Source organism: Ranitomeya imitator, chromosome 4, assembly GCF_032444005.1.
Source record: "Ranitomeya imitator isolate aRanImi1 chromosome 4, aRanImi1.pri, whole genome shotgun sequence".
Lineage (NCBI taxonomy): Eukaryota > Metazoa > Chordata > Amphibia > Anura > Dendrobatidae > Ranitomeya > Ranitomeya imitator.
The window spans coordinates 494444206-494588384 of record NC_091285.1 but is presented as its reverse complement, the minus strand read 5'-3'; the positions used below and the strand labels follow the sequence as shown (position 1 = coordinate 494588384).

The window sequence follows — 144179 nt, the reverse complement described above, 5'->3', positions numbered from 1 at the left end:
CCCTGGTCAGTCAGGATCTCCTTTGGCAGACCTGTCCGGGAAAAGACATGGACCAACTCGCGGGCTATGCTTTTTGAGGAAGAATTTCTCAAGGGAATTGCCTCAGGATAGCGTGTGGCATAGTCCAGGATGACTAATATATACTGATGGCCCCGAGCTGATTTAACTAAGGGACCGACCAAGTCCATGGCAATTCTCTCGAACGGTACCTCAATAATGGGCAGTGGCACAAGGGGGTTCCGGAAATGAGGAGTAGGAGCAGTTAGCTGACATGTAGGGCAGGACCTGCAATAGTTCACTATTTCCCGGTGACACCCAGGCCAATAGAACCTCTGCACAACCCGTTCCTGCGTTTTTTCCACCCCCAGGTGTCCACCCAAGATGTGTGAATGGGCCATGTCCAACACTTTCCGTCTATACGGACCCGGCACTATCAACTGCTCTACCAACTCCTCCCGTATTTTCGTGACACGGTACAACAACTCCCCCCTCAACAGAAAATGGGGAAATCTTGTGTCTGCCCCCGGCTCCTGTACCACCCCGTCAATAACTGTGACATTATTAAAGGCTTCCCTCAGAGTGGGGTCCCTATGTTGGGCAGTCCCAAAATTTTCATTGGTAACTTCTAACTCCAGAATGTCAGATGTAGGGGATACTTCCTCCTCATCCCCAACCAGAACACAAAAAGGAAAACTGTCTGCCTCTGGGTGTGGCGATACCCTTCCAGGGTTCACTGGTTCCCTGCCAGGCAGCTCAGAACCATTTCCCCACAAATCCCAAAACAAACAGAAATCCCGGCCAATAATTATAGGGTGCAACAAGTCCTGAACCACGCCGACTATGTGGGACTCAGTGCCACATGCCGTTTCAATGTCCACCCTGGCCATAGGGTAGTCCTTTGCATCACCATGTATGCACCGCACTCCGACCTTCTTTCCTGGGAGCAGGTGGAGAGGAAAAGTGGCCCTCACCAGGGTCACTAGGCTCCCCGAGTCTAATAGTGCCGTTACTGCTCGACCGTTCACCTTTACGGGACACGCTTGAGGTCCCTCGTTGGATGGAGAGTTCACACTACAGGCTGGATACGCATAGTATGAACAACGGCGTCCCATGCTGCAGTCCATCTGCTCAGTGGTTTGGGAACAACGGGCAGCTATATGTCCTGGCTTGTGGCACCTCCAACAAATAATATCACCCGTGGGGACCTTGGGCACCACCTCCCCCGCCCTTTGTGACCTTGGACGCACCACCCCTTTTTGGGACTCAGCTGCCTTCTGGGACCCCCAGTACGGCATGGGCTGCCTCCCGAAGGAGCCTTCCAACCCTTGGTATCTCTCAACCAGTCCGATCAGCTCGTCGGCATTCTGGGGATCACCCTGGGCAACCCAAGACTGTATAGGCCTCGGGAGGGAATGGACAAGCCGATCCATCATCACCCGTTCTACCATCTGTGCAGGCGCAGAGGATTCTGGCTGCAGCCATTTCTGGACCAGGTGCAACAGATCAAACATTTGGGAACGAGGTGGTTTGTCCCGGTGATAGCCCCAGGAGTGAACTCGCTGTGCCCTGACAGTCAGTGTGACCCCCAAACGTGCGAGAATCTCGGCTTTCAATTTGTGATACTCTTTGGCATCCTGCAAGGTCAAATCATAGTACGCCTTCTGGGGTTCTCCCGTCAGGTATGGCGCAAGTACCTCTGCCCACTGCTCTGGCGGAAGTTTTTCCCTCTCAGCGACCCTCTCAAACACCGTCAGGAAGGCCTCAACATCATCCCCGGGAGTCATTTTCTGCAATGCGCGTCTTACCGTCTTCCGGACGTGGGTGTCATCAGCCAAACCTGGGGTTGGGGCGCTCGCCTTGCCCTGGATGGCAGTTGCCAGAAGCTGCATCTGCTGCTGATGCTCCTGCTGGCTCTGCTGCATCTGCTGCCGTTGCTCCTGCTGGTTTTGCTGCATCTGCTGCCGTTGCTCCTGCTGGCTCTGTTGTATCTGCTGCATCAACAGCCTGTTGGTCTCTTGCTGCCTTTGCTCCTGCTGGCTCTGCCTTTTCTCCTGCTGTGACTGCATCTGGACCAAGTGTTTCAGCAGGTCCTCCATTTTCTCCGGCAATGCTTGCTGGCTTGCAACAGCCTTGACCCAGGACATTCAAAAATAAACTCACGTCTCTGCTGGGAACGCTGCTCGCACGTCTACCACCAATTGTAAGGATTTCACTCACTCAGCTGCGACGGCTGACACTCAGGAGACGTGTTCCTTTAAAGTTCACTGGGTTTATTGCTTCATAAACCATGTGGCAAATAACAGAAAGCAAAATGGGCCTTTGGTTCAGGCAAAGAAAAGCAAGTGTCCAGTTCATCCGGCTCAGACCTGAAGCCGTAACACACTCAGGAGGGTTTCACCTCCACACATATCTGCTGTGTAAAGGATTAGCCAGTCTTATAAAGAGCTAACCCCACCCAGTAACCCATCACATGATTAGCCATGTGGTCTGACATTACCACAGGTCCTGAAACACATATACAAGATTATGTGCAAGAAAGGAATACTCCGGGCTACATTACAGCAACCAGGCACTTATGTGGCACATACCTCCCATCGACTATAAACCCTTTAGCCATGCTACAGTATGTATGTATATAGCAGCCACATAGTATCTAGCACAGGCCACGTAGTATATAGGAGCCATGTAGTATATAGCAGACACGCAGTATATAATACAGCCACGTAGTATATAACACAGCCCATGTAATATATAGCACAGCCCACGCAGTATATAACAGCCCACGCAGTATATAACACAGCCCACGCAGTATATAACACAGGCCACCCTGTATATAACACAGCCCACGTAGTCTATAGCACAGCCCATCGGGTATTCTAGAATATGTATGTATGTATGTATATAGCAGCCACATAGTATCTAGCACAGGCCACGTAGTATATAGGAGCCATATTGTATATAGCAGACACACAGTATATAATACAGCCACGTAGTATATAACACAGCCCACGTAATATATAGCACAGCCCACGCAGTATATAACACAGCCCACGCAGTATATAACAGCCCACGCAGTATATAACACAGACCATGCTGTATATAACACAGCCCACGTAGTCTATAGCAGAGGTCCCCAACTCCAGTCCTCAAGGCCCACCAACATGTCATGTTTTCAGGATTTCCTTAGTTTTGCCCAGGTAATAATTGCATCACCTGTGCAATGCAAAGGAAATCCTGAAAACATGACCTGTTGGTGGGCCTTGAGGACTGGAGTTGGGGACCTCTGGTCTATAGCACAGCCCACGCAGTATATAACACAGCCCACGCAGTATATAACACAGCCCACGTAATATATAGCACAGCCCATGCAGTATATAACACAGGCCACGCAATATATAACACAGCCCACGCAGTATATAACACACCCCACGTAATATATAACACAGGCCACACCGTATATAACACAGGCCATGCAGTATATAACACTGCCCACGTAGTATATAGCAGCAACGCAGTATATAACACAGCCCATGTAATATATAGCACAGCCCACGCTGTATATAACACAGCCCACATAGTATATAGCAGCCACACAGTATATAACACAGGCCACGCAGTATATAACACAGGCCACGCAGTATATAACACTGCCCACGTAGTATATAACACTACCCACATAGTATATAGCAGCCACGCAGTATATAACACAGCCCATAGTATGTAATATAGCCCACGCAGTATGTAACACAGCCCATGCAGTATATAACACTGGCCATATAGTATATAGCAGCCACACAGTGTATAACACAGCCCACGTAGTATATAGCAGTGTGGGCACCATATCCCTTTTAAAAAAAAAAATTAAAATAAAAAATAGTTATATACTCACCCGCCGACTGTCCCAATGCGTGAGCTGCTGCTGCCAGCTTCCGTTGCCAGTGATGCATTGCGAAATTACCCAGATGACTTAGCGGTCTCGTGAGACCGCTAAGTCTTCTGGGTAATTTCGCAATGCATCTCTGGGAACGGATGCTGGTTGCAGCCGCGCACGCATAGGCGGACGACGGAAGGTGAGAATAGCAGGTTTTTTGTTTTTTTTATTATTGTTAACATTAGATCTCTTTACTATTGATGCTGCATAGGCTGCAACAATAGTAAAAAGTTGGTCACACAGGGTTAATAGCAGCGTTAACGGAGTGCGTTACCCACGGCATAACGCGGTCCGTTAACACTGCCATTAACCCTGTGTCAGCGCTGAATGGAGGGGAGTATGGAGCGGGCGCCGGGCACTGACTGGACGGAAGTAGGGAAGGACTACTTCTCGGCCGGACTGTGCCCGTCGCTTGATTTCCGTTACAGACAGACGGAAGTACCCCTTAGACAAATATATATATAGATTTTTACAAACTGACATTTTTGAATGCAGCGATGCCACATATATATATTTTTTTTTATTTTGAATTGGGTAATTTGAACTTGTGCTTTTTTCATTTTTTTCTTATTTTTAAGAAACTTTTTTTGTCGATTTTTACTTTATTTAATTATCCCTTTGGGAGACTTGAAGCTGCGATAGTTTGATCACCTGTGCTGTAGATAGTAGAACTTTATCGCAAAAATCACAATCTCCTATGATTGCCGGCTAGGAGCCAACGTTCACAGGAGTATCGTAATGACAGGCACAGAGGCCTTCTGTAGACCTCTGTCTGTCATGACAACCATCGTTGGACTGGGTGTCTCGGGTCAACAGGAGGAATTGACTCTAGGGGCCCATCCTACAGCTACATACAAGTACCTGTTAGAAATTATTCCTGTCATAGTGGAGCATCGACTGTAATACACAGGCGGCTCCTGCACATCTACTGTGCGTCACCATAAATGGGATGTACAATTACGATAGTTTGCATTAAAGGGGTTCTTTGGTCAAAACAAGTTATCACCAATCCATGGGCTCCAGAGGATAGATGATAGCTTAGTGATCGGTGGGGTCCACACCGATTGAAATAATTGGGGAGTTTTGTCCCTGACAGGGCACTTTTATGTCCATTTGAAACTGGAGCGGCAGGTGGTATGTCTGACCGCAGGTTCATTCATTCTCTTTGGGGCTTCCAGAAAAAAACAAGAGCAGTGCTTGCAGCCACGTAGGAAATGAATGAATCAGTGGTTGAGTCGTACATACCGCTCCAGTCTAATGGGAATAAAAGTTCCACATTCTGCTACTTGGTGTAAGCCCTAGCAGTCAGTCCTACACCAATCAATAACATAATTTATCCTGTGAAGAGGTGATTACTTGCTTTCACCGGAGAACCCCTGTAAGTGCATCTCTGTCGCTGTATTCCAAGTTTTTAATCTCTAATGGCAATAAAGAATCTTCTCCTAATATCAGAGAGAACAAATGACTGTCATACACAACACAATCCACAATACCAAGGCCAATAATCCTACATACAAAGGGGATATACTGCCACACCATGACTGGACTACATATTCAACCATATAGTACCTGAATAATACTGCATACAAGGAACAAATACCACCACACCACGACCGGACTAAATATTACCACCACAGTGATCAAATAATACCACGTACAAGGGAGAAACATAGCAACACTGTGACAGAAAAATACTAGTATACATACAAAGGAGAAATACCGCTACACTGTGACCAGACCACAAAGGGACTGAATAATACTACACGCAAGGGAGAAATACCACAAAACTGTAACCGGACCACTTATTGCCACCAGTGACATTATACACAGGAGCTATGTATATGGTGTAAGGGTATATGCACACGTTGCAGATTTGCCTGTGGAATTTTCTGTGCAGATTCTTTCCTCTCTTGCCAGAAAACGCAGTTGCGGATTTGATGCGTTTTTTCATGCGGATTTGTATGCGTTTTTGAAAGCTAAAATAAAGATCTATTATTGAACAAAAAAAATAAAAAAAAATTGTGATGTCATTTCTTGTCCAACCTCTTCATTTACATACTCCATTGAAGAATAATGTTTACACACACAGATAGATGGATATATCGATATATCGATAGATATATCTATAGATAGAAAGATAGGTAATACCAAGCCTGATGTTTATGTACCATTTTATTATGTTTATTATTAAAGACTTATATAAAGACACACACACAAAATCGGCGTTGGCCAGGGTCACACTTGCGAGAAACACGCAAGAGTCTCGTACCTCAATACCCGGCACTGCCGCTAGCACTGGGACCGGAGCATTCAGCTACATAGAAATAAATGCAGCTGCACATTCCGGTCCCAAGTGTCGGTGGCAGTGCCGGGTATTGAGGTGCGAGACTTGTGCGAGTTTCTCGCAAGTGTGACCCTGGCCTTAAACGCAATATCGGTTTAATTTAAAAAAATGGAAAAAAAATTGCGTGGGCTCCCGCGCAATTTGCAAGCCCAGATTGGGAAAGCCAGCGACTGGGGCCAGTGTTTATAGCCTGGGAATACCCAGGGAGCTTCCCAGGTTATGAATATCAGCCCGCAGCTGTACATTTAGCCTTTACTGGCTATTAAAATAGGGGGACCTCCCCAAAAAATGACGTTGGGTCCCCTTATAATTTATAGTCAGAAAGGCTATGCAGAGAGCTGCGGGCTGATATTCATAGTCTAGAGAGGGGCCATGGATATTGCCCCCCCAAATACCAGCTCCCCAGCCGCCCCAGAAATGGCACATCTGTAAGATGCGCCAATTCCGGCACTTAGCCTCTCTCTTCCCACTGCCCTGTAGCGGTGGCATATGGAGTAATAAGGGGTTAATGTCACCTTTGATTGTAAGGTGATATTAAGCCCGGTTAGTAATGGAAAGGCGTCAATAAGATACCTATCCATTACTAATCCTATAGTAGTGAAAGAGTTAAAAAAGACACAGCCAGAAAATAAGTATTTTAATATTATAAATTTCACCATACTTACAACCACCATCGATCACCTGCAAAAAAAGGTAAAAAAATAATAAGCCAACCGTATACTCCCTGTCCGACACAGTCCAATTAATAACGGGTGATGTCACTGCTATATAGGGCCTCCAGTGACACACAATGGCTCCTGCAGTGCATCACTGAAGAGGTTACTTGAGTTCATTGTCTTGCTTTACGGCAATGCTGTGTGGGAATTTTCTCACACAGCGCTACCGGTGAGAGAATGAACTTAAGTGACATCTCTCGCAGCAGCGGAGTAGGGATATACATCGCAGAGGATTACCCCTGCTGTCAGTTCATCGCGGGGGCTCCTATAGAGCGCTGACATCGGACGATGTCAGTGTTCTACATGGGAGATAGTTGTGGGACATTCGTTATTAACTGGACTACGGCAGAATGGTAGGTATAGGTTGGTTTATTATGTTATTTTTATTACAGGAGAATTGAGGGCTTCGGGGACTAGGTGATTGGTAAGTATGTACTCTATATAAGTGTTGTATGTTATGTGTATGTACTTTATGTTATATGTTCTGTATGTTTTTTTAACTACTGAACACAGCCAGTGTCTGATGGGACTACTTTCCCCATCATCGGCAATGCTGTCACTGTGAGCATTCATTGCCGTGTGGGAGCAGTAATCCTACGAGACAATGGCTGCTTACACAGACCTTGCACACACACAGTGACACACAGACATGCACACACAGGGACACACGCACACACACACAGCACACAGACCTGCGCACACCCACACACAGAGATTCACGCAGACACCGGCACACACATACACGCACATAGTTCCACCCACACTCTTCCCCCTCCCAATCTGCAGCGTTTCATCAGCAGCAAAATTGCAGGTATTTTTTACATCTGCGGGTTTTCTGCGGATGTGCCTGACACAATGGAAGTCAATGGGTGCAGAAATGCTGCAGATCCGCAAAAAGAATTGACATGGTCCTTTTTTAAATCTGCTGTGTTTTGCGTGCGGATTTTTCCGAACCATTAGCACAACATTTTTTCTCCCATTGATTTACATTGTACTGTAAATCACTTGCGGATCTGCAGCGGAACCACAGGAAATCTGCAACGTGTGCACATACCCTACAGGTAACATAATACAGTGATCGCCATAGCTCTGTATATAGTGTACAGGTAATATAACACAGTGATCACCAGGAGCTCTGTACATAGTATATAGTGCACAGGTAATACAGGAATCACTAGTGACATACATAGGAGCTCTGTATATAGCATATAGTGTACAAGTAATACAGTGATCACCAGTGACATTATACAATGGAGCTCTGTATATAGCATATAGTGTACAAGTAATACAGTGATCACTGTTATGAACAGGTGATTCAGAACCACAATGGACCTAGTGGTTAAGAGCACACAAAGTGACTTGATAGTTACTAACATAGGACGAGCTCTGAGACGTGGGAACTCTGCTGACCGCAATCCCTAATCCTATCATACCACACTAGAGGTAGCCGTGGATTACGCCTAACGCTCCCTATGCAACTCGGCACAGCCTGAGAAACTAGCTAGCCCTGAAGATAGAAAAATAAGCCTACCTTGCCTCAGAGAAATTCCCCAAAGGAAAAGGCAGCCCCCCACATATAATGACTGTGAGTTAAGATGAAAATACAAACACAGAGATGAAATAGATTTTAGCAAAGTGAGGCCCGACTTACTGAATAGACCGAGGATAGGAAAGATAGCTTTGCGGTCAGCACAAAAACCTACAAACAACCACGCAGAGGGGGCAAAAAGACCCTCCGCACCGACTAACGGTACGGAGGTGCTCCCTCTGCGTCTCAGAGCTTCCAGCAAGCAAGAAAAACCAATATAGCAAGCTGGACAAAAAATATTGCAAACAAAAGTAACACAAGCAAAACTTAGCTTATGCAGGGCAGACAGGCCACAAGAACGATCCAGGAGAGAGCAAGACCAATACTGAAACATTGACTGGAGGCCAGGAACAAAGAACTAGGTGGAGTTAAATAGAGCAGCACCTAACGACTTAACCTCGTCACCTGAGGAAGGAAACTCAGAAGCCGCAGCCCCACTCACATCCACCAGAGGAAGCTCATAGACAGAACCAGCCGAAGTACCACTCATGACCACAGGAGGGAGCTTGACCACAGAATTCACAACAGTACCCCCCCCTTGAGGAGGGGTCACCTAACCCTCACCAGAGCCCCCAGGCCGACCAGGATGAGCCAAATGAAAGGCACGAACCAGATCGGCAGCATGAACATCAGAGGCAAAGACCCAGGAATTATCTTCCTGACCATAACCCTTCCACTTAACCAGGTACTGGAGTTTCCGTCTCGAAATACGAGAATCCAAAATCTTCTCCACTATATACTCCAACTCCCCCTCAACCAAAACCGGGGCAGGAGGATCAACGGATGGAACCACAGGTGCCACGTATCTCCGCAACAATGACCTATGGAATACGTTATGGATGGAAAAAGAAGCTGGAAGGGTCAAACGAAAAGACACAGGATTAAGAACCTCAGAAATTCTATACGGACCAATGAAACGAGGCTTAAACTTAGGAGAGGAAACTTTCATAGGAATATAACGAGATGACAACCAAACCAAATCCCCAACACGAAGTTGGGGACCCACACAGCGCCTGCGGTTAGCGAAACGTTGAGCCCTCTCCTGAGACAATGTCAATTTGTCCACCACATGAGTCCAAATCTGCTGCAACCTATCCACCACAGTATCCACACCAGGACAGTCAGAAGACTCAACCTGCCCTGAAGAGAAACGAGGATGGAAACCAGAATTGCAGAAAAACGGCGAAGCCAAAGTAGACGAGCTGGCCCGATTATTAAGGGCGAACTCAGCCAAAGGCAAAAAGGACACCCAATCATCCTGATCGGCAGAAACAAAACATCTCAGATATGTCTCCAAGGTCTGATTGGTTCGTTCAGTCTGGCCATTTGTCTGAGGATGGAAAGCCGAGGAAAAAGACAAATCAATGCCCATCCTAGCACAAAAGGCTCGCCAAAACCTCGAAACAAACTGGGAACCTCTGTCAGAAATGATGTTCTCCGGAATGCCATGTAAACGAACCACATGCTGGAAAAACAATGGCACCAAATCAGAGGAGGAAGGCAATTTAGACAAGGGTACCAAATGGACCATCTTAGAGATGCGATCACAAACAACCCAAATGACCGACATTTTTTGAGAGACGGGGAGATCCGAAATAAAATCCATAGAGATATGTGTCCAGGGCCTCTTCGGGACTGGCAAGGGCAAAAGCAACCCACTGGCACGAGAACAGCAGGGCTTAGCCGGAGCACAAATCCCACAGGACTGCACAAACGAACGCACATCCCGCGACAGAGACGGCCACCAAAAGGATCTAGCCACCAAATCTCTGGTACCAAAGATTCCAGGATGACCAGCCAACACAGAACAATGAACCTCAGAGATAACTCTACTCGTCCATTTATCAGGGACAAACAGTTTGTCCGCTGGGCAACGGTCAGGTCTATTAGCCTGAAATTTTTGCAGCACCCGCCGCAAATCAGGGGAGATGGCAGACAAAATTACCCCCTCTTTGAGAATACCCGCCGGCTCAGACAAACCCGGAGAGTCGGGCACAAAACTCCTAGACAGGGCATCCGCCTTCACATTTTTAGAGCCCGGAAGGTACGAAACCACAAAGTCAAAACGGGAGAAAAACAGCGACCAACGAGCCTGTCTAGGATTCAACCGTTTGGCAGACTCGAGATAAGTCAAGTTCTTGTGATCAGTCAAGACCACCACGCGATGCTTAGCTCCTTCAAGCCAATGACGCCACTCCTCGAATGCCCACTTCATGGCCAGCAACTCTCGATTGCCAACATCATAATTACGCTCAGCAGGTGAAAACTTCCTGGAAAAGAAGGCACATGGTTTCATCACCGAGCCATCAGAACTTCTTTGCGACAAAACAGCCCCTGCTCCAATCTTAGAAGCATCAACCTCGACCTGGAACGGGAGCGAAACATCTGGTTGGCACAACACAGGGGCAGAAGAAAAACGACGCTTCAACTCTTGAAAAGCTTCCACAGCAGCAGAAGACCAATTGACCACATCAGCACCCTTCTTGGTTAAATCAGTCAACGGTTTAGCAATACTAGAAAAATTATTGATGAAGCGACGATAAAAATTAGCAAAGCCCAGGAACTTTTGCAGACTCTTCAGAGATGTCGGCTGAGACCAATCATAAATGGCCTGAACTTTAACAGGGTCCATCTCGATAGTAGAAGGGGAAAAAATGAAACCCAAAAATGAAACCTTCTGAACACCAAAGAGACACTTTGACCCCTTCACAAACAAAGAATTCGCACGCAGGACCTGGAACACCATTCTGACCTGCTTCACGTGAGACTCCCAATCATCCGAGAAGACCAAAATATCATCCAAGTATACAATCAGGAATTTATCCAGGTACTCTCGGAAGATGTTATGCATAAAGGACTGAAACACTGATGGAGCATTAGAAAGCCCGAATGGCATAACCAGGTACTCAAAATGGCCCTCGGGCGTATTAAATGCTGTTTTCCATTCATCGCCCTGTTTAATATGCACAAGATTATACGCACCAAGAAGATCTATCTTGGTGAACCAACTAGCCCCCTTAATCCGAGCAAACAAATCAGACAGCAGCGGCAAGGGGTCCTGAAATTTGACCGTGATTTTATTTAGAAGGCGGTAATCAATACAAGGTCTCAGCGAACCATCCTTCTTGGCCACAAAAAAGAACCCTGCTCCCAATGGCGACGACGACGGGCGAATATGACCCTTCTCCAAGGATTCCTTTACGTAACTCCGCATAGCGGCGTGCTCAGGCACAGACAAATTAAACAGTCGACCTTTAGGAAACTTACTACCAGGAATCAAATCGATAGCACAATCACAATCCCTATGCGGAGGTAGGGCACTGGACTTGGGCTCATCAAATACATCCCGGTAATCCGACAAGAACTCTGGGACCTCAGAAGGGGTGGATGATGAAATAGACAGAAATGGAACATCACCATGTACCGCCTGACAACCCCAGATGGACACAGACATTGATTTCCAGTCCAATACTGGATTATGGACTTGTAGCCATGGCAACCCCAACACGACCACATCATGCAGATTATGCAACACCAAAAAGCGAATATCCTCCTGATGCGCAGGAGCCATGCACATGGTCAGCTGGGTCCAGTACTGAGGCTTATTCTTGGCCAAAGGCGTAGCATCAATTCCTCTCAATGGAATAGGATACTGCAAGGGCTCCAAGAAAAACCCACAGCGCCTAGCATACTCCAAGTCCATCAAATTCAGGGCAGCGCCTGAATCCACAAATGCCATGACAGAATAGGATGACAAAGAGCAGATCAAAGTAACGGACAAAAGAAATTTCGACTGTACCGTACCAATGGTGGCAGACCTAGCGAACCGCTTAGTGCGCTTAGGACAATCAGAGATAGCATGAGTGGAATCACCACAGTAAAAACACAGCCCATTCTGACGTCTGTGTTCTTGCCGTTCAGCTCTGGTCAAAGTCCTATCACACTGCATAGGCTCAGGTCCATGCTCAGATAATACCGCCAAATGGTGCACAGTTTTACGCTCACGCAAGCGTCGACCGATCTGAATGGCCAAAGACATAGACTCATTCAGACCAGCAGGCATAGGAAATCCCACCATGACATCCTTAAGGGCTTCAGAGAGACCTTTTCTGAAAATTGCTGCCAGCGCACATTCATTCCATTGAGTGAGCACAGACCACTTCCTAAACTTCTGACAATATATCACTACCTCATCCTGACCCTGACACAGAGCCAGCAAATTTTTCTCTGCCTGATCCACTGAATTAGGTTCATCATACAGCAATCCGAGCGCCAGAAAAAACGCATCAATATTACATAATGCAGGATCTCCTGGCGCAAGGGAAAATGCCCAGTCTTGAGGGTCGCCACGTAATAAAGAAATAATGATCTTAACTTGTTGAACTGGGTCACCAGAGGAGCGGGGTTTCAAAGCCAGAAACAGTTTACAATTATTCCTAAAGCTCAGAAACTTAGCTCTATCTCCAGAAAACAAATCAGGAATAGGAATTCTTGGTTCTAACATAGAATTCTGAACCACAAAGTCTTGAATATTTTGTACTCTTGCAGTAAGATGATCCACACAAGAAGACAGACCTTTAATGTCCATCACTACACCTGTGTCCTGAACCACCCAAATGTCTAGGGGAAAAGAAAGACAAAACACAGTACAGAGAAAAAAAAATGGTCTCAGAACTTCTCTTTTCCCTCTATTGAGAAGCATTAGTACTTTGGGCCTCCAGTACTGTTATGAACAGGTGATTCAGAACCACAATGGACCTAGTGGTTAAGAGCACACAAAGTGACTTGATAGTTACTAACATAGGACGAGCTCTGAGACGTGGGAACTCTGCTGACCGCAATCCCTAATCCTATCATACCACACTAGAGGTAGCCGTGGATTGCGCCTAACGCTCCCTATGCAACTCGGCACAGCCTGAGAAACTAGCTAGCCCTGAAGATAGAAAAATAAGCCTACCTTGCCTCAGAGAAATTCCCCAAAGGAAAAGGCAGCCCCCCACATATAATGACTGTGAGTTAAGATGAAAATACAAACACAGAGATGAAATAGATTTTAGCAAAGTGAGGCCCGACTTACTGAATAGACCGAGGATAGGAAAGATAGCTTTGCGGTCAGCACAAAAACCTACAAACAACCACGCAGAGGGGGCAAAAAGACCCTCCGCACCGACTAACGGTACGGAGGTGCTCCCTCTGCGTCTCAGAGCTTCCAGCAAGCAAGAAAAACCAATATAGCAAGCTGGACAGAAAATATTGCAAACAAAAGTAACACAAGCAAAACTTAGCTTATGCAGGGCAGACAGGCCACAAGAACGATCCAGGAGAGAGCAAGACCAATACTGAAACATTGACTGGAGGCCAGGAACAAAGAACTAGGTGGAGTTAAATAGAGCAGCACCTAACGACTTAACCTCGACACCTGAGGAAGGAAACTCAGAAGCCGCAGCCCCACTCACATCCACCAGAGGAAGCTCATAGACAGAACCAGCCGAAGTACCACTCATGACCACAGGAGGGAGCTTGACCACAGAATTCACAACAGATCACCAGTGACATTATACAAAGGAGCTCTGTATGTAGTATATAGTGCACAAGTAATACAGTGATCACCAGTGACATTATACACAGGGGCTCTGTATGTAGTATATAGTGCACAAGAAAAACAGGAATCACTAGTGACATTATACACAGGAGCTCTGTATACAGCGTATGGTGTACAAATAATATAGTGATCACCGATGACGCCATGACCACATACATTCGGATACCCATTTTCCCCAATAATATGATCCAAGAATGCAGCTGACAGCACTGGTGAAGGGGACTGGAATATGGAGAGAGCCTGGAGGTATGAAAGCCAATCTACTCCAAGTTCTACTCTGCAAGCTGTAAATCTGAATTATTTGACTTGGCTAATTCAGTGGAAACCAAAGTCCACTGCTGATATCCTGCTTTTTACTTGAAAACAACCAATAGCTACTGCCCAAAGTAGGAGTGACTTTCCCTGCCTCCTCTGGACAACAGAGGCTTTTCCTCTTTAGTTGTGCCGCCTATTTATCCTATATTGTGTTTTTGTCACTCTGTAGCTGTTTTTTGTGTCCATTTAAAAAAACAAAACACAAAAAACGTAAAGTAATATGCATTTGCAGCCCTACCTGGAGCCCTAACATAAAAGCCATCAACATGATATAGAACTATTTGACCAAAATAAACCAGGGGCTTTGATAACAAATTTTAGGATATGTTTGGTTGAATGAGATTTTTTTTCTTTAATAAATGAGTTCCTGTAGCCTTTTTTTTAACTCAATCATGATGTAAGAATATTATTATGGTATTATTTTGTATTATGGAAAATTATGGAAAATTAGTTAACAGATATGGAAACATGCTATTTAGATTTTGCTTAATGTTTAGGAACTAGCATTCACAATAATTGCAGAGTTCTCTCTTATTGGTTATTGTCTCTTTAGAGAGGAAGATTTTTTATTTTTTTTGTAAATTGTCTCTCTTATTGGTTATACAGCCACATAATAGATTGGTTTGTGATGCTCCATTGTATTGGGATGGTCCTGTATCTCCACCTGCTGGACACAAATGTCATAGGTGACGGGAGATGTAGGAATACATCTGCTGAGTATTTGAACCAGTTACCGTAGATATCTGACAATTTGCATCTCACAGAGAGAGATAGGAGCTGAAAAGGACATCTGTGATGAGCTGTGAAACATTAATGGCGCTACAATAAGGCCGGCGTCACACACAGCGTAAAACAATACGGTCCGTATATTATGGCCGTAATACGCTGAAAAGTCCCGAAAATAGTGGTCCGTAGCTCCTCTGTAGGCAGGGTGTGTCAGCGTTTTTTTGCGCATGGCATCCTCCGTATGTAATCCGTATGGCATCCGTACTGCGTGGTTTTCTCGCAGGCTTGCAAAACCAACATACCGCTATAGAAGTGATCCATGTGTCCCAAAAAAAAAAATATATATATATATACTGTCTATATATGTATATATATATATATATATATATATATATATGTCAGTAGACACATATATGTATATATATTAATATTTATTCCAGCGCTATACAGCTTGAAAGCCGGCAATTCAATTACCGGCTTTTTCTTTCTCCTTCCTAAACCCGACATAATAATAATAATAATAATAATAATCTTTATTTATATAGCGCCAACATATTCCGCAGCGCTTTACAGTTTAACAGTTTCAAACACAAAAGTCATAAGTAACAACGTTAACAATACAATAATTAAAGCAAAATAAGACGACCCTGCTCGTGAGAGCTTACAATCTACAATGAATCTACAACCGACAATGAATCTACAACCGACATGATTTGAGACATGGTTTACATACAGTAAACCATGTCTTCTCTCCATTTTTTTTTGCAGATTCCACACTACTAATGTCAGTAGTGTGTATCTGCAAAATTTGGCCGTTCTATCTACTAAATTAAAGGGTTAAATTGCGGAAAAAATTGGCGTGGGCTCCCGCGCAATTTTCTCCGCCAGAGTAGTAAAGCCAGTGACTGAGGGCAGATATTAATAGCCTGGAGAGGGTCCACGGTTATTGGCCCCCCCTGGCTAAAAACACCTGCCCCCAGCCACCCCAGAAAAGGCACATCTGGAAGATGTGCCTATTCTGGCACTTGGCCACTCTCTTCCCATTCCCGTGTAGCGGTGGGATATGGGGTAATGAAGGGTTAATGCCACCTTGCTATTGTAAGGTGACATTAAGCCTAATTAATAATGGAGAGGCGTCAATTATGACACCTATCCATTATTAATCCAATTGTAGTAAAGGGTTAAATAAAACACAAACACATTATTTAAAATTATTTTAATGAAATAAAAACAATGGTTGTTGGAGTATTTTATTCTACGCCCAATCCAGTCACTGAAGACCCTCGTTCTGTAACAAAAAAAAACATAATAAACCAACAATATCCTTACCCTCCGCAGATCTGTAACGTCCAACGATGTAAATCCATCTGAAGGGGTTAAAATAATTTGCATCCATGAGCTTTGCTAATGCAATGATGCTCATGGCTGCAAAAACCCCGGAAAATGAAGGTAAAGTAGGTCAATGACCTATATTTACCTGCATTTGCGGTGAGGCGCCCTCTGCTGGTTGTTCCTAGATCGTGGGAACTTTCCTAGAAAGCTCCCAGGCTCGAGTTCATATGAGGACAACCAGCAGAGGGCGCCTCTTATGAACTTGAGCCTGGGAGCTTTCTAGGAAAGTTCCCACGATCTAGGAACAACCAGCAGAGGGCGCCTCACCGCAAATGAAGGTAAATATAGGTCATTGACCTACTTTACCTTCATTTTCCGGGGTTTTTGCAGCCATGAGCATCATTGCATTAGCAAAGCTCGTGGATGCAAATTATTTTAACCCCTTCAGATGGATTTACATCGTTGGACGTTACAGATCTGCGGAGGGTAAGGATATTGTTGGTTTATTATGTTTTTTTTTGTTACAGAACGAGGGTCTTCAGTGACTGGATTGAGCGTAGAATAAAATACTCCAACAACCATTGTTTTTATTTCATTAAAATAATTTTAAATAATGTGTTTGTGTTTTATTTAACCCTTTACTACAATTGGATTAATAATGGATAGGTGTCATAATTGACGCCTCTCCATTATTAATTAGGCTTAATGTCACCTTACAATAGCAAGGTGGCATTAACCCTTCATTACCCCATATCCCACCGCTACACGGGAGTGGGAAGAGAGTGGCCAAGTGCCAGAATAGGCGCATCTTCCAGATGTGCCTTTTCTGGGGTGGCTGGGGGCAGGTGTTTTTAGCCAGGGGGGGGCCAATAACCATGGACCCTCTCCAGGCTATTAATATCTGCCCTCAGTCACTGGCTTTACTACTCTGGCGGAGAAAATTGCGCGGGAGCCCACGCCAATTTTTTCCGCAATTTAACCATTTAATTTAGTAGATAGAACGGCCAAATTTTGCATATACACACTACTGACATTAGTAGTGTGGAATCTGCAAAAAAAAAATGGAGAGAAGACATGGTTTACTGTATGTAAACCATGTCTCAAATCATGTCGGGTTTAGGAAGGAGAAAGAAAAAGCCGGTAATTGAATTACCGGCTTTCAAGCTGTATAGCGCTGGAATAAATATTAATATATATACATATATGTGTCTCAATGACATATATATATATATATATACCTATTCTATGTGTAGACATTTATTCTACCTATTCTACTGTAAGCTGTCAGTGTGATTTTACTGTACACCGCACTGAATTGCCGGCTTTTCTCTCTAACACCGCTGCGTATTTCTCGCAAGTCACACTGCTTGTCCGTGTGTAATCCGTATTTTTCACGCTTCCATAGACTTTAATTGGCGTATTGCTTGCGCAGTACGGTGACAAACGCAGCATGCTGCGATTTTGTACGGCCGTAGAAAGCCGTATAATACTGATCAGTTTAATACGGCAGATAGGAGCAGGGGCATAGAGAATAATTGTGCCGTATGTTTTGCGAGTTTTACAGACGTAGTTTCTGCGCTCTTACGTCCGTAAAACTCGCAAGTGTGAGGCCGGCCTAAGAGTAAAATAAATACTTCATTGCCTTCTAGTTATTACTGGAGATTGATGGTGTCTTAGGAGATTCTGGAACAGTTAATAATAATAATAATAATAATCTTTATATAGCGCCAACATATTTTGCAGCGCTTTACAGTTTAACAGTTTCAAACACAAAAGTCATAAGTAACAACGTTAACAATACAATAATTAAAGCGAAATAAGATGACCCTGCTCGTGAGAGCTTTTCAATCTGCAATGAGGAGGGGGAGATACAAAGCACAGGTGTGTATTTGCAATGACAGTTACAAAGAGCTTATTATAGGTAGGAAAAGAGGAATTTCAGGCTATTGGAAGGTGAGGAAGTTGTGACTTTACCTTCTTATCCATAACATGTATTTACCTGTATTACCAATTCATGCAAAAATGGAAACACAGCTGGAGTAGGTGGAATAGTGAGGAAATCCCCTGCAGGGTTGTGGGGTACTTTGGGGACTGAGTTGCATATAACACTAAGACTCCATATACATTTCAAGAAAGTTGGCTAAACCTGACGGTTTTGGTGGGACGTGCCGACAATCTTATGTGTGGGGGCCTCCGGACTCTCCATGTCTGGTGTCAGGGGGGAGAAGGATCTCGCATTTGAAATCTCAAAGCCGATCTTTTTGTTTTTAGGGGAGGAAAGCCAAGGCCAGAGGAGTTGACAGCGGCTTTATTCTTTCCCCTTAACGAAAGCTCGGCTCTACCAAGCACTCATGGAGGAATTAGGAGGCATAGCTAAAGGAATTTTCCACTTTTAGAAAAGTGAGTCCCAAACAATACCTGCCATGTAATAAATTCAAATCATATAGTTTCCCCCCTCTCACCTGGGTCCAACTCTTTGCTGCTGCTCCGATCTCAGTGTTGTGCTTGCAGTGTCAACAGTTCACATCACCGCTGCAGCCAGTCACTGAGCTCAGCCTGTGTTAGACCCAGGGAGGGTGAATATTATCTAATTTTGTTAGTTTACAAGACAAGAAACATTTGCAGTTCACTTTTCTAGAATCGAAAAACCTCTTTAATGCCAGATTGCCAATATACTGTAGATATATACACTGCTCAAAAAAATAAAGGGAACACTTACCGTATTTTTCGGACTATAAGACACACCGGACTATAAGGCGCACCCAGGTTTTAGAGGTGGAAAATAGGGAAAAAAAATATTTGAAGCTAAAAAATGTGGTAAAATATTTAATAACATAAATGACATACTATTATATGTGGTGTTATTATATATAATAGTATGTTATTATGTTGGAAGCTGCGGGACCAGTGTGGTGTCTGTAAAGTATTGTATGAAGATGCTGAAGGGTGAGTATAAGAATGGGGGCACAGGGCTTATATTTAAAGCACCACTCCAGCACTGTAAAATAACACTGGAGTGCTGCTTTAAAATCCCATGGGAGAACTATAACTCCCAGCATGTCCTGCAGATCCTATGACATGCTGGGAGTTATAGTTCACCAAAGGAGTGGCAGAGTGCTTTATTGTGTTTTGTAAAGACTAACCTCTTAAATGTGGCAGCCAGCCACACTATGGTGAGGTTAAAGCTGGAGCGTCCCATGACTGCACACAGAGCAGTCCCTCGTTTCCTTTCCACAGCACAGGTTATGAGGAAGCTGCAGATTCTAGTGGAGACTGGAGAGCCTGAAGGACCTGTGATGATGTCAAGAAGAGGGATGGCTCTGAGCTGCCATGTGATGCTCCAGCCCGCCCACTCCTGACATCATCACAGGTCCTCCTGCACAGAACTCAGCGTCCAGCCCAGGCATGGCAGGCAGGTATGCAGCCATCTCCTCTCTCCCTTGGCCCCTGCTGCTGCCTTCTCTCCCCCAGACACACAGACCTGCCCAGCTGCTGCAGGAATCAGCGCTGGAGAAGCCATGTGTGTCCCTGCTTAAGCATTTGCTGCTCCCGGCTCACCGCTCAGCTGATAGGTGGGGGGGAGCCGCTAATGAATATTCACTGCACTTAATCATCGGGAGCACATGGTTTCTCCAGCGCTGATTCTGGGCAGCAGGGACATCCTGAAGTGGGATAACAGTGCGATCCCACTCACTGCTGCCCCCCTCCCCACATGCTACATCCGTACCATAAGACGCACCCACACTTTCCTCCCAAATTTGGAGGGAAAAAAAGTGCGTCTTATGGTCAGAAAAATACGGTAAATCCCACATCTTAGATATCACTATACATAGTGAAATGTGTTGAGAACAATAAAACCTAAAAATTATTAACGTAAATCACAACTAATATCCCACGGAGGTCTGGAGTTGGAATGATGCTCAAAATCAAAGTGGAAAATCAAGTTACAGGCTGATCCAACTTCAGTGGAAATGCCTCAAGACAAGGAAATGATGCTCAGTAGTGTGTGGCCTCCACGTGTCTGTATGACCTCCCTACAATGCCTGGGCATGCTCCTGATGAGGCGGCGGATGGTCTCCTGAGGGATCTCCTCCCAAACATCCGCCAACTCCTGGACAGTCTGTGGTGCAATGTGACGTTGGTGGATGGTGCGAGACATGATGTCCCAGATGTGTTCAATCGGATTCAGGTCTGGGGAACAGGCGGGCCAGTCCATAGTTTAATGCCTTCATTTTGCAGGAACTTCTGACACACTCCAGCCACATGAGGTCTGGCATTGTCCTGCATTAGGAGGAACCTTGAGAGCCACATTGAGCTTAGAGAGAGGGTTGCGAGCCACATTCAGCACTGAGAGAGGGTTGCGAGCCACATCCAGCTCTCACCCTCTTCATAGTGGCAACCAAAGCCCCCATTACAGGTATAATAATAACCAAAGCTTTTCCACAGAAATCACTCCAGAGCCATACACTGAGATCCAGGGGTTCCCACAATACCCCCATTCAGTAGTCTCAACACACTGTCACATCCAGCTTTGAGCACCTCCTCTAACAGGTAGTACAAACCTCCAGCGTACCATACCTAAAACCTCTCGAAACCCCTAAGACCAGTAAATGTGCATCCAGATCTGTAATTCTGTGCAGGGCTACTCCTAAAAATTCACCATTTTGAGATGTTGTCTTGATACCTGTTTGCTAGACCTAGACCTAATGCATCAAGCTGGCAGACAGTTGCGAGCCACAATTCATGGGGCCGCGAGCCACATGTGGCTCCCGAGCTACAGGTTGGGGAGCCCTGCTCTAGACACTACGCTAACAGACACAGCAAACCTTCTTGCCACAGCTCACATTGATGTGCTATCCTGGATGAGCTGCACTACCTGAGCCACTTGTGTGGGTTGTAGAGTCTGTCTCATGCTACCACGAGTGTGAAAGCACAACCAACATTCAAAAGTGACCAAAACATCAGCCAGAAACCATTGGTACTGAGATATGGTCTGTTGTCAACACCTGTAGAACCACTCCTTTATTGTGTCTTGATAATTGCCAATAATTTCCATCTGTTGTCTATTCCATTTGCACAACAGCATGTAAAATTGATTGTCAAACAGTGTTGTTTTCTATGTGAACAGTTTGATTTCACAGAAGTTTGATTTACTTGGAGTTATATTCTGTTAAGTGTTCCCTTTATATTTTTGAGCAGTTTATATAGGTTCACCACTTGTTTAACGTGCCAAATTTTGTAGGTTTGTTATTAAACAGGATATCCCATGAATAATTTTCATATGAAATATCCAGAAAGGCGCTAGTAGCCATTTTAAGACAATTGAGTCTAGCATAAAAAAATTCATCTTTTATTTTTTGCTTCTATGTTGCCAATCGGGAACATTATTAGTCTTCCTTCATCTCTGGCAGCTGACAGTACTGTATTGTCCCTTTATTCTTTACCCTTTTGGCTGGAGTCAGATGGCCGTAGAGTCTCTCAACTGAGAGAATCGAGTTGATTAAAGTAATGTCATTCTGATGAAACCCTGATCAGAGTTTGAGCAGAGTTTGTTCCAATTTCCTCGGATGCCAGGAGATAGAGAACAAGATTTCTGGAGAAGTAAGAGTGGGGAGAGTAACTGGGTATGTGTGCCCATCAGCACTTAGCTAATTAGGTGGACATGAACAATAATTACGCTTTGAACACTAGGTGGCGCCACATATATGAAAAACATATGAACTGCTCTTTACCAGCATGTACATGGCAAACACTGTTAATTGTGATATGTTCCTAACAAAGGGACAATTCCTTCAATATTACACATGACACTTCTTTTCTCAAAAAAACATATTTATTGAAAAGAGCTTATTACATCTAATATGAACATATTACAGTACATGTCCTCAACAAATACAATGTACAGAGGAATGACACATTGCCATCTTTATAGTTTTACAAGTAATTTGATATAATATTTTATACATTACAAACAAGTAAGTATGATTATTACAATATTCTGCAAATGTACAACGTCTACTAGGGAAAATAACTATATGACTTACACAGTAGATAGAATTTGGTGTACGCCTGAGATGGAGCAAGCCTGAATCCCTTTCATTAGTGGCTGACATTACTTTTCATTATGTAACAGATGTCCTTCACATTAACTAGATTGTAACATTTATTTTCAGCTATTTCAAGCACATTATTACTATCCAATGACAGCTAACGTCAATGGCAAGTCATTCCTACAGCTTAGTCTTATTAAGATACTTTTGTTATTATAATTTCATTATATTTCAAAATTATGCAGTCTCTCTGACATTATTAACACACAGTGGGGAAGATTTACTAATCCTGCCTAACTTTTAGGCCGAGCGCCCACGATTCGCATGTCCAAATCGCTGCCGGCTATTGAACTCAGGGGAATCTGCATGTGTTCTCTGAACCGTGCGGATTCACCGGGTCCAATACATTGAATGGGTGAAAATTCTGTATGTTCGTATCCGCGGATGAGCCGTGGGCGTCTGTGGATGCATAGTAGACATTTCTAGAAATCCCATCCACTATGCTGTAACATCTGGCCGCTGCGGGTTTGACAATGCGTAAGTACGTAGCGTCCAACCTGCAGCAACTGCGGATCATCTGCACATACCCTAAGAGAGTAAATTTAGGGTGTGTGCACACATTGTCTTTTTATGGCGGATTCCACCCTTAACCCCTTCCCGACCTTTGACGCCACGTAGGCGTCATGAAAGTCGGTGCCAATCCGACCCATGACGCCTATGTGGCGTCATGGAAAGATCGCGTCCCTGCAGATCGGGTGAAAGGGTTAACTCCCATTTCACCCGATCTGCAGGGACAGGGGGAGTGGTAGTTTAGCCCAGGGGGGGTGGCTTCACCCCCTCGTGGCTACGATCGCTCTGATTGGCTGTTGAAAGTGAAACTGCCAATCAGAGCGATTTGTAATATTTCACCTATTATAACGGGTGAAATATTACAATCCAGCCATGGCCGATGCTGAAATATCATCGGCCATGGCTGGAAATACTAATGTGCCCCCACCCCACCCCACCGATCACCCCCCCAGCCCCCCGATCTGGCCGGTACACTGCTCCGGCTCCCCTCCGTCCAGTGCTCCGCTCCCCCCCGTGCTCTTGTCCGCTCCCCCCGTGCTCCAATCACCCCCCCGTGCTCCAATCACCCCCCCTGCACTCCGATCCACCCCCCCGGTGCTCCGTTCCACCCCCCCGTGCTCCATTCCAGCCTCCCCGTGCTCCGTTCCACGCCCCCGTGCTCCGTTCCACCCCTCCCGCGCTCAGATTCCCCCCCCCGTGCTCCGATCCCCCCCCCCCCGTGGTCCCCCCCACCCCATCATACTTACCGATCCAGCCGGGGTCCCGTCCGTCTTCTCCCTGGGCGCCGCCATCTTCCAAAATGGCGGGCGCATGCGCAGTGCGCCCGCCGAATCTGCCGGCCGGCAGATTCGTTCCAAAGTGCATTTTGATCACTGAGATATAATCTATCTCAGTGATCAAAATAAAAAAAATAATAAATGACCCCCCCACTTTGTCACCCCCATAGGTAGGGACAATAAAAAAATAAAGAAATTTTTTTTTTCCACTAATGTTAGAATAGGGTTAGGGGTAGGGTTAGGGGTAGGGTTAGGGTTAGGGTTAGGGGTAGGGTTAGGGGTAGGGCTAGGGCTAGGGGTAGGGTTAGGGTTTCGGTATGTGCACACGTATTCTGGTCCTCTGCGGATTTTTCCGCTGCGGATTTGATAAATCCGCAGTGCTAAACCGCTGCGGATTTATGGCGGATTTACCGCGTTTTTTTCTGCGCATTTCACTGCGGTTTTACAACTGCGATTTTCTATTGGAGCAGTTGTAAAACCGCTGCGGAATCCGCACAAAGAAGTGACATGCTGCGGAATGTAAACCGCTGCGTTTCCGTGCAGTTTTTCCGCAGCATGTGTACAGCGATTTTTGTTTCCCGTAGGTTTACATTGAACTGTAAACTCATGGGAAACTGCTGCGGATCCGCAGCGTTTTCCGCAGCGTGTGCACATACCTTTAGAATTAGGCTATGTGCACACTGTGTGGATTTGGCTGCGGATTGGCCGCTGCGGATTCGCAGCAGTGTTCCATCAGGTTTACAGTACCATGTAAACATATGAAAAACCAAATCCGCTGTGCCCATGGTGCGGAAAATACCGCGCGGAAACGCTGCGTTGTATTTTCCGCAGCATGTCAATTCTTTGTGCAGATTCCGCAGCGTTTTACACCTGTTCCTCAATAGGAATCCGCAGGTGAAATCCGCACAAAAAACACTGGAAATCCGCGGAAAATCCGCAGGTAAAACGCAGTGCCTTTTACCCGCGGATTTTTCAAAAATGGTGCGGAAATATCTCACACGAATCCGCAACGTGGGCACATAGCCTTAGGGTTAGGGTTGGAATTAGGGTTGTGGTTAGGGTTGTGATTAGGGTTATGGCTACAGTTGGGATTAGGGTTAGGGGTGTGGGGGGGTTAGTGTTGGAGGTAGAATTGAGGGGTTACCACTGTTTAGGCACATCAGGGGTCTCCAAACGCAACATGGCGCCACCATTGATTCCAGCCAATCTCGTATTCAAAAAGTCAAATGGTGCTCCCTCACTTCCGAGCCCTGACGTGTGCCCAAACAGTGGTTTACCCCCACATATGGGGTACCAGCATACTCAGGACAAACTGCGCAACAATTACTGGGGTCCAATTTCTCCTGTTACCCTTGTGAATCTAAAAAAATGCTTGCTAAAACATCATTTTTGAGGAAAGAAAAATGATTTTTTATTTTCACGGCTCTGCGTTGTAAACGTCTGTGAAGCACTTGGGGGTTCAAAGTGCTCACCACATATCTAGATAAGTTCCTTGGGGGGTCTAGTTTCTAAAATGGGGTCACTTGTGGGGGTTTCTACTGTTTAGGCACACCAGGGGCTCTGCAAACGCAACGTGACACCCGCAGACCATTCCATCAAAGTCTGCATTTCAAAAGTCACTACTTCCCTTCTGAGCCCCGACGTGTGCCCAAACAGTGGTTTACCCCCACTCATGGGGTATCAGCGTACTCAGGAGAAACTGGACAACAACTTTTGGGGTTCAATTTCTCCTGTAACCCTTGGGAAAATAAAAAATTCTGGGCTAAATAATTATTTTTGAGGAAAGAAAACGTATTTATTATTTTCACGGCTCTGCATTATAAACTTCTATGAAGCACTTGGGGGTTCAAAGTGCTCACCACACATCTAGATAAGTTCCTTTCGGGGTCTAGTTTCCAAAATGGGGTCACTTGTGGGGGGTTTCTACTGTTTAGGCACATCAGGGGCTCTGCAAACGCAACGTGACGCCCGCAGAGCATTCCATCAAAGTCTGCATTTCAAAACGTCACTACTTCAATTCCAAGCCCCGGCATGTGCCCAAACAGTAGTTTACCCCCACATATGGGGTATCACCGTACTCAGGAGAAACTGGACAACAAATATTGGGGTCAAATTTCTCCTGTTACCCTTGGGAAAATTAAAAAATTCTGGGCTAAATAATTATTTTTGAGGAAAGAAAACGTATTTATTATTTTCACGGCTCTGCATTATAAACTTCTATGAAGCGCTTGGGGGTTCAAAGTGCTCACCACACATCTAGATAAGTTCCTTTCGGGGTCTAGTTTCCAAAATGGGGTCACTTGTGGGGGGTTTCTACTGTTAAGCCACATCAGGGGCTCTGCAAACGCAACGTGACGCCCACAGAGCATTCCATCAAAGTCTGCATTTCAAAACGTCACTACTTCACTTCCGAGCCCCGGCATGTGCCCAAACAGTGATTTACCCCCACATATGGGGTATCAGCGTACTCAGGAGAAACTGGACAACAACTTTTGGGGTCAAATTTCTCCTGTTACCCTTGGGAAAATAATAAATTGCAGGCTAAAAGATCATTTTTGAGAAAATAATTTTTTTATTTTATTTTCATGGCTCTGCGTTATAAACTTCTGTGAAGCACTTGGGGGTTCAAAGTCCTCACCACACATCTAGATTAGTTCCTTTGGGGGTCTAGTTTCCAAAATGGTGTCATTTCTGGGGGATCTCCAATGTTTAGGCACACAGGGGCTCTCCAAACGTGACATGGTGTCCGCTAATGATTGGAGCTAATTTTCCATTTAAAAAGCCAAATGGCGTGCCATCCCTTCCGAGCCCTGCCGTGCGCCCAAACAGTGGTTTACCCCCACATATGGGGTATCAGCGTACTCAGGACAAACTGGACAACAATATTTGGGGTCCAATTTCTCCTATTATCCTTGGCGAAATAGGAAATTCCAGGCTAAAAAATCATTTTTGAGGAAAGAAAAATTATTTTTTATTTTCATGGCTCTGCGTTATAAACTTCTGTGAAGCACCTGGGGGTTTAAAGTGCTCAATATGCATCTAGATAAGTTCCTTGGGGGGTCTAGTTTCCAAAATGGGGTCACTTGTGGGGGAGCTCCAATGTTTAGGCACAGGGGCTCTCCAAACGCGACATGGTGTCCGCTAACAATTGGAGCTAATTTTCCATTCAAAAAGTCAAATGGCGCGCCTTCCCTTCCGAGCCCTGCCGAGTGCCCAAACAGTGGTTTACCCCCACATATGAGGTATCGACGTACTCGGGAGAAATTGCCCAACAAATTTTATGATCCATTTTATCCTACTGCCCATGTGAAAATGAAAAAATTGAGGCGAAAAGAATTTTTTTGTGAAAAAAAAGTACTTTTTCATTTTTACAGATCAATTTGTGAAGCACCTGAGGGTTTAAAGTGCTCACTAGGCATCTAAATAAGTTCCTTGGGGGGTCTAGTTTCCAAAATGGGGTCACTTGTGGGGGAGCGCCAATGTTTAGGCACACAGGAGCTATCCAAACGCGACATGGTGTCCGCTAACGATGGAAATAATTTTTCATTCAAAAAGTCAAATGGCGCTCCTTCCCTTCCGAGCCTTACCATGTGCCCAAACAGTGGTTTACCCCCACATGTGAGGTATTGGTGTACTCAGGAGAAATTGCCCAACACATTTTAGGATCCATTTTATCCTGTTGCCCATGTGAAAATGAAAAAATTGAGGCTAAAAGAATTTTTTTGTGAAAAAAAAGTACTTTTTAATTTTTACGGATCAATTTGTGAAGCACCTGGGGGTTCAAAGTGCTCACTATGCATCTAGATAAGTTCCTTGGGGCGTCTAGTTTCCAAAATGGGGTCACTTGTGGGGGAGCTCCAATTTTTAGGCACACGGGGGCTCTCCAAACGTGACATGGTGTCCGCTAAAGAGTGGAGCCAATTTTTGATTCAAAAAGTCAAATGGCGCTCCTTCCCTTCCAAGCCCTGCCGTGCGCCCAAACAGTGGTTTACCCCCACATATGAGGTATCAGCGTACTCAGGACAAATTGGACAACAACTTTCGTGGTTCAGTTTCTCCTTTTACCATTGGGAAAATAAAAAAATTGTTGCTAAAAGATAATTTTTGTGACTAAAAAGTTAAATGTTCATTTTTTCCTTCCATGTTGCTTCTGCTGCTGTGAAGCACCTGAAGGGTTAATAAACTTCTTGAATGTGGTTTTGAGTACCTTGAGGGGTGCAGTTTTTAGAATGGTGTCACTTTTGGGTATTTTCAGCCATATAGACCCCTCAAACTGACTTCAAATGTGAGGTGGTCCCTAAAAAAAATGGTTTTGTAAATTTCGTTGTAAAAATGACAAATCGCTGGTCAAATTTTAACCCTTATAACTTCCTAACAAAAAAAAATTTTGTTTCCAAAATTGTGCTGATGTAAAGTAAACATGTGGGAAATGTTATTTATTAACTATTTTGTGTCACATATCTCTCTGGTTTAACAGAATAAAAATTCAAAATGTGAAAATTGCGAAATTTTCAAAATTTTCGCCAAATTTCCGTTTTTATCACAAATAAACGCAGAATTTATTGACCTAAATTTACCACTAACATGAAGCCCAATATGTCACGAAAAAACAGTCTCAGAACCGCTAGGATCCGTTGAAGCGTTCCTGAGTTATTACCTCATAAAGGGACACTGGTCAGAATTGCAAAAAACGGCAAGGTCTTTAATGTTGTGAGTTCTGTTTTTGGGCTCCCTCTGGTGGTTACTGATGGTACTGGGTGACTTGTCTTTCCTGGGTTTCTGGGTTCCACCTGTTCCATCAGCATATGGGAGTTTCCTATTTAACCTGGCTTTGCTGGCATTTCCTCGCCGGTTATCAATGTATCCAGTGTGTCTTGTTACCTCTGCTCCCTGCTCCTAGAACCTTCTGGTCAAGCTAAGTTTGGATTTTCCTGTTTTGGCGTTTTGCTTTATTTGGTTTTTAGTCCAGCCTGCAGATATGTGATTCTTGCTGCTGGTTGCTCTAGTGGGCTGAAATTGCTCCTCATGTACCATGAGTTGGCACATGAGTTCAAGTAATTTCAGGATGGTTTTTTTGAAGGGTTTTTCGCTGACCGCGCAGTTCACTTTTGTATCCTCTGCTATCTAGCTTTAGCGGGCCTCATTTTGCTGAAACTGTTTTCATACTGCGTATGTGCTTTCCTCTCATTTCACCGTCATTATATGTGGGGGGCTGCTATTTCTGTGGGGGATTTCTCTGGAGGCAAGAGAGGTCTGTGTTTCTTCTAATAGGGGAAGTTAGATCTTCGGCTGGAGCGAGACGTCTAGGATCATCGTAGGCACGTTCCCCGGCTACTTTTATTTGTGTGTTAGGTTCAGGGTCGCGGTCAGCTCAGGTTCCATCGCCCTAGAGCTTGTTTGTATCTGTGCTTGTCCTTTAGTGATCCCCTGCCATTGGGATCATGACAGTATAACCGGCCCACAAAGTGTTAATTGTATTGGCTGAAGTAGGAGGATAAGTAGTCTGAGGAAGTTTTTTTTTTTTTTTTCCCCTCAGAGTTTGCTGCCTAGCCTTATTGCAGCGTGGCTACTTCCTCCTCCTCTTAATCTTTGAATGGCTCTGATCCCAGCTGTTTATCATGGACGTCCAGAGTTTGGCTTCCAGCCTGAATAATCTTGCCACTAAGGTTCAAAATATACAGGATTTTGTTGTACATGCTCCTATGTCTGAACCTAGAATTCCTGTCCCAGAGTTTTTTTCTGGAGATAGATCTCGTTTTCTGAATTTTAGGAACAATTGCAAGTTGTTTCTTTCTTTGAAATCTCGCTCCTCTGGAGACCCTGCTCAGCAAGTCAAGATAATTATATCTTTCCTGCGGGGTGACCCTCAGGATTGGGCATTTGCATTGGCACCAGGGGACCCTGCGTTGCTTAATGCGGATGCGTTTTTTCTGGCATTAGGTTTGCTCTATGAGGAACCTAACCAAGAGATTCAGGCTGAAAAAGCTTTGTTGGCCCTCTCTCAGGGGCAAGATGAAGCAGAAATTTATTGTCAAAAATTTCGGAAGTGGTCGGTACTTACTCAGTGGAATGAGTGCGCTCTGGCTGCAAAGTTTAGAGATGGCCTTTCTGAGGCCATTAAAGATGTTATGGTGGGGTTCCCTGCGCCTGCTGGTCTGAATGAGTCTATGACTATGGCTGTTCAGATTGATCGGCGTTTACGGGAGCGCAAACCTGTGCATCATTTGGCGGTGTCGTCTGAACCGTCACCTGAGATAATGCAATGTGATAGAATTCAGTCCAGAAGTGAACGGCAAAAGTATAGGCGGAAAAAAGGGTTGTGCTTTTATTGTGGTGATTCAGCTCATGTTATATCAGCATGCTCTAAACGCACAAAAAAGGTTGATAAGTCTGTTGCCATTAGTACTTTACAGTCTAAGTTCATTCTGTCTGTGACTCTGATTTGTTCATTATCATCCATTTCCGTCGATGCCTATGTGGATTCAGGCGCTGCCCTGAGTCTTATGGATTGGTCATTTGCCAATCGCTGTGGGTTTAGTCTGAAGCCTCTGGAAGTCCCTATTCCTTTGAAGGGAATTGACTCTACACCTTTGGCTATGAATAAACCTCAGTACTGGACACAAGTGACCATGCGTATGACTCCCGTTCACCAGGAGGTGATTCGCTTCCTGGTACTGTATAATTTGCATGATGTTCTAGTACTTGGTCTGCCATGGTTACAAACTCATAATCCAGTCCTTGACTGGAAATCAATGTCTGTGTTAAGCTGGGGTTGTCAGGGGGTTCATGATGATGCACCTCCGATTTCTATCGCTTCATCTACTCCTTCTGAGATTCCTGTGTTTTTGTCTGACTATCGGGATGTTTTTGAGGAGCCTAAGCTCAGTTCGCTTCCTCCTCACAGGGATTGCGATTGTGCTATAAATTTAATTCCAGGCAGTAAATTTCCTAAAGGTCGTTTGTTCAATCTGTCAGTGCCAGAGCATACTGCTATGCGGGATTATGTTAAGGAGTCCTTGGAAAAGGGACATATCCGTCCATCTTTGTCCCCTTTGGGAGCAGGTTTTTTTTTCGTGGCCAAAAAAGATGGTTCCTTGAGGCCTTGTATAGATTATCGTCTTTTGAATAAGATTACCGTAAAATATCAGTATCCTTTGCCATTGCTGACTGATTTGTTTGCTCGCATTAAGGGGGCTAAATGGTTCACTAAGATTGATCTTCGGGGTGCGTATAATCTTATACGAATAAAGCAAGGTGATGAGTGGAAAACCGCATTTAATACGCCTGAGGGCCATTTTGAGTATTTGGTAATGCCTTTTGGACTTTCTAATGCTCCTTCAGTCTTCCAGTCCTTTATGCACGATATTTTCCGTGAATATCTGGATAAATTTATGATTGTGTATTTGGATGATATTTTGGTTTTTTCTGATGACTGGGAGTCTCATGTTCAGCAGGTCAGGAAGGTGTTTCAGGTCCTGCGGGCCAATTCCTTGTTTGTAAAAGGCTCAAAGTGTCTCTTTGGAGTCCAGAAGATTTCTTTCTTGGGGTATATTTTTTCCCCTTCTACTATTGAGATGGATCCCGTCAAGGTTCAGGCTATTTGTGACTGGACGCAGCCTACATCTCTTAAGAGTCTACAGAAGTTCTTGGGTTTTGCTAATTTCTATCGTCGTTTTATAACTAATTTTTCTAGTGTTGTTAAGCCTTTGACGGATTTGACTAAGAAGGGTGCTGATGTTGCTGATTGGTCTCCTGCGGCTGTGGAGGCCTTTCAGGAACTTAAGCGCCGGTTTTCTTCTGCTCCTGTGTTGCGTCAGCCAGATGTTTCGCTCCCTTTTCAGGTTGAGGTTGATGCTTCCGAGATTGGAGCGGGGGCGGTTTTGTCACAGAGAAGCTCCGATGGCTCAGTGATGAAGCCATGCGCGTTTTTTTCTAGAAAGTTTTCGCCGGCTGAGCGGAATTATGATGTTGGTAATCGGGAACTTTTGGCTATGAAGTGGGCATTTGAGGAGTGGCGTCATTGGCTAGAGGGTGCTAGACATCGTGTAGTGGTCTTGACTGATCACAAAAACTTGATTTACCTTGAGTCTGCCAGGCGTCTGAATCCTAGACAGGCTCGTTGGTCACTGTTTTTCTCTCGTTTCAATTTTGTGGTTTCATACCTGCCAGGTTCAAAGAATGTGAAGGCGGATGCTCTTTCTAGGAGTTTTGTGCCTGACTCCCTTGGAAATTCTGAGCCCTCTGGTATCCTTAGGGATGGGGTGATTTTGTCTGCTGTCTCCCCAGACTTGCGACGTGCTTTGCAGGAGTTTCAGGCGGGTAAACCTGATCGTTGTCCGCCTGAGAGACTGTTTGTTCCGGATAATTGGACCAGTAGAGTCATCTCCGAGGTCCATTCTTCTGCGTTGGCAGGTCATCCTGGAATATTTGGTACTAGAGACTTGGTGGCCAGGTCTTTTTGGTGGCCTTCCTTGTCGAGGGATGTGCGTTCTTTTGTGCAGTCTTGTGAGGTTTGTGCTCGGGCTAAGCCTTGCTGTTCTCGGGCCAGTGGATTGTTGTCACCTTTGCCTATCCCGAAGAGGCCTTGGACGCACATTTCCATGGACTTTATTTCGGATCTCCCTGTCTCTCAAAAAATGTCCGTCATCTGGGTTGTGTGTGATCGCTTTTCTAAAATGGTTCATCTGGTACCCTTGCCTAAGTTGCCTTCCTCCTCTGAGTTGGTCCCTCTGTTTTTTCAGAATGTGGTTCGTTTGCATGGGATTCCTGAGAACATCGTTTCTGACAGGGGATCCCAGTTTGTGTCTAGATTTTGGCGGACGTTCTGTGCTAAGATGGGTATTGATTTGTCCTTTTCGTCTGCATTCCATCCTCAGACGAATGGCCAGACTGAACGAACTAATCAGACCTTGGAAACTTATTTAAGTTGTTTTGTTTCCGCTGATCAGGATGACTGGGTTACCTTTTTGCCGTTGGCCGAGTTTGCCCTTAATAATCGGGCTAGTTCTGCTACCTTGGTTTCTCCTTTCTTTTGTAATTCGGGGTTTCATCCTCGTTTTTCCTCTGGTCAGGTGGAACCTTCTGATTGTCCTGGAGTGGACATGGTGGTGGATAGGTTGCATCGGATTTGGAGTCATGTGGTGGACAATTTGAAGTTGTCCCAGGAGAAGGCTCAGCAGTTTGCTAATCGCCGTCGCCGCGTGGGTCCTCGACTTCTTGTTGGTGACTTGGTGTGGTTGTCTTCTCGTTTTGTTCCTATGAAGGTCTCTTCTCCTAAGTTCAAGCCTCGGTTCATCGGTCCCTATAGGATCTTGGAAATTCTTAACCCTGTGTTGTTTCGTTTGGATCTCCCGGCATCGTTTGCTATTCATAATGTGTTTCATCGGTCGTTGTTGCGGAAGTATGAGGTACCTGTTGTTCCTTCGCTTGAGCCTCCTGCTCCAGTGCTGGTGGAGGGAGAATTGGAGTATGTTGTGGAGAAGATCTTGGATTCTCGTGTTTCCAGACGGAAACTCCAGTATTTGGTCAAGTGGAAGGGTTATGGTCAGGAGGATAATTCTTGGGTGGTTGCCTCGGATGTTCATGCTGATGATTTGGTTCGCGCTTTTCATAGGGCTCATCCTGGTCGCCCTGGTGGTTCTCGTGAGGGTTCGGTGACCCCTCCTCAAGGGGGGGGTACTGTTGTGAGTTCTGTTTTTGGGCTCCCTCTGGTGGTTACTGATGGTACTGGGTGACTTGTCTTTCCTGGGTTTCTGGGTTCCACCTGTTCCATCAGCATATGGGAGTTTCCTATTTAACCTGGCTTTGCTGGCATTTCCTCGCCGGTTATCAATGTATCCAGTGTGTCTTGTTACCTCTGCTCCCTGCTCCTAGAACCTTCTGGTCAAGCTAAGTTTGGATTTTCCTGTTTTGGCGTTTTGCTTTATTTGGTTTTTAGTCCAGCCTGCAGATATGTGATTCTTGCTGCTGGTTGCTCTAGTGGGCTGAAATTGCTCCTCATGTACCATGAGTTGGCACATGAGTTCAAGTAATTTCAGGATGGTTTTTTTGAAGGGTTTTTCGCTGACCGCGCAGTTCACTTTTGTATCCTCTGCTATCTAGCTTTAGCGGGCCTCATTTTGCTGAAACTGTTTTCATACTGCGTATGTGCTTTCCTCTCATTTCACCGTCATTATATGTGGGGGGCTGCTATTTCTGTGGGGGATTTCTCTGGAGGCAAGAGAGGTCTGTGTTTCTTCTAATAGGGGAAGTTAGATCTTCGGCTGGAGCGAGACGTCTAGGATCATCGTAGGCACGTTCCCCGGCTACTTTTATTTGTGTGTTAGGTTCAGGGTCGCGGTCAGCTCAGGTTCCATCGCCCTAGAGCTTGTTTGTATCTGTGCTTGTCCTTTAGTGATCCCCTGCCATTGGGATCATGACACTTTAAGGTCAAAATAGGCTGGGTCATGAAGGGGTTAATCCATCTGAAATAATGCCGCAAAAATGCCACATAAAATAAACATAATGCACAGCAACGTCAAAACGACATTGCTGCTTGCATGTTTTGTCTATTGTTACTTATTTTAACCTCTTCAGGGTTTAGCTTAGGCCTCATTTAAACATCTTTTTTATTTTTTGTGTACAAGAAAAAAACAGATCGTTTTTCCTCACTGCATGATTCAGATTTTCATATGCTTTTGGTCCATGTGTGTATTTTTACCATCTGTGGGGTTTCCAATTTTATCATCTAATATATAATTGCCTAGAATACTACTTCCTGCAATTTGTGCCAACTTCCGTGGCTTTGTCCGGAGCTAATGTCCGGAGCTAATGTCCGGAGCTAATGTCCGGAGCTAATGTCCGGAGATTAATTGCCTAGAATACTACTTCCTGCAATTTGTGCCAACTTCCGTGGCTTTGTCCGGAGCTAATGTCCGGAGCTAATGTCCGGAGCTAATGTCCGGAGCTAATGTCCGGAGATAAGTGACGTCAACAGTGTCCAGTGTCTGATTGGTTGCCGCCTGCTGCGAGCGACCAATCAGAAACGTGCCGTACTGTGACACACTCCGCCCACCATTTTGGTGTGATTTTTGAATTTTTACCTCACAGCAAGTTTCTACTGCGTGGAGGCGGGCCCAGTGACGTTGCTCTTCAAGCTCCTGCCGAATTTCGTCAAGAAAATGATAATACCATTTACCAAAACTATATATATTTAGTTGTGAAGTGGTTCAGTGACATTTTCACACCAATTTTGAACTTTTGTTTGGTGTTTTCTCCATATACTGCCTATTATTTTTGTTCTTTCTTACTATTATTTATTAATTGTATTATTCTTACATTTGAATAAATAAAGTATATATGGATTCTAGACTCCCGATTCTTTAGAATCGGGCTGCCATCTAGTATACAAATATTTGTTTTTTTACACATTAAGCGGTAAAAGCACACCACATTTATATGACACAGCTGACATCTGAGTGCCATGCTTTTTTTTCTTCACAAAAATGAATAAGTTTGATCCGAAAATCATATCCCCATTTTTTTTGTTTGTTTATGGACAGACGGTACGGTACACAAAAGAACGGACACATGAATATGTCCAAAGAATTCACACATCCGAGTTCTGGAAAAACTCAGGTGCATGAATGGGACCTTACATGGAGTGCAGGGTCACATTCAGACTATGTCCCTGTCTTTTAAATGGACAATACACCTTTGCTAAACAAATATGAAAAAGATTCTAATGTTGAGTTTCAATGTGCCAACTATAGCCATTAATTGACCATCTGTTAGCTACATGCAGGCTGATAGAGGGTTTTCTAAAGGCCTGTTTAGTTAGGTTAACCCCAATTCTATGCGCACAGAACAATTGTTATTATGATCGTTCTGTTCACATAAGATATCATTTTTTCAACAGCACATTTCTTTCTTACACATCACGATGTCCTGTCGACCATCACATTTTGCTAATTTTTGCTTGTTAACTGGTGATTGTTGGCCTGCTAAAACGGCCCAACGTCCATGTAAATGGGATTTAAAACACATAAGAAATGTGGAGCATGTCATGTAAGACTATTTTTTTTATGCAAATTTAACTAGAATTATCGCACATTTAACTTAGTAAATCTCCTCTAGTTTTATTATAAATATAATGACATATGTTTTAGGAGAATAGTGAGGGGAGATAGTACCTGTATGGAAGAGCATAACACGAAAATATAAAACATGTGCATAATATAAAAAGGCACAAATAGCACTTCTGTATTGTGACCTACCACCTTTGTATTGTACATTGTATTCACACTAACTATGATGCTGTTAGGTATCTGAATGAATCTCACAACTGACACATTATGGGGCCGATTCTTTAATAGCATTGCACATGCCCGTCTTAATGAAGGGCTCGCTGGAGTACGGTGCACCAAATTCATTAAGAGGCGCACATCACCTAATAAATTTGGTGCCACTTCTAAGTCAAGTACTCAAATAGCGGGCATAGCCATAACCTATCCTGCCCTGGTGCCTCCTCGGCATCAGCCATTTTGGCAGAGCTGATTCAAATTGGCATGAAACTGCCCAGAGGTGCTGAATTTTTGCACAACTACACTTTACAGTAAAGGTACCGTCACACTAGACGATATCGCTAGCGATCCGTGACGTTGCAGCGTCCAGGCTAGCGATATCGTCCAGTGTGACAGGCAGCAGCGATCAGGCCCCTGCTGTGATATCGCTGGTCGGGGCAGAAAGTCCAGAACTTTGTTTCGTCGCTGGCTCTCCCGCTGACATAGCTGAATCGGCGTGTGTGACGCCGATTCAGCGATGTCTTCGCTGGTAACCAGGGTAAACATCGGGTTACTAAGCGCAGGGCCGCGCTTAGTAACCCGATGTTTACCCTGGTTACCATCGTTAAAGTAAAAAAACAACCACTACATACTTACCTACCGCTGTCTGTCCCCGGCGCTCTGCTTCTCTGCTCTGGCTGTGAGCGCCGGGCAGCCGGAAAGCAGAGCGGTGACGTCACCGCTCTGCTTTCCGGCCGCTGCGCTCACAGCCAGAGCAGAGAAGCAGAGCGCCGGGGACAGACAGCGGACAGACTAGTGTGAATAGGAGTCACGAAGTTGCAGTCGGCTGTGACAGGTTACATCACATCATAGCTATTTCTACCATGGAATTATATGAGCTGTATATATTCTTTTACAATAAAATATAAATTAATAGCACCATGTTCCCATACAAAGATATAGACAGTTCAACAGGGTGCTCATAATATCCAACACTGATATTCCGTTTAGTGCAGTATACAATGTCATTCACAGCAAAGCATATAGGTTTGTCATTTCCCATGCAAAATGGCTAGCAGTGTAAACATATCCATTAGTGTCTGAACGTAGTGTAGTAGATGCCGCTTTGTAGATTCTCACATTTTATAACAAGACATTGTACAATATAATGTACGATACGACAGAAAAAGCTGCACAAAATTATACATCTTTATATAATTTGGGCTATTTTTGTATGAGAGAGGGTTTTAAAAGTGCAACCAGACGAGGGCTATGAAACATTAAGCTGCATGGCCCCATTAGTTGCCACAATATAGCTCTAAGGACCAAGTGTTAGGAGCTGTCTGACATCCAGCTGAAAATGCATCTGAAAGGGTCCCTGTCAGCAGTGGCTCAGAGAAGACCGCTACGGCTGGGGGCAAGAGGACTAAGATGACTCTCCCCTGGTGGGTGCCTGCTGCTCGTGGTTCGCTCAGCATGGTGAAGAAAGAGTAGTTTGACAGAAATTGTTTTTGTAAAAATGCTGCAAAATTTGTGTTGCATTTTTAAAAGCTAAATCCAGAAGATGAGCTAGCAGGAAGTATTAGACCATGATCATATGAAACAATGTCGGTGCCTTTTTTGGCTACAATTCTCCAAATCGTGGCAAAAAAAAAAATCATAGCCCAATTGCATTGTGTGGACATAGCTTAAGTGTTTCTAATAATTGTAGAAAAATAGGGATCCAACACTGCTTCCATTCACACGGTGTGCGTTAAAGCAGCAATGATGAAACTAACTACAATTCGGCAACATATTATGCAGATAAGAGAAAAATGTCTAAAGTGAAAAAACATTTTATTTCCTAATTATTTCAATATGGAAGAAAAAGCTGGCGGCGAAACGCGCGTCGGGGTGAGGGGACGCTGAGGTGTACAGTCCACAGGATTCATCAGGCCCCTGTTAACTGGAGGTAAACTAAGGATATTAAACACTTCATGAGAAGGTTTTAAACTAGCACTTGCTAAGATATGGTATGTATTCTATCATTAACTCTTGATATATGGGCTATAATGCAACACCTTTGTCCTGAACATGCTTATTACAGCATATTACTAATCCCCATTTAACAGCCCCGATTTAGTAGTATAACACCCTTCCTTCTTTCTTTCTTATTTTAGTACAATGCATAGTGTGCACTTTATTGACATATTTTTTACCTATGCATTTTACTCACATACTTTTTTCAGTGGGCCATTTACATTTTTCTTCAACTTTTTAAAAGCCAACTTTAAGTATCACCTAAACTAATTTTTTTTTTTTAATCTGACACCTCGCGTCCCCTATATGGCATCTCTGCTTTTTCACTATTTTGTATTTGTGATTTAATAAAAATGTAACATTTTAATTATATGGATCTCTTCATCTTTTGACCCCACATTGTTGGGGGTCAAATTTGATAAAAAGATTATTTTAATATGCGGCAGAGCTCTTGAAAGCTAACCTTTCCCACAACACAGCTTTCTATATCATTACCTATTGGCAGTGAGCTGCTTATCAGAGGGGGAGGCGGAGTTGGCTCAAGATGTATGCTGGCAGCTAGTCCAGCAGTGATAATCTCCTGATAAAACACTCATGGTATTGAAACAACAGCACACAGCCTAATAAATGACACATCACTGAAATCAGTGTCTCAGCCCCTACCTCATGCTTACATTGAAACTCCTGCTGACAGATTCCCTTTAAGATCACAACTGTCCATCTCTTAGTATTAAATGCTACATATCCTGCAGTTATGGTGGAAGTGTAAACTGCGTTGTAACCACAGATGGCAGACGTGGCAGAGCTGCAGATGTTTTCTGAGTGTATGATTAGACATCTCGTCTTTAGATATTTAGGCATTGGTACAAAAATAAGCATGAGACCTCATTTACACCTCACCATTTTTGCATCAGTATTTCATCAGTAAAACCAGGAGTGTCTCCAAAACCCAGAACAGGGTTCAGTTATAGCTTTACTCTGTAAATCCCCTCCTGGCTTTGGCTTATAAACACTGATGCAAGATACTGAAGTGTGAATGAGGCCTAAGACGTAGAGCCCTGTGCACATTCGATAAATACAGATGTAAAAACGACCTCTCGCCATCGGCTTGGATGAAGTCAGCAGGAAGTAGGAATTTTCATCATTATAATTGTATTATCCTGTATCACCCCTCAATTTGACTCGTGAATAGACGGCAAAAATTCAGGATGGTAGTGGAGAAAGTAATAGAAATGATATAAGAAGGTAAGCTCATGTCCGGCCGCTATGGACATTTTAGAGGATCCCAGCAACAATTTAGTCACTGCTTTAATGTATAAAAAATACATAAAAAATGTCAACTTATGTAAAATTAAATCATACACACAAATTATTGAAAGATGGCAATGCATTGTCGTGTGCCCCCTTATAAAAAAGTGAGGTCACACGGCAGCACCATGGGGTTGGCAGCGCCAGCACTTCACTGACAGTCATGGGTTGAAGGTCACATTTAACCTGTTCTGAATGAACATATGCAAAGTACAAGTGCAGGTCCTAAAAAAAATATGTATTAAAGTCTTCATAAGTCAGCAATATAAAGTAGTCCAATAGGACTGTATGACATTAGTGCAGCTATCCGTTCCACAAGTTGGCTTCTCCTTCTTCCAAAAGAAGACAGCATTTGTATTTTCAGCATTCCCTCATTTACTGATGTTCCCTTTCTACTCTTTTTTGGCGGACTGCAAACATAAAGACAAGAAGAATTCAGTTTATTCAAATCTGCATATTTTTCTTCACACTTATTCAAGTGTACAGAATATTGGAATCAATCAAGTAAAGTAATCGGTAATTTGGAAAAGAGTTTGTACTTATTTCCGTGAAAACATTATAAGTCTCAGAACCGTCCAGGTTTAAAATTCCGGACGTTTGACTATAAGCAATTCCAGTAAATGCCACCAGGTGGCGATAGCTTCAATGAAAATGTATATTGAAGTCTGATGCAGCTTCTACATATGGTCGGTGCAAAAATATGCAGGAAATGTCACAAAGTACACCACAAAAATAAAGTTTTTGCTTCAGCTATTTGTTATTCCAAAATCCTACCCTTTCTACCACGAAACTCAAGCACTTTATTTAATGGCAGAAATATAGATTTGCCAGTACCCTTATGATGCACCAGGAGTTTTATAGCAAGATGTAAATTGATGAGTTAATATCACATATAGCTAAATTTAATAAAGAAAATTTGAATGGTAAATGTGACATTGTGCTTATTTTTCTATGAAGAAACACACACATGGAACATACCCAATGTTTGCTTGATAAATCCTCACATTTATTCATGATAGAGAATAGTAGGGGAGCAGGGGACGATCTTGGTACACGTGTCCTTCATTTTATACCAGAATTGTTTATTATTATTGTTATTATAGTAGAAAAGTATCCTTAAGGGGTATGTCAAGGATTATTAACAAACATGTATAAAATCTGTAAATACAAGTGCTTCTCACTAAATTAAAATATCTACCACACTTTTTCCTTCCACTCAACTTTCCATTAATATGAGAATGTGTTTCTCCCGACTCCCCCCAAGAACGATCAAGTGTTTTATAGGGGGCAGAGGAATTAAGCTGTAGGTTACATTTGGCCGCATCTACCTGGAGAACACAAGGATCAGACATTTAAACTCAGAACATAAATTCCTATGGCAGATCTGTAGCTTCTCTAAACCATGTCCTTTTATATTTATTTGTAAAAAATAATTAAAAACCCTTTATTGTTATCATTATTATGATTATTATTTATGACCCGATCTGTGCGGTTCAGCAGTGATTATTCTCAGCTGTGCCATTCCGATCATAAAAGAAACTAGAGATACATAGAAGGAAAAGTTATATTTTTGTTACGCCACTAAAATTAGTATGAGAAGGGATCACAGAGGAGAACTTGCCCTTCTCTCACTGACTTAATCTGGAAATAAATGTAGCTGACTCACAGAGTTGGAAGGAACGCCTGCTACAAGAGGATGAGGATGCCAGAAGGCTTTACTATCAGACTCTTGATTCGCAGTAGGAAATAAGGTAGTTTCCAACCTTTTATTATTAGTGTTTGCAGTTCTAGAGAATAAATTCTATTTTACATTAATAATGCCAATTTCACGTCCTGTTATTTTTTTTTACAGCGCTAGGTTAAATTTGTGAAACTGAAGAATAATATGCAAACTGCTTCTTCAGAGAGGCAAGGACTTGAACTCTACAGCCACCTATTGGATGCAATCCTAAAAGTCAATATCGACCCTCTAATGAGCCTTGCAATATGACTTTGGGTAAAAGCCAAACCAGAATTTCAATTTGCAGACACAGTGTTTCAGGGTGATTGCCCCTCATCAGTGCAAAGTATGAGATCTGATTTGGCCAGATGAGAGGCTCTGGACTGGGGTTTACGGAGCAAAGATTCTCCTTGTGGAGAATGACATGCTACCTTTTAAACCCTAGTCCAGAGCCTCTCGCCTAGCTAAATCAGATCTCATACTTTGCACTGATGAGGGCAATCACCACAAAACACAGTGTCTACAAATTGAGAATCTGGTTTGGCTTTTATCCTAAGTCATATTGTAAAGCTCTTTGAAGGGTCGATATTGACTTTTAGGATCTCTGCTTCCGATAGGTGGCACTAGAGTTCAAGTCCTCTTCGTCTATGAAGAGACAATTTGCATATTTAATTTCCCAGAGGGGGATGTAAAAGTCTCCTCACACTGATATGGCAGATTTGACATGTCACTCTCCAAAAGGAGATAAGTTACCCCTTAGATCTGAAGACTAATATTTGATAATCTCTCTAGCCTTAAATTAGTTTTCTGATGTTTTACATTTATAGAGTATCCATAGAGTATGCCATACATGTTTGGTAGATGTATGTGCCACCTTTGGGACCTGTACCTTCTCCAAAATAGGGGGATCACCTGCCCAGTTTAGTGAGGGGGACGCTAGATGCTGTATCCAGGAGGAGAATAGATAAAGTGGTGGGTCTCTCCATTCTCTTCTGAGAATCCCAGAAACAGCTGACCACGCTTACCTGGCTACTTCCCATAGAAGTGATGTGCCAGAAATGCCTACAATAAGATCAGATTACTCCTTCAAACCTCTTTGGCACTGTTTAATCAACTGTGGTCTGGATGCATTACACGGCCACTACGATTATCCAGATGAATACAGAATGTAATGATGGTAAGGCAGGCAGAAAGCTACATCCATGCAATGACTACACCCTGCTCCTTGACATTTCCCTTATGTCGGTTCTGCCTGGTTGGAGAAGACTCCCTTATCTGTGATGTCTGACATCTGCTGATCACACTACTATGGCAATTGATATCTGGTATCCCTCACGGTCACATTATTGCTCCATGCTGGTAGTAACATCACATCAGGACTCACCTAAGTCGTTATTCTTTGTAATGGCTGCAGCTACTCGGGTCCTTGGACCTTGCTGTGTAAACTGATATCCAAACTTCAGAATAGCCGAATTCTCCTCAAGCATCTGAGCGATTTCCATCTCCACGGCAGTCCCCAGCTGCTGTCTCTGCAGACGAGGAGCTAGATGTAATATGGACCTGAGCTGTAGCCGGCTATCCAGGACCAAATAACTGATTATTCCATTACCTGATTAGCAATCTTAATCTCGGTGAGGGTTCTGTTTTGCTTCAGAGCTTCCACAAGGGCCAAAATCCCAGCTCCCGTCATGAAGTTTGTTTCAACGTTGAGACTTCTCAATGTTTTATTAACTTTTAACATGTCTGCAAAAGCCTTTAAAATGACAGTCTGGTAAGGGATGGGTATGCCACAAACATTAACACTTTAGTTGAGTGGACAAACTATTGGTGCAGCCGCATAGGGGGCCACTTCTACCTGTAAGGCAGGTGTAATTGTGCAGTGTGATACATTCTATGTATGTTTAATATGTAGCTCCATTTAAGTTCCCAGTTAAAGAACAACACGTTCCCTTAGATCCACACTGAAAACTATGTCACAGTGGAACTCTAAAGCAACTTTTTCAATCATTCTGCTTTAATAGTGCGCTGCCTATAAGATACTGTATATATCCCTGAATCTTAGCAGCTTTGCACAACCCAACACAAAAGTATCACCATTCTGCTGCAAGATGTGTGATCTAACAATGTAGCTCTCCCACAAGGAGTAGTGAGGATACAAGTAGGGGCAGTGGTGTGGCCTCCCATACTAATTCAGCAAAATCTAAGTTCCCCTGCCATGAGTATATAGTGGAAACCAATGCAAACACGTGACATACAAATCCCTATGATGCTGACTGCTCACAGGACCCCAGCACTGCAAAGGATCACTGCTAACCACTGAGCCACCGTGCTGCCCATCTGGTGGGTACTTTGGCTGCCTCTCACTCTAAAGACATACTGATAGGGAATTTATACTGTGAGCCCCCGATAGGGACAGTGATGAAGGTGTCTGGAAACGCTACGCGGAATATGATGGCGCTATGTAAGCGAGTAAAATAAATCAGAGACATACAAAGGTACAGGACGGCCCAATTGGTGCCATATCACTGCTCTGTAAAAGTCATTTACAAGTCTTCATGTCTACATATTAATCCATGACTCCCAGCTGTCAGATAGCTGTGATGGGTGGGCTCAGGGGAGACAACGTCACTGCCTTGGTGAAGTCATGAGTGTACGGCTACAATGTATGTGGTAACATCACAAATGTAGTGAAGTCAGTTATCGGGTGGATTCATTGTGGGCAGTGTGCTAGATAGCTGCTGAGGCTGCACCATGGGCATATGTTGGACGCGTGCTGTTAAAGCCCATTTATGGCAGGTGACTACACCATAGATATGATGTGACATTAGTTAGTGGCATTAGCATGATGTGTGGGAGGTGGTCTGGGATCTAGTGGATCTCCTGTAGGGCATCATGGTAAGTGATGACATCATAATCAGACATTGCCTGATGTGTCCCTACAGGAATAGGAGGTGATGACAGCCTAATAGCAGGTGATAACAGCCTAAGGCCAGGGTCACACTAGCGTATAACAAGGCCAAGTGCTATGGGATAAAACACTTAGTAGCACTCGGCCCAGTGTGGGCAGATCACATCTGCCATTATTTTCTCTTACGGATTGATGACGGTCATTAGCATATTGTATCCATTGCTCTCGCATCGGATGCCATACAGTAGTGTGTTTCCAGCCTTATAATCAGTGTGACCTACTGATGATGTCACTTGGTGGTTGTCAGAGACATGTGCAGGTAGGTTCCCAATAAAACCTAAGAATATAATAAAGATTACATCATAAGGGTGGATGAGCTTATAGTCGGCCATGTCAGTGACATTGCTACAAGTCACCACGGGAGTCACAGCACTGGAGTCTTAGGACTGCACGGTTATTGTCAGGGACTGCGCTGTGTCCGGGGTTGTACAGGGATTTCGCATGGCCCACTGTGGTGAGTAATAGAACCACACGGGTCAACATCACTGCCCTGGTGACCTCTCTGTTGATGGTGACATCTGGCAGGTTTGACAAGGACATTCTTATTGTTCAGCCTATATGGATATTGAATAGTGCTCTGAAATATAGTGCTGCTCTCAGCTATTCCTGCAGTCTCATAGGGAATGAATGGAGATGCACCTGCTCAACCTCTACTCCATTCAGACAGGGCTCTTCACAGCCCTATTCTCAGGATTTGTGGGGATCCCAGCAGTTGGTCCCCCACTGGTCAAAAAGTTATCGCCTACCCTAAGAAAAAACTAGACACAAGCCCCTTAATCTGGCCCCATTTATTCATCTCCTCTTCTGTCCCTAGAAGCCAGCCACCATTACCAGGAGTTTATGGCTATACATCAATGTCATTGTAGGCCAGGTGGATACACAGGGAATGTAAAAACCTGCAGCACAACAGGGACGAATTAAAAATGAAGCACCGTGGATCTTCTACTTTCTCACAACTCTTATGCTACAAGCAATCACAGCCCCCATCACATTACATAGCCACCCTAAACTATCCTATATCTTATCATAGCCACATTGTAAGAGATTCTCCAAAATGTTACACTCATTCATAATTATACATTTACATAATATTTTTAGCCACAATTCTATAAAATCAATGGTTCATGTTTAATATATACTTACAATAGCTACTGGATCATTGCTTCGTGTTGCCGCAAGGCTGAAACACTTAACATGAGTATTCGATTCCAAAGACTTTGCAAATTCCTTCAGGGTCGGTATTGGGATATTCTACAATTCATTAGAAAAAACAATAAAACAATGGTATCAGCTAGAAAAGAAAAATCAGACCATGTGTGCATCTACATCTTGTCTCATGAGTTTTAAGTTTTAAATGGGCCTCAGTGCCAAAGATAAAATAAATACCGTAAGTTACCAAAAAGTCCTCGCTCACAATCGCATATAACATGGCTGTGTGCTATCCGATGGTTTATGGGGCATTGCAGATCTGCAATTTTTTCTCATGCCGATTCGGAATGCTGCGAGTGCATCCGATAATCAGATCACGTGCACCCATACTAGTCTATGAGTGCGTGTGATGTCATCCGAGTGCAGTCGACATCCGAGAACATGGAGAAGATGGAGAAATTAAGTTCTCCATCTTTTCCACACCTGTGCTGCCATTATCTCATGTAAGAGAATCGGATCACCGGTAAGGTGACACTCGGCTCACACTCAGGCAGAGTTTAAGCCGATTGACATTAGCATAATTATCCAGATTCTCATGCATGAGAGAATCTACGACAGTGTGAGAAAGCTCTAAAAGCTAAGAGTCTGTTATAGGGATTAACAGGTTAATTGTGAAATAACTTAAAAAAAAGACCCGTCCTTCATGTCAGAAGTGGCCAGTTTTTGCTCTTATTTTAGTCCTCCCCTGAGTATTCCATGTTCTAGAGATAAGGGGATTTCAATTAAAGTTACTTTTTATTATATTTTCCAAGGGGGCGTGGCTCACAGTTTAATAAGCACAGCTGCCCAAAGACACGGCACCAGAGAGTCCTGTGAGCTGTGCCCCTTAGTAAAGATAGTAAAAATTTGCACCAAATAAAAAGGCCCATAATTCTGGAACCGTACGGCATACTCAGGGGAGCAGAAGGAAGAATATTAGATTTTAAAAAAACTGTCCGCTTTTGACGGGCCCTCTTAAAAAAATGTAGATATTGTCAACTTCAAGAGGAATGTCTTGCTGCTGGTTACTGAACCACTCATTCACTTGTTCCGAAAAGTTGCCTCCTGCCATGTTCTCATTATACCGCCCTTGGTCCTATTGCTGTCCAGTCTAATGGGAAGACAGACTGGAAACAGCGCTACACAACTAAGCTCCCAAAATGTACAAGAACAAGGGTAATTGTTTAAAAGGCTTGTGTGGCTTATAAAAGAACACGTCCTTTAATACATTACTGCGTAATTCTGCGTTATTAGGGTGGAATCTCTATTTTGTAGCCTCATTTATTACAGTGGAGCAGTTACAAAGACGATCTCTCGTTCCGGCAGATCATATCTTTACATTTCTTTTTTTCATAGGAAATTGTAGTGCTGTAGAAAACTCTTGCTGAACACTTGTGAGTGTGATGTGAGAAACTCGCGCGAGTCTCTCGCATCAATACCCGGCACTCAGGACCGGAGCGTACGGCAGCATAGAAATACATACAGCCACACGCTCCGGTCCTGAGTGCCGGCGGCAGTGAGAGACTAGCGCGAGTTTCTCACATCACACTCACAAGTGTGACCTCGGCCTAACAAGAAGGAATCTTTCAGCAGTTATAGCTCAGTTCACACGGACACCATACCTGCTATAAAAGTGGAAATTTATGAGGGATCCAATATGGTCTCTTTTGTAAGAGATCTTGACAAATACCATTAACCATAATTGATCCATTTTTTTAACTTCTGTTGAACACACTTTCTCTATTCTGGACACTAATAAGCAGCGTCCCACTGAAATGCAAACGTTACATTACCCCTATTCACAAATGTTCCTATTCTTCTCTAAAATAATAAAATGGGCAGAGTGTAAAATGAATGATGAGATGTTTGCTTTGCCTGAACATAGTGTGTATTGTGTCAACTACTGCTCAAATAGGGGAATGGGGCCCACTCCTGCATAGGGGCCGCTTCTCCTGTGGGCCAGTCTAAGCCTCATACTAAGCAACAGAGAAGAAGCTCGCACGTATGGGCTACAGTAATCACTGAAATGGAGATCATTCTGGTACGTCAGACTTTACAAGGTGCTGGAATCCACAGGAACACTGCATCATAAAGCGCAAAATCAGCAGCAAAACTCTGATAAATACAAACGAAGAACACAGGAGAAATCGCACATGATGCAGTTTTAAGAATCTTTTCTGCTCTATTTAAAGTGAGACATATTTTTTTTAAATCTTCTTTCCCACAATGTAACCTCCATTCTAAGTGTATTTCTACCAAAATAATTTCAGTATAGCAGCAGGCGATGGGAAATGAATATTTTAATTGTTGCCCCTATTTCACCCTCACTGAAGCTGCAGTTCTCTTGGGCTGCCGGCTGAGTAAACAGTTCCTCGCTGTGTGCAGCCATTAATAAAGCTGTAGCCATTGTGCAGCGTGTCCTTAGAGACCAGACATGTCTCTGCTGATCATCTCAGGTGGATGGCATTGTGCCGACATCTTGCCAACAGGCTTTCATATTACCCTCTTAAAAAATAAACCCTTAATGACCATGTCAGAAGGGCCTTAATGACCTCATTTTTGTTCTTGTTTTTGCATCTCCATAATTCAGTAGCAATAGCTTTTTTTAGTGGTGTGGTCTTGTTTCTTGTTTTATGCGGCTGATATTGTAATTTGTTTTGGAGACGTTTTGGTGTACATACAAATTACTGGTGGTAATTAAAATAATTATTTTTGTGGTGCAAATATAGATGAAGAAATCTATTTTTGGCCTTATTCTTTGTTATTCTGATATCTGTGTTGCTGTTCATGTCCACTTTTATTTAAAATAGACTCTGGAGGCAGATTCAAAGGAAGATCTCTGTCCAGCCCATAGATCTTAGCCACACATTTACATATAAGAAAACCATGAATATCTCTGGAATAAGATATCGGATCGCAGATTTGAAGATACCATTTTATTCAGATTTCTATTACCCGCATGCCCATAACGACGGTTTAGGAGGATTGATCTTACTGGCAGGTTCGCTTTAAAGAGTCGGACTTTTATAGTATCTATTTCCAGTAGATTGAACTACAGAGACATCTTTCTTTTTTCTGGAGGAGAACTATGTTTTGCATATCTTTCTTTTTTGCCTATGTGGTCAAAAGAAAATATAGTTTTGGTACCAAAATAGCCACTTGAAACAAGATTATTGCTCTGAGTGAAAGGAAATAGACATGTTGCATATCGTATTGTAGATATACATTTTTGTTAGCCATGAATGGTGCAATAGCTACAAGAGTATTCATTTTTTTCTTACGTCTTCATCACATGGTGTTTTCCGAGAGGAGAAACAGCACTAACCCAAACATCACCCTGAGACGGATGGTGCGGGTCTTCTGGTATAAGACTCTCTGGATGATCCCGTTAAAGGGAATTTAGCAGCATGCATTTGCTATCTAATTGTAGTGCAGCAGGATGTATGGGGCATAGAGCCTGATTCCAGGGATGTCACTTATTAGGCTGTGCGTTGTAGTTTCAATGTAATCAGTGTTTTATCAGCAACAGATTATCACTGCCGGACTAGGTGTCACGTGCAGGCCAGTCAGGTTAATCTCTATAACTCCGCCCCCACCACTAATTGGCAGCTTACTGACACAATGTACACAGGAAGCTGCCAATCGGGTGTGGGTGGGGTTATACACAGCTCAGCATTCTGACCACGCTACATCTACAAGGGAGAAAAACAAGCAAGTGATACATCACTGGAATCGGTCTCTCTGCCCCTACATCATAATGCTCTCACATTACATAGCAAAAATCTGTGGACAGATTCCTTTTAATAGAGCCAATTCAGAAAACTAAAAACAGGACAGCTCTAAGTCACAAACTTCTGAGCTTAAAAGAAAATAAAGGTTCAGTTGTTGTGTTGGAGCATGATAAAATGGGAACATGTGAATCCCTAGAGGCTTCTAGCTAGTTTCCATCTCATGTCTGCTGATTCATGAATACATGTAACACTGTACTGCTGCAATAAGGGGGAATCTTATTATCGTATATTAAATTCCTAAAATTCACACATTTATCTTGGGTTATGAAGACAAACCTTAATGTTGTTCAGGTTGACATCAAGAAGGAAAGGATCATTAGCTTTTATCCTCTGTAAAGCATCTTCCACATTAGTCGGGTTTGGGGGATCTTCAAAAGTAGGTTTTACCTTCTCAGCCTTCACAACATCTTCAATGGAAGGTCATTAATGGAAACAGAAGGGCAGGTTAGCTTATGGAACCAATCATATCACCTGATACATGACATTTAGCGATTGGGAACTTGTAGGAAGCGATGAACGTTAATTATATATATATATATATATATATATATATAAAAATCATGCTATGGCACAGTCTTTACCCAAACTTAATAAGCCAATTTGATCAACATGGAAATTGTATTTCTTTTTTTTACTTAATTGATATGGTCTAAATCCAACCCCCACATAGATCAGGTGTCCTGTCTGTAACGTGAGTGTTGGGAATGAGTAATTCTCCAGCTTCCTGTCTGTTAATCGAGGGCTTGTACAATACATTATATATTCTTACTTCTTAGTTCGGGTCTATCTGATCCATCTTCATTTCGTTGTGGTCTGCTGGAAAAATGCTGCACTCCTAAGACGGCTGAAAAACAGAGAGCAGAATGCAGATATGACATAAGACCGCGGCGTTGTAATTGAGCAAGCTAGCACAAGAAAAATCCTGCATACATAGGTTTATTATGTCCGATTAGCGCAACCCACATGATGTTGTTTAGAATGAAGGAATTTCTTCTTCAACGTGTTCAACCAGTAATACATAATAGATTTTTTGTTTTGCTTCATATTTGTCATAACTTGCTACTTTAAGAAAACATTACTAAGAAATTGCTGAAGAACAATTTCCTATATCTTAATAGTGCAGTACAGGTTAAAGGGAACCTGTTAGTAGGATCAGCCCTCCTAAACCGCCTGTATGGGGATGTAGGTCATAGGAAGCTGAATAAAATGACACCTTGATATCTGCGGTCCAATGTCTTATTCCACAGAAACCTATGTTTGTCTTATATGTAAATGAGCTGTTCAGAACTATGGGCCGGACACTGATCTTACTGAGAATCTGCCTGAGAGCTTGTTTTAAATGAAAGGGGAAGATACCAGTGTGAGACATGTAATGACTGACAGTCTGCTCTCCTGATCTACTTGTTTCACACTGGTAACTCTCCCTTTCATGTAAAATATACTCTGGAGGCAGATTGTCAGGAAGATCAGTGTCCGGCCTATAGATCTTAAAGAAAATCTGTCAGCAGGTCTTTTGCATGTAACCTGAAGGCTGTGTCACTTGTCAAAGTATGTGCTGTTGTTTACTAACGGTGAAGGATTTATCACTAAGAGATTAACATTGCCGGACTACACTAGTCTGGCAAGTAAGCCGCTGATTGTGTCAGAGGAGCTGTACCCAGTAATCTAAGGCTGGGTTCCCATTGCGTTATGGGACCGCGTTAAACGGACAGCGTTGCACGGCAAAATTAACGCCGTGCAACGCGTCCGTTAACGCGCCCATTCACGCTAATGGGAACGCGCTTCACTAGCGCGTGCCATGTTCGGCACGCGCTAGCGACGCGCCGGTGATTCCTGGCGCGCCGCGGACGCTGCTTGCAGCGTCCGAGGCGCGCCCGCGGTCCGTTCCCCGCTCTCGCAGATCGGGGATCTGCGAGAGCGGGGACGTTACCGCGACCCCGACCGCAGCCCCATAGAAAACATTGCGTTAGCGCAATCCGCTAGCGCTAGCGCTAAACGGATTGCACTAACGCAATGTGACCCTAGCCTAAGTGATACATCGTTGGATTCAGCTTCTCTTTGCCTGCATCATGCTGCTCTCAGAAGAGGTAGCTAAAGCCTGCTGACAGATTCCGTTTAACAGCCGCTTTGCATATTATAAAAACTTGGATTTCTCTAGAATAAGACATCAGATTGCTGATATCAAGGTATCATTTTATTCAGCTTCCTATGACCAACATGCCCATATAGATGGCTAAAAGTGTTGATCCTACTGACAGATTCCCTTTATATCTATGAGCATCACTGTATGAACAGCTGCATATGTCCCAAATGACATTACTGACCAGAAAACATCAGACTGGATAATATTAGCTCTTTGATTTGGACACTGGCTACTAGGCCACATTTGATCACCATTTCCCAATTCTTTAGTCACCAAGAAATAATGATCATGCACACGTTCTGCATGACACATGAGGCTTTTGCAGCCGATATCCTCAGCGCCTCTAATACTTTCTAAGCCCCCTGATGTCATGATGATGCCTGAAGCTTACTGACTAGGTCTCACATGACTCCATGATTGCAAACATCAGAGGTGCCCAGGATGCCAGATGCACAAGTGAACACTGTCCTGGTTTAGCTGCCATGTAGGACCAGACTGTATGCTGGACCAGGGCAGCACAAATCTCTTTGCTCAGCTCTATTACATCATTTTGCCTTTGATTGTCCACATGCCCAATCTTCTGTAACATTGCAGCTCCCAGGCTTATCTTCATGACAGACAGGATATGCACTATTGACAGCCTTTAATTAAAGCACATAATACTACCTCTCCAGTGCTGATATTAGTTAGCGAGAAAAGGTAAACTACAATAGACCGTACATCGGGTACAGACATTAGATTATATGCAGTTATTTCTGCTACTTACTCGCAAGGTCACTCAGTTCGGTGTCTGTGGCACTTGCAAGAGCTTCTTCCAGTTCAGGCTCCAAGGTTACCTGCTCCTCTGGCTCCCGCTCCAGGGGCATATGCTTGGGAATAAATACCTTACCTGCAGGAAAACAAAATAATATAGAATTCGGTTTTGGACTTCCTAGCACTTACATTATTCTGTACATTCACTATATAGAACCATACAGTACTGCACTGACACATGCAGTCGGCCTACATATAGATATCGGGTGAATTAAGTTTTGAACGTGTCACCAATTTTCTAAGTACCGTAAATATATTTCTAAAGGTGCTATTGACATGAAACTCTCACCAGATGTCGGTAACAACCCATCCAATTGCTCTGGAGGAATGTTTAGTTTAGTAATACTATTTACTGGTATCCAGTTGGGAGTATATGATCAGGACAACTGAAGTAAATTGCATCGTCTTGCAATAAATTGAAGCCATAGTATACAGAGTACATAGATAGAAAGACAAATGTAAGTTTTAGAAATAAAAGGTCCTCTGTGTCTCACGGATGGTCACCGCTTAGAACCGTTGGTTGCATTTTTCATATTTGGCATCCTAATGTTCGCTTATGTATCACTGTATTTGTCTCACTCATGATGCTTTCTTAATAATTACTAACTTTTTGAACAGTCAATAAAGCTTCAATAAACATATATAAGGGCAGGTATATCTGTAATACTGATTTTTGCGTGCCTTGCAATCCCTCAGTGCACTGTTTCGCCCCCTGATTTTTGCATGCCTTGCCATCCCTCAGTGCACTGTTCCGCACCCTGATTTTTGCGTGCCTTGCCATCCCTCAGTGCACTGTTCCACCCCCTAATTTTTGTGTGCCTTGCCACCTCCCTCAGTGCACTATTGCACCCCCTGATTCTTGCATGCCTTACCACCACCCCTCAGTGCACTGTTCAGCAACCTGATTTTTGCATGACTTGCCACCTCCCTCAGTGCACTGTTCCATCCCCTGATTTTTGCATGCCTTGCCACCACCCTCGGTGCACTGTTCCGCCCCCTGATTTTTGCATGCCTTGCCACCACCCTCAGTGCACTGTTCCATCCCCTGATTTTTGCATGCCTTGCCACCACCCTCGGTGCACTGTTCCGCCCCCTGATTTTTGCATGCCTTGCCACCACCCTCGGTGCACTGTTCCGCCCCCTGATTTTTGCATGCCTTGCCACCACCCTCAGTGCACTGTTCCATCCCCTGATTTTTGCATGCCTTGCCACCACCCTCAGTGCACTGTTCCACCCCCTGATTCTTGCATGCCTTACCACCTCCCTCCCAATTTTTTTTATGCTTTTCGGAGCTTCTTTTTTTTCTAAACTGTTGAGGTAAACAACCTCTTTAAGATATAAAATCTCATTAAATTACAAAATAACATACCCTCTGCATGAACTCCTTGTTAAATACACGAGGTTACGCCCTTGTCCAAGATGTTTTTTGGCCAAATACATTTGTCCACTTTTCATGATACAGAAATTTGGCCTGTACCCTACTAAACACAGTCACGGGAGAATATTTCATCTGCCAACAGTCATGTGTGATCAGTCTCTGGTCAGTATGACTTTCCTATGTGCCCTGTTATGTAATTCTAACAAGTAAACTCTATGGCACTGAGAAATGCAGACGCGATGTTTACAGACACTGAGGATTGGATTTCAATGTCAAGTAGAGAATGTGTTAAAACTCAAGAACTTAATAAATAAAATGGAACATTTTTGTCCTGGGCGATAACTTCACACACCCTTTGTGTTAGCAGGACTGAACAGAAAATACTATGGCAAGAAAAAGTTCCAGAATGACTAGAGCCTAGGCGAGATGTAGGGCTGGGTTCAGCTTATAGCTGGTGCTACTAAAGGTGAAACGGCATTGTGTTCTGTCACTTATGCATAACTCAGATACGTAACTTCGTAGCAACTCACAGTCAGTTTACTGTTCTAGTCTGACACAGCCTTTATCACTAGCATTACCATGTACAGTACGTACATCACTCATATGGCACTACTGTGTATGTGCGGCACTCAGCAGACACCATCTCGAACTTGAACTATTCAGCTGGCACTATTGTGTACGTGGAGCAATCAGCTAGCACTATCGTGTACGCTGAGCACTCAGCTATCACTATCGTGTACGTGGAGCACTCAGCTATCACTATCGTGTACGTGGAGCACTCAGCTATCACTATCGTGTACGTGGAGCACTCAGCTATCACTATCGTGTACGTGGAGCACTCAGCTATCACTATCGTGTACGTGGAGCACTCAGCTATCACTATTGTGTACATGGAGCACTCAGCTATCACTATCGTGTACGTGGAGCACTCAGCTATCACTATCGTGTATGTGGAGCACTCAGCTATCACTATCGTGTACGTGGAGCACTCAGCTATCACTATTGTGTACATGGAGCACTCAGCTGGCACTATCGTGTACGTGGAGCACTCAGCTATCACCATCGTGTACGTGGAGCACTCAGCTATCACCATCGTGTACGTGGAGCACTCAGCTATCACTATCGTGTACGTGGAGCACTCAGCTATCACTATCGTGTACGTGGAGCACTCAGCTATCACCATCGTGTACGTGGAGCACTCAGCTGGCACTATCGTGTACATGGAGCACCTAGCTGGCACTATCGTGTACGCTGAGCACTCAGCTATCGCTATCGTGAACGTGGAGCACTCAGCTATCACTATCGTGTACGTGGAGCACTCAGCTAGCATTATTGTGTACACGGAGCACTCAGCTGGCACTATCGTGTACGTGGAGCACTCAGCTATCACTATCGTGTACATGGAGCACTCAGCTATCACTATCGTGTACGTGGAGCATTCAGCTATCACTATCGTGTACATGGAGCACTCTGCTGGCACTATCGTGTACGTGGAGCACTCAGCTATCACCATCGTGTATGTGGAGCACTCAGCTGGCACTATCGTGAACGTGGAGCACTCAGATAGCACTATCGTGTACGCTGAGCACTCAGCTATCACTATCATGAACGTGGAGTACTCAGCTATCACTGTCGTGTACGTGGAGCACTCAGCTATCACTATCGTGAACGTGGAGCACTCAGCTATCACTATCGTGTATGTGGAGCACTCAGCTATCACTATTGTGTACATGGAGCACTCAGCTATCACTATCGTGTACATGGAGCACTCAGCTGGCACTATCGTGTACGTGGAGCACTCAGCTATCACTATCGTGTACATGGAGCACTTAGCTATCACTATTGTGTACGTGGAGCACACAGCTGGCACTATTGTGTACGTGGAGCACACAGCTGGCACTATCATGTATGTGGAGCACTCAGCTTGGTATTATCGTGTACATGCAGCACTCAACTGGAACCACCATATACAGTACATGCAGCACTCAGCTATCACTTTTGTGTACATGCAGCCCCCAGCGGAATGGAACGATCATGTACGTGGAGCACTCAGCTGGAACTATCGTGTAAGTGGAGCACTCAGCTGGCGTTATAGTCTATGTGGAGCACTCAGCTGGCATTAACATTTATATGGAGCACTCAGCTGGTGTTATCGTTTACGTGGAGCACTCAGCTGGCATTGTTGTTTATGTGGAGCACTCACCTGGCATTATCGTTTACGTGGAGCACTCAGGTACCGTTATCGCTTATGTGGAGCACTCAGCTGGCACTGTTTAGGAGGTCACTCTGTTAGTCCTCATGTTTGTGTATATACTGTGTTTGTATGAGTCACATATGTATAACCAAATCTGGTGTTATCCTGATGGACAGATGTGATTAACAGATCAGGACTACTTTTACACAGATATGAAGAGATTGGATGTCATGTTTAGCAGGTGTAATGTATAAAGTAAAAATGACCTCACCCTGGGGCCGCTTGTCATGGATCATACACCAGTAAAGAGTGAGCAATTAAACTAATTATGTAATTTGGGAGTACTGTGTAATTACAAAAACAGGGCATAGAGAAAATGACCTCTGCTTTTAGGCACTTCAGGAATGTGCCTGTTGTTTTCATAAGGTCACAACTTGCAGAATATTGTAGTTTGTTCCCATTGCAGGTTATAGGGGTTTTATCACAGTAAGTGGGGACGTTGTTAGAAGAATTGGTGATCAGTGCGAGTCATTTGTCAGGATCTCTGCTGATAGTAATAATAAACTCTGCGCTGTTCCTCTATTGTTACCCCTGGAAATGTCTGAACAATTTGACATTGACTGGGTATTATCATTGCTGTAGGCAATACAGTAGGCCGCTACATAGAATTAATACTTCCAGCTTTGGCAGGACATCACCAGAATACACACTGCTGATGGCAATTTATCTCAGCAGGTCCAACCTCAAATCCTTACAGTAGGCTCGGTTCACGCACATCCAGTGCTGTCCGTACAAAACAGAATTGTAGAGGAAACCTCTACAGACCCATTCACAATAACGAGGCGACCGAGGCATAAAACATTTTATATACTGAAAAAATGGAAAGGGTCAGTACAAATATGGACACTTTGATTTACATTTGCGCAATTTGTAATGGATATGCATGTACAACAAAATGGATCTGTTGATGGATGACATAACAGTTGTGACTCGTTTTCCCATAGGCTTCAATGTTACAAAAAGGACCCAATTACTATTCTTTTTTTTTTTTTGGGCCGGACAAAAAGTGTAAACTACATTTTTTGTTCTGACTTAAACACAAAGAGCAGCTGGAAAAGAGACAAGTGGAAGACATTTTATGACATGTTCCCATGAATGGGTCCGAAACGGTTCCAAAACCAGAAAGGACTACCCACATGTGAAGAGAGCCTAATTACATGAATGACTACACACTGTAAATACAATGCAGTAATAGGAATGTATCTTCTCGCCAATATCCCCGTTCCCCAAAAATACCCCGACTTTCCACGTCATTCTTGTGACAGTTTCGCTAACAAATGTCTAACATCTGAAATTAGGCTACTTGTAAGAGAGCACATTTGTAGGAAGTCTCAAGCATTTTACCAACACGATCAAAGTAAACAAGATGAAAAAGAAGAATCCGTTCCTGTGTTTGTAGAACGCTCCTGCGTCCTTTGTGGATATAATTTGTATCTGGAAGTAATCAAAGTGGAGATCCTGTTTTTGCAAATCTCCATTACGTTATTGCCAGCTATAGGATTGTAGCAGGATACAGCGCCAAGAGACATATATTTATTTAGCTGTGCAAGCTGAATCCCGCTAGATGGGACCACCAAAGGATTCAATCTCCGTGCATGAAGGCAGCTATAGTTATAGCACCAAAATCTTAACGATATTTGTAAAGGGCTTATTAACCATATAAAGCCAGGAGACACAACTGGCCAGGGTTCCTGTGGTCCATGTTAGTTGCCTCCTATCTCTAATAATATATTCTACTGAGAGTCTGCTATCCTTCCGCAACGTTTTAACATAATCTACTAAAAGGTTACAAAATACCGAGGACCCCTACATATATACCGCCAATGCCTCCCTGGTTTACCTAACCTTGGTTGAAAAGGTACATGGATGGCAAAAGGTTATGAGTTGTTCTAAGAAGGGCCAGTGCCAGCATCAAGCAAACCCTTTCCATTGGTGACATCTGCCATACATGCACGATGGATGTGCACGTAACATGTATTGAGTGAGCTCAGGAGCTTTGTTATATAGTGGCCTTCCAGTCTACCGATCGGCTCCAGATGGGTCCAATCGCAGAATTTTAAACAGCTTAAATGCAACTGTTCATTTTGACAGCAGCATTTAAAAAGTTCAATATTTGGGGAGGGATGTCCTTTCAAATGCCCCTCCATGCCCCCCAACATGCACCAAGGACCTCCCGAATGGGCTTCTTAGCAGATCATTAATTGCAATATTACAGTATTGGCCCCTCATTTGAATATAACTAATATAAGTAACCCACTGACCAGAATAATCCCAATTACATGCTGATTTGAGGTTTATTGCTGCTGTTTAGCCTTTATTCCCTTTTCCCACAATAGTCTAATAGCTTTCACTTGCAATTAAACACATCAGAGCAAGACCGAGTTCTTCCCATTGATGTTTTACAAACATTTTATACAGACAGATAAGGCTGTTTCTTCATGGATCTCCATTGGATTTTAATGGATTAATTTAGCATTACAATTCTGAGTCTTTAAGCAAACTTATAGCTAAAAACCATAAACTAATCACGAGACCTCCTATCTTGAGGCTTTGCAGCTCACAAACTGAAAATGAGACAGGAAATGGCAAAACACCACAGAACATTTCTGGGAATAACACGGAACAGCCAAAAAGCAATCTGCAATCTGTCTTCATATTATTCCCTACAAAACTAAAACCAGTGTATAGTCACAGAAAGATTGACCATTGGTGAGAAATATATTTGAAATGGGGTCACAAGTGCTCTGAGAGTGATCCTAAGCCAGGTAAGGGCTCTGGCTGACATGAACAAACCCTGCCCAAACGGTGAGGACATCGGCCTCAATGACATCTACAGACTGGACAGTACTGTGCACGCGCCACCCCATCATGACGCACAGCACCGGTGTGGGATTTCAGAGCCAGACAGGGTGTACTGAGTTTACACAAAGCACTGACAAATTAATTTGCACACACAATATAAATAATATTTGTGAAAAAAAAATGTAATCCCTCTACACAATATATATCTTTTTCAGCTATTTTTAAAAGGGTTGGCTTCCCAAAATAACGGATAGTTGGTAAGTTGCTGATTGCTGGTGGTTCAACTGCATGCAACCTAGCTACTTTTGAATCCAAAGAAGGGAAGTATAAGGCCAAAGAGTAAAATTTAAGATATTTTATTCACAATAAATTAAAATCAAAATTCATCAACATACATAAGGGACTCAAACAAGGCAGAGTGAGCTCCAAGCAACCCAGACAATAATCTGCAAAATATTAACGGCAAAAAAAAAAAAAAAGTCAAATAGTTTCAATATATATTACATATAGGTGAATCAGCAGGCTCTGAATTTGTAAAGAGCGAGTTTCATAATAATTGCACAAAAATGCCTATAAAAATCAGGAAAACACAATCTGTTAAAGTGCAAGTGCACAGGCTCCAAAATTATATCAGTGCATAGTTAAAGGAGATCATATATGTTATGATAAGGTGATTCAGTACCACAATGGACATAGAGGTCAGAGCACATACAGTGACCTGACAATAACCCAAAAACATAGAACGAGCTCTGAGACGTGGAAACTCTGCTGACCGCAATCCCTAATCCTCTCCAACACACTAGAGGCAGCCGTGGATTGCGCCTAACGCTCCCTATGCAACTCGGCACAGCCTGAGAAACTAGCTAGCCTGAAGATAGAAAATAAGCCTACCTTGCCTCAGAGAAATACCCCAAAGGAAAAGGCAGCCCCCACATATAATGACTGTGAGTTAAGATGAAAAGACAAACGTAGAGATGAAATAGATTTAGCAAAGTGAGGCCCGACTTTCTGAACAGAGCGAGGATAGGAAAGGTAACTTTGCGGTCAACACAAAACCCTACAAAAACCACGCAAAGGGGGCAAAAAGACCCTCCGTACCGAACTAACGGCACGGAGGTACACCATCTGCGTCCCAGAGCTTCCAGCAAGCAGGAAAAAACAAATAGACAAGCTGGACAGAAAAAAACAGCAAACAAAATAGCAAAGCGGAACTTAGCTATGCAGAGCAGCAGGCCACAGGAACGATCTAGGAGGAAACAGGTCCAATACTAGAACATTGACTGGAGGCCAGGATCAAAGCACAAGGTGGAGTTAAATAGAGCAGCACCTAACGACTTCACCACATCACCTGAGGAAGGAAACTCAGAAGCCGCAGTACCACTTTCCTCCACCAACGGAAGCTCACAGAGAGAATCAGCCGAAGTACCACTTGTGACCACAGGAGGGAGCTCTGCCACAGAATTCACAACAGTACCCCCCCTTGAGGAGGGGTCACCGAACCCTCACCAGAGCCCCCAGGACGACCAGGATGAGCCATATGAAAGGCACGAACAAGATCGGGAGCATGGACATCAGAGGCAAAGACCCAGGAATTATCTTCCTGAGCATAACCCTTCCACTTAACCAGATACTGGAGTTTCCGTCTTGAAACACGAGAATCCAAAATCTTCTCCACAATATACTCCAACTCCCCCTCCACCAAAACCGGGGCAGGAGGATCAACAGATGGAACCATAGGTGCCACGTATCTCCGCAACAATGACCTATGGAATACGTTATGTATGGAAAAAGAATCTGGAAGGGTCAGACGAAAAGACACAGGATTAAGAACCTCAGAAATCCTATACGGACCAATGAAACGAGGTTTAAACTTAGGAGAGGAAACCTTCATAGGAATATGACGAGAAGATAACCAAACCAAATCCCCAACACGAAGTCGGGGACCCACACAGCGTCTGCGATTAGCGAAACGTTGAGCCTTCTCTTGGGACAAGGTCAAATTGTCCACTACATGAGTCCAAATCTGCTGCAACCTGTCCACCACAGTATCCACACCAGGACAGTCCGAAGACTCAACCTGCCCTGAAGAGAAACGAGGATGGAACCCAGAGTTGCAGAAAAACAGCGAAACCAAGGTAGCCGAGCTGGCCCGATTATTAAGGGCGAACTCAGCCAAAGGCAAAAAGGACACCCAGTCATCCTGATCAGCAGAAACAAAGCATCTCAGATATGTTTCCAAGGTCTGATTGGTTCGTTCGGTCTGGCCATTAGTCTGAGGATGGAAAGCCGAGGAAAAAGACAAGTCAATGCCCATCCTACCACAAAAGGCTCGCCAAAACCTCGAAACAAACTGGGAACCTCTGTCAGAAACAATATTCTCTGGAATGCCATGTAAACGAACCACATGCTGGAAGAACAATGGCACCAAATCAGAGGAGGAAGGTAATTTAGACAAGGGTACCAAATGGACCATCTTAGAGAAGCGATCACAGACCACCCAAATGACTGACATCTTTTGAGAGACGGGAAGATCTGAAATAAAATCCATAGAGATATGTGTCCAAGGCCTCTTCGGGACCGGCAAGGGCAAAAGCAACCCACTGGCACGAGAACAGCAGGGCTTAGCCCGAGCACAAATCCCACAGGACTGCACAAAAGTACGCACATCCCGCGACAGAGATGGCCACCAAAAGGATCTAGCCACTAACTCTCTGGTACCAAAGATTCCAGGATGACCAGCCAACACCGAACAATGAACCTCAGAGATAACTTTATTCGTCCACCTATCAGGGACAAACAGTTTCTCCGCAGGGCAACGATCAGGTCTATTAGCCTGAAATTTTTGCAGCACCCGCCGCAAATCAGGGGAGATGGCAGACACAATTACTCCCTCTTTGAGGATACCCGCCGGCTCAAATAAACCCGGAGAGTCGGGCACAAAACTCCTAGACAGAGCATCCGCCTTCACATTTTTAGAGCCCGGAAAGTACGAAATCACAAAGTCAAAACGGGCAAAAAACAGCGACCAACGAGCCTGTCTAGGATTCAATTGCTTGGCAGACTCGAGATAAGTCAAGTTCTTATGATCAGTCAAGACCACCACGCGATGCTTAGCTCCTTCAAGCCAATGACGCCACTCCTCGAATGCCCACTTCATGGCCAGCAACTCTCGGTTGCCCACATCATAATTTCGCTCAGCAGGCGAAAACTTCCTGGAAAAGAAGGCGCATGGTTTCATCACCGAGCAATCAGAACTTCTCTGCGACAAAACAGCCCCTGCTCCAATCTCAGAAGCATCAACCTCGACCTGGAACGGAAGCGAAACATCTGGTTGACACAACACAGGGGCAGAAAAAAAACGACGCTTCAACTCTTGAAAAGCTTCCACAGCAGCAGAAGACCAATTGACCACATCAGCACCCTTCTTGGTCAAATCGGTCAATGGTTTAGCAATACTAGAAAAATTGCAGATGAAGCGACGATAAAAATTAGCAAAGCCCAAGAACTTTTGCAGACTTTTCAGAGATGTCGGCTGAGTCCAATCATGGATGGCTTGGACCTTAACAGGGTCCATCTCAATAGTAGAAGGGGAAAAGATGAACCCCAAAAATGAAACCTTCTGAACACCAAAGAGACACTTTGATCCCTTCACAAACAAAGAATTAGCACGCAGGACCTGAAACACCGTTCTGACCTGCTTCACATGAGACTCCCAATCATCCGAGAAGATCAAAATGTCATCCAAGTACACAATCAGGAATTTATCCAGGTACTCTCGGAAGATGTCATGCATAAAGGACTGAAACACTGATGGAGCACTGGCAAGTCCGAATGGCATTACTAGATACTCAAAATGGCCCTCGGGCGTATTAAATGCAGTTTTCCATTCATCGCCTCGCTTAATACGCACAAGATTATACGCACCACGAAGATCTATCTTGGTGAACCAACTAGCCCCCTTAATCCGAGCAAACAAATCAGATAACAACGGCAAAGGGTACTGAAATTTAACCGTGATCTTATTTAGAAGGCGGTAATCTATACAAGGTCTCAGTGAACCATCCTTCTTGGCCACAAAAAAGAACCCTGCTCCTAATGGCGACGATGACGGGCGAATATGCCCCTTCTCCAAGGACTCCTTCACATAACTCCGCATAGCGGCGTGCTCAGTCGACCTTTTGGGAATTTACTACCAGGAATCAAATCGATAGCACAATCACAATCCCTATGCGGAGGTAGGGTATCGGACTTGGGCTCATCAAATACATCCCGGTAATCAGACAAGAACTCTGGAACCTCAGAAGGGGTGGATGACGAAATAGTCAGAAATGGGACATCACCATGTACCCCCTGACAACCCCAGCTGGACACAGACATGGATTTCCAATCTAATACTGGATTATGGACTTGTAGCCATGGCAACCCCAACAAGACCACATCATGCAGATTATGCAACACCAGAAAGCGAATAACCTCCTGATGTGCAGGAGCCATGCACATGGTCAGCTGGGTCCAGTACTGAGGCTTATTCTTGGCCAAAGGCGTAGCATCAATTCCTCTCAATGGAATAGGACACTGCAAGGGCTCCAAGAAAAACCCACAACACCTAGCATACTCCAAGTCCATCAAATTCAGGGCAGCGCCTGAATCCACAAATGCCATGACAGAATACGATGACAAAGAGCAGATCAAGGTAACGGACAGAAGAAATTTTGACTGTACCGTACCAATGGTGGCAGACCTAGAGAACCGCTTAGTGCGCTTAGGACAATCAGAGATAGCATGAGTGGAATCACCACAGTAGAAACACAGCCCATTCAGACGTCTGTGTTCTTGCCGTTCAACTCTGGTCAAAGTCCTATCGCACTGCATAGGCTCAGATTTAAGCTCAGGTAATACCGCCAAATGGTGCACAGATTTACGCTCACGCAAGCGTCGACCGATCTGAATGGCCAAAGACATAGACTCATTCAGACCAGCAGGCATAGGAAATCCCACCATGACATCCTTAAGGGCTTCAGAGAGACCTTTTCTGAAAATAGCTGCGAGCGCACCTTCATTCCATTGAGTGAGTACGGACCACTTTCTAAATTTCTGACAATATACCTCTATCTCATCCTGACCCTGAAACAGAGCCAGCAAATTTTTCTCTGCCTGATCCACTGAATTAGGTTCATCGTACAGCAATCCGAGCGCCAGGAAAAACGCATCGATATTACTTAATGCAGGATCTCCTGACGCAAGAGAAAATGCCCAGTCCTGAGGGTCGCCACGTAAAAAAGAAATAATGATCCTAACTTGTTGAACTGGGTCACCAGAGGAGCGAGGTTTCAAAGCCAGAAATAGTTTACAATTATTTTTGAAACTCAGAAATTTAGTTCTATCTCCAAAAAACAAATCAGGAATAGGAATTCTCGGTTCTAACATAGAATTCTGAACCACAAAGTCTTGAATATTTTGTACTCTTGCCGTGAGCTGATCCACACATGAAGACAGACCCTTAATGCCCATCGCTACACCTGTGTCCTGAACCACCCAAATGTCTAGGGGGAAAAAAAGGCAAAACACAGTGCAGAGAAAAAAAAATGGTCTCAGAACTTCTTTTTTTAAATGCAGTTTTCCATTCATCGCCTCGCTTAATACGCACAAGATTATACGCACCACGAAGATCTATCTTGGTGAACCAACTAGCCCCCTTAATCCGAGCAAACAAATCAGATAACAACGGCAAAGGGTACTGAAATTTAACCGTGATCTTATTTAGAAGGCGGTAATCTATACAAGGTCTCAGTGAACCATCCTTCTTGGCCACAAAAAAGAACCCTGCTCCTAATGGCGACGATGACGGGCGAATATGCCCCTTCTCCAAGGACTCCTTCACATAACTCCGCATAGCGGCGTGCTCAGTCGACCTTTTGGGAATTTACTACCAGGAATCAAATCGATAGCACAATCACAATCCCTATGCGGAGGTAGGGTATCGGACTTGGGCTCATCAAATACATCCCGGTAATCAGACAAGAACTCTGGAACCTCAGAAGGGGTGGATGACGAAATAGTCAGAAATGGGACATCACCATGTACCCCCTGACAACCCCAGCTGGACACAGACATGGATTTCCAATCTAATACTGGATTATGGACTTGTAGCCATGGCAACCCCAACAAGACCACATCATGCAGATTATGCAACACCAGAAAGCGAATAACCTCCTGATGTGCAGGAGCCATGCACATGGTCAGCTGGGTCCAGTACTGAGGCTTATTCTTGGCCAAAGGCGTAGCATCAATTCCTCTCAATGGAATAGGACACTGCAAGGGCTCCAAGAAAAACCCACAACGCCTAGCATACTCCAAGTCCATCAAATTCAGGGCAGCGCCTGAATCCACAAATGCCATGACAGAATACGATGACAAAGAGCAGATCAAGGTAACGGACAGAAGAAATTTTGACTGTACCGTACCAATGGTGGCAGACCTAGAGAACCGCTTAGTGCGCTTAGGACAATCAGAGATAGCATGAGTGGAATCACCACAGTAGAAACACAGCCCATTCAGACGTCTGTGTTCTTGCCGTTCAACTCTGGTCAAAGTCCTATCGCACTGCATAGGCTCAGATTTAAGCTCAGGTAATACCGCCAAATGGTGCACAGATTTACGCTCACGCAAGCGTCGACCGATCTGAATGGCCAAAGACATAGACTCATTCAGACCAGCAGGCATAGGAAATCCCACCATGACATCCTTAAGGGCTTCAGAGAGACCTTTTCTGAAAATAGCTGCGAGCGCACCTTCATTCCATTGAGTGAGTACGGACCACTTTCTAAATTTCTGACAATATACCTCTATCTCATCCTGACCCTGAAACAGAGCCAGCAAATTTTTCTCTGCCTGATCCACTGAATTAGGTTCATCGTACAGCAATCCGAGCGCCAGGAAAAACGCATCGATATTACTTAATGCAGGATCTCCTGACGCAAGAGAAAATGCCCAGTCCTGAGGGTCGCCACGTAAAAAAGAAATAATGATCCTAACTTGTTGAACTGGGTCACCAGAGGAGCGAGGTTTCAAAGCCAGAAATAGTTTACAATTATTTTTGAAACTCAGAAATTTAGTTCTATCTCCAAAAAACAAATCAGGAATAGGAATTCTCGGTTCTAACATAGAATTCTGAACCACAAAGTCTTGAATATTTTGTACTCTTGCCGTGAGCTGATCCACACATGAAGACAGACCCTTAATGCCCATCGCTACACCTGTGTCCTGAACCACCCAAATGTCTAGGGGGAAAAAAAGGCAAAACACAGTGCAGAGAAAAAAAAATGGTCTCAGAACTTCTTTTTTCCCTCTATTGATAATCATTAGTACTTTTGGCCTCCAGTACTGTTATGATAAGGTAATTCAGTACCACAATGGACATAGAGGTCAGAGCACATACAGTGACCTGACAATAACCCAAAAACATAGAACGAGCTCTGAGACATGGAAACTCTGCTGACCGCAATCCCTAATCCTCTCCAACACACTAGAGGCAGCCGTGGATTGCGCCTAACGCTCCCTATGCAACTCGGCACAGCCTGAGAAACTAGCTAGCCTGAAGATAGAAAATAAGCCTACCTTGCCTCAGAGAAATACCCCAAAGGAAAAGGCAGCCCCCACATATAATGACTGTGAGTTAAGATGAAAAGACAAGCGTAGAGATGAAATAGATTTAGCAAAGTGAGGCCCGACTTTCTGAACAGAGCGAGGATAGGAAAGGTAACTTTGCGGTCAACACAAAACCCTACAAAAACCACGCAAAGGGGGCAAAAAGACCCTCCGTACCGAACTAACGGCACGGAGGTACACCCTCTGCGTCCCAGAGCTTCCAGCAAGCAGGAAAAAAGAAATAGACAAGCTGGACAGAAAAAAACAGCAAACAAAATAGCAAAGCGGAACTTAGCTATGCAGAGCAGCAGGCCACAGGAACGATCCAGGAGGAAACAGGTCCAATACTAGAACATTGACTGGAGGCCAGGATCAAAGCACAAGGTGGAGTTAAATAGAGCAGCACCTAACGACTTCACCACATCACCTGAGGAAGGAAACTCAGAAGCCGCAGTACCACTTTCCTCCACCAACGGAAGCTCACAGAGAGAATCAGCCGAAGTACCACTTGTGACCACAGGAGGGAGCTCTGCCACAGAATTCACAACACATATAAGGGCCAAAAATGACTTATGGTAAGGTGCAAGTGCGTAATAGCAGAGTAATAGTAGGCACAAAAAGGCCATTCATAAGTGCCAATGTAAATAATAGAAAGGCAGCAACAACATGTTAATTACCTGTGTTAATGTGGATTGCAAGGAGAGGGAAAACCCTGATGTGCGTTTCGCACGTAGCTTCTTCCTGGGGGTCATAGTCAGGACATTTTTTGGCCTGGAGGAATGCCAAGGATGGGGGCTGAGTTTGGTGCAAGTATTTTTGGGCCACAGCATCTGACAGGGAATTCTATCAGATATCAAAATGATATCATTTTCCCATATCTCACCAACAGTAATAGGAACAATGGTGAAAATGCAGAACCATCACTCCTTTCAATGGAGGACTCACTTTAGGTGATAAATTGTAATGGTGGGAAAACCCCTTTAAAAGAAATCTATCATGAATTTTTTTTTTATTGATATCAGTGATATAAATCATCTAAAGGTCTGAGTACAACAGTAACAATGATGCCTGATTTATAGTAATCCGATGTGCCAGCACTGTATACTCAAGCTTTAAAGCCACATGCAAAGTAGCCTGAAGGTTCACTGGAGGCAAAGTTGTAGTATAATGTGCAAAATAATCTATATGTGTGGAATGCTATTAGGATTGTGTCTTCAGTGAAAAGCACTTGAGTAGACAGCAGACCTATATGGAAATTTAGGGTAGGTTCACGTGGGGCTGATATACTGTGGATTCTCCATACAGATTTTCTGTCTGTTAAATCTGTTGTGGGAAAATCCATCATCACATTGAATTAAATTATATCAAATCTTATTAACTTGCTATATAAAAATCTGCATGCAGTGACCTGGAAATTAACCTGCAGTTAATTTTTGTTGCAAATTTTCCCACCAGATTACACACTTGAATGGATTTTGCTCCCAATTTGTCATGGATTTTTTCCCCACATAATCTATATTTCGTGTGGATGTATCTTTAAAGCATTTAAATTATCTTGTTCAGAAATAGTAAAAGTATTGAAAAGGGTTAAAGTAGTGCACTGTCGGCTTATGTAACCAGCCAGCAGATGAATCTAACCCTATAGCAAAGGTAAAAAAAACATAAGCGAATCTGGATGCTGACCAACCCCACTTTTTCATAATGTATCAGAAGGGAAAAATCTGGATTCTCTTGCATCATAATAGAAACCACATGTTCCTCATACTGCGGAAAAGACAAACAAGCAGAATGACCATTGTACAGCACAGTACAAATAAATGTAGGATCTTTAATAACATGGACCTCCCTTGCTGAGAATATACCAACCCTGCTTTTGGGCCTCATTCAGACATCCGTAATATTTGTCGTATGTAAAAACACGGATTGTTGCTCATCAGAGTTTCATCAGTGTTGGGTCAGTGTTACTTTTTATCATAAGTGTTTCACCAGTGATTTTTTAATGGGAAAAAACCCTGCAGAGCTTCTACAGGGAGCACATGGATTGCAGAAAGATTTTATCCGTGTGCGGTTCGTGATTTTCACAGACCCATGGACTTGTGTGGGTAATTTTGATCTATGACTCAGAACAAAAATTGTAAGACAAGGTGAAGGGGGTTTGGAGAGGATGGGGAGGCTTGCATAGAAGGAAGGGACCTAAGACCATCCTCACAGAATCTATTTCTATTAAATCTACAAAAATGCTTAGAATAAAAATCTCGTTTATGAACTGATGAATAATTAAGATCAAGAAAAATCCATGCAGAAGCTGAGCTCAAGTAGCCCTGTGTCTAGGGATGACTATAAGAAAAATCTATAAAGTATATTTAGAGTGTAGCTGAACCCATAATCACCGCCTTCCTGGATGGGCCGCGTTACCACCATCTGCGGTAGATTAGTGACGTGCCTGTCATTCCATTCATCACAATGGAGATGTCTATGGGATCAACAAACCTAGATTAACATACAGAAAGGCAACACTTCTACCACTCACTCTATAAATGACTGATGGACAGTAATACTCGGGGAAACAATGGGAATAAAATAAAAACTGGTCTCTTTTGACCTGGTGACAGGACCTATTTAAACTGTAAGAGACATCATGTTGCCCATCATCACATGTAAATGATCACAAGTGGTCGGAACTACTAGCACTGGCTCCATTACCTTTCTTTTCCCCAGTAAAGGGCACATAGTCCTCCCGGTCTTGATGCTCCATAGCTTCTTTCTGCAGATAAGACAGAAGATGTTCTCTGTCAAATGTCCCAGACGCTTCCTTTGTTGTCTGATCCTTCTGTCGGAACCCAGCAGGTAATAGGGCATTCTGAAAATCAATAAAAGGTTTTTAGACATTTTATGCTCCTCAAAGCTAGTTACAATTTGTTAGTGTGCTTTGTGCATATTAGGCTTAGTCTAAGGTGCATTAAAGAGATATTATGATTGCAGTAATTAGTTAATCATTGAAGACAGGTTCTATAATAATGCACTTTGCACAACCATTTTTCTCATGGTTTTCAAGATCTCTTTTTTGCAGTCATTCAAAAGCACTTTCATGATTTACTTCCAGTGGATAATAATCTGCCCTTGTGCAAGTAGCGTAATATGTATAGGTATATATGTGTGACCAGCAGTAGTTTAACATCGGCCTTGAAACTGCTGGTCTCACAAAGATCACAACATATGTTATCCTGAGCAAGCAGTCTACTGTCTCCAATATCGACAGGGGGTCTGCTGGGAACCAGGATGAAGGGGAAACATTTCACACCTTATAGCTCTTTTGAAGAGAGATGTCAATTACAGCCTGACACTGTGGGAAACTTTACACCAAGAATTTCAGTGAAAATAATATATTCATTGGTGGAGTGACCATGGGCCAATGAAAAAACAAGCAATTATAATATTAACCTGAGAGGCTGGTCTAGAAATCTGACCTCCTTGGTGACTCTATAAATCAGGCCTGTATACATAGAATCGTGTTCACAGGTTGAGGGGCAGCCTAGCTGATGTGTTCCAGTCCATATTCACCCCCCCCCCCCAATCCTCAGGCAGCAGAATGCAGACTACAAAGTTAGCTATTTCTATACAAAAAGATGTCCAAAAGCATATCTATGCTAGTAATAGGGTTCCTTCACCATGAAAAGAAGTCCCAAATAGCGTAAGGGGGGGTGTGTGCATAAACACTAAACCCAAATACCAGGTATAGAAGTAGGAGGAGAAGTATTCAGGTTCTAGAGTCATGTGTAAAGCGTATACCACTGGGTTACAATGACGGAGGATGGGCAGACGATATGGGTATGTGTTCAGTGACCATCTGACTTGTTTTTGCATGGATCTTTTGCACTCTGCACGTTGCACCTGTTAGGTTAACTATAGCTGGTTGTACCTCTTGTACTTATCAATAGGTATACGCTTTACACATGACTCTAGAACCTGAATACTTCTCCTCTGTCCTGTTTGTGCATTTGGCTTGAGTAAATACCTTTCCTCTGATACTTGTGTGTTTTTAACCATAGTATTTGTAAGATGTGTAACTTAATAAAATTTGTTGTCCCTTTACCTTCTCTCCTTGAGTGGTGTGTTAAGGTATTTTCTATACCTGGTATTTGGGTTTAAAGTTAGCTATTTCTGTAGGTTTTCTCCTGTTTATTTTATAACTGTTTTGCATATTTGTATGTCTTTTTATTACCATATTTTTATACCTTTTTCTTTTCTGTATTGTAAGCACTGTACCTTTTGTATTAAAGCATAAAACTTTAACAAGTTGAACCTTGTATGTTCTAAAGAATCCATAACCTTAGAGTGTTGATCCTTATAATTGGCAGACCGTAGTAGTAATATTTCCGGGACTCATCGTCCGTGTGTTTGGTGAGTGGTGGCAGCGGGTGTGTGGCCTGAGTCGGTGTGTGATTTAGGCTCCCATTACAGCATAGGACAGAGGTTGAATGCTGGACTGAGAGTGGGGAGATAGATTAACCCTTGCAGGCACAACCCCAAGTCATGTGCTGAGAGTGGGTACGTGACAAATTGGTGGCAGCACTGTGGAATCCGTGACAGTGCGTTACCCCTATTTCATATCCACAAGCAAAAATGTTCCTAATTCATTAGATCCCTTATAATATGGCTGCTGACTACTATTACGTGGGCACTATATGGCATATTATTCAAGCAAATTAATTTCAGGACAACAACACTCTGTTTTAGGTGGGTCTTGAGTAAAAAAGTTGGGGGTGCTGAGAGACCAAGAACAGTGAATTGCACCAGAAGAACCTCTGGGAATGTACTGTATGTGTCTCTGAATATTGATGATCCTGGTGTATACATATGCATTCTGTTGTTTTCTGCTCCAAATGTATTTTAATGCAAAGTGTTCTGCGACAATCACCTTTAAGATCAAGATGTTGGGCTATTGGGCTGTTTATGTAATAGAGCTTTTTCTTATAAAATACTATCACTGCCAAAAGCCATGCAACTTTTGGTAGGTTGGCTTCCTCGGCTGCTCACAAAGGTAGACAGAAAAGTTTCTCGTTTGAGTCTTCTACTGGTTTAAAAGGTACGGCACAAACCAGTTCAAAGTTCAGCAAAATAAACATGGCCTTTCTGACATAAAGGAAAAACAATACAATAACATATAGCACAGTTCTGGAGCTCTCGTCTCCAGACACACCGAACGCTGAATGATTCAGAAGGCTGACTATTTACCTTCTAGACCCCACCCTATGGTGGAGATATGGTGAACATTTTTTCCCAATACTCTTCAGCTGTTTACAAAAAAAAAAAACAGCCCTTAACATGATTAACCCCTCTCATCACTTAGTGTGCTGGAGCATTTTCCACAGGTTTATATTACTGATGCGAACATCCTCAGTGATGCATATCTCCCCTCCAGTACTTTACCAGTGACCTTGTCACACACTATATAGTAACGTAACCTCCAAACTCAATGCCACTTTTTTAGTAGTATAACCTCTAACCTCAATGCTACTATATAGTAGTGTAACTGCCAAGCTCCATACATCTGTATAGTAGTGTAACTAATAAGCTCAATGCCACAGTATAGTGGTGTAACTTCCATCTCAATGTCACCCAATAATAGGCTAACCTCCAAGCTCAATGCCATTGTATAGTAGTGTAACTTCCAAGTTCATATTGTATAAAATTGTATAGAAGTATAACCTCTAACCTCAATGCCATTGCATAGTAATGTAACCTCCAAGCACAATGTCACTCTATAATAGTGTAGCCTCCAAGTGCAATGCTGCTGTCAAGTAGTGTAGCCTCCAAGCTGCAATGTCACTCTATAGTAGAGAAGCCTCCAAGCTCAATGTCACTGTATAGTAATGTAACCTCCAAGCTCAATGCCAGGGTATAGTAGTGTAACCTTCAAGCTGAATGCCACAGTAGAGTACTGCACCCTCTAAGCTCAGTGTCCCTCTATAGTAGTGTCGCCTTCAAGCTCAATGCCACTGTATAGTAGTGTAACCTACAAGCACAATGCCATTGTATAGCAGTGCAACCTCCATGCTCAATGCCTCCGTTTAGTAATTTAATCTCCAAACTCAATGTCACGCTATAGTAGTGCAACCTCCAAGCCCAATGTCACTGTATAGTAGTGCAACCTCCAAGCTCAATGCCACTGTATAGTAGTGCAACCTCCAGGCTCAATGCCTCTGTATAGTAGTGCAGCCTCCATGCTCAATGCCTCCGTTTAGTAATTTAATCTCCAAACTCAATGTCACGCTATAGTAGTGCAACCTCCAAGCTCAATGTCACTGTTTAGTAGTGTAACTGTTAAAATTTGTGCCATTTGTGTCAAGTGAACTCTATTTTTATTTATTTATATAGCACCATTGATTCCATGGTGCTGTACTTGAGAATGGGTTACATACAAGTTACAGATATCACTTACAGTAAACAAACTAACAATGACAGACTGATACAGAGGGGCGAGGACCCTGCCCTTGCGGGCCTACATTCATAAGGATTGTGGGGAAAGAGTAGGTTGAGGGTTGCAGGAGCTCCGGTGTTGGTGAGGCGGTAGCTTTGGTAGTGATGAGGAGGCAGCGGGGTCAGTGCAGGCTGTAGCCTTTCCTGAAGAGATGGGTTTTCAGGTTCCGTCTGAAGGATCCGAATGTGGTTGATAGTCGGACGTGTTGGGGCAGAGAATTCCAGTGGATGGGGGATATTCGGGAGAAGTCTTGGAGGCAGTTGGATGAGGAGCGAATAAGTGTGGAGGAGAGAAGGAGGTCTTGGGAGGACCGGAGATTACGTGAGGGAAGATATCGGGAGATTAGTTCAGAGATATATGGAGGAGACAGGTTATGGATGGCTTTGTAGGTCAGTATTAGTAATTTGAACTGGATACGCTGAGGGAATGGGAGCCAGTGAAGAGATTTGCAGGGGAGGAAGCGGAGGAGTAGCGAGGAGAGAGGTGAATTAGTCGGGCAGCAGAGTTAAGGATGGACTGAAGAGGTGCAAGGGTGTTAGCAGGGAGGCTACAGATAAGGATGTTGCAGTAGTCAAGGCGGGAGATGATGAGGGCATGCACGAGCATTTTAGTCGATTGAGGAAAGGAAGGATTCTGGACATATCTTTGACCTGAGGCGACAGGAGGTGGACAGAGCTTGGATGTGCGGTTTGAAGGACAGGGCAGAGTCGAAGGTTACTCCGAGGCAGCGGACTTCCGGTACGGGGGAAAGCATGATGTCATTGATTGCGATAGATAGATCAGGTAAGGTAGATCTATGGGATGGAGGAAAGATGATGAGTTCAGATTTGTCCACATTGAGTTTGAGGAAGCGAGAGGAGAAGGAGGATATGGCTGATAGACACTCTGGGATTCTGGACAGCAGAGATGTGACGTCTGGGCTCGAGAGGTAGATCTGAGTGTCATCGGCATAGAGGTGGTACTGGAATCCATGGGACTTTATGAGTTGTCCCAAGCCAAGTGTATAGATTGAGAAGCGTAGGAGTCCTAGAACAGAGCCTTGGGGGACTTCAACAGAGAGAGGGTGGGATGAGGAGGTAGTGTGGGAGTGGGAGACGCTGAATGTGCGGTTGGAAAGGTATGAGGAAATCCAGGATAGGGCGAGGTCTTTGATGCCAAAGGAGGAGAGAATCTGTAGTAGGAGGCAGTGGTCAACTGTGTCGAAAGCAGAGGACAGGTCTAGAAGGAGGAGTACAGAGTATTGTCTATTAGCTTTGGCGGTAAGTAGGTCGTTAGTGATTTTGGTCAGGGCTGTCTCAGTTGAGTGATGGGGCAGAAATCAGATTGTAGATTGTCAAAGAGCAAGTTAGATGAGAGGTGGGAGGAAAGTTCAGCGTGGATGTGCTGCTCCAGGAGTTTGGAAGCGAATGGGAGCAGCGATATTGGGCGATAGCTGGACATAGCAGTTGGATCGAGGGTTGGCTTTTTAAGAATAGGCGTGATTGTGGCATGTTTGAAAGCAGAAAGGAAAGTGCCAGAAGTTAGTGATAGGTTGAAGAGGTGGGTTAGGGATGGGATAAGTGTGGTGGTGAGGTTGGGGAGGAGGAGGTGGGATGGGATGGGGTCGAGCGCACAGGTGGTAAGGTGCGATTTGGAGAGGAGACAATTAAGCCCCCCTTTAGTGATGTTGGATAGGGAGGTTATGGGGTTTGGGCATTGGTCTGGTATACAAAGGGGTTGTGTTGGTTGAACAATGAAGACTTGCCTTGTCTGGTCGATCTTATTTTTAAAGTGTATGGCAAAGTCCTCAGCAGAGATGAGGGAGGTTGGAGAGGGCAGTGGGGGGCAGAGGAGGGAGTTAAAGGTTTTCAAAAACTGTTTGGGGTTGTAGGATAGGGAAGATATGAGGGTTGTGAAGTAGGCCTGTTTAGCAGAGGTGAGAGCAGATTTAAAAGCGAGTGTTGCTTGTTGGAATACAGTGAAGTCATCTTGCGAGTGTGTTTCTTCCAATGCCGCTCCACAACCCTGGACACTTGCTGGAGCTTTTTAGTGGTGTTATTGTGCCAAGGTAGTCTATTGATACGTCGCACTCTGCCATGGACGACAGGGGCAACCGTGTCAATAGCTGATGCGAGAGTGGCATTGTAGAAAGCAGTGGCAGTGTCTGTGTCGTGGAGTGAGGATATGGATGCCAGTGGTAGGATGGAGTCAGAGAGTGTGTGGGTGTCTAGGTGTGCAAGGTTTCTGCGGGGTTGCACATGTTGGTGGACATGGGTGACCGGTGAGGAGGACAGGGATGAGGTGGTGAGCAGATGGTGGTCGGATAGAGGGAGAGGGGAGGTGGTGAAGTTAGATAGAGAGCAGAGATGGGTGAATACCAGGTCTAATGTATGTCCGCCTGTGTGGGTGGCTGCGGAGGACCACTGAGTAAGTCCAAACGATGAGGTAAGGGACAGAAGTTTGGAGGCTGTTGATTGAAGGGTATCAATGGGGATGTTGAAGTCACCCATGATGATGGTGGGAATGTCAGCAGAGAAAAAGTGAAGAAGCCAGGTGGAGAATTGGTCAATAAAGGCAGTGGCCGGGCCTGGAGGTTGGTATATGACGGCCACTTGGAGGTTGGAGGGAGAGTAGATGCTTACAGAATGGACTTCAAAAGAGGGGAGGAGCACTGCCAGAGCCCTGCAAAATGACCTCCAGCAGGCCACAAATGTGCATGTGTTTGCACAAATGGTTAGAAACCGACTCCATGAGGATTGTTATGACCTGGTGGTTAGGAGCATCCGACCTGATAGTTAAACTCATACAGGACGAGCTCTGGGATGTGGGAGCTCTGCTGACCGCAAGCCCTAATCCTATCGCACACACTGAAAATAGCCGTGGAGCACTCCTGACGCTCCCTAGGCGCCTCGTCACAGCCTAAGAGCTAGCTAGCCCTAGAGATAGAAGATAAAGCCTACCTTGCCTCAGAGAAATTCCCCAAAGGAATAGGCAGCCCCCCACATATAATGACTGTGAGTAAAGATGAAAGTCACAAACGCAGAAATGAAATAGGTTCAGCAAAGGTAGGCCCGACTTACTAAATAGACAGAGGATAGGAAAGGAATCTTTGCGGTCAGCACAAAAACCTACAAAAGACCACGCAGAGTGTGCAAAAGGGTCCTCCGCACCGACTCACGGTGCGGGGTGCCACACTGCATCCCAGAGCTTCCAGCTAGCAAGACAAAATCAGGATAACCAGCTGGACAAAGAAACAATGAGCAAAAATAACAATAAGGAACTTAGCTTCTGCAGGAGAAGACAGGTCACCAGGCAGATCCAGGAGCGAACTGAACCAATGCTAAAACATTGACAGCTGGCATGGAGTAACGATCTGAGTGGAGTTAAATAGAGAAGCCAACCAAAGGATAAACCACGTCACCTGTGTAAGGAACCTCAGAAGCAGCAGCTTCACTCATAGCCACCAGAGGGAGCCCATAGACAGAACTCGCCGAAGTACCACTCACGACCACAGGAGGGAGTTCGACAACAGAATTCACAACAGTACCCCCCCCCCTTGAGGAGGGGTCACCGAACCCTCACCAGAGCCCCCAGGCCGATCAGGATGAGCCAAATGAAAGGCACGAACAAGATCGGCAGCATGAACATCAGAGGCAAAAACCCAGGAATTATCTTCTTGACCATAACCCTTCCACTTGACCAGGTACTGGAGTTTCCGTCTCGAAACACGAGAATCCAAAATCTTCTCCACCACCTACTCCAACTCCCCCTCGACCAACACCGGGGCAGAAGGATCAACGGAGGGAAACATAGGCGCCACGTATCTCCGCAACAATGACCTATGGAACACATTATGGATGGCAAAAGAAGCTGGAAGGTCCAAACGAAATGACACAGGATTAAGAACCTCAGAAATCTTATATGGTCCAATGAAACGAGGCTTAAACTTAGGAGAGGAAACCTTCATAGGAACGTGACGAGATGACAACCAAACCAAATCCCCAACACGAAGTCGGGGACCAACACAACGCCGGCGATTAGCGAAACGTTGAGCCTTCTCCTGGGACAATGTCAAATTGTCCACCACATGAGTCCAAATCTGCTGCAACCTGTCCACCACCGCATCCACACCAGGACAGTCCGAAGGCTCAACCTGCCCTGAAGAGAAACGAGGATGGAAACCAGAATTGCAGAAAAAAGGAGAAACTAAAGTAGCCGAGCTGGCCCGATTATTAAGGGCGAACTCAGCCAAAGGCAAGAAGGACACCCAATCATCCTGATCAGCAGAAACAAAGCATCTCAGATATGTCTACAAAGTCTGATTAGTTCGTTCGGTTTGGCCATTAGTCTGAGGATGGAAAGCCGAAGAAAAAGACAAATCAATGCCCATCTTAGCGCAAAAGGACCGCCAAAACCTCGAAACAAACTGGGAACCTCTGTCCGAGACGATGTTCTCCGGAATGCCATGCAAACGAACCACATGCTGGAAAAACAATGGCACCAAATCAGAGGAGGAAGGCAGTTTAGATAAGGGTACCAAATGGACCATCTTAGAGAAGCGATCACAAACCACCCAAATGACCGACATCTTTTGAGAAACAGGGAGATCAGAAATAAAATCCATGGAAATATGCGTCCAGGGCCTCTTCGGAATCGGCAAGGGCAAAAGCAACCCACTGGCACGAGAACAGCAGGACTTAGCCCGAGCACAAATCCCACAGGACTGCACAAAAGAACGCACATCCCGTGACAAAGAAGGCCACAAAAAGATCTAGCCACCAAATCTCTGGTACCAAAGATTCCAGGATGACCAGCCAATACTGAACAATGAATCTCCGAGATAACTCTACCAGTCCATCTATCAGGGACAAACAGTTTCTCCGTAGGACAACGGTCAGGTCTATCAGCCTGAAACTTTTGCAGCACACGCCGCAAATCAGGGGAAATGGCAGACAAAATTACCCCTTCTTTAAGAATACCCGCCGGCTCCGGAACACCCGGAGAGTCAGGCACAAAACTCCTTGACAGGGCATCAGCCTTCACATTCTTAGATCCCGGAAGGTATGAAACCACAAAATCAAAACGGGAGAAAAAGAGCGACCATCGAGCCTGTCTAGGATTCAACCGTTTGGCAGACTCGAGAAGTCAAATTCTTGTGATCCGTCAAGAGCACCACGCGATGTGTAGCTCCTTCAAGCCAATGTTGCCATTCCTCGAATGCCCACTTCATGGCCAACAACTCCCGATTGCCCACATCATAATTGCGCTCAGCAGGCGAGAATTTTCTAGAAAAGAAGGCACAGGGTTTCATCACCGAGCCATCAGAACTTCTTTGCGACAAAACAGCCCCTGCTCCAATTTCAGAAGCATCAACCTCCACCTGAAAAGGGAGCGAAACATCTGGCTGGCACAACACAGGGGCAGAAGCAAAACGACGCTTCAACTCCTGAAAAGCCGCTACAGCCGCAGAGGACCAATTGACCACTTCAGCACCTTTCTTGGTCAAATCAGTCAACGGTTTAGCAATACTGGAAAAGTTAGCGATGAAGCGACGATAAAAATTAGCAAAGCCCAGGAACTTCTGCAAGCTCTTCACAGATGTCGGCTGAGTCCAATCGTAAATGGCCTGAACTTTAACAGGGTCCATCTCGATAGTAGAAGCGGAAAAAATGAAACCCAAAAATGAAACCTTCTGAACTCCAAAGAGACACTTTGACCCCTTCACAAACAAGGAATTCGCACGAAGGACCTGGAACACCATTCTGACCTGCTTCACATGAGACTCCCAATCATCCGAAAAGACCAAAATGTCATCCAAATATACAATCATAAATCTATCCAGGTACTCTCGGAAGATGTCATGCATAAAGGACTGAAACACAGATAGTAACATAGTAACATAGTTAGTAAGGCCGAAAAAAGACATTTGTCCATCCAGTTCAGCCTATATTCCATCATAATAAATCCCCAGATCTACGTCCTTCTACAGAACCTAATTGTATGATACAATATTGTTCTGCTCCAGGCTCCAAGATGGAGCATTAGAAAGCCCGAATGGCATAACCAGGTACTCAAAATGGCCCTCGGGCGTATTAAATGCTGTTTTCCATTCATCACCCTGTTTAATTCGCACAAGATTATACGCCCCTCGAAGATCTATCTTGGTGAACCAACTAGCCCCCTTAATCCGAGCAAATAAATCAGACAGCAGCGGCAAAGGATACTGAAATTTGACAGTGATCTTATTAAGAAGGCGGTAATCAATACAAGGTCTCAAAGAACCATCCTTCTTGGCCACAAAAAAGAACCCTGCTCCCAATGGTGACGACGACGGACGAATATGACCCTTCTCCAAGGATTCCTTTATATAACTCCGCATAGCGGCGTGCTCTGGCACAGAGAAATTAAACAGACGGCCCTTAGGAAACTTACTACCAGGAATCAAATTAATAGCACAATCGCAATCCCTATGAGGAGGTAGGGCACCGGATTTGGGCTCTTCAAATACATCCCGGTAATCTGATAAAAACTCAGGGACTTCAGAAGGAGTGGAAGGCGAAATTGACAGCAATGGAACATCACCATGTACCCCCTGACAACCCCAGCTGGACACAGACATAGATTTCCAATCCAACACTGGATTATGGACCTGTAGCCATGGCAACCCCAAAACGACCACATCATGCAGATTATGCAACACCAAAAAGCGAATATCCTCCTGATGTGCAGGAGCCATGCACATGGTCAATGGAGTCCAGTACTGAGGCTTATTCTTGGCCAAAGGCGTAGCATCAATTCCTCTCAATGGAATAGGATACTGCAAGGGCTCCAAGAAAAAACCACAGCGCCTGGCAAACTCCAAGTCCATCAAATTCAGGGCAGCGCCTGAATCCACAAATGCCATTACAGAATAGGACGACAGAGAGCAAATCAGAGTAACGGACAAAAGAAATTTAGCCTGTACCGTACCAATGGTGGCAGACCTAGCGAACCGCTTAGTGCGCTTAGGACAATCGGAGATAGCATGAGTGGATTCACCACAGTAAAAACACAGCCCATTCCGACGTCTGTGTTCTTGCCGTTCAGCTCTAGTCAAAGTCCTATCACATTGCATAGGCTCAGGCCTATGCTCAGAGAATACCGCCAGATGGTGCACAGCTTTGCGCTCACGCATGTGCCGATCGATCTGAATGGCCAAGGACATAGACTCATTCAGACCAGCAGGCGTGGGAAATCCCACCATGACATCCTTAAGGGCTTCAGAAAGACCCTTTCTGAAAATTGCCGCCAGGGCACATTCATTCCACTGAGTAAGCACAGACCACTTTCTAAACTTCTGACAGTACACCTCCGCTTCATCCTGACCCTGACACAAAGCCAGCAAGATTTTCTCTGCCTGATCCACTGAATTAGGTTCATCATGAAGCAATCCAAGCGCCAGAAAAAACGCATCTACATCTCGCAATGCAGGATCTCCTGGCGCAAGGGAAAATGCCCAGTCTTGAGGGTCACCACGCAACAAAGAAATTATGATTTTTACTTGTTGAACGGGGTCACCAGAGGAGCGGGGTTTCAAAGCTAGAAACAGTTTACAATTATTTTTGAAATTCAAGAATCTATCCCCAGAAAATAAATCAGGAATAGGAATTCTAGGCTCTAACATAGGATTCTGAACCACAAAATCTTGAATGTTTTGTACCCTTGCAGTGAGATGATCCACACAAGAGGATAGACCCTGAATGTCCATCTCTACACCTGTGTCCTGAACCACCCAAAGGTCTAGGGGAAAAGAAAGACAAAACACAGTGCAAAGAAAAAAAAATGGTCTCAGAAGTCCTCTTATCCCTCTATTGAGATGCATTAATACTTTTGGCCAGCTGTACTGTTATGACCTGGTGGTTAGGAGCATCCGACCTGATAGTTAAACTCATACAGGACGAGCTCTGGGATGTGGGAGCTCTGCTGACCGCAAGCCGTAATCCTATCGCACACACTAAAAATAGCCGCGGAGCGCTCCTGACGCTCCCTAGGCGCCTCGTCACAGCCCAAGAGCTAGCTAGCCCTAGAGATAGAAAATAAAGCCTACCTTGCCTCAGAGAAATTCCCCAAAGGAATAGGCAGCCCCCCACATATAATGACTGTGAGTAAAGATGAAAGTCACAAACGCAGAAATGAAATAGGTTCAGCAAAGGGAGGCCCGACTTACTAAATAGACAGAGGATAGGAAAGGAATCTTTGCGGTCAGCACAAAAACCTACAAAAGACCACGCAGAGTGTGCAAAAGGGTCCTCCGCACCGACTCACGGTGCGGGGTGCCACACTGCATCCCAGAGCTTCCAGCTAGCAAGACAAAATCAGGATAACCAGCTGGACAAAGAAACAATGAGCAAAAATAACAATAAGGAACTTAGCTTCTGCAGGAGAAGACAGGTCACCAGGCAGATCCAGGAGTGAACTGAACCAATGCTAAAACATTGACAGCTGGCATGGAGTAACGATCTGAGTGGAGTTAAATAGAGAAGCCAACCAAAGGATAAACCACGTCACCTGTGTAAGGAACCTCAGAAGCAGCAGCTTCACTCATAGCCACCAGAGGGAGCCCATAGACAGAACTCGCCGAAGTACCATTCACGACCACAGGAGGGAGTTCGACAACAGAATTCACAACAGATGATGTCCTGAGTGCCCGACGTCCACAGATGGGGGTTGTGCTCACAGCCCAACACCGTGCAGGACACTTGGCATTTGCCACAGAACACCAGGATTGACAAATTCACCACTGGCGCCCTGTGCTCTTCACAGATGAAAGCAGGTTCACACTGAGCACATGTGACAGAGTCTGGAGATGCTGTGGAGAGCGATCTGCTGCCTGCAACGTCCTTCAGAATGACTGGTTTGGCAGTGGGTCAGTAATGGCGTAGGGCATTTCGCTGGAGGGCCGCACTGGAATCCATGTGCTCGCTAGAGGTAGCCTGACTGCTATTAGGTACTGAGAGGAGATCCTCAGACCCCTTGTGAGACCATATGCTGGTGCGGTTGGCCCTGGGTTCCTCCTAATGCAGGACAATGCCAGACCTCATGTGGCTGGAGTGTGTCAGCAGTTCCTACAAGATGAAGGCATTGAAGCTATGGATTGGCCTGCCCGTTCCCCAGACCTGAATCCGATTGTACACATCTGGGACATCATGTCTCGCACCATCCACCAATGTCACGCTGCACCAAAGACTGTCCAGGAGTAGGCCTTAGTCCAGGTCTGGGAGGAGATCCCTCAGGAGACCATTCGCCGCCTCATCAGGAGCATGCCCAGGCGTTGTAGGGAGGTCATACACGCACGTGGAGGCCACACACGCTACTGAGCATCATTTCTTTTTCTGGAGGCATTTCCACTGAAGTTGGATCAGCCTGTAACTTCATTTTCCACTTTGATTTTGAGCATCATTCCAACTCCAGACCTCCGTGGGATATTAGTTGTGATTTACGTTGATAATTTTTAGGTTTTATTGTTCTCAACATATTCCACTATGTAATGAATAAAGATTTACAACTGGAATATTTCATTCAATGTTATCTAGGATGTGGGATTTTAGTGTTCCCTTTATTTTTTTGAGCAGTGTATATTGGTGAACATTTTCTGTAAAAGTGAGTGCTTGTCAAGCACTATACTCCCGTGGTAATGGGAAATGCAAGTGTAGACCACCTCTTGGTTTCCAATACATTCCCTGAATACATCTCCTGCTTTTTTCTCTAAGAAAAGAATGCTATGGTAATAAAAGGGTTACCCATTTAGATATTTGTTAGGCACCACTAAAGATTAACACGTGTTGATCTGGAATCAGACACACAGCTATATCACTTTCTATTTTTGGTCCCAATGCATTATGAGAAAACTGAGATAACTCATTTACCTGACGGAATGGAAATGTCTACACATTTTCCTTCCCTAAAACCAGCACATGTTTCATTTCAGGAGGAGTCATTTGTTCCCAGCTAAGGTGACTTTGCAGTCAATAAAGAGTTTTTCAGTGTTGTTCTTGGCTTCTGTGGGAAGAACGGCTGCCAGCATGCGGGAGAGTTGTCGACAGCATCCAAAATAATGTAAAATGAAAGCCGTGCAATTAAGATCTTGCAAGTAACATGACTGGTATTAATTAGATCAAAGCAGCCATGCATCTTGAGTGTGCGATGGGACGGTTAGAATGACGTTGAAGTGACTTGTCCATGTTTAGTACATGCCATTGGCAAAATGCATATATTTACCTAAATTACAGACTTCCTATTATTCTGTTATACTGATCTCCTGCCATACTAGTTATACAAAGTGACAGAAGTCACCAGCTGATCTGCTGTATATGGGAAATATTGGTTACATTGACAGGATAAAAATGCAATTAACTTTAAGACTGTTTTTTTTCTCTTAACTCTTTAACGACCGCCGATACGCCTTTTAACGGCGGCACTTAAGGCTATTTAAACCAGTGTGGAAAAAGTGAATAGCGCCCCCCAGAGTCGGATTTTCTCTGTGGTCTCGGTTGCCAGGGGTAGCCGAGACCCCAGAGAACATGATTCTGGGATTTTTTACCGACCACCAGGTCGCGATCGCCGGTAATTAACCGTTTACCGGCGGTCGCAAAAAACCCCGCGATTTCCCATTTAATTTCTCTGTCCTCTGATGTGATCGCACATCAGAGGACAGAGAAATGGGGTCCCCGATACTCACCTATCTCCCCCGATGCTCCTCTTGGCTCCCGATGGGTGTCGCCATCTTGTTCCGGCCAAAAAATGGCGGGCGCATGCGCAGTGCGCCCGCCGGCCAGCATCCGAAAGAGCTTTGGGGTCACGGCTGCCGGGGGTAGCAGAGACCCAAAAGAACATGATCGGGGTCGGTTTTTACCGACCCCTGTTTTGCGATCGCCGGTAATTAACTGTTTACCGGCGGCCGCAAAAAAAAAAGAAACAAAAAAAGCAATGTGTCATTCTCTGTCCTCTGATGTGATCGCACATCAGAGGACAGAGAAATAGGGGGATTCGGGGACCCCATCATACTTACCGGTGTCCCTTGGTCCTCTTGCGTCCCCTTCTGCCTGCCGGCTTCTTCATTTGGTAAGAAAATGGCGGCCGCATGCGCAGTGCGCCCGCCATGATCTGCCAGCCGGCAGCAAGAGGTGTTGGGGCTAAATTTAGGCTTAGGGTTGGGGCTAAATTTAGGGTTAGGGCTGGGGTTAGGCTTCTTTCACACTTGCGTCGGTACAGGGCCGTGGCAATGCGTCGGCCCGACGTACCGAAGCACGTTGTGAAAATTGTGCACAACGTGGGCAGCAGATGCAGTTTTTCAATGCATCCGCTGCCCAATCTATGTCCTGGGGAGGAGGGGGCGGAGATACGGCCACACATGCGTGGTCGGAAATGGCGGATGCGGCATACAAAAAAACGTTACATTGAATGTTTTTTTGTGACGACGGTCCACCAAAACACAATGGATCCAGTGCACGACGGACGCGACGTGTGGCCATCCGTCGCGATCCGTCGGCAATACAAGTCTATGGGCAAAAAACGCATACTGTGGGCACATTTGCAGGATCCGTTTTTTGTCCAAAACGACAGATTGCGACGGATGCCACACAACACAATTGTGAAAGTAGCCTTAGGGCTAGGGTTAGGGTTGGGGCTAAAGTTAGGGCTAGGGTTAGGGCTGCGGCTAAAGTTAGGGCTAGGGTTGGGGCTAAAGTTAGGGTTAGAGTTGGGATTAGGGTTAGGGTTTGGATTAGGGTTGGTATTAGGGTTAGCATTAGGGTTACGTTTGCGATTAGGGTTGAGATTAGGATTAGGGGGTGTGTTGGATTTAGGGTTTTGATTAGGGTTATGCTTAGGGTTGAGATTAGGGTTGTTTTGGGGTTAGGGTTGTGATTAGGATTATGGATCGGATTGGGATTAGGGTTAGGGGTGTGTTGGGGTTAGGTTTGGAGTTAGAATTGGGGGGTTTCCATTGTTTAGGTACATCAGGGGGTCTCCAAACACGACAGCCAATTTTGCGCCCAAAAAGTCAAATGGTGCTCCCTCCCTTCTGAGCTCTGCCGTGCGCCCAAACAGTGGTTTACCCCCACATATCGGGCATCAGCGTACTCGGGATAAATTGGACAACTTTTGGTGTCCAATTTCTCCTGTTACCCTTGTGAAAATAAAAACTTGGGGGCTAAAATATCTTTTTTGTGGAAATTTTTTTTTTTCACGACTCTGTATCATAAACTTCTGTGAAGCACTTGGGCATTCAAAGTTCTCACCACACATCTAGATAAGTACCCTGGGGGGTCTAGTTTCCAAAATGGGGTCACTTGTTTGGGGTTAATACTGTTTAGGTACATCAGGGGCTCTGCACACGCAACGTAACACCCGCAGACCATTCTATCAAAGTCTGCATTCCAAAACGGTGCTCCTTCCCTTCTGAGCTCTGCCATATGCCCAAACAGTTGTTCCCCCCCACATATGGGGTATCAGCCTACTCAGCATAAATTGCACAATATATTTTGGGGTCCAATTTCTCCTGTTACCCTTGTGAAAGTAAAAATTTGGGGGTGAAAAGATAATTTTTGTGGAAAAAATATGATTTTTTTATTTTCATGGCTCTACATTATAAACGTCTGTGAAGCAGTTGGGGGTTCATAGTGCTCACCACACATCTAGATAAGCTCTCTGGTGGGTCTAGTTTCCAAAATGGGGTCACTTGTGGGGGGTTTTTACTGTTCAGGTACATCAGGAGCTCTGCAAACGCAACATGACGCCCGCAGACCATCCCCTCAAAGTCTGCATTACAAGCGGCACTCCTTCCCTTCCGAGCCCCGATAGGTGCCCAATAAGTGCCCCCCCCCCACATATGGGGTATCATCATACTCAGGACAGACTGTTCAACAAATTTGGGGGTCCAATGTCTCTTGTTACCCTTGATAAAATAAAAAATTGCAGGCTAAAAAATCATTTTTTGAGGGGAAAAAAAAGGATTTTTTTATTTTCACGGCTCTACGTTATAAACTTCCATGAAGCACCTGGGGGTTTAAAGTGCTCACCACACATCTATATAAGTTCCTTAAGGGGTCTAGTTTCCAAAATGGTGTCACTTGTGGGGGGTTTCCACTGTTTAGGCACATCAGGGGCTCTCCAAACGCGACATGGCATCCGATCTCAATTCCAGCCAATTCTGCATTGAAAAAGTCAAACGGCGCTCCTTCTCTTCCAAGCTCTGCGGTGCGCCCAAACAGTGGTTTACCCCCACATATGGGGTATCGGTGTATTCAGGAGAAATTGCACAACAAAATTTATGGTTACATTTCTGTTTTTACACTTGTGAAAATAAAAAAAAATGGTTCTAAAGTAAAATGTTTGCAAAAAAAGTTAAATGTTCATTTTTTCCTTCCACATTGTTTCAGTTCCTGTGAAGCACATAAAGGGTTAATAAACTTCTTGAATGTGGTTTTGAGCACCTTGAGGGGTCCAGTTTTTAGAATGGTGTCAGACTTGGTTATTTTCTATCAAATAGACCCCTCAAAATGACTTCAAATGTGATGTGGTCCCTAAAAAAAAATGTTGTAAAAATGAGAAATTGCTGGTCAACTTTTAACCCTTATAACTCCCTAAGAAAAAAATTTTGTTTCCAAAATTGTGCTGATGTAAAGTAGACATGTGGGAAATGTTATTTATTAACTATTTTGTGTGACATTTCTCTCTGATTTAAGGGCATAAAAATACAAAGTTTGAAAATTGCAGAAGTTTAAAACTTTTCGCCATATTTCCGTTTTTTTCATAAATAATCACAAGTAATATCGAAGAAATGTTACCACTAACATGAATTACATTATGTCATGAAAAAACATTCTCTGAATCAGCGGGATCTGTTAAAGCGTTCCAGAGTTATAACCTCATAAAGCAACAGTGGTCAGAATTGTAAAAATTGGCTCGGTCATTAAGTACAAAATTGGCTCTGTCACTAAGGGGATAAGAAACATCTCTGCAGACATCTTCACACAGGGTTCTTTTTAATGGATTTTAAAATAGATCCACTTCAAAATCCATACTAGGCCTCCTTCACTCGTCTATTTAAACATGAACATGAAAACACAGTACCGGTATCATCAGTGTGTCTGTTCTTACCATCAGTGTCATCAATGCTTACTGGAAAACCCATTTGGAAGCAGATCCACTTTAAAATCCATGTAAAAAAAAAGTAAAAAAAACACCATTATGTGACAATACTTAGGCCTCCTTCACACGTTCTGATATTTCCAGTACTGGAAAAAAAACAGTACCGATGCGATCCACGTCCATGTGTAACATATGTGTGGCATGCGTATGCCGCATCAGTGACACGTTTCGGCAATGGGAAAAAGCAGTTCAGTTAGCGCTGTTCCCAGACTCTGGGGGCTGAATGCAGCTCTCATCATTGTCGCCTGGTTTCCCTGCGATAAGCGAGACCAAGCGACGCTGATGAGACTTTAAGGCTGGGTTCACATTAAGTGCAGTCCGCTGACGGAATCCGTTACATAGCGGCACTAACGCTATGTAATGGATGCGTTAGCGCACCCATTGACTGCCATTATGTAGCGCATCGCTAACGCATGTCATAATCGGCATGCGTTAGTGATGTGCCGTCATTCTGTGACAGACCCTCGGACGCAGTCTGCAGCGTTTTCGGGTCCGTCACCGCTAGCACAGATCGAGCTAGCGCAGATGCTCTATCGCATAAACGATAAACGCTATCTTTTTCGGCACTTGCGTTAACGCAGTCCGTTAGCGTATGCACTGAACGGACTGCACTTAACGCAATGTGAACCTAGCCTTAGACAGCAGTGGGAGTCTGTGTATTGCGTTTACAAAATACATTTTTAAATTGAAAAAATATCGTGGGGTCTCCCTTAATTTTCCTAACCAGCTGAGGGAAAGTCAACAGCAGGAGGCTGATGTTAACCCCTTTACCCCCGAGGGTTGTTTGCATGTTAATGACCAGGTCAATTTTTACAATTCTGACCACTGTCCCTTTATGAGGTATAACTCTGAAACGCTTCATTAAATCCCGGTGATTATGAGATTGTTTTTTTTCATGACATATTGTACTTCATGTTAGTGGTAAAATTTCTTTGATATGACTTGTGTTTATTTGTGAAAAAAAAATGGAAATTTGGCGAAAATTTTTCAATTTTCCAAATCTGAATTTTCATGCCCTTAAATCACAGAGGTATGTCACACAAAATACTTAATAAGGCCGGTTTCACACGTCCAGATAATTCCGGTACCGGAAAAAATCGGTACCGGAATTATCCGTGTCCGTGTGCCCCTACGTTTCTGTGGCACATCAGTGTGGCACACGGGCGGCACATGTGTGCCGCCCGTGTGCCCACTGGGTACCACACGCACCGTGCTGGGTACCACACGTACCAGCATCTGGTGCTGAAGCCCCGATTCATATCTTCCCTGCAGCAGCGTTTGTTGCAGAGAAGATATGAATAATAGTGTTTAAAATAAAGATCTATGTGCCCCCCGCCCTCCCACCCCATGTGTGCCCCCGCCCGCTGTTCTGAAAATACTCACCCGCCTCCCTCATTGGCTGTCGCTGCTTCCTGTTCTGGCCGCATCTTCTCCTATATGCGGTCACGTGGGGCCGCCGATTACAGTAATGAATATGCCCCATAAGGGTGGAGCCAAATATTCATTAGTGTAAATGAGCGGCCCCACGTGACCGCATACAGGAGAAGATGCGGCCAGAACAGGAAGCAGCGACAGCCAACGAGGGATCTGGGTGAGTATTTTCAGAACAGCGGAAGGCGCACATGCGGTGGGAGGGCAGGAGGCACATAGATCTTTATTTGAAACACTATTATTCATATTTTCTCTGCAGCAAACGCTGCTGCAGGGAAGATATGAATTGCGGCTTCAGCACCAGTGGGGGGGACAGCGCTTAATGTAGCGCTGTCTCCTGCACGGCACACGGACTGCACATGGACAACGTCCGTGTGCGGTACGTGTTTTACACGGACCCACTGACTTTAATGGGTCCGTGGAATACGTGCGCTCCCACGAACACTGACATGTCTCCGTGTTTGGCACACGGAGACACGGTCCGCAAAAAATCAATGACATCTGCACAGATGCATTGATTTTTATGTGTCTACGTGTGTCAGTGGCTCTGGTACGTGAGGAAACTGTCACCTCACGTACCGGAGACACTGACGTGTGAAACAGGCCTAAGTAACATTTCCCACATGTCTACTTTACATCAGCACAATTTTGGAACCAAAATTTTTTTTTGTCAGGAAGTTATAAGGGTAAAAAGTTAAACAGCTATTTCTTATTTTTACAACACCATTTTTTTTTTTAGGGACCACCTCACATTTGAAGTCATTTTGAGGGGTCTATATGATAGAAAATACCCAAGTGTGACACCATTCTAAAAACTGCACCTCTCAAGGTGCTCAAAACCACGTTTAGGAAGTTTATTAACCCTTCAGGTGCTTCACAGGAATTTTTGAAATGTTTTAAAAAAAATTGAACATTTAACTTTTTATAGCAAAAAATTTACTTCAGATCCCATTTTTGTTATTGTACCAGGAGTAACAGGAAAAATTGGACCACAAAGGTTGTTGTGTAATTTGTCCTGAGTATGCTGATACCCCATATGTGGGAGTAAAAAACTGGGCGCATGGCAGAGCTCGGAAGGGAAGGAACTTTATCTCTTGACAGTGCCAAACTTCCTATTTTTGTCATCAGGAATTGTTAGCAAACATTAATGATGTCATGTAAAGTTAGAATAGGTGCCCCAGAGAGGAGCGATACCATGCAAACATCAGATGCAGAAATACAGCATCTACTTGCTCAATGCACATACCTCAGGATCCATCTCCTCCAGAACATTCTCCAACTGCTTTAATTCTTCCTCCGATAATTTATTCAGAATTTCATCCTCGTTTATATTCTTATACTTGTCAAAGTCTTTCCTGAATGGCAGAGACATGACTGAATGATCCGGAGTGGTTCTCCTGTAATAATAGAAGACAATCACAGACGATTTTAGCCTCTCGATTAACTTTGACACTAGTGACAATGAATGAGGGTATAGACTGAATGTGGTCATGACTGTCCTGTAAGCCTCCTCCTCACAGTTGTAATCTACTGGAGTCTAAGGAGCAGAAAGAGCATCTGAAATGATGATTATTATTACTGCCAATCTTATTGGTATCTGTTTCTAAACTGCAGCAATCAAACAGCGGACATTACTGGAGATGGAGAACATTAGAACTGACATATTGGAATAGTATTAGAAGTTAATCAACCTCTTGCCTTGGTAAAACAAGAGTGAAAAGCAAGAATACTGTATGTGGGGCCAGTGGGGAGAAAACAGGGCAGCTATAGAGAGTGCTGAGGTCACACTAAGGTCCAGGATGAGTGTTGATGCCAACCGATTCGCCGTACCAGGTCCATAGGCCACCTCAGTTTAGTAATCTGTGGCTGCTGGACGGGAGCCCTGAGAACCACCTCTTACATAACAGCATCAGTGGTCCTTCTTTTGATTAACCAGCCTGGTGCAACATCATACGTGCATCACGCTATGACATCGCGCTAGGCCTGGATAATCAAATGAGGAGTCTTAGATGCTGGCAAGTAGGAGGCATTTTTCCTTGCTCTCATCCAGAGACCACAGATTACTAACATGATGATGGATAGGGTACTGTGAATTTATTAGCACCAATTCTATCTAGGAACCATATGAGAAGACCAGTCTCATTGCAGACCTTGTATTGGCACCCAGAAGCTGTAAGTTACACCTCTTAATGTGCCACCATTGTCATTGGCTTATGTACTATATGCAACTGAAATTGTGTATTATACATATCTGACAGTTATAGTAATGTAGATGACCTCCCTAGAGTCCTTAAATAAAGCAGCATATGTAACTACTCTCTATGACTGTCTACAGGGCACAGTCAGACATGCAGCTGTCATGCTCGGGTGTTAGAACAGCGCTGGCTCCCCGGCATGCGTCCTCTTCCTCCTCCCAGCAGAGACGCCAGAATATTCACTTACCCACAGTGTCTGTTTTCTCCCAGGACCTGCGCACGGCACGCAGGTCTTCTGGGAGTGCGCTTAGGGAGTAGTCATGCGCTTTTGAAAACATCCCCAGCCAATAACTTGGAGACGCCTGATATTTAAGATACCCTCCCCTATTGGGAGGTGCCTTAGCAACTTTACTTATCATTGTGTATCCTGCTACATAGTTGTAAGGTCCTGTACCTGTGCTCCCTGAACCTGATCCTGTCCATCCTGTCTGCATCTGACCTTATCCGTTCTGTCTGAAACATGTTCCTGAGTCTGTCCATCCCTACCCAGTCCTGAGCCTGATCTGCCTTGTCCACACATCTACCGTTATCTTCACTTGTCAAGTCTGAACGTGGACCTGTGATCCTGTACCCAAGTCTGTTCTGTGTTCCTGAACCTATCCTGCTTGTGCCTTATCCAGCATCTGTATACCAGCTGCATCCCTCCTGCTTTCCAGTTCCTGGCCAGTCCTGCTTCCTTGCCCTTTTGGGGTCAGCTGCCGTAGCTCCGGCGGTCTGTCCTGGAGTAGCACCTGGAGTCCACCTGGGTTCAAGTCTAACCACACCATCAGGGGCTCTAGTGAAGAACCAGGTAGTAGCTTAGTTACGACCCTCCAGGATCTCCCTGGACTGCTGCACAGTGGTTCCACAACAATGTGTGTAACATTGGGTTGGGAGAGCTGTTGGCCAGTCTCTGCACTGCATTCAAATCTCAGTCCGATTTATACATCCGATTTACTGTGAGGGAGATTAGGGAGATTTACCAAACTTACAAAAGAACAGACAAGTCCACTGCACTTTCAATAATGTAACTGGTAGAAATGTCTGGACATTGAACAATCAAACTAGAATTGCAGAATTGATCTCTGATCAGCACCAGGAGAAAAAAGGACGCGAAAGTAACCACTATTAGACTGCTCACATGAGTAGGAGTTCTTTTTATGGAGCACAGGGTGACTTACTTGCTATTGTATGTACTGCAATAGTGATGATTCACTAAATGTTAGTAGGCAATGTGGCCGGTAAACCCACACTTTCATTACAATAGTCTATAATGGATTTTAGTTTTGGAAAGAGATTACAAAAGAATTGGATGAAAATGTAAGTGTTATTATTAGAGCAAAAGACAAAAAGTACGGTAATAAATTCCAAGAAAAAAGAAAACTATATTTAGTTCCATGAACTTAAAAGAACTGGAGATTAACTGAAGGATACTCCAAGACCATTAAGTCTATTAGAAGCCTTGAAATAAATAATTCATAAACATTTACTGCTCTTTGACTTGAAATGATAGAAGTAACATTGAAAGGGGCCGCTTTAACAAACTGGGATTCACACGTAAGATTTATGCATATACAAAGATTTGCACAAAGAGGGGACATTAGTTAAAACTAGCGTAACATATGAGCGGTGTGCTAATGTGTCCCCATATGGTAATCATCACATTCAAATGTGGGGAAGGCTCAAAACAATTCCTGGTAAGTAAATGGGTCATAGTCTGTGCAAGACTGTGCAAAAGTAGCCTAATATCGTCAATGAACTCCTCAATTCTCATAAACTATCCCTCCTAAGTTGGTACTTTAAAAAGACAACTCCCATTTTCCGTCTTCAGGAGAGCACTTCCAAATCGCTGTTACGAGCCCCACGTCCATAAAAAAAAAAAAATTAGTCCGATAAATAAAAATAATGATTACAAGAAGGGGGAAAAAAGTTAAAATGTATTTTAGGGGTATTTTGTGCACATAAAAATAAAGTAAAACGTATGGAAAACAAAAATTAGTTTCCTTTATTTTCCCACCAATATAGCCTGATATTGGAATACAAAATCTACTGGAAACGACACACTTCCATCAAAGAGTGTCCCCATTGAACCCAGTGGCAGCGTCATACTGCTTTCACGTGTCAATTTCCATCAGCTTCCAATGAGTGTGTCTGTAGGGAAATAACTTTTGGAATGCACAAAAATTGCACAATTAAAAATGTTTGATGGCTAATGCATTGCAGGTTTCTGATCCTTAAAATCCCTTTACACTTCATACTGATGGAGCCAATCTAACCAGTAAGGGCGTTCATATATATTGTGTGGTCAGGCTTAGTTCCCTACAGCACTTCTGTAAAAATTGGAGGAAAACTGATAGCACAATCAGCCAAGAGTCAACCATGAAGATTTTGTTCCCAGCCGTACATAAGGATAAGACATTGCGTCTTTGTCTACATATTGATAAATCGTACATTATGATGCTCTGGATTCTCTGCCTATTAAAGGAAATCTGTCAGTGGGAGCAACCGTCCCATGTCATCCATATAGGTATGTAGATCATAGGAAGCTGGATAAAATAATACTTTTACGTTTGGGATCCAATATTTTATTCCCTATTTTTCTTATACGCAAAGCTGTTAAGATCTTTGGGCCAAACTCTGATCTGCATGGGAATCTGCCTCCAGAGATTATTATAAATGAAAGGGCGAGTTAACAGTGTGAGACATGTAACAAACATTGGACAGTAGAACTGATGTTTCTCTCACAATAAACACGTTAGCATCTGCAGCTCTCACAGCTCTGCTGTATTGCAACCCAGTCTGCCTGTGAGATGGAAGCTGAGAAGAATCTGCAAATGTGTCCAGTATAATCACACACAGCTTTATTTACAATAATCTCTGGAGGCAGATTCTCATACAGATTAGTCTCATAGACCTTAATAGCTCATTTACATATAAGAAAAACTTGGATTTCTCTGGAATAAGACATATCGCAAATATCAATGTATCATTTTATTCAGCTTCCTATGACCTACATGCCCACATAGATGGCTTAAGATTGCTGATCCTACTGACAGATTCCCTTTAATACATTTATTATTATGATTAAATAATATATGATAGCAAAAATACCAGATCTGTAATTTATAATAGATTAAGACTCAATGCTAATAACAAAAGTTCACAATGAGGTTCTCCAAACAGCACCCTGTTGTGCGAATAGTGTGCAAATTGTCTACGCCCTTCTTCTTGTAGTGTATCCAAGGAGAATGTTCCCTTTGACAAGGCAGCTAAGATCCTCTCCTTTCATTGCCAATGGCACAATGTTTTGTGATGTTTGATACAGACATGCGCTTGAAAGAGCAGAAGTGGCACAGTAGGAGCTTGTCTGAAAATCTACAGCCAGACTAAGCAATTACATATATTTACCGTATTGCAAGTATACAGTTCATGAACTTTCAATTAAATTACTATTAAAGGGGACTAGGGATATGCCATCAATGACAGAGCAGTGGGGTCCAACTCAGAGGACCCATGCCAATTTACTGCATGAAGAGACTGCATTCCCATTGTTGTTTACCAGACATCGCCCCGTCTGTTCGCGGATGTGCCTGGTACAACAGCTCACGTCAGCTCAGTCCTGTTGCAGTGATTGGGAATGAGGTATATTAGGAGTGGGAGGCGCTGCTGACCTCACTCTATAGCAATACCTCATATCATGTATTCCACAATAGCGGATGCTGTAACATGGTTCTTGTATATATGCCTTTGTATTGGAGGCGCATAGTGCTTGCACCTGCATTTGTATTATTACCATAGTTAGCGCATGCCAATTTGTAGACTTTTGGGATGGAAGGTCTCAGCACTCTAACTACCCACTTATCCAAGACTGTTTTTAAAATACCACTCCATTGTGTTTTTTTCAGCGCTGGAGTGGTGCTAATGTACTAAGGTCCCTGTACCTAGTCTTATACGTACCCGCCGTTATCTTCATCTTTTATCGTCTCTGGACCCGCTGCACCATGACTGCAACTGCAGACTGACAGGAAGTCAGAAGTAACGATCACAAGCTCTCAATGCAAGTCTATAAGAGCCATAAAGCAGCTGTCATAAACTTGCATCAAAAAGTCTGGAGACCAAAGGGAGAGGGGGAGAGAAAAGGTAAAGACAACGATGGGAAAGTATAAAAGTAGGGGCAGGGACCTTAGATTAGAAGCACCACTCCGGAACTAAAATTAAAAAAAACCTGCTCAAGTGGTGCTTTAATAGAGCAACATGTATCTGGATCCTATGCTACCCTAGCTAATTTCAGTCCGTAACTCTTTAGTATAGGGTCCCTATACTTTGCCTTGTCGGTGGCAGATGGGCAATGGGCATACACAATTTGATCAAAATGTGAACTAACAACCTTTCATTCTTACTTCTGTAGCAATAGTGGAACTCATGTGTATAATGTTAGCTATTGCATAGAGTTTGCATATGTGTGTTGGTATTGCAGCCGCAGTTTGCTTATACCTGCCTATTCTTTTAAAGAGGCTTGTTCACATGTAGTCCTGCTGATGCATTTTTTTCATGCAGAAACAAAACATACCAATAAAGAGCAAAATTAATGAGATTTATAAAATCTCATTCACAGAGTGCTTTTTTTATATTGCTTGCATTTCTTGTCCTTAGGTACCTTTTAAAAAAAAACAAAACAACAAAAAACCCACAGCATCTCATTTATTTCAGTGGTTTTTTTTCCCGTTAAGATCATACTGGCTTAGCCCAAAAAAACAGAATAAAAAGTGCATCAAAAACCACATAAAAAAGCGAATAATTCTTGGCCATTCACTTCCTCTTGATTACTAATACGTTCGAAGGTGGGTGACAGGGCTCACATGACATAACAACCGCATATGAGCCCCGATGGAACGGCGCTGGCACAGGAGATGAGTATAAGTGATTTTGTCTTCAAGGGGGCAAACAGTGAGATCGAGAAGGGGTTTTTCTAGTAATGGACAAGACATTTAAGATTTTTTTTGCCATATTGCAAAGAGAAAACAAACTAAAAAGGTAACAATAGTAGAAAGGTTACAGAGCTGTGAGGTTTTGAATTGCCTGACCAGACTACCCCCAAAAAAATTGTAGTAGGGTTTCACTGCAATAACAAGACATCATTCTACTGTGAATGGTGCAAGTTTAGCTGTAAGAATCTATTAGCATTAATTACAAAATCAAACAAAAACTAGAACGTAAAAAGAGGTACGTTTTCCTTGTACTTCTGTGTGATGTGAAAGGCTCGGCATTATAATCTGGATACATGACCGGTGGTTACCCTGATCTGGAAGACAACACATATGTAGGACATGGGACTGTTTGTTTGGGGTCTGTGTAATGTCAGTGTCTTCTTCAACTACCGCTTTGTACTTTCTGGCCCTGGCATAACAATCATGTTACTGTTGATGGGGATGAGAAAACCCTTGAGCATCACATGCTAGGATATGAGGATCACACATCAAGGACTTTCGCATTTACGAGTCAACCAAATACAATTAGTGTGTTGTGAGTATAATCAGGGTTGTAGTATTTAACATAAAGGGAACATGCCGGAAAATCTTTTATACTATATTATATCTATTTTATTTGATTATATTGTGCATAATGAGAAAAATGTCTTTTGGCTGAAAGAAACAATAATACCTATAACAAGGTACCCAAGAAAGGGATAGACCAAGATCAAAATGAAATGTCTACTTTTAGTTTAAGAAACAGTGGCACTCTTGTAGCCTCATAACCTGCAATAGAAAAACAAGCCATGGACAGCAGTGCCACTGTTTCTGGATAAAAGCAACACTTTTTTTTAATCCTGGATAAAACCTGTAAAGAAGCAGTGCACATGCTGAGGTTTTACAGTTTGAGTAACATTAAATCTTAGAAGGGACAAGTAGACAGATGTTCCTGAGCACAGCATTGAGCCTGCACCTAGTCTTGTACATTTGATCAATATATGCTTTGAACCGATTAAAAGGTTCCCACATAAACAGAGTAATTCTGGGACTAAGCTTGAAGGGGGGACTTTTAACTCTTTTATTCTTGTACATTTTTGTTAGGTACAGAGCAGTATGTTGACTTTAGGCTACATTCACATTTGCGTTCTGCCGGGCTGCGTCAAGTTTGATATGAAACAAAATACACATCTAAAATATTGCTGTAAATATACTTATGGGCAAACAGAAATATATATTGGCTTTGTAAGGTCATGTAATGCATTTGTTACACACTTGTGAACAAATAATTTTATTATGTTAGTATATATGACCTACGAATTAAAACAGTGAGTTGATAATGTCCTATATAGAAGGTACTAGTTGGGTTTATATCTCCAGAATCACTCACTTATGACAAAGTAGATTAGAGAAACAATAGTGTAATCCTAAAACTGTTCTTAACAATTAACATGTTCCTTATCCTATAACAAGGGATGTATCAGATTCAATCCAGGGTCACACGATGTATCATATACAGGAAAGGGAGGCTCGCACGGAATAAATGATTATGAAACTGTCTCCATGTAGGTTACACTGTTTCTATCTGCAGCCTTGGATTATCAAGTTAATAACAATCTGTCGGAGTCTCTCCACTAATCCACCTGCGTGCAAACAAATATGGATGCACATATGACTGTGTGCAGCGATCTCAGAATGATCTGCATAAAACATGTGATAATAGAATCTACTTTGTCTATGCAGACAAAAGATAAAGTAAATAATGCAACTTAAACAAGGACCTGGGGATCTTGGCGGGCGGAGCGGGATTTGCACTACGGTATATGACATCTACTAATAATTCTGCAAAACATCTACTTATGTTAGTCTGCAAACTAACCCTCCCAATATTAGAGGGTATTTTCAACTGATACATATTATGTAAAACATTTTGTAAACTATAATGTTCATTTACTCGTGCAAATAATCAATAAATGATAGTTCACAAAAACATTTGTTCCCAATTATCCCCCATGTACAACGTAAGCATTCTGATGATCAGCCGTCAAAAAGGCAAAATGATTGCTTGTTGGCGGTAGGATAATTTATGGCGGCAAACCATCCTTCTGTTCCCAGTTTGTCCTGGCCTCTGGGAAAGGACCTTTAATTGACCGCTGATCAACTTTTATATAGGAAGTCAGTGTTCGCTTATGGGAAAGTAAATGCCCCTACAGGTTAGAACCGGCTACATAGTGAATTGTGTTTGTAAAGCAGATGTTGATTCATATGATGCATAAGTTTCCACTTACCGGTTTTGCAATAGCGACGAGAAGATGAACTCAGTCTAATAGGAACCTTACTTCTTGTGTGATATCAGCTACCACAGCTCTTGGTTTGAGAAGAAACATGAAATAAACTAAATAAATAAAAATTTAATAAAATAAAGAAAAATCTGCAATTGGAATATTTTTTGCTAGTCATTACAGGTGTCATTTTTAGTCTCCTTTTTAAACAATAATATATCAAGAGCGCAATAGTCCAACGCTTTATCACTACAGACTGGGTAAACTTACATTGGTCCATCAGGCTTACAGAGATAGCATGAGCGCACTGTATAGTTCTGATCCCGAAATTAAAGTGATGCTTCAATTTGGAGATAGCGGCTAGTAAGTATAATAATAGGGGCAGGAAACTTAGATTAATGCCGCCACTCCAGCTCTGAAATAAAAAAAATGGCTGGAGCGGTGCTTTACGGAAGGAAAAGTGTAGTTTCAAAATGGAGCTTCACTTTAATTTCAGGGAACTTAGATTAGTGGTGGCATTTCAGCTGTAAAATAAAAAAAAATGATGGAGTGGTGCTTTAAAAATCTAGTGTAAGACAGCAGAAATATAGTAAGCAATAAAGAAGGAGGAAGAAGGGTGCAACAGCAGCACCTGCTTCTTAATGTATGTTAGCCTCAAACTGTAAAAGGGGGAGCCACGGGGGGCAGAGGTCTGATCTCACAGCAGCAAGTCACAGAAGATATAAAAGACTGAAAACATGCCTGTTATATACAGCATCTAGACTTAACTGAAAGAATTGGTAGCTGTGGGCAATATATCGCATAGACAGCGGAGATACACGAAATGGGCAGCCCCACAGTCAGGTAGGTGCTCCCGTCTTCCCATCTAACATCAATCCCATAACTGTTCCCAGCGGTGGGCGGCTGATTCCTTGACCCCATTCTGTGCACTTTCCCTAGCACCAGCCTAGTTAGACATGCCGCTCATGTGTTCGCTTCTTCTCCAAAAGAACTGGGATCCTTTGAAGTCTATAAGGAAATTGGGTTTATAACAATGATCTCATTGTCAAATGCTCTTTCCTTTTAAAAAAAATAAGGTATCATTATATTAAATAATACCGTAATTCATGTAAGTCTGTAGAAAATGACGCGGTTTTAATGATCTTTTATGAAGATCTTCTCTAATAGCAGCTCTTGGCAATACAGTGAGTGTCACTCTCCATCTAAACCTAATAGAAGAACCAAAAAAAAAGACACAATGGCCCCAATTCATCATCTGCGTTTTTGTCGGAGTCACCTTCCTTTTTTGACTTATCAAAATGGCGCGCGTGATTCATGAATATGGTACAACATAAAAAATGGGATTCTATCTGTTTTGGCGACTTTATTGGTGCCAAAAGTTGCAAAAAATGTGCCAAAATAATGGTGTCCTAAAAAATACACTGGGGGGTGTTTATCCTTTATATTTGTACTAGCTATTGAACCCGTTCTACACCCGGGTGGCGAGCATTTATATTGGTATATGGTCTCCATCCTGGTATGTGCTGCTCCATCCTGCGTCCCCATCCTGACATGTCCTGCTCCATCCTGCGCCCCCATTCTGTCATGTGCTGCTCCATCCTGCGCCCCCGTTCTGTCATGTGCTGCTCCCATCCTGCGCCCCCACGTTCTGTCATGTGCTGCTCCCATCCTGCGCCTCCATTCTGTCACTTGCTGCTCCCATCCTGTCATGTGCTGCTCCCATCCTGCGCCCCCGTTCTGTCATGTGCTGCTCCCATCCTGCGCCCCCGTTCTGTCATGTGCTGCTCCCATCCTGCGCCCGTTCTGTCATGTGCTACTGCCATCCTGCGCCCGTTCTGTCATGTGCTGCTCCCATCCTGCGCCCGTTCTGTCATGTGCTGCTGCCATCCTGCGCCCGTTCTGTCATGTGCTGCTCCCATCCTGCACCCGTTCTGTCATGTGCTGCTGCCATCCTGCGCCCGTTCTGTCATGTGCTGCTGCCATCCTGCGCCCGTTCTGTCATGTGCTGCTGCCATCCTGCGCCCGTTCTGTCATGTGCTGCTGCCATCCTGCGCCCGTTCTGTCATGTGCTGCTGCCATCCTGCACCCGTTCTGTCATGTGCTGCTGCCATCCTGCACCCGTTCCGTCATGTGCTGCTGCCATCCTGCCCCCGTTCTGTCATGTGCTGCTCCCATCCTGCGCCACCATTGTATGATATGCCCCCCATAAGACGCTCCAGTGTGTATGCCCCCGTATGCTGCTGCCATATAAAAAAAAAAATATATACCATACTCACCTATCGTCCGGCTCCACTGCAGGTGTGTCTTCAAGAAAATTGCGCCGGAAAGCGCGGACTGCGCAGGTGCCGATTCCGGCAGCAAGAATCGGCGCCTGCGCAGTCCGCGCTTTCCGGCACCATTTTCTTGAAGACACACCTGCAGTGGAGCCGGAGTGTGTCTTCAAGAAAATGGCGCCGGAAAGCGCGGACTGCGCAAGCGCCGATTCCAGCAGCAGGAATCGGCGCCTGCGCAGTCCGCGCTTTCCGGCGCCATTTTCTTGAAGACACACTCCGGCTCCTCTGCCTGTGACTGGTAAGTCAGAGGGCGGCGCCGGCGCGCATTAAGCGCGTCATCGCGCCCTCTGAACTGTCACAGCAGAGGAGCCGGGAGACGAAGCCGCACGCAGCGCTGGAACGGGGAAAGGTGAATATACTTACCCTCCTGGCGGTCCCTGACTCTCCGGTGGAGATCGCGGTATGCGTTCAGTGTTTACGCATACCGCGTTCTCCTGGGAGCGTCACTCTGTGGGGGCCGGCGCAGTCTATAAAGGCTTCGGACAGAGTGACGCTCCCAGCGTTATATTATAGATATGTCACTTAGACACTACCTCTACTGAGAGAATAAGTAGTTTAAGGCCACATGCACACGTTCAGTATTTACATCAGTATTTGTAAGCCAAAACCTGCAGTGGGGGAAACAGAAGACATATTACAATTTCTTCTTTTCATATGTACAACTGATTTATGAAATAAAAATTAAAAAAACGACCACTCTTTACAGGATTATTCCCATCGTAAGAAGCTATCACCTATCCATGAGTTTAGTGATAACTTGCTATTCAGTGAGTGTTCCTCTATGGATGGTGGAGGATGCGCATGACTGACCACCGCTCCGTTCAGGCAGACCCCTGTTTTCAGGATCAATGATGGCTCCTGCAGATGGCTTCCTATCTGAAGGATTGATAACTTCTAAGGATGGAAATGACCCTTTAGGGCAGGTTCACAGGGACGTATAATTGGTCAGAGTTTCATCCAGAATACTTGGACTATTTTTTTCTCACTGGTCATCAGTATACAATCTGTTTTTTTACTCAGCAGTTATTAATCCTTTACAGGACCATTTACAGTGTCCTATGTTACAGAACTACACCGTGTAAAAAACGGATGTTACACTGCGGCTCCTTGAGGCATCCATAGACTCATCTATGCGAATCTCATCCGATTTATGAGAAACTCGTGCACACTGCCATGTTTTTCACACACAGAATCAGTCAGTGAAAAAAAATCGTTCATCTGCTCTGCCCCACTGAATAACACTAGTCCAAGTGCTGTCTGTATTTTTCAGTCGTGTGAGTCCTTAAGGCAGTGTTCCCCAACTCCAGTCCTCAAGAGCCACCAACAAGTCATGTTTTCAGGATTTCCTTAGTATTGCACAGGTGATGGAATTATTCCCTGTGCAGGTTCTGCAATTATCACCTGAGCAATACTAAGGAAATCCTGAAAACATGACCTGTTGGTGGCTCTTGAGGACTGGAGTTGGGGAACACTGCCTTAGGGTATGTTCACACGTTCAGGATTTCCATCCTTTTTTTTTCAGGACAGTTTTTTTAAAAAACTGCAGCTCTTGGCAGAAAACGCAGGTCCTTTTTTTGTCCTTTTTTTATGCGTTTTTGATGCGTTTTTTGATGCGTTTTTTGATGCTTTTTTTATCCTTTTTTTACTGTGTTTCCTAGGAAGCTTTTTAGGGCTAAAATGGCTGAAAATACCCTAACCCTACCCCTAACCCTACCCCTACCCCTACCCCTACCCCTAACCCTACCCCTAACCCTACCCCTAACCCTAACCCTAACCCTACCCCTACCCCTAACCCTACCCCTAACCCTACCCCTACCCCTAACCCTACCCCTAACCCTACCCCTACCCCTAACCCTAACCCTACCCCTAACCCTATTCTAACCTTAGTGAAAAAAAAAAAAAAAAAATCTTAATTTTTTTATTGTCCCTACCAATGGGGGTGACAAAGTGGGGGGGGTGTCATTTACTATTTTTTTATTTTGATCACTGAGATAGGTTATATCTCAGTGATCAAAATGCACTTTGGAGCGAATCTGCCGGCCGGCAGATTCGGCGGGCGCACTGCGCATGCGCCCGCCATTTTGCAAGATGGCGGCGCCCAGGGAGAAGACGGCCGGACGGACACCGGGACGCCGGGTAAGTATAGGGGGGGGAGATTAGGGCACGGGGGGGGGCATCGGAGCACTGGGGGGGGGCATCGGAGCACGGGGGGGGGCATCGGAGCACGGGGGGGCGGGATCGGAGCACGGGGGGGCAGCCACACTCCGCCCACGCACTTCCGCCCGCTCCCCCGCACTTCCTGCTGCAGCGGTTCTGCACATCAAATCGCAGTAAAACCCGCAGATATATTTTTGATCTGCGGGTTTTACTGCGATTTTGACCTCACAATGGAGGTCTATGGGTGCAGAACCGCTGCGGTTCAGGAAGAAGAATTGACATGCTCCTTCTTTTTTCCGGGAGCTATTCAGCGCGGCTTTTTTTTTACAATTTCCGGACCATGTGCACAGTGTGTCCTGTTTTCCATAGGGTACAGTGTACTGTACCCTGCATGGAAAACAGCTGCGGAACCGCAGCGGCAAAACCGCCGCGGTTCCGCGGTAAAAAACGCACTGTGTGAACATGGCCTTAAGGCGTGGCCCCCTTAATGGGCAGAGAATGAGGCATCAGGCCACCTATATCTACAGGCTCCTAACAAGTGTATGTCACTGAATTTGTCTTAAAGGGGTTCTGCATTCCAAATCGATCACTCTGTGTGACTGCTGACTTCTGAATCCCCCCAGTGCGTGCACTGTGCGCGCTATGAGGATTCGCCAGTTTCTGTCCCGGGACCGGAGGCTATGTATGAGTTATATGTACTTCCAGCCTGTGGGCGCAGCCTCCCTCTACAAGTGTATGGATCGAGACAACTGCCACTAAACGGGCTCTGGCCAGGAGTATGTATAACTCATACCTACCCTTCGGTCCCGGAACCTTCAAATCCCCGCAGCACACAGTGTGTGCGCTGGGGGGGGGGATTCCTAAGTCTGCAGTCACACAGAGTGACAGCAGATTGATCGATCTGAACCGGACAACTCCTTCAAAGGAGTCGTCCAATGACAGAAATTTATGGCATATGCCACATAGTGTAGCCCACTTTATGGGTTTTGTCTTAAAGGAGTGATCTCATTACAGGCAATTATGCCATATCCACATCACAAAATATACCTTACACAATAAATGTCAGCCCCACGTCTGGGACCTGCACACATCTCTAGTACGGAGGTCCCCAGATCCCATTTTTCCACTTGGGCAGTGGTTAGTACTGATGCCTTGAAGTGCTGGGGTCCTGAGTTAAAGTCCCAACAAGGATAACATCTGCAAGGAGTCTGTATTTTCTCTCCGTGTTTGATGGGTTTCCTGCAGGTTCTCCGGTTTCCTCCCACATTCCAAATACATAGTGATAGCGAATTTAGATTGTGAGCCCCAATGGGGACCGTGATGATGATGTCTGTAAAATGCTGTGGAATATGATGGCGTCATATAATCAAAGCACAGTAAAATTTGTGGAAGTGACAGGAGAGGTGTCCGAGCATCTAGAGTCCCCCTATTCACCGCTATGTGCATTTCTACAGTGGTTTGCAAAAGTATTCACCCCCTTGGCATTTTTCGTGTTTTGCTACCTCACAACCTGGAATGTCACTGTTTTTGCTTTTTTTTAGAGTTTGCATCAGTTTATTAAAAAGAACATGTCTACAATTGGGAACATTTGGTTTTCTTTTTATTGTGAAGCAAATAGGACAAAATAATTGAGAACTGAAGTCAGCACTTTTTGGAGCCTCCTTTTGCGGCAATTAAAGCTGCAAATCACTTTGGATAAGTCTCTCAGTTTTCCACATCTGGCCACTGGGATTTTTGCCCATTCCTCAAGGCAAAACTGCTCCAGCTCCTTCAAGTTAGATGGTTTCCCTGGTGAACAGTAATCAATTCTGATCACAGATTGTCAATTGGATTAAGGTCTGATCTTTGACTAGGCCACTCCAAAACATTTCCACGTTTCCCCTTAAACCAGCTGAGTGTTGCTTTAGAAGTATGCTTTGAGTCATTTCCTTGTTGTAAAGTGAACCTCCATTCCATTCTCAAATCACTGACAGACAAAACAGATTTTGTCCAAGAATGTCCCTGTATTTCGCACCATCCATCTTCCCTTTGACTCGAACCATTTACCCTGTCCCTGCTGCTGTAAAACATCCCCACAGCAAGATGCTGCCACCACCATGTTTCACTGTGGGGATGGTCTTCTTGTAGTGATGAGCTGTGTTGGTTTGGCGCCAGATATAATATTTACCTTGGTTGCCAACAAGTTCAATTTTAGTCTCATCTCACTACAGCACCTTCCTCCATACTTTTGAGGAGTCTCCCACATGTCTTTTGGCAAACTCAAAACGAGCCTTACAATTTTTTGAATATACAATTTTGTGTGTAAGTAAAGGTTTTTTTCTGCCCACTCTTCCATCAAGGCCAAACACCATGAAGACCAAGGAGATCTCCACCTCAGGGTTGGGTTATAAAAAATATCCCAGTTTCTGATAATCCCCTGTAGCACTATCAAATCCATTATCAAATGGTACCACAACAAACATGCAAAAGATGGCCACCCATCAAAACTCCTCTTGCTTAATGGTGTTGCAGCCTCTGTAACCTTTCAGAATAGGTAAAGTGTATATAATGACAGACCATGTGACACTCAGGTTGTGCACAGGTGGACTTTCTTTCACTAACCATGTGACATAGTGACATACGAAGATAATTGCTTGCAGCGGAAATTTTTAGGGGCTTCATAGTAAAAGGGGTGTAGACATATGCACATGCCAATTTTTAGTTATTTGACCCCATAAATTTAATGTGCGCCTTTATTTTTCTCAATTCACTAACTTAGACTATTAAGTGCTGAAGCATCACACAAAAAAAAAAATCGGATTACAAAAATATTTAAACACAGGTTGTAATGTAACAAAATAAGTAAAACGCCAAGGGAGTGAAAACTTTTGCAAGCAACTGTATGTTCTCCCAACCCGCAGAACTATATCTCCCAGGAGCACTGATCACTGATTGAGAAGGATTCACCATTGTTAGGTATGGAGACAGGAAGAGACCTGGCACCTTTCCCTTTGTGGCATAGCTTTTCTTATGTGTGCGCTTTCATCTGCCCTCACTGTCATAGTGAGGGCAGATGAAAGCGCACACTGTGCATATGATACAACCGTCCATTACTGCCTTGAAACATATGCGTTTCCTGCAGCTATTGATTTGCTGAGGATGTTCTGAAAATCCATAGCATATGGCGCCTGCATTATTGGGGGCCAAGTGAGTGGCCATGATGAACCCTGTACCTTTTGTGGGTTTGCAGCATCATTTCTTCTATCAGAATATCTAATTTGTAGGTGTGTGCGAGACAGGAACAAGTGATGCTTTAGATTCTAAAGCATCAGTTGTTCCTATTTCATACACACCACAGGACAGGAGAAATTGCTTACAATACAGGATTATTTAACCAGCTCAAGCCCAGAGGAAAGAAGAGCCTTGGAGAGATAAGTCATCCCGGTTTGGTTTTTCCATTTAAGGCTAGGTTCACATCGTGTTAGTGCCATCCATTTAACAGATCCGTTAAATGGATGTGCTAACGCTGATGCCCAAAATCTCTATTTTCTACAATTGTGCTAACACATGGTAGCATTGTGTTGGCATGCTTTGGCAATAGAGGTCTATGCACAGCAAATGCGTCCCTGTCATGATCCCAAAGGCAGGGGATCACAAAAGGACAAGCACAAAAACAAAACAAGCTCTAGGGTGATGGAACCTGAGCTGACCGCGATCCTGAACCTAAACACACAACTAGCAGTAGCCGGGGAACGTGCCTACGATGATTCCTAGACGTCTCGCGCCAGCCGAAGGATTAACTTCCCCTATTAGAAGAAACACAGACCTCACTTGCCTCCAGAGAAACACCCCACAGAAATAGCAGCCCCCCACATGTAATAACGGTGAAATGAGAGGAAAGCACATACGTAGTTATGAGAATAGAATCAGCAAAAATGAGGCCCGCTAAAGCTAGATAGCAGAGGATACAAAAGTGAACTGCGCGGTCAGCGAAAAACCCTTCAAAAAACCATCCTGAAATTACTTGAACTCATGTGCCAACTCATGGAACATGAGGAGTCATTTCAGCCCACTAGAGCAACCAGCAGCAAGGAATCACATATCTGCAAGCTGGACTAAGACAAAAATTAAGCAAAACGTGGAACAGGAAAATCAAAACTTAGCTTGTCCTGAAGATAACACGCAGGGAGCAGAGGTAAAAAGACACGCTGATAACATTGATAGCCGGCGAGGAAATGACAAAAAAGCCAGGTTAAATAGGAAACTCCCATAACCTGATGGAACAGGTGGACACCAGAGACCGCAGAGAACACAAGTCACCCAGTACCATCAGTAACCACCAGAGGGAGCCCAAAAACAGAACTCACAACACGTCCCGTTCACTGTGCGTTAGACCTAACGTACCCGAAAACGCGGTAGACCGCGTTCAAGGATATGTCACAAAGTAACGCATCATCGCTAACGCATGCCGATTTTGATATGCGTTAGACTAATTGAAGTCTGTGGGTGCATTAACGGATCCATTACATAGCATTAGTGCAGCTTAGTAGTGGATCGCCCTAACATGATGTGAACCTAGCCTTAGATATAGGGGCACCTGAGGTCTTAAGAATGATAAGTGTGGGGTCAGCACCAACTCTCTGGACAGAACTAAAAGCGTAACGCCACTTGAAACACTTCACACATAAGAATGAATAAAGTGGCAAGTTCAATTCTGTGTTTCGTATTCTAGTTTTAATTTTCTCTTAATAAACCCGTTCTCATGCAGAGTCTTAAGAAACACTTTGATTTCATCAGAGATTTTAATAGCACACTGTGTGAATGAATTTTATTTCCGTCTCAGCGGTGTAGTAACATTTGGGGGGCTAATGCCTTGGTTATCGTTCAACAATTCATTCACCACTAAGACAATCAAAGATTGGTTTTCTGAGATCCTAAAAGTTGTTGCCAAAGTGAAGTAAATGGTATGAAATAACAAAGGAACCTATAATCTCCTTGTAAAGGAAATCTGTCACCTCAAATTCTGCAGGTACATAGCATTTACATCATGTCAGGCTGGTTTACTGGAAGCACAGGTATAGGGAGAAAATGGAGTCATGTTCTCCCTGCAAGCGCTCACCTCCAGACCTCGGGGCGGTGCAGGGGCCTGGGACAGCGTTCACTACACAGCTTGTATCTGCAGATCTGGCTGTCACTCAAAGTGCACGAGCTGTGAAGGATACATTCCCCTAAACTGCGAATGGCTTCAGGGAGAATATAACTACATTTTCTCCCTGTAGCTGCCCTTCCAATAAACCAGCCTAACATAACTTAAACACCTGCAGATTACAGCTATATCTGTAGATAAATAATTTTTTGGAGGGGACTGGTTCCATTTAAATCAGCTGTCTGTCTTTGCATACTTGGCTACACCAATGGTGCTGCCTTCTACCCACCTGACCACTGCAGCCAATTACTTCAGCAGTATTTATAATGAGATCACTGAGACCATTAATCAGCTAAAGCATCACGTGACATCACATACATTTCATCATTAGTGATGAGCGAATATACTCATTACTCGAGATTTCCCGAACACGCTCGGGTGACCTCCGAGTATTTTTTAGTGCTCGGAGATTTAGTTTTCATCGCCGCAGCTGAATGATTTACATCTGTTAGCCAACATAAGTAAATGTGGGGGTTGCCTGGTAGCTAGGGAATCCCCACATGTACTTATGCTGGCTAACAGATGTAAATCATTCAGCTGAGGTGAGGAAAACTAAATCTCCGAGCACTAAAAATACTCGGAGGACCCCCGAGCATGCTCAGGAAATCTCGAATAACGAGTATATTCGCTCATCACTATTCATCATCATAGTTAGGTACACTAAGACTGGAAGGGAGCACTTCTGGTCAAATATTTTAAGAATTAAGAAAACCCTTTTAAAGAACAATTCTTAAGTAGGACCTGTAGGATCTCCAGACATGACTGTTTTAGTAATACTCATATTGTCTATAAGAACAAAGCCGCTCTGTTATTTCTAAGACTAATGTATGAATAAACTGATTGCTCGGTACCAACATTCTCCCTTACGTTGGTGTGTCCCTTCAGCCTGATAGGGCGGCGCTCATTGGACAGTGTCACCTTGTGTAATGACACTCCCCCAAGTGGTAACACCTAGTTGTCTATTTATTCAGGAAAATATAGGAGGAATAACAGAGGAATGGCACAACACAGATTTATAACAAATGATCCTCCAAAATTTTTTCATAGGGACCACAATTACAGGCTGGAGAGCTGATGAGTTTATTTTTAGAGCTTGACAACACCTTTCCATGCACAAAGAAAACTAAAGTACACACTTTATTTGTACTCCCAAGCTTGGACTTGCCCACTGGGGAACAGGTAAATCCCCCGGTAGACCCCTGTGCTGCAGTTGGCCACCACCCTCATACATGAACAGTAGTAGGCACATTCACTATGTTCAGACAAAAGGTGAGTCTCATCTGGGCATCATGGTGGCTCAGTAGTTAGCACTGTAACCTTGAAGTGCTGGGGTCCTAGGTTCAAATCCCACTAATGATTGTACTCCCAGGCTCGGACTTGCCCACTGGGGAACAGGTGAATCTGTGCAGGCATTGCCCCCCCCCCATCCTCATCCATGACGAATAGTAGGCACAATACATGTGATTCACTATGTGCAGTCAAAAGGCGCACCTTATCAGGGCAGCAAGGGGCTCAGTGGTTAGCACTGCAACCTGGAAGTGCTGGGGTCCTGGGTTCAAGTCCCACCAAGGACATCTGTGAGGGGTGTGTACGTTCTGCATGGGTTTCCTCCCACATTCTAAAAACATAGTGATAAGGAATCTAGATTGTGAGCACCAATGGGGACAGTCATGATGTCTACAAAGTGCTGTGGAATTAATGGCGCTATATAAGCGAGTAAAATAAATTTAAAAAACTACCCAGTTTATAATTATATAGAAGCTTAGGTAAAATTATGGATGAGGGTAATATAATATTTGCATGTTGTTCAACAGTGGGTCCCACAGTCACCAAAGTACGATAGATCTCATCAGGTCACACTCTGGTGCAGGTATCAGCTTAAGGCTATGTGCACACGTTGCGGTTTTTACCGCGGAACCGCGGCGATTTTGATGCTGCGGGTCCGCAGCAGTTTCCATTGCGTTTACAGTAACCTGTAAACCCTATGGAAACCGCAAACCGCTGTGCACATGCTGCGGGAAAAACCGCGCAGTTTATAACCCGCAGCATGTCACTTCTTTGTGCAGAATCGCAGCGATTCTGCACCCATAGAAATGCATTGATCCGCTTACTTCTCACATGGGGCTGTGCCCACCATGCGGGAAGTAAGCGGATAATGTGCGGGTTATACCCGGGGTGGAGGAGAGGAGACTCTCCTCCAGGCCCCGGGAACCATATTTGTGGTTAAAAAAAGAATTAAAATAAAAAATAATGATATACTCACCTCTCAGCGCTGCACGCGGCCGTCCGGTCTCAGGTTTGCTATGCGACCAGGACCTGCGGTGACGTCGCGGTCACATGACCGTGACGTCACGAAGGTCCTTCTCGCACAGCATCTTTGGAACCGGACCGCCGCCTGCAGCGCCGAGGAGATCGGGACGTCAGAGGGTGAGTATATCATTATTTTTTTATTTTTAACATTACTATTGATGCTGCATATTGCTGCATATGCAGCATCAATAGTAGGGGTAAAATCCCGCAGCGGAACCCGCAGGACAAAACGTGATAAATCTGCAGGGATAACCGCAGCGGGTTTGCCCTGCAGATTTATCAAATCCGCTGCGGGAGAACCCGCAGGACAGAATGCATAGTGTGAACATGGCCTAAGGCTATGTGCACACGTTGCAGATTTCCTGCAGATCTGCAGATTTTTTTTTTTCCAAGTAGAAACGCTGCAGATCTGCAAGCGATTTACAGTACAATGTAAATCAATGGCAAAGAAAAAAAAAATGCTGTGCTAATTTTGCGGAAAAATCTGCACGGAAAACGCAGCAGATCCAAAAAAGGACCATGTCAATTCTTTGTGAAGATCTGCTGCGTTTCTGCACCCATTCCATAATAGAAATCTGCAGGGAGAAAAAAAGGAAGAAATCCGCACAAAAATCTGCAACATGTGCACATACCAAAAAAAGGTGCAGATTCTGACCTGCGTTTTCTGCCAAGAAATGCAGAATCTGCACAGAAAATACCAGTCAAATCTGCAACGTGTGCACATAACCTACACTTACTACAATCTCATTCTATCACTATGATCAATAAGGCTATGTGCACACGTTGCGGTTTAGGCTTTGGAATTTCTGGTACGGATTCTGCCTCTTTTGGCAGAAAAAGCACCTGCGGTTCCACAGCGGTTTTTGTGCGGTTTCGCAGCGTTTGTTGTGCGTTTTTGCTGCGGTTTTCTCGCAGATTTGTTGCGGTTTTTAATAATGGAATGGGTACAAAAACGCTGCACATTCACAAAAAAGAAGTGACATGCTACTTCTTTTAAACCGCAGCGTTTCCGCAGCGGATTTTCCGCAAAGTGTGCACAAAATTTTTTTTTTCTCAACATTGTACTGTAAATCAATGGCAGATCTGCAGCGTTCCTGCACCTCAAAAAATGCTGTGGATCCGCAGAGAATCCGCAATGTGTGCACATACCATTAGTGTGGATCCGCAGCGGATTTTTCCTCCCAGAAACGCTGCAGATCCGCACTGTGATTTACAGTACAATATAAGTCAATGGGGAAAAAAAAAGCTGTGCAGATGGTGCAGAAAAATCCACGTGGAAACGCTGCGGATTTAAAAGAAGTGCATGTCACTTCTTTTGTGCGGATCTGCAGCGTTTCTGCACCCTTCCATTATAGAAATCCGCAGGGGTAAAAACCGCAGAAAATCCGCACAAAATCCGCAGCAAATCTGCACCTGCGGATTCTGCCAGGAGATGCGGATAATTCTGCACCCCATTCCGCAACGTGTGCACATAGCCTAATTGGTAGAATTCATCTTATTTAGCATGCATTTCCTTTCCCTATAACATGAGAGCAGTTATGGTCACAGCCTTCGGTGACTACTCCACCTTTATTTCAGTCAGTGTTACATAATAGAGAAGGCGAGCCAGGAGGGAATCCCGAATACTGGGCTAGAAATACCAGGTAGAGACGGGTCACTGGTATTCACAGAACAGAGGAGGGAGAAATGACTGGGTCACGGTGCAGCACACCCAGCCTGCTGCAGACAGCTGACCCTCAGCACCAGAGCGTGTATATATATATATATATGCATATGGATATAGGTGTGCATGTATATGTGTATATGTATATATGGATATATGTGTGCATGTATATAGTGTATATATGGATATATGTGTGCATGTATATAATGTATATATGGATATATGTGTGCATGTATATAATGTATATATGGATATATGTGTGCATGTATATAATGTATATATGGGTATATATGTGCATGTATATAATGTATATATGGATATATGTGTGCATGTATATAATGTATATATGGATATATGTGTGCATGTATATAATGTATATATGGATATATGTGTGCATGTATATAATGTATATAGATATATGTGTGCATGTATATAATGTATATAGATATATGTGTGCATGTATATAATGTATATAGATATATGTGTGCATGTATATAATGTATATAGATATATGTGTGCATGTATATAATGTATATAGATATATGTGTGCATGTATATAATGTATATATGGATATATGTGTGCATGTATATAATGTATATAGATATATGTGTGCATGTATATAATGTATATAGATATATGTGTGCATGTATATAATGTATATATGGATATATGTGTGCATGTATATAATGTATATAGATATATGTGTGCATGTATATAATGTATATAGATATATGTGTGCATGTATATAATGTATATATGGCTATATGTGTGCACGTATATAATGTATGTGAGTATGTAGACGTACATCCACAGCATTCTACCTCTCTTCCTATCCCCGTGCACTCGGAGCTGTAGTGGGCTCCAGCAGGGTCTGGCTCCTCCAGTGCAGTGACGGAGCACCACACACCCAGTCTCCATCACTCCCAGCTGCTCTCCGCACCATCACATGCAGCGCCCATGCTCAGTCACTGGGCAGCACATCCCAGGCTGATGCTCTCTATCCGCGCACATAGTTATCCTGCTGCACCACGCCACTGCAGCTGTCATCCCCATTCCACAGGTGCAGCACACAGCCCCCTGTATAATAAAGCCTGGCCGTCACCTCCATGACAGGCACATGACAGCACGGTGCACACAAAGAAGCATCGCTGCTCTTACCCTGCAGGCTCCCGCTATCTCTCAGTAAGTGATGTCCAGCAAGGTACCGCTTCTATCCTCCCACCAGTAGGTGGCGACATTCCAGCAGCGGATACAAAGGCTTGACTAGTGACTACAGATTATGCAGCCGCCATCTTTACTCAGGTATGAAAGAGGCTACAAGCCAAGGAACAAGCGTTTTATTCTGCCAGATACTCATTCCTTATCACCTGAGAGGACTAAAACCGAGGTAAGTAACATAGCGACCAACTTTAGTAAGGCACGATCTCAGTCATATTAGAAAGGTAAATAGTCGCCTTGTTTCCAGTAGTAAAGATGGCTAACGGTGTCCTGGGGAGGCGTGACGTCACAGCACAGGTAACGAGCAGCTCGTCTCTCACAAGTCAGTTTTTCTAGCCCAGAGCATCATGGGAAGCGTAGTTTATAAAGATGGATTATGTGACAATGTAGCTGTAAGGGCGGATTTAGGAGACGATGTAATAATAGCATATAATTATTAACCGTACACATAGCTGCATATATAATCACCACATACAACTACATCTGCTGTAACTACAAGCGTAAGTATATACAACTGCATTAACATATATATATCCTTGTAATTATATACAGTCATAGTTGATATAGTTAATGCAGCTGTGTACAGTTTGTGTATATAGTATAGTATATATATATATATATATATATATCACAAGCAATCCATATATCTATCTGGCTACTTTCACACATCAGGTTTTTGCCGTCAGGCATAATCCGGCGAGTTTTGAAAAAAAAACGATCCGTTTTTTTTTCCCGCCGGATCCGTTTTTTCTCATAGAGTTGTATTAGCGCCAGATTGAGCCTGATGGCCACACGTTTCATTCGTTTTTTGCCGTATCCGTAAAAAAAAAAACTTTCCAGTGGACGGAGAAAACTTACAGAGGAAAGTTTTTTTCTGTCCAGCGAAAAAACGCCCAGCGACGGATCCGGCAAAAAATGTATGAAAATGGGATGTGAAATGATGAATCCGGCCTCCGAATCCAGTTTTTCATGCATTTTCCCATTGAAATCATGCACATTTTCCGTTCTCTCTCTCTCTCAGTTGCATCAGTTTTTCACTATTTGCACCGGATCCTTTTTTCAAAAATTCGCCGGATCCTGCCTGACGGAAACAAACTGATGTGTGAAAGTAGCCTAACTATCCATATATCTATCTACCTCTATCTATCAAACAGGATCCGGCAAATTTTAAAAAAAACGGATCCGTTGCAAATAGTGAAAAACTGATGCAACTGATCCATTTTTTGAGAGAGAGAGAATGGAAAATGTGCATGATTTGAATGGAAACATGCATGAAAAACCAGATTCTTCAATTCACATCTCAGTTTCATACATTTTTTGCCGGATCTGTCGCTGTGCGTTTTTTCGCCGGACAGAAAAAAACGTTCTTCTGTACGTTTTCTCCGTCCGCCGGAAACAGCTTTTCTGACGGATCCAGCAAAAAACGGATGAAACGTGTGGCCATCAGGTGCAATCCGGCGCTAATACAACTCTGAGAAAAAAACGGATCCGGCGGAAAAAAATTGATCATTTTTTTTCAAAACTTGCCGGATTGTGTCTGACGGCAAAAACCTGATGTGTGAAAGTAACCAGATAGATATATGGATAGATATATCTATGTATCTATAGATATATCTATCTATAAATATATTTATAGATATATCTATAGTTATCCATCCATAGATATATCCATAGTTATATCTATAGATATATCCATAGATATCCATCTATAGATATATAGATTTATCTATGGATATATCCATAGATGTATACATAGATATATAATAGCAAGGCCTATGTTTCTTAAAGAACGTTTAATTAAAAAAACGGAAACATTTTCTGCTACTGTGCTAAATCTGTCATATAGTCAGAAAATAATATTATGTAAATTAGGACACCGCGCTAACCAAACAAAGAAAGTGCAATAATAATAAGATAATAAGATAGGTGTACCTAAGGAGTGAGAAAATCTATAAATGGGCACAAAGTGCTAGTACTAAATAACCAAAGGGGCAGCAGTAAAATAAAAATAAAAAAGTGGCTACAACCACCACTAGCAGTAATAATACTAATGCGCCAATACCAAACAGCCGTTATTTGCACTTACCAACAGCACTATAACTTATTGCCATGATAGGTACATGTACAGGTCCTTCTCAAAAAATTAGCATATAGTGATAAATTTCATTATTTACCATAATGTAATGATTACAATTAAACTTTCATATATTATAGATTCATTATCCACCAACTGAAATTTGTCAGGTCTTTTATTGTTTTAATACTGATGATTTTGGCAGACAACTCCTGATAACCCAAAAAACCTGTCTCAATAAATTAGCATATCAAGAAAAGGTTCTCTAAACGACCTATTACCCTAATCTTCTGAATCAACTAATTAACTCTAAACACATGCAAAAGATACCTGAGGCTTTTATAAACTCCCTGCCTGGTTCATTACTCAAAACCCCCATCATGGGTAAGACTAGCGACCTGACAGATGTCAAGAAGGCCATCATTGACACCCTCAAGCAAGAGGGTAAGACCCAGAAAGAAATTTCTCAACAAATAGGCTGTTCCCAGAGTGCTGTATCAAGGCACCTCAATGGTAAGTCTGTTGGAAGGAAACAATGTGGCAGAAAACGCTGTACAACGAGAAGAGGAGACCGGACCCTGAGGAAGATTGTGGAGAAGGACCGATTCCAGACCTTGGGGAACCTGAGGAAGCAGTGGACTGAGTCTGGTGTGGAAACATCCAGAGCCACCGTGCACAGGCGTGTGCAGGAAATGGGCTACAGGTGCCGCATTCCCCAGGTAAAGCCACTTTTGAACCATAAACAGCGGCAGAGGCGCCTGACCTGGGCTACAGAGAAGCAGCACTGGACTGTTGCTAAGTGGTCCCAAGTACTTTTTTCTGATGAAAGCAAATTTTGCATGTCATTCGGAAATCAAGGTGCCAGAGTCTGGAGGAAGACTGGGGAGAAGGAAATGCCAAAATGCCTGAAGTCCAGTGTCAAGTACCCACAGTCAGTGATGGTGTGGGGTGCCATGTCAGCTGCTGGTGTTGGTCCACTGTGTTTCATCAAGGGCAGGGTCAATGCAGCTAGCTATCAGGAGATTTTGGAGCACTTCATGCTTCCATCGGCTGAAATGCTTTATGGAGATGAAGATTTCATTTTTCAGCACGACCTGGCACCTGCTCACAGTGCCAAAACCACTGGTAAATGGTTTACTGACCATGGTATTACTGTGCTCAATTGGCCTGCCAACTCTCCTGACCTGAACCCCATAGAGAATCTGTGGGATATTGTGAAGAGAAAGTTGAGAGACGCAAGACCCAACACTCTGGATGAGCTTAAGGCCGCTATTGAAGCATCCTGGGCCTCCATAACATCTCAGCAGTGTCACAGGCTGATTGCCTCCATGCCACGCCGCATTGAAGCAGTCATTTCTGCCAAAGGATTCCCGACCAAGTATTGAGTGCATAACTGAACATTATTATTTGTTGGTTTTTTTGTTTGTTTTTAAAAAACACTTTTATTTGATTGGATGGGTGAAATATGCTAATTTATTGAGACAGGTTTTTTGGGTTATCAGGAGTTGTATGCCAAAATCATCAGTATTAAAACAATAAAAGACCTGACAAATTTCAGTTGGTGGATAATGAATCTATAATATATGAAAGTTTAATTGTAATCATTACATTATGGTAAATAATTAAATTTAACACTATATGCTAATTTTTTGAGAAGGACCTGTATAAGGGTGGTAGATGTATAACATATGTTCAAAGTAACCGCACACTTACTGTATATAGCATGACTGAGGTGAAGGTACTGGCGTTGGGCTGATGTGTCTTGGAGCAGGGGCAGCGGCCACCTGTGTATCCGGGGCTGAGGAGTCCAGACGGCAGTGTGGGGCGGCAGAAACACTCACTGTTTAGGGAGCGTCCTCCCTTGCTAGTGCTCTGCCTCCACGCGCCTGAAACGCCGTAAGCCGGCACACGTGGGCTGCGAGGACGCCGCTAGAGAGAGCGGTGGAATAAGGGGGCGTGTGGTCTGGGTGGCGTCACCAGATTTGGAAAGGAAAAAGGGCGCAGAGGACGGGTGCCGATTGGGACCAAAGTGCCTACGCGTTTCGAAGGTCTCCGGACCTTCTTCGTCAGGGCTATAGGTCCCGGCCGTCTCCTGCTCTTAATATACTGTATATACTCGAGTATAAGCCGAGATTTTCAGCCCATTTTTTGGGGCTGAAAGTCCCCCTCTCGGCTTATACTCGAGTCATATACCCGGGTGTCAGCAGGGGAGGGGGAGCGGGGGCTGTGTAATCATACTTACCTGCTCCCAGCGCGGTCCCTGCAGTCCCTGGCTTCTCCGGCGCTGCAGATTCTTCCTGCACTGAGCGGTCACATGGCACCGCTCATTACAGAAATGAATAGGCAGCTCCACCCCCATAGGGGAGGAGCCGCATATTCATTGCTGTAAATGATCGGTGCCATGTGACTGCTCAATTACAGGAAGAAGCTGCAGCGCCGGAGAAGTCAGGGACTGCAGGGACCGCGCCGCAGCAGGTAAGGGGAGCGCAGCGCTATAATTACCTGCTCCTCGCTCCGGCTCCGTCTGCAGCGTCCTCTAGCAATGACGCTCAGGTTAGAGGGCGCTGTGACGTAGTCAGTGCGCGCCCTCTGCTGAGCGTCAGTGCTGGAGACGGAGCCGCAGAGGAGCAGGTAATTATTGAAAGCGCCGGTGTCCTGAGAAGAGAGGTGAGTATGTGATTTTTTTTTTTTTTTATGGCAGCACCAGCAGCATTCTAAGGAGCACCTATGGGGCCATAAAGGTGCAGAGCATATAAGGGGCACAGCATTATAAGGAGCACCTATGGGGCCATAAAGGTGCAGAGCATATATGGGGCACAGCATTATAAGGAGCACCTATGGGGCCATAAAGGTGCAGAGCATATATGGGGCACAGCATTATAAGGAGCACCTATGGGGCCATAAAGGTGCAGAGCATATATGGGGCACAGCATTATAAGGAGCATCTATGGGGCCATAAAGGTGCAGAGCATATAAGGGGCACAGCATTATAAGGAGCACCTATGGGGCCATAAAGGTGCAGAGCATATAAGGGGCACAGCATTATAAGGAGCACCTATGGGGCCATGAAGGTGCAGAGCATATATGGGGCACAGCATTATAAGGAGCACCTATGGGGCCATAAAGGTGCAGAGCATATAAGGGGCACAGCATTATAAGGAGCACCTATGGGGCCATAAAGGTGCAGAGCATATATGGGGCACAGCATTATAAGGAGCACCTATGGGGCCATAAAGGTGCAGAGCATATATGGGGCACAGCATTATAAGGAGCACCTATGGGGCCATAAAGGTGCAGAGCATATATGGGGCACAGCATTATAAGGAGCACCTATGGGGCCATAAAGGTGCAGAGCATAAATGGGGCACAGCATTATAAGGAGCACCTATGGGGCCATAAAGGTGCAGAGCATATATGGGGCACAGCATTATAAGGAGCACCTATGGGGCCATAATCAAAGGTGCAGAGCATATATGGCACAGCATTATAAGGAGCATCTATGGGGCCATAATCAACGGTGCAGAGCATTCTATATAGCACAGTTGTATATGGAGCATCTATGGGGCAATAATGAACGGTATGGAGCATCTATTTTTATTTTTGAAATTCACTGGTAAATGCTGCATTTTCTACCCTAGGCTTATACTCGAGTCAATAAGTTTTCCCAGTTTTTTGTGGCAAAATTAGGGGGGTCGGCTTATACTCGGGTCGGCTTATACTCGAGTATATACGGTAACCCCTGATGCTCCAAAAAACACATAAAATCCACGCCCACTTGTAAAGCTAGTCAATTGAAGTGGATGGGTAGGAGAGATAAATAAATAGATGTAAGTAAGTGTGGAGTATGCAGCAATAAAATAAAAGCGGTATATATCCCTATATGTGGAGGAATCCCTATATGTATAAAATCTTTATTATGTAAATTGCATGAAAAATATATTAAAAATGGGGGCTTCTTAAAAAAAAATTGGCGACTTCTAATAAAAAGAACATTCAAAAAACCACCCTATGATTAAAAAATAAATAAATGAATAAATAAGATCCACCCCACACAGACATTGGGGCACAATGTGCACATGGCGGAGCGGGAAGTAAATGGATAAAAAGACAAAAAGAGAATAAAACCACAGACAAAAACATGGAATGGGTGCAAAGTAGGAGGGGGGAGAGAAAAAAAAAAAAAAAATCTAAAAATTGGTAAAATACAGAGGGAGCTGTAAAGAACTTCTTTATTCATGAAAAGGCGTATAGTTCAACCTCGTGATTCAAGCCCCTGGGGGCTAAGCTGTCTAGTGTAAAGATCCACTTAGATTCCGTACGTGACATTAGTTTGATATAGTCACCTCCCCGCCAATTCCTATGCACCCCCTGAATGCCACAGAAAGTGAGTCCTCTTGTTGATCTTCCATGGTGCTCCTTAAAATGTCTAGACAGAGGATGGCCTTCAAAACCTTTTTCTATATTATTAAAGTGTTCCTTCAGCCTATCCATCAGTCTACGTTTAGTGCGGCCCACATAGATTTTATCGCAAGGGCACTTAATTAAATAAATTACTCCCGATGACCAACACGATATGCCATCCTTAATTAGAAATTCCCGGGTTCCATCCGAGTTGTAAAATTTCAGTTGTTTAGTTTTCCTAAAATTTGTACGCACACAGCAGGAACAAGTGCCACATGGTGTGAAACCCGGATTTTTTGAGACTGTTCTTTTAGTGGGACCCTTTCTAGTTGTTGGAGCTATAATATTCCCAATAGTTTGAGATTTCCTAAAAATGAATCTTGGATGTTGTGGAAGTAATTCACCTATCATTCTGTCTAGTTGGAGGGTTGACCAGTGTTTACGTATAATCTTGGACAACGATGTCGTTTGTGATTTAAATCCTCTCCCTCTGTTAGATAGGAGGCTGGGGATTCTTTTGGGGTTATTGTTATTTTTACTACTATTGTTAGTGGCTAATCCTATCCTTGTAGGAGGTTTATGTAATTTTGGAGTAATAGAAGTTCTCATCAGTCTCCTATTACTGTCAGCCTACTACCGTGGATACCCAGGAATACATACAGACATCATTGTCCAATCCCTCTACGTTTCACCCTATACAGGAATACTCTAACGCATTTCGTGCATTTGAATCGGCAGTAACACAAGATATCAGAAAAATAAAAATAAAAAATCCAAAATATACTTCCCAAAATTTAAATAATCTTGAAAAGAAAGCACTATTTGAGCTCCAAGAGAATAATAGTATTGTGATACGCCCTGCGGATAAAGGGGGTGGTATTGTCCTACTCAACCAGACTGCATACCAAGAGGAATCTAGCAGACTCCTTAATGATGTAATCACCTATAAAAGACTCACTAGTGACCCCACTGAACACGGGGCAAATCTCTAGGTATTCTAAATAAAAAGGAATTTCTATTTATCATGCTGCCCCATGCATGATGCTCATTAGGAGAACATAATTTTACCTCTATACAAGTCACTAGTTCGACCACACTTAGAATACTGTGTATAGTTCTGGTCTCCGGCATATAAGAAAGACATGTCATGCAGCTGCAGTGCAGTACAGCGCAACGTCCACCAGGGGAAGCTTGGTAGGGAAGCCAGACTGCACACAGAGTAACTGAACAGACGCCACTTCGTGGCGAGAGCGAGGTCAGGAAAGCTAAGTCTGAGCTCAAGACAGCACAACAGTGCAAAAGGATTTAGACAGAATGGATAGTCAGGACGTAGCAAGGGATCAGTAAACCAGGACGGGCAAAATACGGTACAATAGGGACAAACTGAAACTGAGTCAAAAAGCCAAGCCAGGAGATCAGAACCAGAGAGTCAAGCAGAACTACAAAGAGACAATGGGAAAGGGCAGGCAGAGGGAGATAACAGACACAGGACAAGTCAGGGTTCACAGTAGGACAAATCAAGGGTTTCCAGAGTCAGGTTCACATGCCAAAGACAGAGCTATAGCTGACACCACCCTCAGGATACCTGGGATCTAATAGCAAACTTGAGCCCAGAATGAGGCAGATCAAAGTTAATCCTTGACATGATCCACCCAGAGAAAGAGCAGACAGGACTAAACTATGTGGAGTCGGGAAGGAATTTTTTTCCCCAGTGTGGAGCTTACTCTTTGCCACATGGTTTTTTTTTGCCTTCCTCTGGATCAACATGTTAGGGCATGTTAGGTTAGGCTATGGCTTGAACTAGATGGACTTAAAGTCTTCCTTCAACCTTAATAACTATGTTACTATGTAGTATGTGTAGGCCATGTAGGCTGTTCATAGTAGCTTGAGCAACATATGGTCTGGTGTCATGAGAAATGGCCTTACATGCGTGTATAAGAAGTCATCTGTGTTTCATTCAGAAAAAAAAACGGGCGATTTTTGTCTCAATTGTCATCCGTATGCAATCCTTATGGCATCTGATTTTATACTGTACAGCAGCACGCATTAACATATTCCAAACAAAATACAGTTTCCTATGTTAAAGAATTGCAGTGTATGTGTAAAAATCAAATGCTTTACAATTGGTCCATTTAGGATTTTTTTGCACTCCCATCAACTTGAATAGGCAGGCCTAATCCAAAACATGGTAGAAACTAGTGCATGCAGTTCATGAAAATAATGCTCATCTGAACAGGCTAATTGAATAACATTGATCTTAGTAGTGTCCGCAGGGCCTGACTGGCCATTTAGCAATTCTGGCAAATGTCAGAAGGACCGGTGCAGCCATGGGCAGATATTTCCTGCTGCCTACATGAAAGCACCTTATCTATTTGTTTAATGCATTGGATATGTAACGGCACATGTGTATATGCATGATCTTGTAACTACCTATTGTAAATATGTGCACCTCTCTCCATTGGATGTACTTACAGATTTTAATTTATTTGTGGTAATTTTCCCTCCATCCCTTCGTTTTCCCCATACAGTGTTTGTATACTGAATAAAGATTATCAGTAATATTTTGCAAAAAAAAAAAAAAGTGGTCATGTATCTTTTTGTAGGCTGGCATACTCTGTTGGGTGGCTATGCCGTGACCATCATACTGTGTAGAATGGTTGTGGTCGACATTATACAATGTGATGAGGTCTTGGGGTACATTATACATGTACTATGTTGGCGGCTGTGGTGACCATCGTACTTTATTGGGGACTTTGGTGGTCATCATACTTTATATAGGGGCCTGTGATGGACATCATACTGTGTGGGGGTCTGTGATGCACCTCATACTGTATATTGGGGGCTGTGGTGAATACCATATTGCATGAGGGGACTATGATTACAATCTTATTGTGTGAGGTGCTTTGGGGCATCATACTTTGAGAAGGGTTTGTGGAGCATTCATACTGTGTGGGGTCATCATACCATGTGAGGGCATAATACTCTATGGGGTCATGAAAGGAGTATCATAGTGAGTCAGATCACTTAGGGGGCAAAAATATCTGCGTAAATACTACAATACATATTCTTTTCTGTTTCTTAAAAAGTTAGGAAATATGTCCATTCTTGACTGTAAAGTGATAGGACATTTTCTACGGGGCATCTATGGTGGTATTGTTTATGTTAGTAATAGTTGGTTATGGTATGTTGGTACTTGTCAGTTATATTGCAATATTATTATTATTTTTCAATCTTTTAAAGCAGTGTTATTGGTATTATTTGAAATGTTGGTATTGTAGTAAATCTTTATTTCCTCCAGACAAGGTAGTAATAGTAACAAAGACCCCCTCCCCCCAATCTGGGCCTTGGGGGAAGGGACAGCATGGGCCTGGGTGCTTTCAAATGGCAGGGCTGAATTTCTGTCCCAGTCCGTCCCTGGCTGTCTGTGTGATATCAATGCAGACAGCATTCGGACTGAAAATACGGTTGTGTAAACATGGCTTAATGCCGCGCTCTTAGTGTACTTAGAATTATCACTAAATGGGTCCGGTTACCTACATTATGCAACCCCAGTCAATAATCCCTTGAGTAGGATCAGTGTGAGGTTCCTTTGTGAAGACCTCTTTATGACGTTGCCCACATGTTCACCAGACCAATATCTGGCTAGTATTGCATATAAAACAAAATTAAGACTCATCGCTAAAGAGGATAGACTTCCATTGCTCTATTCCAGCCTCTATTCTCCATATACAGACCATGTAGGCAACGCCATGAAGATGCCTTCATGAGGGAATGTCACATCAGACCTGCTACTGAAGTATGGTGTGGGGTGACATGTTTGTTACCCGAACACCTCTATTCTTCATTCCTAGCACAATGACAGCTCGATGTTACATTGATATTGTGGTGAAATCTGTGTTACGGCCATTTCTCCAAAGTGTATTGGGAGCAGTTTTTCAAAATGACAATGACAGAACGCATGCTTCTCATGCTACTGGTGGCAGTCTACATGGTCTAGATGTGCTACCATGGCCTGCAGCATCTCCCGACCTGTGCCCCATCAAGGTCATTTAGGATGTGATTGATCAGTAATTGCAAAGAGAGCTGCCAGCAGCTGATCTTGACGATTTGCATGTGCAATTGTGAAAGTGTTAGTGTGACTGAACATTCCCTCATACAACAATTAATATCCTCATTGACAACATGCCAAAGTGTGCAAGTGCATGTATTTCTGCATTTGAACTTCATACTCAATACTGAATAAATCAAGTTGTTTTGAAAATGTTTCCATTTTTTTTATAAGTTGCATATGATTAACATATCTGTCAATTATGTGATTTCCAGAATTCCACGACTTCTCCATCATGGTTCTGCAATTTCAATGTTGAAGAGTGTAATTTCATAATCATGCTCGCAATATCCTTTTACATAATGAACAAAAGTGGTATCCAAGGTGCCAGTTTATGTGGAGCGGCACCTCATAATACGTTGTATCCTTATTTGTATGTTTTCATTGATTTTATTGGTATGTCTGTTCCAAATAAATAAAATATTGTGTTTTTTTTTTTATATTTACTTGATTGTTGAGTTAATTTACAACACGTAGTTTCTGTATGTTATAAAGCAGCAGTTAGAAAACCTTTGGTAGTGACTGCCTGTTCTCCTTGATATTTACTTAAGAACTTTAGTTTCGGTTGAAGTTTCCCTGTAAGTAAATGTTTCTGATCTAAAACATGTACCAGTATTTAAAAATGGTCACGTTTGACATTTTGGCCAGGAATTGGTAAAATCTGATGTGTTCCAAATGTCTTCGTCTCCTCTTCAGATTACAGGGTTATTGAAGGCTTTGCCTCAAGAAAAAAGGTTTCCAATCTGCAGCCAATGTACATGTAAATTCTATTGCACTCATCATTTACAGCTGCATTGTGGTTCCTCTGGCAAGGACGCCCCACAGGAATTCCAGATATTATTTTCTTGTGCAACAGGACCAAAGGCAGAACAATAATTGTATTTACGGTAACTGGCGAGTAGGTATAGATTTCTACCAGTACATATCTAGGGAAAGGCTAAACGTTCTAAAATATGAGATTCATGAAGATTTAAAAGGAACTTGCGCGTTTAGTCATAGGGGTGTGCTTCATTGCGTTCAGTTAGGGCTGTCGCCACCCACACAATTTGAATTATGTTCCCGGGTTTGTGCCGATGTCACCTGAAATCCCACGCCTGCGCAGTGTGTATTGGGTTTCCATGCTTGAGCAATGTGTATCGGGAGCAGGTGCGGATTATATTTAGGTCAATCTGGGCGGTAGCCCAGGGCCCAGGGGTGTGGGGGCGCCCTGGGCAACCGCTCAGATTGACCGCCGCCATCAGGGCATTACTGCCCTTACTGGCGTATAGGCCCGGTGGGCAAAGGGGGCCTGCATCGGGCCCCGTCTCATCTGCTCATCGGGCCCCTACCGGCGCTGCGGCAGTTTAACGCTATTGACATGCGGGTGCACGCTCGCACGTCAATAGTTAACAGCCGCCAGCCAATCGGAGGCTGGCAGCTGACGTCAGCCGCAGCACGCACGTCTGATGTCCGTGTCAGTCGCCGGCGACTGCGTGCTTCAGCTGCGAGGAGGGAGCTTCTCCGAAGGAGCGTGGACAGGTGAGGAGAACTGGTTTTTTTTTTATTGCGAACGGCAATATGGGGGACCCGGGCCAGAATGCTGGAGACACTGGGGCCAGAGATGTTGTACACACTGGGGGCAATATGCTGGACACACTGGGGGCAATATGCTGGACACACTGGGGGCAATATGCTGTGGACACTGGGGGCAGGGATGCTGGACACACTGGGGGCAGGGATGCTGGACACACTGGGGGCAGGGATGCTGGACACACTGGGGGGCAGGGATGCTGGACACACTGGGGGCAGGGATGCTGGACACACTGTGGGCAGGGATGCTGGACACACTGGGGGCAGGGATGCTGGACACACTGGGAGCAATATGCTGGAGACACTGGGGCAATATGCTGGACACACTGGGGGCAATATGCTGGATACACTGGGGGCAATATGCTGGAGACACTGAGGCAGAATGCTGGACACACTGGGGCAGAATGCTGGATACACTGGGGGCAGAATACTGGACAAACTGGGGGCAATATGCTGGAGACTCACTAGGAGCAATATGCTGGACACACTGGGGGCAATATGCTGGAGACACTGGGGCAATGTGCTGGACACACTGGGGGCAATATGCTGGACACACTGGGGGCAATATGCTGGATACACTGGGGGCAATATGCTGGACACACTGAGGCAGAATGCTGGACACACTGGGGCAGAATGCTGGACAAACTGGGGGCAGAATGCTGGACACACTGGGGCAGAATGCTGGACACACTGGGGCAGAATGCTGGACACACTAGGGCAGAATGTTGGACACACTGGGGCAGAATGCTGGACACACTGGGCAATATGCTGGAGACACTGGGGCAGATTGCTGGACACACTGGGGACAATATGCTGGACACACTGGGGGCAGAATACTGGACAAACTGGGGGCACTATGCTGGACACACTGGGAGCAATATGCTGGACACACTGGGGGCAGATTGCTGGACAAACTGGTGGCAGAATGCTGGACACACTGAGGGCAATATGCTGGAGACACTGGGGCAATATGCTGGAGACACTGGGGGCAATATGCTGGAGACACTGGGGGCAATATGCTGGACACACTGGGGACAATATGCTGGACACACTGGGGGCAATATGCTGGACACACTGGGGGCAGCATGCTGGACACACTGGGGGCAGAATGCTGGACACACTGGGGGCAGAATTCTGGACACACTGGGGGCAATATACTGGACACACTGGGGCAGAATGCTGGACACTGGGGGCAGAGATGCTGGACACTGGGGGCAGAGATGCTGGACACTGGGGGCAGAGATGCCGGACACACTGGGGGTAGGACTGGAGACAGATGGGGCAGGATTGGAGACATGGGCAGAATGTAGATACGGGGCATGATTGGAGACACGGGGCAGAATGAAGGACATGGGGGAGGATTGGAGACAGATCGTGCAGGATCATGGGGCAGGATGGAGACTGATGAGGCAGGATGGGGAGATCATATGGGGCAGGATGGATACTCATGAGGGCAGGATGGGAGAACATATGGCTGACGCCAGGAATGAGATACACGGGGCCAGGATGGGGGATATTATTATTACCACAGGGGCTAATTAAGGGCTATTATTACTGCAGTGATGTATTTATTTTATTTTTTGAGGACACTGTTTTAAATGGTGGGGGGGGGGGCGGTCCTGTTACTGTGTAGAGTGACACTGTTGCCTCTTTTTCTTCATGTGGTGTAATGTAGAAGTTGGGAAAAATTAAGTAATGTGTTCTGCAAGCGGAGCTCGAGATAACTGTGTTATTTCCTGCAGAGAAGAGTCCTGGCTGGATGAAGTGATGTCGGTCTGTGCTGGATGAAAGATGAAGGACTTCACCTAGAGATGTCACTGGTGAGTAAGTGTGCTACCTATACACTGACACTATACACTGTATACTATATACAGAGCTCCTGTGTATAATGTCACCAGTGATCACTGTATTACCCCTACACAGACACTGCATACTAAGTACAGATCTCCTGTGAATACTGGCACTTATGGTGATAGTATTATGTGTTTTTCTTTTTTTTTTTTTTTTCTTCCTAACTGAAGGGTAAATTGACTAGATCAATGGATGTTTGACAGGTTATAGTTTAACACAGCAACTATTTTTCTGGAATAATCTGGTTCAGATATATGATGACCCCGTCGCATGACCCCGTCACATTACCGGGGGGCCCACAGTGTCTGAACAGCCCGGGGCCCTGGCTACCCTTAATCCACCCCTGATCGGGAGTCACGCTTGTGCATTGTCAATCTGTGAACCGTGCATGCGCCGTTACGAGCGTCTCACCATGCATGCGCACTGAAGCTGGGAGTAGTTCACAGCTTCACTGACTGTGTGCACATGCACTGGTGCCAGTGAAGCTGGGGCATACCCATAGCTTCAGTGCGCACGTGCAGGGAGCAGCTCATCACGACACACGCGCGGCTCACCGATTGACAATGCGCAAGCGTGACTTCCCAATACACATTGCACAAGTGTGGCTCCCCCAATACACACTGCTCAAGCACGGCTCCCGCAATACACACTGCTCAAGCACGGCTCCCGCAATACACACTGCTCAAGCGCGGCTCCCCCAATACACATTGCTCAAGCGCGGTTCCCCCAATACACACTGCTCAAGTGCGGCTTCCCCAATACACATTGCACAAGCGCGGCTCCCCCAATACACACTGCTCAAGCAAGGATCCCACAATACACACTGCTCAAGCGCGGCTCCCCCAATAGACACTGCTCAAGAGCGGCTCCCCCAATACACACTGCTCAAGTGCGGCTCCCCCAATACACACTGCTCAAGTGCGGCTCCCCCAATACACATTGCACAAGCGCGGCTCCCCCAATACACACTGCTCAAGCGTGGCTCCCCCAATACACACTGCTCAAGCACGGCTCCCCCAATACACATTGCTCAACCATGGCAACCAAGTGCACACTGCGCAAGCACGAGATTTCCAGTGACATCGGCGCAAACCCAGGAACATAATTAGAATTCTGTGGGTGGCGACATCACTGACTGAACACAATGAAGCACACCTCTATGACTAATCAAGCAGGTAAGATATAACTATATAAAAGTGCTTTATGATGAGGATTACAGTTGCCATTTTAATGTAAAAAAAAAAAGTATTCGTGATGCACATTGCATCATTAACAACACACTGGGGACACTTTAGATTCTACAAATGCTGTTGCATCTGAGGACCTTAAAGGGAATCTGCTAGTAGGATCAAACCTCCTAAGCCGTTTATATGGGCATGTAGGTCATAGGAAGCTGTATAAAATTATACCTTTATATCAGTGACCTGATGTCTTATTCTAGAGATATCCATGTTTTTATTTATATGTAAATGAGTTGTTCAGGATCATGATGTCACGGGGCTACCGCGACAGAGAGGTTCCAGAGAACCGCAGCGCTCTGGGCCTCATTCACACACACCTATATTCTGACCTGGCTGCTTTGTGCCAGCAGTGCAGGAGTTAACCTTATTGCTGAGAGCTGGGTCTCTCTCAGCTGAAGTGGATCTTGTAATCTGATCCTCTATATAGACCCAGTCCTGACTTCAGCTATTGTCAGTGATCATTTCTACTGCCTGGCTTGGAGGTTGAAGGAGCGCGTAGTGTTGGTGGTTTATTTACAGAGATTGGTGTTTGCTGTTTTGGTTGTATGTTTATCCTGTTTTCCTTCCTAGTTTATTCCTTCTCTTCCCTTCTCTGTGTTTCCTCTGTGGTTGTGATTTGGTGAGTTTGAGACTTTTAGTTATCTTGTCTGTATACCCTGTTATTTGTTATATTATTACACTGGTGCAGTCCACCTACTTTGGGGGGAGAGGCGGCTACTGATAGGGCCTGCACAGGAGACAGGGATACGCTGGCGGCTCGGGCCTCCTAACCATCATAGTTACCCCCGAGATAAGGGAAAGCCAGGGTCCCATTAAAGTGGTAGGGACAGGTGCGGGTCCCAGTACGCCGTCCTGCCCCTTTAACGCCGCTTACGGCGTGACACATGAGTTAAGGTCCGTCTGTCACAGGTTTACTGTGACATAGAGGACCATAATCCCGCAGCGTCTGATTTCTCCTACTCCTGCACTGATTAGAAGCACTTCACCTTCATATTAAATGGTATAAGTTTCTTTTAGCAGTCCAGAAGTTGATTTTCTTATTTGAGAGTTCCTGATAGCTTACCTACATTAAGGCTCTCAGCTATGCACGGTTACCACTGCCATCTCCTATGTAAACTCGGCTCTGGCTAGCACTCATTGTCAGATTATAGCTTTTGCTGAATGGCTGGATGTTGTTGGTGGTTGTCATTGGAGAAGGCGTTTGGTGGTTTTATCTGACTTTTGTAAGAAAAAAAAAATGGTGTCATTTTCCGACATCCATAGAGTCTTTGTTTTTTGAGATCTGAGGCTGGATGAGGGCTTATCTTTTTTCGTGTGCCGAGCTGAAATTTTTATTGATACCATATTAGGGTGGATAGGATGTTTTGATTGCCTGTTATTGTATTTCATTGCAATGTTGTGGCAACAAAAATAACAACTTAATTCTGGCGTTTTGATTTTTTTTTCCTGTTACGCCTTTTAGAAGTGCCGCCATTTTTTACTGTAGGCTTCCTGTCATTGAAAGGTGGACACCCACTCTCTGTGGTGCTGTCGTGGGCTCTGAAAAATCCCATTATCGGTAATCAATTACCATATTTTTCGGATTATAAGACACACTTTTCTTTCCCCAAATTTAGGGGGAAAATGGGGGTGCATCTTATAATGCGGATATACCCTACCAGCCACTGTGGAACAGGGTCCCATGGTCGCTGTTGGAGGAGGCAAGAGTGGAGTGTTGCTGCAGGCCACAGGATGGAATGAGGGGGTGTTCAGAAGTGCACCACTGCCAGTGTTCGGTGGTGCGGTGGCTTTGCCGACATTTTGTGAAAGCCCAGAGCTCCCGCACTTACATGCAGGGCCGTATTTGCCACTTGGCACTTGAGGGCATGTGCCTAGGGCGCCAGGATGCGGGAGGAGGCACCTGATTAAGTTTTTTTTTTGTTTTTTTATTAAGTTTGGGGTTGGCCGCCTGACCACCCACCCACCTCCCTTCTTCTTGAAGACATCATACTCACCCTTCTCCAGCGATGCCTGCAACTCCGATGGTCTCAGCGCCGGCAGCTCTTCCTGTGCTCAGCGGTCACGTGGTACCACTCATTAAGGTGATGAATATTGACTCGACTCCAGCACATATTCATTACTTTAATAAGCGGTACCATGTGACGGCTCAACATTGGAAGGAGCTGCAGGCCCCGGGACGAAGAAGGGAAATGCAGAGACCGCACCAGGAGGGTGAGTATAACGGGGGAGGGTGAGCCATGTGATTATTATTGTTAATTATTATAGCACCATTTATTCCATGGCGCTTTACATGTGAGGAGGGGTATACATAATAAAAACAGGAACAATAATCTTGAACAATACAAGTCACAACTGGTACAGGAGGAGAGAGGACCCTGCCCGCGAGGGCTCACAATCTACAAGATATTCACCTGTCCCCGTTCCACCGCTGGGCTGTGTCTTTCACGTCCTCTAGCTGTGACGTTCAGGTCAGAGGTTGCGTGTTTAGTGCGCGCCCTCTGCCTGAACAGACACTGCAGGGACCCGGAAGACACAGCAGTGCGCGGCGGTGGAACAGGGACAGGTGAATATCGCAAGTACCAGGGGCTTGAGCCAGCGGCAATTTCGGCACCTGGCCCCCATAGCATGCCCGTGTCCCCACCTGCTCAGGAATCCGGCACTTGGCCGTTGAGTAAGTTTTTTTTTTTTTAATCGCAGCAGCATAATACGGGGCATATGGAGCATCTTATGGGGCCATCAACCTTTATGGAACAGCATATGGGGCATATTATTCTATGGAGCATCTTATGGGTCCATCAACCTTTATGGAGCAGCATATGGGGCATATTATTCTATGGAGCATCTTATGGGGCCATTATTAACCTTTGGCAGCATTATAAGGGGCATATTATTCTATGGAACATCTTATGGGGCCATCAACCTTTATGGAGCAGCATATGGGGCAAATTATTCTATGGAACATCTTATGGGGCCTTCAACCTATATGGAGCAGCATATGGGGCATATTATTCTATAGAACATCTTATGGGGCCATTATTAACCTTTGTGCAGCATTATATGGGGCATATTATTCTAAGGAGCATCTTATGGGGCCATCAACTTTTATGGAGCATTATATGGGGCATATTATTCTATGGAGCATCTTATGGGGCCATCATTAACCTTTTATGCAGCATTATATGAGGCATATTTTAATATGGAGCATCTTATGGGGTTATTATTTACCTTTGTGCAGCATTTTATGGGTCATATTTTTTGTATAGCGCATCTTATGGGGCCCATCATGAACTTTATGGAGCATTATATGGGGCATATTTTGTATGGAGCATCTTATGGGGCCCATCATGAACTATATGGAGCATTATATGGGGCATATTTGGTATGGAGCATCTTATGGGGCTCCTGATTCAATATGGATATTCAAAAATACTTTTATTGGTATCTATTTTTATTTTTTAAATTTACCAGTAGCTGCTGCATTTCCCACCCTAGGCTTATTCTCGAGTCAATAAGTTTTCCAAGTTTTTTGTGGCAACATTAGGGGTCTCAGCTAATTGTCGGGTCGGTTTATACTCGAGTATATACAATAATTCTCATGTTTTTATTCATGTTAGGAGCATTAAAGAGAATGTCCAGGTTTGTCATGAGTCTGCAGTCATTCTATGTGACTGCAGACTTCTGAATTCTCACAGTGCGCCCTGCACACTGTCAGGATTCTCTCATGCTGGCGATTTACATACATGCAGTCAGGCGCTGACTAGACATGTGTGGCCTCACTCAATGAAAATGAACTGAGAGAGGCTGGGCACGCCTAGTCGGAACGTGATCAGAAGTATACAAATCGCATGCTTGTGCTGACCTGACTGTCCACCGGCAAGGGAGAATCCTAAAAGTGTGCAGTGCATTAGTTGTAAGAATTCAGAAGCCTGCAATGTCAGGATTCAGCTCTGCAGGTTCCAGTAGTCATCACATGGACACTTCACTCATATGCGATTTTCATGCTTATGGTCCTGTGACAACGAGCTTCTCTTCTGCTTCTCTCAGTTTTTCACTGAACATTAAGAGCATTAGGAAAAGGAGCTCGTCGGTATATGACCCTGGTATTGTCGAAGGCGCTTCATGGGAAAGAGGGAAATACCTCCTGTTCACACCCTTTCAATCCCTTACCTTTTTCCGTCCCAACAGGACCACCCGAACCCATTTTTCCCAATTAAGACAGAGACAGGTGTTTCTTTGGAATTATGTAGGCCACAGCAGCCTGTTTATTAAACAAAACAACAATTAACAATGAATGTAAAAAAGCATACATTTCAAAAACTAGGAGAAGTCCTTGGAGCCCACAAGAATCTGGTGATTTTAACCATACCGTGAACATAACTTAAAACCATAACTTACTCCCACCCGATGTAACCCTGGCTCGGGAGCACCAAAAACCCTACAAGAGGGTTCACTGTTCGCGGTAATAAACGGGAGACCCGACCACCCCTGCCGGAACTCCCCACCACCATTCACCAGATCCTAAACATATTAAACTCCAAAACAGAGGAGCCATATACCGATGGACCCCCCAAACCAATTTCCACCAACTCCAAGGACTCCCCCCAGCCGCCCCGGCCGCAATGACCCAAAAAGAACCATATATGAATACTATAACTACCCGCTCACCGCGAGTAATGTAACCCCACAGAACCACAAAATAAAGGGCGGGAGGGAGGGATGCTTCTTGTGAAGGTGAGCGGGAACTGACCTGCCCCCGCCCCCTGACACTTCTCTAACCCCTCCACCACTAGCCCCCACCCCCTAATGTAATTAACCCCTTCAGCCCCACCCCCTCCTCTCCAACCCATTGTCATGCTGGCCTTCGCTTAGGCCGTGGGGGGAGGGGACGGCTCGCTCCGGCCTGTCCTTGACTAAGTGTGCAAATCGCATATGTCCTTGGGGGGCACGCCAAAATTAATTCTTGCCCCGGGTGCCAGAAAACCTAGATACACCTCTCCCGGTATGCTACTGCGAGCCGTGATTACCGGGTCTCAGGCAGTGAGGCAGGGACTGAGGGTGTGCACAGAGAGACAATGGAGACCCGGAGACTGCCCGTCCCAGTCTACACTGTAGCCTGGAGCCTCATTATCATAGGAATATGTCAGGTAATAAATTGTTTTTCTAAAGCTTTATAGTGTAGTTTTAGAGCTTACCAAAAGAGAAGACCCTCTTATAAAATATAACCTTTATTATTAAATCTATGATAAAATAGAGAAAACCCCCCTCAGTAAAAAATCAATATATATATACTGGGCTGAGAGATAATAGGGAAAAAAAAATCAGTGAAATACCCTATATTCTCAAACTGACTAGTAAATAATAATAATAGTAAAAAAAAACTCCCATCAAAATACCTCCATCAAAGATACCTATATAAATATAGAGCGAGAGAGGTACGCCCAGTATTATACCTTATAGAAAACAACTGACAGCACCAAATTGGATAACATCTAGATAGTAATGGTATGAAAGTGCTGCTATGTCACAACAAGCTCACTCAGCCGATGTGTGGAAATGAGTGACTTGTCCCTATATATCAGCTCTGTCTGAGTCCCTACCAAGGCGCGGAGGTTGACACCCTAAGAAACACGAGACTGGCGCCCCCGCTCATTCGATGGCTGTCCCTGCACTCCTATTAAACCCTATAAGACCGGAGATAAGAAACAGACGGCCAGACGGCCTGTATTGACTGTATGATGCACTACTAGATTGATAACAATGTGCACATAATAACTAGTGAAAGGGTAAGATGTACATATGTAAAATAGAAGAGACAGTGCATTCAATCTAGATCACTCATAACTGATACATTTAGGGTTATAGATAAATATCTAGGTACCATAACAGCACTTCACTATAAAAAAAGAATCCCACCTTCTCAATTTTAAAGGATTAAATAGGTGCTGACATATAATGACTCTAATAGATATTCCAGCAACAATACTGCATGGCATTGATAAACCAAATGAATAACCATAACCACAAATGGCATTGCATAACACACAACTGCAATTTGTTAGATAATACACTGAGAGCACAAAGGGAATATTTCCCCAAACAAACTGTACTTATCTGCTCCAGTGCGGCATTGCATGCAAACGGCTGGAAACTATAATACTATAGCTCCTCAGATGAAGAAGACACACTCTCGACGCGTTTCCCCCAACCGGGTTCATCAGGAGAGATTTGTGATGTCTTGGCAGTAGGGAGTCATGATAAGATTGAGCCTCAATCCTCAATTACACAATTGACTGATAAGTGATGGACGAGGCCGAGGCTGCTTCCACTACTAAAGGTACCGTCACACTGAACGATATCGCTAGCGATCCGTGACGTTGCAGCGTCCTGGCTAGCGATATCGTTCAGTTTGACACGCAGCAGCGATCTGGATCCTGCTGTGATGTCGTTGGTCACTGCAGAAAGTCCAGCACTTTATTTCGTCGCTGGACTCCCTGCAGACATCGCTGAATCGGCGTGTGTGACGCCGATTCAGCGATGTCTTCACTGGTAACCAGGGTAAACATCGGGTTACTAAGCGCAGGGCTGCGCTTAGTAACCCGATGTTTACCCTGGTTACCAGCGTAAAAGTTAAAAAAAACCAAACACTACATACTTACCTTCCGCTGTCTGTCCCCGGCGCTGTGCTTCTCTGCACTGGCTGTGAGCGCCGGCCAGCCGGAAAGCACAGCGGTGACGTCACCGCTCTGCTTTCCGGCCGCTGTGCTCACAGCCAGTGCAGGAAAGCACAGCACCGGGGGACAGACACGGAAGGTAAGTACGTAGTGTTTGTTTTTTTTACTTTTAAGATGGTAACCAGGGTAAACATCGGGTTACTAAGCGCGGCCCTGCGCTTAGTAACCCGATGTTTACCCTGGTTACCGGCATCGTTGGTCGCTGGAGAGCTGTCTGTGTGACAGCTCTCCAGTGACCAAAAAGCGACGCTGCAGCGATCGACATCGTTGTCGGTATCGCTGCAGCGTCGCTGAGTGTGAAGGTACCTTAAGTCGCTTTTTGGGGAACTTACAGTGCGTCTATGGTATATACACCTCTGATTCCAATGCATGGAATATATATATATATATATATATATATATATATATATATATATATATATATAAAGAAAACAATACGGTGTATATATAATTACATAAAATAAAAAACGAAAAAAGTACTAAACCTGATGTTGCAGGAATGGCTCTTATCTTTATGGAGGGAAGCGCTCCAATTAAGAAAATGGAACACTCTCGCAATGAACTATGTCTTTTAGAATGAACAATGACAGACACCCAAACTCATTTTTCTTACATCAAGGTTAGGCTCACATATGTCCCCTTGGTGAGCTTATACGGGGGCTGGTTGTGGGATGTGCTAGGTCTGTTAGAATTTTATGAGATCCCTAACTTACAGGATATCTTTGCCCCTGGAGGTCCCAGGCGGTAGATATAGTCATCATGTTTCCTATTGTGATTTTATGTTTCTATACAGATGAAACATGACATGGATAGCATCATCCATTCAACTAATATTTAGTTGGAGGTGTTAGAATGGCCTTATGGTTATGAGTGAATGCTTTATGTTAGTCCGTTCCCTACTATGCCAAAAATATATCTCCTATAAATATGATTGATGCAAATTCCAATATTCATCATTGACCACTGTCTCCAAAAAGTCAGGGGACCTGTGCTTTCATCAGAGGAAGCTTATACCTGTAAAGTGTACTTCTCTGCCTCTGAATAAACGGATGCCAGTCTGTTATGACCTGGTGGTTAGGAGCACCCGGAATTACCTGATAATTAACCCTCATACAGGACGAGCTCTGGGATGTGGGAGCTCTGCTGACCGCAAGCCCTAATCCTATCACACACACTAATAATAGCCGTGGAGCGCTCCTGACCAGACCTAGGCACCTCGTCACAGCCTAAGAACTATCTAGCCCTAGAGATAGAAAATAAAGCCTACCTTGCCTCAGAGAAATTCCCCAAAGGTAAAGGAAGCCCCCCACATATATTGACTGTGAGTAAAGATGAAAATCACAAACGCAGAAATGAAACAGGTTTCAGCAAAGGGAGGCCAGACTTACTAAATAGACAGAGGATAGGAAAGGTAACTTTGCAATCAGCAAAAAAACCTACAAAAAACCACGCAGAGTGTGCAAAAAAGACTTCCGCACCGACTCACGGTGCGGAGGGGCCACTCTGCATCCCAGAGCTTCCAGCTAGCAAGACAAAATCATGAAAACCAGCTGGACAAGGAAACAGAGAACAAAATAAGACAATAAGGAACTTAGCTTCTGCAGGAGAAGGCAGGTCACCAGAGAGATCCAGGAGCGAACTGAACGAATGCAAAAACATTGACAGCTGGCAAGGAGTAACGATCTGAGAGGAGTTAAATAGAGCAGCCAACCAAAGGACAAACCACGTCGCCTGTGTAAGGAACCTCAGAAGCAGCAGCTTCACTCATAGCCACCAGAGGGATCCCATAGACAGAACTCGCCGAAGTACCATTCACGACCACAGGAGGGAGTTCGACAACAGAATTCACAACACCAGTCTTAGTGTCTGACTCTCAGAGCAAATCTCTTGTTATAATTACCTGGCTGCTGCAGTAGGTTTCAATGGAGGTTGAAGTGTCTGCTCCCTCTCTTCCCAAGTTATAATGAATCCCCTTAGAGCAGTGTTCCCCAACTCCAGTCCTCAAGAGCCACCAACAGGTCATGTTTTCAGGATTTCCTTAGTATTACACAGGTGATGAAATTGCTGCCTGTCTGGATGATGGAATTCTCACCTAGGCAATACTAAAGAAATCCTGAAAACATGACCTGTTGGTTGCTCTTGAAGACCGAACTTGGGGAACACTGCCTTATAGCAATATGAAGTCCTACTTCAGTAGAGGTTGCAGTGTCAATTCTTTCTCACTTCCCCAGTTATAATGAATTCTATTATGTGCAATGTGAGGGTGATATGTGTTGTGAATTCTGTGGTCACGCTCCCTCCTGTGGTCATGAGTGGTACTTCGGCTGGTTCTGTCCATGAGCTTCCTCTGGTGGATGTGAGTGGGGCTGCGGCTTCTGAGTTTCCTTCCTCAGGTGACGAGGTTAAGTCGTTAGGTGCTGCTCTATTTAACTCCACCTAGTTCTTTGTTCCTGGCCTCCAGTCAATGTTCCAGTATTGGTCTTGCTCCCTCCTGGATCGTTCTTGTGGCCTGTCTTCTCTGCATAAGCTAAGATCTGCTTGTGTTACTTTTGTTTGCTATTTTTTCTGTCCAGCTTGCTATATTGGTTTGTCTTGCTTGCTGGAAGCTCTGGGACGCAGAGGGAGCACCTCCGTACCGTTAGTCGGTGCGGAGGGTCTTTTTGCGCCCTCTGCGTGGTTGTTTGTAGGTTTTTGTGCTGACCGCAAAGCTATCTTTCCTATCCTCGGTCTATTCAGTAAGTCGGGCCTCACTTTGCTAAAATCTATTTCGTCTCTGTGTTTGTATTTTCATCTTTACTCCCAGTCATTATATGTGGGGGGCTGCCTTTTGCTTTGGGGAATTTCTCTGAGGCAAGGTAGGCTTATTTTTCTATCTTCAGGGCCAGCTAGTTTCTCAGGCTGTGCCGAGGCGCCTAGGTCTGGTCAGGAGCGCTCCACGGCTACTTCTAGTGTGGTGTGATAGGATTAGGGATTGCGGTCAGCAGATGTCCCACGTCTCAGAGCTCGTCCTATATTATTAGTAACTTTCAGGTCATTTTGTGTGCTCTTAACAACCGGGTCCATTGTGGTTCTGAATCACCAGTTCATAACAGTACTGGAGGCCCAAAGTACTAATGCTTCTCAATAGAGGGAAAAGAGAAGTTCTGAGACCATTTTTTTTTCTCTGCACTGTGTTTTGTCTTTCTTTTCCCCTAGACATTTGGGTGGTTCAGGACACAGGTGTAGTGATGGACATTAAAGGTCTGTTGTTATGGCTGGCAATCAGGCAACACAGCGTGCAGTAATCAGCGCACATACAGAGATCTGGCAATAACCCAAAACAATAGGACGAGCTCTGAGACGTGGAATCTCTGTAGACTGCAGTACCTGAACTGTCCTCACACAACTGGAAGCAGCAGTGGATTGCGCCTATCACTACCTATGCAACTCGGCACTGCCTGAGGAGCTGACTAGCCTGAAGATAGAAATACAAGCCTGACTTACCTCAGAGAAATACCCCAAAGGAATAGGCAGCCCCCACATATAATGACTGTTAGCAAGATGAAAAGACAAACGTAGGAATGAAATAGATTCAGCAAAGTGAGGCCCGATATTCTAGACAGAGCGAGGATAGCAAAGAGAACTATGCAGTCTACAAAAAACCCTAAAACGAAAACCACGCAAAGGGGCAAAAAAGACCCACCGTGCCGAACTAACAGCACGGCGGTGCACCCCTTTGCTTCTCAGAGCTTCCAGCAAAAGATAATAACAAGCTGGACAGAAAAAACAGAAAACAAACTAGAAGCACTTATCTAGCAGAGCAGCAGGCCCAAGGAAAGATGCAGTAGCTCAGATCCAACACTGGAACATTGACAAGGAGCAAGGAAGACAGACTCAGGTGGAGCTAAATAGCAAGGCAGCCAACGAGCTCACCAAAACACCTGAGGGAGGACGCCCAGAGACTGCAATACCACTTGTGACCACAGAATTCACAACAGTACCCCCCCCTTGAGGAGGGGTCACCGAACCCTCACCAGAACCCCCAGGCCGACCAGGATGAGCCACATGAAAGGCACGAACAAGATCTGGGGCATGGACATCAGAGGCAAAAACCCAGGAATTATCTTCCTGAGCATAACCCTTCCATTTGACCAGATACTGGAGTTTCCGTCTAGAGACACGAGAATCCAAAATCTTCTCCACAATATACTCCAATTCCCCCTCCACCAAAACAGGGGCAGGAGGCTCCACAGATGGAACCATAGGTGCCACGTATCTCCTCAACAACGACCTATGGAATACATTATGTATGGAAAAGGAGTCTGGGAGGGTCAGACGAAAAGACACCGGATTGAGAATCTCAGAAATCCTATACGGACCAATAAAACGAGGTTTAAATTTAGGAGAGGAAACCTTCATAGGTATATGACGAGAAGATAACCAAACCAGATCCCCAACACGAAGTCGGGGTCCCACACGGCGTCTGCGATTAGCGAAAAGCTGAGCCTTCTCCTGGGACAAGGTCAAATTGTCCACTACCTGAGTCCAGATCTGCTGCAACCTGTCCACCACATAATCCACACCAGGACAGTCCGAAGACTCAACCTGTCCTGAAGAGAAACGAGGATGGAACCCAGAATTGCAGAAAAATGGAGAGACCAAGGTAGCCGAGCTGGCCCGATTATTAAGGGCGAACTCAGCCAACGGCAAAAATGACACCCAATCATCCTGGTCAGCGGAAACAAAACATCTCAGATATGTTTCCAAGGTCTGATTGGTTCGTTCGGTCTGGCCATTAGTCTGAGGATGGAAGGCCGAGGAAAAAGATAGGTCAATGCCCATCCTACCACAAAAGGCTCGCCAGAACCTTGAGACAAACTGGGAACCTCTGTCAGAAACAATATTCTCAGGAATGCCATGCAAACGAACCACATGCTGGAAGAACAAAGGCACCAAATCAGAGGAGGAAGGCAATTTAACCAAGGGCACCAGATGGACCATTTTAGAAAAGCGATCACAGACCACCCAAATGACAGACATCTTTTGAGAAACGGGAAGGTCAGAAATGAAATCCATCGAAATATGTGTCCAAGGCCTCTTCGGGACCGGCAAGGGCAAAAGCAACCCACTGGCACGTGAACAGCAGGGCTTAGCCCTAGCACAAATTCCACAGGACTGCACAAAAGCACGCACATCCCGCGACAGAGACGGCCACCAAAAGGATCTAGCAACCAACTCCCTGGTACCAAAGATTCCTGGATGACCGGCCAGCACCGAACAATGAAGTTCAGAGATAACTTTACTAGTCCACCTATCAGGGACGAACAGTTTCTCGGCCGGACAACGATCAGGTTTATTAGCCTGAAATTTCTGCAACACTCTCCGCAAATCAGGGGAGATGGCAGACACAATGACTCCTTCCTTGAGGATACTCGCCGGCTCAGATAACCCCGGAGAGTCGGGCACAAAACTCCTAGACAGAGCATCCGCCTTCACATTTTTAGAGCCCGGAAGGTATGAAATCACAAAATCAAAACGAGCAAAAAATAACGACCAACGGGCCTGTCTAGGATTCAAGCGCTTGGCAGACTCAAGATAAGTAAGGTTCTTATGATCAGTCAAAACCACCACGCGATGCTTAGCACCCTCAAGCCAATGACGCCACTCCTCGAATGCCCACTTCATGGCCAGCAACTCTCGGTTGCCCACATCATAATTACGCTCAGCAGCAGAAAATTTCCTGGAAAAGAAAGCACATGGTTTGAACACTGAGCAACCAGAACCTCTCTGTGACAAAACCGCCCCTGCACCAATCTCAGAAGCATCAACCTCGACCTGGAACGGAAGAGAAACATCAGGTTGACACAACACAGGGGCACAGCAAAAACGACGCTTCAACTCCTGAAAAGCTTCCACGGCAGCAGAAGACCAATTAACCAAATCAGCACCCTTCTTGGTCAAATCGGTCAATGGTCTGGCAATGCTAGAAAAATTACAGATGAAGCGACGATAAAAATTAGCAAAGCCCAGGAATTTCTGCAAACTTTTTAGAGATGTCGGCTGAGTCCAATCCTGGATGGCCTGAACCTTAACCGGATCCATCTCGATAGTAGAAGGGGAAAAGATGAACCCCAAAAATGAAACTTTCTGCACACCGAAGAGACACTTTGATCCCTTCACAAACAAGGAATTAGCACGCAGTACCTGGAAAACCATTCTGACTTGCTTTACATGAGACTCCCAATCATCTGAGAAGATCAAAATGTCATCCAAGTAAACAATCAAGAATTTATCCAGATACTCACGAAAAATGTCATGCATAAAAGACTGAAAAACAGATGGAGCATTGGCAAGTCCGAACGGCATCACCAGATACTCAAAATGACCCTCGGGCGTATTAAATGCCGTTTTCCATTCATCTCCCTGCCTGATTCTCACCAGATTATACGCACCACGAAGATCAATCTTAGTAAACCAACTAGCCCCCTTAATCCGAGCAAACAAGTCAGAAATCAATGGCAAGGGATACTGAAACTTAACAGTGATCTTATTAAGAAGGCGGTAATCAATACACGGTCTTAGCGAACCATCCTTCTTGGCTACAAAAAAGAACCCTGCTCCCAATGGTGACGACGATGGGCGAATATGTCCCTTCTCCAGGGACTCCTTCACATAACTGCGCATAGCGGTGTGTTCAGGTACGGACAAATTAAATAAACGACCCTTAGGGAATTTACTACCAGGAATCAAATCGATAGCACAATCACAATTCCTATGCGGAGGAAGGGCATCAGACTTGGACTCTTCAAATACATCCTGAAAGTCCGACAAGAACTCTGGGATGTCAGAAGGAATGGATGACGAAATAGACAAAAATGGAACATCACCATGTACTCCCTGACAACCCCAGCTGGTTACCGACATAGAGTTCCAATCCAATACTGGATTATGGGTTTGTAGCCATGGCAACCCCAACACGACCACATCATGCAAATTATGCAGTACCAAAAAGCGAATAACTTCCTGATGTGCAGGAGCCATGCACATGGTCAGCTGGGCCCAGTACTGAGGCTTATTCTTGGCCAGAGGTGTAGCATCAATTCCTCTCAACGGAATAGGACACCGCAAAGGCTCCAAGAAAAATCCACAACGTTTAGCATAATCCAAATCCATCAGATTCAGGGCAGCGCCTGAATCCACAAACGCCATGACAGAATATGATGACAAAGAGCACATTAAGGTAATGGACAAAAGGAATTTGGACTGTACAGTACCAATAACGGCAGAGCTATCGAACCGCCTAGTGCGTTTAGGACAATTAGAAATAGCATGAGTAGAATCACCACAATAGAAACACAGTCTGTTCAGACGTCTGTATTCCTGCCGTTCTACTTTAGTCATAGTCCTGTCGCACTGCATAGGCTCAGGTTTACTCTCAGACAATACCGCCAGATGGTGCACAGATTTACGCTCGCGCAAGCGACGACCGATCTGAATGGCCAAGGACATAGACTCATTCAAACCAGCAGGCATAGGAAATCCCACCATTACATCCTTAAGAGCTTCAGAGAGACCCTTTCTGAACAAAGCCGCTAGTGCAGATTCATTCCACAGAGTGAGTACTGACCATTTTCTAAATTTCTGACAATATAGTTCTACATCATCCTGACCCTGGCATAAAGCCAGCAGATTTTTCTCAGCTTGATCCACTGAATTAGGCTCATCGTAAAGCAATCCCAGCGCCTGGAAAAATGCATCAATATTACTCAATGCAGAATCTCCTGGTGCAAGAGAAAACGCCCAGTCCTGTGGGTCGCCGCGCAAAAAAGAAATAATAATCAAAACCTGTTGAATAGGATTACCAGAAGAATGAGGTTTCAAGGCCAAAAATAGCTTACAATTATTTCTGAAGCTCAGGAACTTAGTTCTGTCACCAAAAAACAAATCAGGAATCGGAATTCTTGGTTCTAGCATCGATTTCTGATCAATAGTATCTTGAATCTTTTGTACATTTACAACGAGATTATCCATTGAGGAGCACAGAGCCTGAATATCCATGTCCACAGCTGTGTCCTGAAGCACTCTAATGTCTAGGGGAAAAAAAAGACTGAAGACAGAGCTAAGAAAAAAAAATGATGTCAGGATTTCTTTTTTCCCTCTATTGGAAATCATTGAATTGGCTCCTTGTACTGTTATGGCTGGCAATCAGGCAACACAGCGTGCAGTAATCAGCGCACATACAGAGATCTGGCAATAACCCAAAACAATAGGACGAGCTCTGAGACGTGGAATCTCTGTAGACTGCAGTACCTGAACTGTCCTCACACAACTGGAAGCAGCAGTGGATTGCGCCTATCACTACCTATGCAACTCGGCACTGCCTGAGGAGCTGACTAGCCTGAAGATAGAAATACAAGCCTGACTTACCTCAGAGAAATACCCCAAAGGAATAGGCAGCCCCCACATATAATGACTGTTAGCAAGATGAAAAGACAAACGTAGGAATGAAATAGATTCAGCAAAGTGAGGCCCGATATTCTAGACAGAGCGAGGATAGCAAAGAGAACTATGCAGTCTACAAAAAACCCTAAAACGAAAACCACGCAAAGGGGCAAAAAAGACCCACCGTGCCGAACTAACAGCACGGCGGTGCACCCCTTTGCTTCTCAGAGCTTCCAGCAAAAGATAATAACAAGCTGGACAGAAAAAACAGAAAACAAACTAGAAGCACTTATCTAGCAGAGCAGCAGGCCCAAGGAAAGATGCAGTAGCTCAGATCCAACACTGGAACATTGACAAGGAGCAAGGAAGACAGACTCAGGTGGAGCTAAATAGCAAGGCAGCCAACGAGCTCACCAAAACACCTGAGGGAGGACGCCCAGAGACTGCAATACCACTTGTGACCACAGAATTCACAACAGTCTGTCTTCTTGTGTGGATCATCTCACTGCAAGAGTACAAAATTTTCAAGACTTTGTGGTTCAGAATTCTATGTTAGAACCTAGAATTCCTATTCCTGATTTGTTTTCTGGAGATAGAGCTAAGTTTCTGAGTTTTAAAAATAATTGTAAACTATTTCTGGCTTTGAAACCCCGCTCCTCTGGTGACCCAGTTCAACAAGTTAAGATCATTATTTCTTTATTACGTGGCGACCCTCAAGACTGGGCATTTTCCCTTGCGCCAGGAGATCCTGCATTATGTAATATTGATGCGTTTTTTTCTGGCGCTCGGATTGCTTTATGATGAACCTAATTCAGCGGATCAGGCAGAGAAAAATTTGCTGGCTCTGTGTCAGGGTCAGGATGAGGTAGAGATATATTGTCAGAAGTTTAGGAAGTGGTCTGTGCTCACTCAATGGAATGAATGTGCGCTGGCAGCAATTTTCAGAAAGGTTCTCTCTGAAGCCCTTAAGGATGTCATGGTGGGATTTCCTATGCCTGCTGGTCTGAATGAGTCTATTTCTTTGGCCATTCAGATCGATCGACGCTTGCGTGAGCGTAAAACTGTGCACCATTTGGCGGTATTATCTGAGCATAAACCTGAGCCTATGCAA

General features: G+C 44.3%; 1 protein-coding gene across 2 annotated transcripts; it reads right to left on the bottom strand.

The window, feature by feature from the left end:
• Positions 1-37102: 37102 nt before the first annotated feature.
• Positions 37103-112674, bottom strand: LOC138676561 (tropomodulin-2-like). Of its 2 annotated transcripts, none has more exons than XM_069765992.1 (10): positions 112613-112674; positions 89569-89719; positions 68945-69101; positions 52114-52236; positions 49974-50048; positions 49481-49611; positions 45369-45476; positions 42867-43010; positions 42642-42786; positions 37103-39947 (listed from the first exon to the last, which is right to left on the bottom strand). In XM_069765992.1, exons 2-10 carry the CDS (start codon positions 89692-89694, stop codon positions 39913-39915), a joined length of 1044 nt encoding a protein of 347 aa, XP_069622093.1. In that variant the 5' UTR covers positions 89695-89719; positions 112613-112674; the 3' UTR covers positions 37103-39912. The 2 variants fall into 2 exon arrangements, with proteins under 2 accessions (XP_069622093.1, XP_069622094.1); XM_069765993.1 differs by lacking the exon at positions 112613-112674 and adding an exon at positions 97812-97883 and having other exon boundaries at positions 37192-39947.
• Positions 112675-144179: the final 31505 nt, after the last annotated feature.

Bases quoted from the DNA above. Each gene is read 5' to 3' on its own strand.
- LOC138676561 (XM_069765992.1), bottom strand. From the start codon at position 89,694: ATGTCTCTGCCATTCAGGAAAGACTTTGACAAGTATAAGAATATAAAC. The intron at 69,102-89,568 runs GTATGTGCATTG...ATTGATTTTCAG, and splicing joins TGGAGGAGATGGATCCTGAG to AATGCCCTATTACCTGCTGG. The intron at 50,049-52,113 runs GTAAGTAGCAGA...TCTGTTTTTCAG, and splicing joins CGAACTGAGTGACCTTGCGA to CCGTCTTAGGAGTGCAGCAT.